Here is a 144,179-nt window from a genome sequence, read left to right on the forward strand (position 1 = left end):
TAATATACAAAGTAGGGAGTGATAAATAAAGACAAAGATACAAACTTGACAGATGAGGGATAATGGAGATAATACTAGAACCTCAGAGTTTCCAGTCCTTAATTGTTGGACCATCGATAAACTCTGGACACAGCTATGGAGAGAGCTAACCTGGAATTTGGAATGTATAACTATGGGAAAACAGGAGAAACATGAGAATCTGAGACAGTCCTGTGGGACTAAGCAAAATTTATTAAGGAATGTTTTTGGGTTGGTTATGGGGGAAGAAGTCAGTGGGGACTGGACAGAAAGGGGTTTTTTGGGGCTGGTCAAATGTAGAACTGTGCTCCCAGTGTGATCCCTGCTCCTGATCCCCACAGTCTCTCCTGTCTCTGATTTGCTCTTTCTCTATCCTTCTCTGCATAATTTCACTCTCTATCCCATGTGTGGGAGGGCTGCAAAGATTAGGTGCCAGCTACAGAGCAGACTGGCAGGAGTGGGTTTGGTCACAGCTACTGGAGCCAGAGCTGGAGTGTGGGTACTGCCCCAGGTGGTGTCAGATCCTGGGGGAGGGAGGGTGCCAATGCCAGCTGGTGAGTGTGTGCACCCTTGTGAACCCAGCAAATGTTGTGTCTGTGTGTCTGTCTATCTGTGCTTATGTGTGGTTGAATTTTCACTGCTAGTACTACAAGGCCAGGTTTGATGGGGTTTTGAGCAACCTGATTTAGTGGAAGGATGCCTGCCCAAGGCAGGGGGTTTGGAACTAGGTGATCTTTAATGTCCCTTCCAACCCAAGTCAATCATTCTATGACTCTATGACGCTGACTCCTGCACTGGAGCCCACAGTTGGGGTGTCACTGGGGGACCAGTCCAAACCATCAACTCCGGCAAACCAACCACCTCAACATCTTGCTGACACATCCAAGCTCTTTGAGGCCAATTTCATTCTATCTTCCACTACTTCATTGTCATGATGTTTGCTTTTCCGCTGAGGTTCAAGTACTGATTGTTCCTTTCTGCAGTACAACAACAGAGGGTCACATTTCTTCTCCTGCTGGCATGTCTACATGAAGCAAAAAGCACTGAATGTTTTCCAATGTATTTCTATGGGATTTAATGTCTACCACTGCAGAAATTAGTATAGCACACTGCTACAAAGTTTTGTGCTTTCCAAAAAGCATTCTGCAAGGATAGAGTATTGGTAACAAGCTGCAGCAAACTTATGTGGAAAGTCTTTAGCTTTCTCCTCAATGAACTTTACAGTTGCTGTGTATTTTGGAGCATTACTAAAGCCTCTATTATGAAGAGAAACTGATGATATATAGTTTCATTTATCACATTTAGCTGTACATTTTTTGTCTGTATAATAGAGATTCTTGTTACTCAGTAAAAAAATCTACCCTCACATTTCATATCATGGCATATTGATAATCTTTCTGCTAAAACTTTATTTTTACTGACTGAGTTTTTACACTGACATTGTAAGAATGAGGTAATGAGTTGATTTAACTGTGTCAAGCTATTACCAGAATGAAATCTATGGTGCAGAAATAGTGTTTACTGACCTAATGCATACCTAATGCTTGCATATTAACTTTCCCTTAAGGGAAGGACACATCTTCAAATTTGGATGCACTTCAGTTACAGAATTAATATTGCCTCTGACGAAAAGCAGGCATGCTTAAGATCTCAGAGGAAAACCTTTAAGATCGTAATGGAGAGGAGGACTGACTTCAAAAGGATCTTGTACAGAGGTAGGAAATAACCATTTCTCATCCTTTCCAAAATTCCATGTGTGTTTAGTGTAAAGTTGTTTTCCTGCAGTATAAAGATGAATAAAATTACCAATGAAGTCAGTCAATAAGCACCAGAGTGTCAAATCCAAAGAAGTAAAAGTAAATATTATTTCTTCCTGTCTAAGTTACAGTATTTTACTTTTAAGATAAGCTGCTTAGAACCTTCATTCTTATTCATAAAATTCCCCAAGGAAAACCATTTCAAGTACACTTTTAGCTATTTAATTCAGAGGGAAACATCATGCATAACTTAGAGCTGATGCACATTTCCCTTACTGGTTTCCTGTAAGTCTCTCACTTCCTTCAGGGGTCATTTGAGTTACAGAGTATTCTATCGCTGCATCATTAATCACACAGATAATAAGGAATAATATCTGTATCTGAATGCAAATCTGTCCAAAATGTAATGTATTTATCACAAGTCCCAAGCACTCACTGAAGCGTTTTCTACCCAGCAAGGCACTCAAGTATACATGCAGTGAAGTTTTGCTAAACTACATTTCTCTGTGATTACCTGCTCAACAGAGGCCTGAAAGTTCTTCCCTGAAAAGGCTGAGAGGTACCAGAGAGTTTGGGTGTCAGATCTGACTGTCTCTAAACAGGTGCCTGTCATCACTTCCACTTTTTCTGGGTTTTAAACAGAATTCTTAGAGTGCTTCCAATGCACTACAGTATGTTGAGGTTGGAAGGAGTCCAGCAGCAAAATAGCTTTAAGCCTCACAAAGGCAGGAAGCAGGGAACATAGGCACTGTATATTCTTAAGCCTGATGAAGCATTCTTCCATAGATGTGCTGTTGAACAGCACAGGAGTATGGTAATACATTGATAAGCGACCTTCATGTAGGAAATTAATGCTACTTGTAACAGGAGCTGAATCCCTTCCTTTTAAAATATAAATTATTAGCATGAATTTGGCCAGTTATTTTTGTAAACGTGTTTCCAGACTGCATTTGTGTTCTGCATCCCATCACTGAATTATCCCCTCTTTGCCTTTCTGGCATGTAAATGGAATCTGTTTCACTGCTTTTACTGATTAGATAACAAAACAGACTGGAATGAAAATTCTAAAGCTAACAGCTATTTGTTAGAGCTGGTTGAAATCTTTCCAATAAATATTTCAACAGGGTTTAAACTTGTTCTGAGCTGTATACAAATTCTATCCAGTGTCAGTCCTTAAATGCATGGCTAAACCTGATCTTTGAGGATAGGAAAAACAAGGTTAATGTTTCACTTATAAATACACAGCACAAGGAAAAAAAAAGAAAAAAAGGAAAAGCAAACTTATTTCTAATGTTGACACAGAGTCTATCCTTGCCGTACTTTCTTGGATACAAGGCCTGTGCATGGGTATGGAACCAGGTACCAGCAGACAGAGGACTGGAGCATCTGACTTAGTTTCCTTTGAAGCAAATCTGATAAACACATAAAATACTTAGAGGGGGAAAAAAGAGTGCACAGTTAATAGAGAAACAAAATATCTTCAAAACAAATTAATAATACAGACACTGGCTGAAAGACACATCTTGGGTGCAACTGTCCTTTTTCCTGATGAGTTTTATGAGCAAATGTTTTCCTTGGAAATTGCTACAGTTACACCACCACAGCTCCAGCCCAGCCTCCCTTGGTCACAGAGACTACTGGTACTGTGGTATTCTTGTGAACAGAGTATGGAATAACCAACATGTTAGTCTACAAAGTTTTGATTAAATTGAAAACAACATTCACCACAAGCCATTGTACCCCCTTGTAAGCAGTGACTCAGGCAGTGTAGAAGGAAACAAGGAGACGTTCTCTGGGACACCTCTACTATTTTGTATGTTTTGGGCAACACTGTGTTAATTGCTGTTGTTGAAGATAATTCCTTGCAAACTCCTATGACAGATAATAACTTTCATTCTGTGAGCAGAAACAAGCTACCATCCATTGATCACAAATTCATCTACCTGGAAGGCCTTTGACATGGTCCCACAGGACATCGTTATCTCTAAAACTGCATAGACATGGATTTGAAGGGAGGACTGTTTGACAGATAAGGAACTGGCTTGATGGATGTATCCAGATATTGTGGTCAGGTGGCAGTCAAGTAGTGTTCGTCAGGGCTCTATCTTGAGGCCAGTGCCCTTTAATATCTTTAGCAGTGACATAGGCAGTGGGATAAGATGCATCCTCGACAAGTTTGCAGATGACACCAAGATGATATGTGCAGCTGACACAAGAGGAGAACAGAACATGATCCAGAGGGACCTAGACAAGCTCCAGAAGTGGGCCCACAAGAGCCTCACGAAGTTCAACAAGGCCAAGTGCAAGGTACTGCACCTGGATCAGGGCAATCCCAGACAGGGGGAAGAAGTCATAGTGAGCCACCCTGCCAAGAAGGACTTGGGGGGTTCTGCTGAGTGAGAGATTGGACATGACCCCACAGCCCAGAAGGTCAACTGCATCCTGGGCTGCATCAAAATCAGCGTGGCCAGCAGTTCAAGGGAGGTGATTCTGTCCCTCCGCTCTGCGTTCGTGAGACCCCACCTGGAGTGCTGCATCCAGCTCTGGGACCTCCAGTATAAGAAGGGCATAAACCTGTTAAAGCAGGTCCAGAGGAGGCCAAAAAGGTGATCAGTGGGCTGGAACACCTCTCCTGTGAAGACAGGCTGAGACCATTGGGGTTTTTCAGTCTGGAGAAGAGAAGGTTCTGGTGACACCTCATTGAGTCTTTCAGTACTTAAAGGGGGCTTATAAAAAAGAGGGATAGAGACTTCTTTACATGGGAAGAGAGTGATAAGACAAGGCAGAATATTTTTAAACCAAAAGAGGACTGATTTAGATTAGGTATTAGAAAAAAAATTCTTTACTCAGAGGGTCTTGAGGCACTGGAACAGGTGGGCCTAAGAAGTTGTGGATACCCTGCCCCTGGAAGTGTTTCAGGACAGGTTGGATGGTGCCCTGAACAACCTGAACTAGTAGCTCCCTGTCTGTGGTGGGGAGACAGGAACTAGATAATCCTGAAGGTCCCTTCCAACCCAAACCATTCTATGATTCCATGATTTCTCATGGAAGCTTTGCAGACACACCTAGCCACGGTTGCTCCATGTATCACAGATGTGTAAGATTTTGTAAAATTTAAAATTACCCCAGCACCTTCATGCATTTCTGCAAGATGACAAAACATCAGTGCATTTGGATGCACATGCAAACCAGCTGTAGAGTGATTGCTGCTTATTGCCAGCAGGTGAACTGCCAGGTTTGACACATCTCATACCGGGGAGATATCTACGAGGTGCTGTAGACTGCTCTGTTAAAGCTCCAATACCCAACTGCATCACAAGATGAGAGCTTTCAAAGAGCACCGGATGATATCCATTCCTCTCTCTAGGATTATCTTTGCTGTTATACTGTAAACATGTTCTGCCCGTGATTAGCATGAACCTCTCTTGATGTGTCTTCTTGTTATGAACAAGATGTTTCTCCGTGTGTCATCTAAAGCATAGAATGTAGGCCAAGTGTTTCAGAAGTGTATTCATTACTTCACTGGGAATTGCCACAGTAAAATATTAAGTACAGTCAGGCTGAAATAATAGCTAATCTAAAGGCTGCACTGTGTTATCAATCAAATGCAGATGAACCAATTAATATTATGCAAACTCAGTATCTTGTCTGAAGAATTTCTAGTGACTAGGGTCAAAACAGAAAATGCCTCCCAGGAAATAAAGGATAATTAGGTTAAAAAGGCTCAAAATCTCCCAAGGAAAAATGGTAAATGTTAATTTAATATACAGTGTCATAGCAAGCTCCAAATTTTTTTTTTTCCAAAAAATATTTGGGACTTCAAAAGAGCCCAGCAAAGACATGTATTTGTTAGGCATTGTAAAGACATTGTATGATATATTAAAAAAAAAAAGAAAAAAAAAAAAGGAAAGGCGGTCCAATACATTCAAAAATATACACAGTTAAAAAATTGTGTAACATATAATTCACACACTTTTTTCAGAGTCTAATAAAAACAGAAATTCTGACTTCAATTATGATATCTTCCTTTTCTGTTATCAGATTCTGTACAGGCTACCTAATAAGTTTAACTAAAAACACAGCATGAAAAGTAAACTTCTTCCTCCATGCAAGTTGAACAATAAAGGATCATCTTTCCTAACATTTCCTAACATGAACAGGGCTTCAGCTGAACAAATAACCTTGGGATCCTTTATAGCACTAGTGAAGAGAAGCACATTTTATATGTAATTCACCTTGGCCACCTTAGGAAGTAAATTAAGTTCTGAACTTGTCTCTTTCTACTCTGTCATTTGTTGCTATGATGACAGATTCATTAGCTCAAACCATGCTCAAAGTGAGAAAATTTCCATCAACTGTGTCACCAGATGCTCAAAAGAATTGTACGAAGCCTTGAAAATTCATGTCTTAAAATACAAAGCATTAAGTATTCCTTTTATCTAGAAAATATTCCTTATATCTCTTGACCTGATTTACATCTCTTAAGCAGATTTCAGCAGGTGATTATTTGCTCTGTTAGCTCTGAGGTGTAGAAATAATAGCCACAGGATCATAGAATCATAGATATCTTAGAGAAGGTATCTTAAAGATCATCTCATTCCAACCTCCCTGTCATGGGCAGAGACACCTTCCACTAGACCAGGTTGCTCAGAGCTCCATCCAACCTGTCCTTGAACACTTCCAGTGATGGAGCATCCAGAGCTCCTCTGGGCAACCTGTTTCAGTGCCTCACCACCCTCACAGTAAAGAATTTCTTCCTCACAAATAATCTACATCTCTCTTCTTTCAGTATAAAGCTGTTGCCCCTTGTCCTATCAATTGCTTGATATGATACATCAATAATCTCTCCATGAAGCAAAAGTTAAAAATAAGCCACCTCCTTGAGTACAGCATTGTGTTCAGTTCTTGGCCCCTCAGTTCAGGAAGGATATTGAGGGGCTGGAGCAGGTCCAGAGAAGAGCAATGAGGCTGGTGAAGGGACTTGAGAACAAGTCCTGTGAGGAGAGGCTGAGGGAGCTGGGGTTGTTTAGTCTGGAGAAGAGAAGGCTCAGGGGTGACCTCATCACTCTCTACAAGTCCCTGAGAGGAGGTTGTAGCCAGGTGGGGGTTGGTCTCTTCTCCCAGGCAATCAGCAGCAGGACAAGAGGGCACAGTCTCAAGCTCTGCCAGAGGAGGTTTAGGTTGGATATTAGAAAGAAGTTCTTTTCAGAGTGATCAGGCATTGGAATGGCCTGCCCAGGGAGGGAGTGGATTCACCGTCCCTGGAGGTTTTTAAGATGAGGCTGGATGTGGCCCTGAGTGCCATGATCTAGTAATCACAGTGGGGCTGGATCAAGGGTTGGACTTGATGATCTCAGAGGTCTCTTCCAACCCAGTTAATTCTATGATTCTATCATTTTATGATTACAAATAAAAACCAGATCTGGTAACATCAAATGAAAACCTTAGCATATGCTCTAGTAACCAGAAGGAGAAACCTCTCCCAGAGTGGCTCCCAGGCCACTCGATCTACTCACTAGTGAGTCCTACTCGATACTTGCTCGTGATGCCACACTCACTTTTATATGCTCACTTGCCCCAGTTGGTGACCCCATGGACCCGCAAGTCTGACAACCAGAGCTCTGACTCCAGACCCCCATCACACATTAGAGAATCATAGAATATGCTGAGTTGGAAAGGATCCACAAGGATCATTGAGTCCAACTCTCAGCCCTGCACAGGATCATCCCTAAGAGTCACACTATGTGCCTCAGATTATCATCCAAACGCTTCTTGAACTCTGTCAGGCTGTGACCACTTCCCTGGGGAGCCTGTTCCAGTGCCCAGGCACTCTCTAGGTGAAGAATCTTTTCCTAATATCCAATCTAAACCTCCCCTGACACAACTTCAGGCCGTTCCCTAAGGTCCTGTTACTGGTCACCACAGAGAAGAGACCAGTGTCTGCCCTTTCTCTTCCTGTCACAAGGAAGTTGGATCTGCAAAGAGGTCTCCCCTCAGTCTCCTCATGTTGTGCACAACAAAAATTGAAATGACACCATGTGCCTGTGACAATGCTAAAAGCGCTGACAAATAACAAAACTTTGCATAGACTATTCAAAACTAGGCACTAAAATGTCTACACTTACTATATTAGCGAAAGAACTGCAAGTGAGCAACAGCTAATTGAAATTGCCTTTTATATGTGTTTAATTCCCAGGCAGATGGAATGTTAGATGCATAATAAGGTGAATTACTTAAAATGAATAATTCTGTTACTATATCTAATCACGGCCTAGTGAATTCAACACAGGCTATGATTATCTTTACAACTGGGTAATACTGTGGCTAATCTACCAAATGAATTAGCTGCTCAAGCCTGCCACCAGAGCTGTAAGAAATGAGGCTGTGCTATCAGTCAGCAGCAGCACCACTGAATGAGATGGCTGCCTTTTCCCTGCCTTTGCTGTAAATCCACATTCCTCTTCTGCTCAGCCCAACAATAAAGCCCATCTACTTACAGACAGTAATAATGTCCTTTGAGATCTGCATGCATAGAGGAGATAAAATTACTTAAGAAAGAGGAGTAAGACAAGCTCAATAATCCCCTGCTTGCCTTATTTTTTAAAAAAATAGAAACAGAGCCTGTTTCTCTAGTGTGCATAGAGGACATAGAAGTCTTATTCCCTATGAAAATAGCTCAATAAAACAGCCTATTTGTTGTGCCTATGTCTCACCCTGCAGCACAGGAAAAGAAAAATTTATTGATGTGTAGATCTCAGTATCCTAATCCAAGAGCCTCTTGAAATGCTGCGGCTTTGCCCTTCACTTCCCTCTACTGCATCAAACATTCCCATAACAACATGACACAGCTGCTGTAAGGTGTGCTCAGGTGCTAGGCCAATTGTCCCTCTAGTAATGATGTTGAAAACAGCCAGCAATGCATGCTGCAAAATCTGAATCCAAGAAGGGTACAGCCTGATGTTCTTCTGATGCCGAGGTACTGTGCTGAGCTGTGATATTCCTTTGGGGATCCACCACCTAGATTCCACAGTCCAGCAGAAGATAATCTAATAAAACTTTAGTCTCTTCTCAATCAGTTTTACAAACTGTTTCCTTAAAGGATTCTGAAGGTGTGTACACTCATTTTAGCTACATACATCAGTGGGTGGATTCCTAGCTAGACTCTTCAGGGCTCTAATGATTCAAGCTATTCCCAATAACCATAATGCTGCTCTTGAATTTTCATCTACTGTCACGCCCTTGCTTTTTCTTTGTCAAGGTTTGTAGTTCTATAATACCACAGTCAATATTCCTCCTAATGCTTTGTTCTTCTAATAAGAATAACCCTCTTCCAATGGTTCCTTTTAATGCTTTACTTCTAGCATTAGTAATATACAAACACTGAGCTGAAGATTATTGTGCTTTATTTTTGCTGGCTGTTTTCCTGAGAAACGTATTCTATTTATGGCACATGTTGACACAGCTGGTTCCAATATTCCTTCTCATGCATAGCAATTTGGGGAAGGCTGCCATACTGCTGCATGTGAAAGCAATCATTCCAGGCTTTTTTTCATAGAGCAGTCTATGGACCCTTTCTACTGCCTGGGGAGGCAATCCTTGTTTCACTTGCCAGTTCGTCCCCAGCTTCCTCAGCAGATGTCCCCAGACATATCTCTGGGGTCATGGCCAAGGATAATATGGAGAGGGAGACAATACTTCTGCCTACAGGCTTGTTCTCCACCCACTATTCTGGAATAGGAGTGTCCACACATGGAGTTAATCAGGGGTAAGCCCCTATGCAGACAAGCCCTCACACTAAACACACCGCTGTGAAGGATGCTGAGGCTTCTAACCACATCCTTGATACTAGATGTGCATCACAGATTCCCTCAGCACTGTGCCTTTATACTTCAATCTATACCTGAGCCTTCAATCTTAGCAAACATCAAAGAGCACATACCTCTGCTACTAACTTAAAGACCTTTTGCAATGATTATAAATGTAGTAGTTGTCTTACTTCACTTGTACATTCAAAAAGCCTTTGAAAGTATACTTCTTATAACTACTATAGAGCTCTATAACTACTATAGAGCAGGTTAACAAAATGTCTCACATTGCAAATGTTTCACACCAATGTTCAATCACTATATTTTTATATCAGAAAAACCTTGCTTTATTTTTCTCTTTCTAACTGAGCTGACACAACACTGAGGGTTTGGTGTTTTGTTTGTTTTTGTTTTGGTTTGGTTTTTTGGTTTTTTTTTGTTTGTTTCTGGTTGGTTGGTTGGTTGGTTTGGGTTTTTTGTTGTTGTTTTTGGTTTTTTTGTGGGAAGACATGAGAAGCAATTGGGAAAATGATTCATTGTGATGACCCTCTGAATTCCTGTGGAACTCCATGTCAAAAGCACATTTTTTTCTACTTTCCCATTTTTGGTCAAAATTAAAGTCAAAGATCCCACTTACTACTGTGTAAAACTGGAGCAGCTCCAACAAAACCATGGGTATTACACTAGATTTATGCTGCTCTGAGAGCAGACTTTGGATGGTAGATTTTGTGGTCAGCACTTGGCTGTAAAGCTTTTTGACTTTAGAGTTTTGAAATCATGTCTTCCAGAATGCTTTTCAGATGAAATTCAGAAGTCACTTCAACAATACTGCATATTTCTTTAAAATCTGTATTTTGATTACTAAGCAAATGCAAATGTAATCTTACAAGTACAAAGTAGAACAGCACCAGAATAAGAAACCAGCAAGTCTGAATTACTTTTATTTGCTCCCCTATATTTGCCTAGGGTTGCTATCAGATGGCCCCAATTTCTTCTGGTGAGGCAAATGGTGGCGCAACAGTTTGAGTATAAGAGGGGATATAATGGCTTGTCCTGAACAGGCTGGATATCTGGCACATATTTAAACTGACCAGAATCAAGAACATCATGTACATCATCTTTAACTACATTTACAGCCCTAGTACCATCTGTAGGAAAAGCAACAAGTAATTTTATACGAGTGTAATAAGTCATTCAGCCATACCAGTGTGCATTAATCGCCCACCCATAATCACAGGGATGCAGATGCAGTGCCTGTTTGTCTGTTCTTATGCATTTGCAGCACTAAGAATTGTAGTCAGTAGCATCCTGCTCCTTTCCCAGGTGCTGGCAGAGGCAATATTATGCTGCCTAAGGACAAAAGCACCCCAAGGACTGCAGTCTGGCTGCTGATGCTCTGTGCACAGAGGCATCACAAAGTGTTGCATGTAAGTAGCACTGGAGCACTGTACAACGACTGACACAGTGAAAGGAGCTGTATATGTTGTTACTTCTACTTTTTGTGGTGTTCAGATAGGATGGGATAATTATGAATCCCATTTGTTTTTTTAAACCTTACAAATGGGAACTAGCCTGTAGCTCCATTTCTGCTACTGTGAGAGTCAATGTTTGATTCTTCTAAGTTTCTGAGCTGTCAAAAGCAGTCCAGAGTTTATTTATACATTTCTCTCAGTCTTGCCACCTCTCACACACAAGCAGCCCAAGATGCTGTGAGGCTATCTTTAGTCTTGCAGGCAGTTTGGATAGTTAGTGCAAATCACCAGCTACTTTCATTTTAATCTCAAGTCTCAAAAAGCCCCAACAAAACACTGTGAGCTCAACTTTAGCTTATCATAAGCTATGAAAAATCTGCAGATGCCAGTGCAGTCTGGAGACATGAAGTTTCATAAAAGCCTGAGCTGTTTAGCATAAGCTGTTTCTGGAAGTTTTGCTATTATGCCAGTCAGTCCCCTTTAGCATCCTAATACATGATAACACCTTGCCAGTGGATATGACAGCAGCTAAATGAATGATGGGAAAGATTGGAAAATATCGCAAATGAGAAAAATGCCATAGTTCTATTGAACATGCACCACCACGTCCATACTGACCCCAGTATTTAGGAATGGAAGAGTACAGGAAGAGGGAAAGAACAGTAATGCCTGTTGTGAAATGTCCCATCTCCATTCAGCAATCACCTCTACTGTTAAGTAACAAACACATTATCAAAGACTCAGAGCAAACCAGATATTAAGCTATGCAACTAATAAGAGCGTGAGTCAAATTTTGCTTGTTCATATAAATTGATTTGATCAGCCTTTCATTCTCCATATTTTCTAGCGTAGATACTATATTTGAGCCTTGGCGTAAGCCCTTCTATCCAACATTCAGGAATTTATTGTACAGAGTGTATTTTCAGGGAGACATATGACTAGGTGGTTAACGTTTTAGTTGTCTGTGATGACAATTTACTTTTTAGAGATCACAGAGAATATCATCACGTGGTGCAAACTAAGCTTTGTGGGATCCTATTTTAAATTATGGATATTGTCTTAGATTCTTGCTGCATTGCCAGGCTCCATGCAACTGACATCTCCGCTACAGAAACAAATAGTTTACACTTTTATTTTAATCTGAGGTGTTGCTGTATGGCCCCACAGTTTCAATTTCTTTGCTCTGAACTCAGCTTACTTCACCATTTCTTTTTTCTCTCTGGGGAAATCTACATTCACATCCAACATCAGTCACTCGTTGACTTCTTGGGAACAAAGGCTTATTTTATTACAATTTCCAGCCACACGTCGAGCTACCAGTCAATTTGTGCGTGTCTCCTACCCACACTTCGTTTTTCTTTTTATGAGAGTGACCTGTTCTGTACCTCACTACAGGCAGTGGGGTAAACCCTTTGCCTACAGTTAACACAACTTCAGCTCATGCCCTTCTTTCCCAGGGATATGCTGCCAGGGCAGCTCCACAGAGAAGGTCATGGCCCCAGTAAGTATGAAGCAGTCTGCACCTCCAGGCAAGGTGAATGTGAAGCATCCTGCCTTAGCTGGTTTATGATTTTTGCTGGAGGCAGGCCCAGAGAAAACTAGCTGAACAGTAAAGCCTGAATTTAAAAAAAAAAAAAAAAAATTAAAAAAAAAATCCATCATCCATTTCAGTTTTGTTTGCAAGGTGTGAGAAGCACCTTCAGAGCCTCATTACGATACAGTTCTAAGTGTTTATTCTTGCTACACAAGCAGAATCTGTGTGCCAATTTAGTTGAGCCAGCTCACTGCCACAAACTCTGTTTCACAAACCCTTGGATTTCCTTCATGCTTTCTGATTCCTCTCAGGGCAAATACAACTAACTGCCTCTTATTCGACATCATTTAGACACAACGATGATAAGTTCTACATAAAGATCATGGAATCATAGAATGGTTTGGGTTGGAAAGGACCTTAAAGATCATCTAGTTCCAGTGCTGCTGCCATGAGCAGAGACACCTTTCACTAGACCATGCTGCTAAAAGCCCCATCCAACCTGGTTCTGAATACTTCCAGCAATGGGACATCCATTCTGGACTTCTCTGGGCAACCTGTTCCAGTGCCTCACCATCCTCTGAGGAAAGAATTTCTTTCTAATGTCTAATCTAAACTTACTCCTTCTGTTAAAACCCATTCTTCCTTGTCCTGTCACCACATAATGTAAATATGTAAATAGTCTCTCTCTATTTGTCTTGTAGGCTCCCTTCAGGTACTGGAAGGCCACAATTAGGTCACCCCAAAGCTTTCTTTTCTTCAGGCTGAAAAATCCCAGTTTTCTCAGCCTTTACTCATAGGAGAGGTGTTCTATCCCTCTAATCAACTTGGTGGCCTCCTCTGCTTCAACACGACTCTGTCCTTCCTGTCCTTCCCAGAGCTGGATGCAGTCTCCAGGTGGGATCTCACTAGAGCTGAGCAGAGGGGCGGAATCATCTCCCTTCCGCCCATGCTGCTTTTGATGCCTCCCATGATACAACTGGCTTTCTAGGCTGTGAGTGCACATTGCTGGGTCGTGTCCAGCATCTCATCCACCAGAATCCCCACAAGTCCTTCTCAACAGGGCTGCTCTTGATCTGTTAATTCTCTCAGCATTTTTTAATACCAGGGTTTGCCCCAAGCCAGGGATAGTACCGTGAACTTGGTTTTGTTAATCCTCATGAGATTCCACAGGCCCAAGCCTCCAGCATGCCCTCTGGATGGCATCCCATCCTTCAATTGTGTCAATTGCACTAGTCAGCTCCAGGTCCTCAGCAAATTTACTGAGGGTGCACTTTATCTCTTTGTCTGTGTCACTGATGAAGACATTAAATGACACTGTTCCCACTACAGACCCCAGAGGGACACAACCTTTCACTGATGTCCCCTGGCACTCTGAGCCATTGACCACTACCCTCTGCGTGCAACCATCTAACTACTGACCTCCAGCCATCAAATACATCTCCCTCCAGTTTGGAGAGAAGGATGTTGTGGGGGATTGCACCAAAGGCCTCACAGAAGTCCAGATAAATGACACGTGTAGCCCTCGCTTTGCCTACTTATGTAGTCACTCCATCATAGAAGGCCACTGCGTTGGTCAGGCAGGACTTGCCCTTCTTGAAGGATACTGGCTGTCTCAAATCTCAAATCCTCCCTATCCTCCATGTGCCTTAGCATATGTCTAGGAGGATCTGTTCCATGATCTTCCCAGGCACAGAGGTGACATGTCAGTAGTTCCCATTCATTGGAGAGATGTGGGAAGAGAAGTTACCATTGAATAATGAGTCAAAAAAAAGCTGTTTAGTAACTCAGCCTTCTTGTCATCTTTTGTTACTAGTTTTCCAGCTTTGTTTGTCAGGGTCAGTACCTTCTTTTCCCTTCCTTTTCTGGAAATGGCCTGGTCAAGGCAGGGTAAGATGGTCGGGGAGAAAAGAATACCATTTTCTCTCACAGTCCTGTCCTGACATTCTCTCCTCAGTATGTGGGTGTTTGGATGTGAAGGTTAAAGTACTGGGTGCCCATCCTATCCCTTAATCACCCCAAGGCCCAAAATGGCAGCTTAACCTCCTGCTAGAACTTCATAAATGGGTCTCACACTCCCAGGAATGTTCCAAGGTCTCACCAGCAAGGGCTGAAGCTTGCAGAGTTCATGATTGACTGTATAGTCATTTTGTTTTTTAAATTATGTTGCAGTCTGAGAGATGCTGACCCTGTCAAAACCTAATTTAGTTCTCTAAAGTACATAAAGGAAATAAAGCTAAAAGAAAAAAATAATGGTATGTAAATGCTACTGTCAGAACCGTATTCATTTCCCTCTAATGTGATAACATGGATGCAAAAAAAAATCACAGTTTGACAGATATCAGCCAAGAGATGCTTCTACCACTATCTCCAGATTTCACATGTGTGCTTTTGCTTGTGACTTTTCTCCATTACTTTTTTGTGCTTGCCATTTTTCCTGCCATTTTTCTGCTGGTATTATTCTTCCTGTTTGCACTTCAGGCATTCTGTTATCTACACATGACTTGATATGATTTCCTCTTTGTTCACCCCATGCTTATTTTAGCTGTTTTTTCTTTCCTCTTGCTTTTTCTATCAACATCCCATGTACATCGATATATTTCTTGCTTTGTTTTACACTGTAGCCAGTTGTCTACTCAGAAACCTCTAATATTTGGACATTATGATGTGAATATGACTCATTGCAAACACCTAGAAACAAGAACAATTTCAACCTCATAAACAATGCTCTCATTTGATTATGACAACCCAACATTTGCTTCTACTTCAACCACTTCTTTTCCCTCAAATAGGAAACCAGTTACCTCACTATGTGCAGTGCATGGGAAGAAATGCATCAAGAGGAAGGCAAAGCCACCAAGAGGTGGAGAAATGCATGCATTTCTCTTCTACTTTTATGCATGATCTTCTACCTATTTTCTATATATACATGCTTCCTGGCTGTGAATATCAAAGATGTAGATGGAACAGAATGAAATAAATGGAAGAAGGTAGAGTGCATATATAGCGAATCAAAACATAAGTAACTACTAGCTAGGTCTCTTGTACTCTACATGGTTACTGCAAGTTAAATCACACCTTCATGAAAAAAATCCACCTGAATTTATGATGAACTGTTCTCTCTTCTGTCATGTGACTTCACATTTCAGAATTTCAGTGTTTTCTTCCTGCAGCCCCACACCAATGGGAATGCAAAACAGAGAAGCCTTAATTAAATCTCAGAGAATTCACAAAAACTTCTATACAGGCTTACTCTTTGCCTTAGAAATAAGAGTGTGAAAAACTTTTTTATAGTGTATGGCTAATATTAGTGTTCCTGGACACCCTGGTACTGTAAAAGGGAAAATTAATGTGATACATTTCGCACATCAAGCAACTGTGTGTTCTTGTCTCAGCTATTTCCAGTAGAATCCAACACTTGTGCTATAACCCCTCCAAGAGTCATTGCCTTCAACTCAATAGTGAACAGGTACAAAGAACAGCCTGTGAAATGATTGCACCAGATTAGCACTTAACTGTGCCGTTAAAAGTATTCAAAACTTCTTACTGCCAAAGACAACTCTTTATTTCTTCTTTTGGTATGTGAACACTTCAAAATCTAGAGGTGGCCTGTCACATGTACTACATCTAACGGAGAAGACAGAGTTGTTGTGTAGTACTTTAATGAATGACTTAGAGGCAGAGTCCAAGTGTTTAATTTTCTGTTCTTTATTCGTTTAAGTTGAACCTTCTACAGTATTTTAATCTATGTAGCAAGTATCCATACTGTGTAGATGGAGTGAGAAGCATTGGCGTATTTTCAGACACGGCAGTATGAAATAAACCTTTCTCGCTTGTTATCCAGTGCTTTTTAAAAACCATTCATTCCCCTTCTCCAAAGCTTTGATCTGAAGACACATCTATACAATTGGATGGCTCTTCAGTAAATGTATTTGATATGTATGCCAAGTCTCTTCTTTACAGAAATCTTGCTTCAGAGATTGTGTGAGTGATTTGAACAAGTCTGGAGCTTTTTAAATGTTGGTGTGACAGCCAATATTTAAGCAACTCACAATGAGTTCAGCATAATGAAGAGTATTTTTCAAAGGAAAACAGCCTGTGTAAAGTATCGTAATGTGTCCACTTTCAGCTGGGTCTGCATGCAATAGACATTTTTAATATAGAGAATTAAATTTCTTACTAAAAAAAAAAAAATCATCCAAAACACAGCACTCTGAATTTTTTTTTTTTAAATGGGAAAAATTATTTTAGACCTTTTCCTACCATTTTGGGGGGGAAAAAAAAAGGATGAAATGAACTACCAGATTCTAGAGACCTTCTGAGTCACCATCTAGAAAGCATGTTGACTTTTGTAGGTTAGAATTTCTCTTTCCCACCAAAGATCTTCTGCTGGCCTACTTTGCAGTGCCCAATTACAAATCCACAAGAATCCTCCTTCCCCTATCTGACTGCCATCTGATATATTTTTTGAGTTGTGCTATTCTTCTTTCAACTTGAGTAATTGTAAATTTTTGAGATCACACTGTCAGAAATTTGATTTACATTACTCTAGGGCTACTAGTTTCATGTTTGTTATTGGCTTCATTGGAAGTGAATGATTCATACACAGTAAGTAATATTAACCAAAATATTAACCAAAAAAATATACAGAAAGTTTGGATATTATTATTATTACATGAGCAAATTCAAACAGCAAAAGTTTCCGTGGCAGGAAGCTGAAGTTAAAAAAAATGTGTATGATAAATGAGGAACTCTTTTTTTTTTTTTTTGGTTTTTTTTTTTTTTTTAGCAATCCGTATGGTAAATGTCTGGAGGAAATTGTCAGGAATGGTGATAATAATCAAATGACATTATGTGCCCTGTCAGTTCCCTGATTCAGTTTCCTCTCAGTAATACAGAAATACTCATCATTTACTTTCACAATCTACAGGACCTACTGAGTCCTGGGTGGGAATCCCAACCAAACTGCTTGAGGGTTGCCAGTGGCTGTAGCCCTTTCTTGTTCCAGCAGAAGGGCTTCCTGTCTTATCTGCTCAGTCCCAGAAACAGAGATAAATATTTATCTTAGGTATAGCAGATACTGGGTTCATTGGGTCATAAATAGAGCCAAATTCAGAAAGATGCACAGGTTAATGTGCCATGTGAGCTGGATTTCCTTTCAGATTATATCTTCTTTGCATGGTCCGGGCTTTTAAGGTCTTCTCCTTCTGTGACACTGGATAATTTAATCAGAAGATTCATTTTGACTCAAGACCTCATTTGTCTTTTGCAGGTAGAACAATAAATGACAGTTCCGTGAGCCACAGCACAAGACAGATGCTCTGCCTTCCACCTTGCTCATTAATCAGGTGGACAAGAGCATATCCCAGTCTTCACAGGTATGTAAATCATACATGGACTTGGTCTGCACAGGGCATCTTAATAAATTGGTGATAACATGGAAGAAATGTCACTATTTTTTACATTACCCATGGGAACTACACACTCAAATGTCTTAAGACTGTCACCCAAGTGAAAAATTTTTACAATATGCTGTGTATCTGCCACATGCAACACATATTTCTATCATTCAGAAAGAAATGGGTCTAGAGTAAGAAAGGCTTTATGAATCTTAGAAATAGTGTGACTTCAGAGGAATACTAACATCCAAATGGCACCTTCTGCTTTGTCAATTTGTGTAATGCTTGTAAACTGATATGTCCCTTTGTCTTGATAAAGGCTAAGTGCAGGTAATGGATTAAGTGCATTACTGGGCGTGATGAAAATAGTCCCAGATGTAGAGAGATGCATGCAAGATTGTGAACTACCCAGCAACAGAGGGTTGTCTGAAAAGGAAAATCAGATCATGAGAGTGTAGTGAGACAGCATATGGTTTACAGTGGAGTTTTGAAGGAATAATCACTATTGACATTTTCCTGAATGTCAGGGAAGTGTCTCTCAGTATCATTCGTTGTATGAATATTTCAGTCTTCCTGGATTAGCATCTTAGCTTTACTGGTGACAAGTATGTCACAGTAAGAACTCTTTTCCTCATTTTAAGGAATTCAGACATTATATCCTAGAGATGAAATTACAGAAACAATTTAAAAGCATTTTACAATGCTGTTACCTGGTTTACCATTTTTAATTTATGATCTGTGGACTATTTCTATGATATTCACAAGCTGCAACAGAAAAGCAAGCCAATTGTCAGCAGGCTTATATTCCCTCTCAATGAACTGCATGTTTCCATGCAGTGGAAAAGACCTGTGGGATCTGCAGATAAAAAAGTCAAATAGAACCAATTTGTGCCATTTCAGGCAGAACTTTTTAAACACCTAATTTTCTCAGAAAGCAGCCCCAGTTTTATAAAAGTGGCCAAGGAAATTATTTATAAATTAATTCAGTACTACTATAACTGTAGAGAAGTAGAAAAGGGTGCAGTGTGCTTTTTTTAAACATTGCTCAATATAGGCGACTGCATACTGAAATTGTTGCCTTCTCTACATTTTAGCTGTTAATGCATAAAACAGTACAAACTTTCATGATCTAACGTCTGGATGAGGAACCTTCATGCCTTCTCACTTCTTTCTTTCACTTTGGAACTAGTGGAGGTTTTCTGCCCACACTACCTCAAAATAACATAGCAAAAAGAAGAAGGAAGAAAAATCAATTTAGGCAGCCAGTGTGATATAAATGATTTTTTTCTACACCTTTTGAAATGACAAGTGTATACAGGGCCAAATTCTAAGCCTTGTTAAATGTGAAGACTGGATGAATAATGATTTTAATTTTTAAAAATTATTTATTATTTATATGCAGAGAAAATTCCATATTGATCAGATCAATTACTCATAATTAATAATTCATCCAGCTCCATTGAAACCTCTACACAAGGATCCTGGTCACACTAAAGTGATGTGATCATCTGCAGTACAAGTTCTGAATATTTCAAACATATTTTTAAAACTCTGTCTCTATTTAAGGACAGAATATTCAGTATGAAATCAGGAATGGCAAGTACATAAATTATGTTCTTTCACTGAGGTGAAATAATCTGAATTCCCCAGGAAGTGAAGAACTGGTTTAGGTTCTTCATTTTTAAATGTAGGTCCTCATTTGTATGACCAGAACTGCTAGATCTTGCTAGATCTAGTGTACTTGGTCACTCATTTCAGTTATGTGCAGCTAAAAGGTCAACATTTCCTTCTTTCTTCAGGAGTTCACCCTGTCTGTTCTCTTCTACTTGAACAAAATTGCTCTAAAAAAAAAAAGTTTTTAATTTGATCTGCCAGGTTAAAATGTTCCTTGCTGAGAAACTGAATTTAGTGTAGGTAGCCTCAGCAACACTTGTGATATGTGGTAATTGTAAGATCAAGCCTTTTTTTAGGAGACAAACTAACCCCAAGCATTTACACATTTCTTTTACAACTATACCAGAGCTAAGCCATAAGATTAGTAAACAGTTCCTGTTTGCTGGGAAAGAAATGTTTTCAAACTTACTCAGCACTTTGTGTCATATGCTGAGTGTCTGTGGTCACAATCTCAAATTCCTGTTTATTTTCAGTGAGTCAGCTGTTTTTTTCTTTTTTCCATAAAAACAAGTAGTTTCACAGGACTTAGTTTCCCCAGACGTCCTACTTTTCACAAACAGGGTGTAAGCCATTTCTATCTTCCTCAATGCAGAGGTCATGAAAACCACACTGATCACTCGTTTCTCTCCTGTTTCCTTCACACTGAATGTCGCTTAGAGAATACCTCACTATTAATGGCTTGCTTCACAGGTATAAAAAGTACAAAAGCCATTCCCTTCATATCTTTCAGTATAATTCAGCGTGAATGGAATCAGAAAGCCAGAGAATACATGCAAACTCAGATATTTTTGACAGACTGGGTAGTACAACTCACTGATGAAAGCTATATATAACTGTGAAATCACAGGGATTGTATATTCTCCTATCATCCACTATCAGTTTAAGCATTTTTTCTCTGCATTTTGCCGGTGTGAGCAGTCTTTTCCCTTTTTTGTCAGTGAACAATGACCCAGCTTGATTTGGTATATGCAAATCTCTCTGGGGACTTTGCAGTCCCAGAGAATATGGGGATATTTTTCACTGGGTCATGACAATATCAGATCAGTGGAATATACAGCTGCAAACCACAAGGCACTGCTGTTCCTATGTTGTCATCTCTTCCAGTGGAGTCTTCCAGTGCACAGAGGAAAAAAAATCTCCCTTTTAAAGGAGGCTTAAGATTTTGGTGTTTATGTACTTTCTTCAACATAGGGTCCAGGAACTCAAACAGTGCCCCAAAAAAAGTGATAGGAAGTGGTCCTGCCTCATGCTGCACTACATGTACTGAGGGTTAACACTGCACTGAAGTACGGGGAACACAGGTTGTGCCAGGTAGACCAGCTCTAAGGAACTGAACAGTGATGCGGGATGCATCTAGGCAGTGGCACTCCACAGTGTTAGATCATTACGATTGTCCTCAGCAAAGTTTTGGTCCAATACAATAAACAGACTCCCAAAATTTGTATGACCAGAACTGCTGGATCATAGTAGATGCATACTAGATCATTTAGTTCAGTTGCATGCAGCTAAAAGATCAACCTTTTCTTGTTTCTCTCACAGGTCACTAATTTCCAAAATTAATGGTAATTTTCAGTTGTGGCTATTATGTTAGGAAACACAAGTGGGGTGAACAACCCGTGGCTTCAGAATTCTAAGAGGATTGGCCGCTCTGCCATTATAAGTCCCTTTTATTCTTCATTTACAAGCATAGATGCAATCAGCAAATTGAACTCTTACTTCAGTGATTGTCTAATTGTGATCTTTAGATTTTATGATTAAATGGCTGGTATCTACAAATCATATTATGGCCCCTAAATCTGCTCCAGAGGATGCACAACACAGCAAGGTGGAATCCATCACTTCAATGGTTTAGTGTCTGCAAGTCTTCTGAGTTAACCTTGGGTTAAATTCAACCTTTCCATCTTCCTTCTGAGGCCTGGCACAAATTATGTGAGACTTTTTCTCTCCACAAGCACCTTCCAGTGGAACACCGGAACTGATAACTGCACAGGCGGGACTTGATAGCCCCAGCACACGTCTTTCTGAATAGCTAACACAGGAAAATGGAACTTGTCTTGGAAAAAAAAAAAAAAAAAAAAAAAAAAAAAAAAAAAAGAAACAAACCAGCACTGACGCATTCTTATACTTTTGGAATGAAATTTAAAACTAATTTTTCCTGGATAGGAATAGAGAAAAAATACTGGCCACAGCAGCTCAGTCCATCCAAAGAAGCAAATAGAAGTTTTCTTGTGAACAAGAAAACTTGTGAAAAACTTGTGAAAAGTTTTCTTGAGTTTTTTATGAACAGGCTACATATAGGAAATTAGCCACTCTTATAAAAATTGGTTGCTTTTTTCCAGTTCTACTTTTCAGATGTAATTGCAGCAATGACTCTGAAACTGTCTTATTAACAACTTGTTACAACAGAATATAGCAAAGGGGCGCAATTTTAAGAAAAAGTGAGTAGCATGTAGGCAGTCATCTTTAGTCATTGCATCCACCTAAATCATTAAAGCAAGAATCCTATAGAAATAAATAGAAATCCTACAAAAATAAATAACTTTGAAATAAAAAGAAAAGGGCTACCTTTTTCTTTGTGCACTTTGAGAGTGTCTTGTTACTTAAGCACTTGGAAAATTATTTTTTCCTGATGTTTTCAACTATCATTTTCTTTCCCCTGTGTTTTGCTACCAGTATACGTCTCTTCATCAAACCACAGAAAACTAAAATTGGAAAGGAGAGGTGCCTGTGGAGCACAGGGAAAACAAAGCACTACAGGTGTGGAGGACAGAGGGAATCTGCAACAATGGATTTAGTGTCATTTATAGCATCATATTCCAGCCTGTCCAGCAAGAAGTCACATTGCCCAACTCCTCATGTCTCAATGAAAGAGAAACCCATGACTACTGCAACCAGGAAATGCTGACATAACGAAGTTACTAAGAAAACCTGAATTTTAATCATTCTTCATGTTAGACACATTATAGGCAAGGTCACACCAGTTTTATTCACACTAACACCACTGGGGTCTTTTTCTCTTGACATAGTTCATGACAATCAGTCAAAATGCTTTTTTTTTTTTTTCTTTTTTTGTCAGCGCACAAAATGAAATAGCATTTTCCACAAGCACATGGAAAAGAACATGTTGAACCTGTAGTGTGGTTGTATCCTGTGAACATATTTTCAAGGTTTATTGCAAGGGAGGGCATTGCAGAGAAATGCCAGCAGGACAGGTTTAGACACTTTCAATGCCCATGAAGAGACATTAGTCCTGTATTCAAGAATTTTCTGGAAATTCTGGACAATGAGCTACCCATGACACAACCCCAAGACTCCACCACACTTCAAAATAGTCGTTATTGGAAGTAGTAGTATCTGTATATATGGAAGAACGAACAAATTATAGTCAGCTAAAGAGATTTCCTATTGCAGGCAAGGGCTCTGTGGCACAAAGCAAGGAGGAGAAAGGCAGAGCCAGGTATATAATTTGAGCAGCAAGAACAAGGCAAAGAGAGGGATGGAAAAAGAGATGAATAGGTGTGCGACCTCTCAAACTTGTGGTAGTATGGGTGGGTTCTTCCCACTATAATGGGAAAGGAGGGAGTGGGTACAACTGCAGGAATGGGACCATCTGCCTGTGGCACACTGGGGTTGTTTGCATGAGAGGCAGTGAGAACACAAGATGCAAAGGCAGTACAGCTGAGTCTGTGCCCCTGTCTTTTCACCCCAGACTGCTGCTAAGCCCTTTGCAGGGACCTTTGCTTTCAGATCAGTTTTCACTCTATTAGCAGCAATTCACATCACGATCTCACGTTTTTCTGAGACTGAAATATGACTGAATTCCACTGATTTACTCAAAACAAAGAACTCTCAAAACCCTTTAAAAACATTAATATAGAAATCTTAGTGTCAGTTCAGTCAACAGTCACTTCAGAGTAAAACATTTGGACAAACAAAAGATAAGGTGTAGGTGTTTAATGTTTTTTTTTTTCATTTGGGGGCCCTGAAAATGTGTGCAAATGGCCTCCTTGCTAAAGAACTGCACCTGAAGACACTGACTAAATCAATGCCAGTTGGGATTAGAAACCAGGATTTCTAAAGTCTTGATCTGCATATTTAGCTAACTCTTATTATCTCTTTCTTCCTTTTCAGAGCAAGTGATCACAGGTAAACCACAGACCTACACATTTTGCAAATGATGCAAAAATTGTGAAAATAATTGAATTGATGCACAAGGAGTGAATGGACAAAACTTGACTTGCTTAAGATTCCTGCATGCTGCTAAGCTTGAGTCCTTGAATCCTCTGCTCTTTAATTGGTACAAGAATACAAAATGTCCCTTTTGTTTAAGAAGTCAACTGAAGTAAGCAAAAATGAAACAAGAGCTTATATTGTCTTGGAAAAGCAAGTGACAAACAGTAAATTCTGGTTAAATGAAAGGGGTATGTTTCATGATAGAGAGATTTCAGGCAGAACTAACCACAAATATACGCCATTCTTTATTTGCTGTGAAGTCGAGAAATATTTGAAAGCTAACAGTCACACTCAGAATATTTTCAAGTTATTAGTAAAATTAAGGTTATCACTCCTGCTATAGCTCCCAAAATATATAAATACCCTGCTTTGAATATGTACCTCAAAATGAATAGTTCTTGCCATTACTAACATAACCCAAATACCTAGGGACATTTTAACACACACTATGAAGAGTCACTTATCTTTCTAATTGAATGGCAAACAGGTTTCTGCTGGGATGTCTCTAAAAAGCCTAAAACTACGGAATTACTGAATCTAATTTAAATTCCACTCAGACATGATGTAGAAAAACCATTACAAATCTGTTCCTGCTCAAAACATTTTTTGTTGTTTATTTGTGATTTAAAGGTTAAAGAATTTTTTCAAACTTGATTTTATTTGTTTTGCTAATATATCATGTTTATAAGATACTGCATATTTTTATACTGGGAAAGGCTCACCTCATTTACTTCTTAGGCTGCAATTAACAGTATCCTTGTAATTTCCTCTATTGCAATAATTTTCGTTGTTTTCACCCTAAGAGTTCAACCATGATCATTCAAAGTAGCAGTGTTGAAAGATAAGTGAGCTTTTTCAAAATAAATCATCTCGGTTTTATTTGTATTTTCCCTCATTTCATTTGACAACAGCATTTATTTCCTGGTTAAAAAGCTCAGGACAGGCATATAGCACCATCATTTAGAGCTCTTAGCAATCAGGTCTATTGAAAGGTGTCCCAACTCATGGCAGGGGCATTGAAACTGACAATCTTTAAGGCCCCTTCCACCCCAAACCAAATAATTCTATGATTCTATGATTAGAAATACAGTAATACCAAAATTTGGCATTAGGGAGTTGCACCACAGTCCTATCTAAGAAAAAAAAAACAAAGACAAAACCAAAAAAATCCAACGAGAAACCTTCCATAGTTTGATGGTCTAAAAAATCAAATTAAGTCCATTCATTATGGAAAGCTTATTTAAACTGCATATCCCCCAAAGATTCTGGCCTCTTTGCCAGTTGCTTTGGTAACTTCCACAACCCATGACAGATATGGACACCTATTCTTTGGATCCCTGCCAGACTACCATCCTTACTTCACAGAGGACACCAAACAGCAGCTAAATGTTATATAATAATAATGCCTTTTAGGAATTTGAAACCAAAGTGAGAAACAGCTTTTCTTAATTTTCTAAGAGTGTGAGCTGCATCACATTGTGAAAATGAAGGACAAAACATCTAGAATATTTTTATCCAGTGTCATAGACATTTTGTTGCCTTGCTCTTTAAGACAAGTTCATTTAGAAACACATGATAATGTAATTTCCTTTTGAAAAGGAATAGTGATTTCTTCTGTTTAAACATGGGGAAGGACCTAAACATCTCTGCACTGGGCAATAGGAGAAGTGTTGTGCTCTGGGAGTGCAACACTGTGAGGACTGTGTTGGGCCTTGCACAGGCACCCAGCTGCAGACAGATGGTTACTTGACTCTTCCAGTAATACTTAGTTAACAAAAGCCTAAGGAAGTATAAGGCAACCCTTCCAGCTCTGCTCTTTCCTTCCAAGCTTTTAAAACACCTCCCAAACCAAAACTTCACTAGTCTTTGAGAAAAACATCTGCAATGACAGAGACTGAGTGCACTGGAGGCCAACCAGCAATTTAAGGTATCTTTGGTTAGACTCCTCAGTGCCTAGCAGCATACTCATATCATAGCCTAATTCAAAGAGGCTAAGAGCATTCTATGGCTCTGTTGTTATTTTAGGGGAACTTTAGGCACCAGTCCGCCTGTCAGAGCAAACCTTGAGATAGTCAAGAGCCTAGTGATCATCCCACCACCTCAGAAGTCCATGTATTCAGTCAGGCAGTACCCACCATCACTGGTCCCAGAGACGAGATTGTTGGAAGGGGAGAAAGAAGAGGCCAGGAAGGGGAATATCCGTGTGCTGTGCCCAGGAGGATGTGTTCAGGCATCAGGATAAGCCAGCCATTCATTTCCCCTTCCTTAAGGAAATGAGGTGAGTAGGATCCCTCTACTTGGCTACTGGCCTTTTTTTTACTTCATTTACTGGCTACTTCCTTTTTTTTACTTCATTCTTTCAACAGGGCACTTCTGCCTGACAAGGCTTTACTCCTTGAGTTCTTATTTTTTCAGACTTTAAGTTTCTTTAAGCTATGAATATCTTTGGGTTACAATTCATATTTAAGAATGAGTTTCAAGCTTAATTTGAAGGTTTCCAAATAAACAAAAGTGCAATGATGTTCCCAAGTATGTTTGTGCAATAGTTAAGCTGTGCACCAGAAATCTTTTCTGTTATTTATAAATTTCCTCGCAGACAGGATCAAAGTTCACTCTGACTTTTTTTGTTACCTCTGTTAACTGTTAACTTCCCACAGGCCATCATTTTCTTGTAAAGCAAAACACTTGTGGCTTAGTAGTCTTCTCACAAAAGGGAAAGGTTTGATTTCCTCAAATTTCCCTCTACACCTTAACACTGTTCTAGGTTCCTTTCCTACTTCAACTATCTTTCCAAACAGAAATCAGCACTGAAAAGTCTGTTTCATTTTGGTCCCATCAAAGCTGCATGGAGATAACCCTTCTTCCTTAAGAAAAGCCCAGGATTATTCACTTAGTTCTAAAACACTAGGCTGCAGATCAGGCTAAACTGGTTTTCTAATGTCATCTGTAGTCATGTGCATGGTATCACTGATTTCTAGGAAGAGGAAAACTCCACTTTGTCTTTTTTTTGTCTTTTTTCCTCAGATATGGTTACGTGTGAATGTGGTTGGAGGTTTTTCGGAAATCCAGTCTTCGCTTACAATTGAAGCACAGAAAAGAAAAAAATTGTGTGAGAAATTTAAAAAAACCAACCAACCAACCAAAGAAAATTAAAATAAAAAGAAAACAAACAAACAAAACAACATATATATAATATATATATAATATATAATGGCCAGTCTTCGCGAGCGAAGACAACAACAACAACAACAAACACACACACACAAGGAAAACCACCTGGAAGAAGACAGGAAAAGCTGTAGCAGGGTGTTAGTAATATTTATCTTTGACAATCACAGAATATGTTTTAAAACATAACTCTTCATTCTTCAATTATCTACAAAACATAATTTTACCAGGTTTCTTCTGTGTGAATTTGTTTTCTTCTTTTACTCTGTTTTTCCAGAGGAACAACCCACACACAAATATGCCATCTGCCTGTCTGCCTCCCAGCTCCAGTTTCAGTCAACAGCCAACTTGAGCCAAATTTGAGAGAGGTGCAACATTCTCAAAGATGCTAAGTTCTTACAGGTTCATGGAAAATTGGCAGCCTAAAAGAAGAAAGAAGCCCATTTTAGTATCTCATAGTGAATCAAAGATAGATCCAGCTCAATGTCTCTATCTGAAGAGGTAGCAGCCATCTGGCCAGCATGTAGGCACATTTTGCCAAGACACAAAACCTTTAAGTTTGGAAAAGACCTCCAAGATCACTTGAGTCTACCCTTTGGGAGAAGAGCCTGACCCCCATGTGGCTACAACCCCTTTTCAGGTAGTTATAGAGAGCAGTAAGGTCACCCTTGAGCCTCCTCAGGCTAAACAGTGCCAGCTCCCTCAGCTGTTCCTCATAGGACTTATCCTCTAGACCCTTCATCACCTCCATTGCACTTCGTTGGACAGAGTCCAGCACCTCAATGTCTTTCCTGAAGCGAAGGACTGTCATGGGTTTCAGTAGCCAGAGGGGGCTATAGAGCGATTTCAGTTGGAAACTACGAGAAGTTTCACTGTCCTATCCTATAAAGAAGCCAAAGACAGCCAGCTCCAGGAGGGACTTCCTTGGTGCTGGCCGAAGCTGAGCCAATGAAAAGGCGCTTTTGTAGTAATATATTTAAGAGCAGAGGAAGAGAAGGTTGTTGAACAGAAGAAATTCCAGCCTGGAGAAGAGAGGAGGAGAACATGGGATAACAAGCAGACTCCAAGGTCAGAGCAGCAGGGGTGAGAGAAGAGGCCCGGGGGGCCTCCCTCTCTCCCTCCAGCAGGGGAAAGACTGAGAGCTGAGACCCCCGCCACTGGTGGAAGATCATTGGGGTTCAGAGATTTTGCCCCCCCTGCAGCTCATGGAAGAGCACAACGCTGAAACTGGTGAAAGGACACAGCAAAGTCCTGCAGGAGACGTGTAGCCCGTGGAGAGGAAAATGCAGAAATACGTTTTCCCAGGTAGGACTTGTCCAAAATGACCCATGGAGCAGCAGATTGAAAAGAACTGTTACCCAAGGGGTGGATGGACCCACAGGGAGAAGTCCATCGAAGACTGTTTCCCGTGGGGAGGGACCCCACAGAAGCAGGGGAAGGACTCAGAGCCATGACCCCCTATATCTGTGGTGAAGACAATGATGACACAGGTTGTCCCCCTGCAGCCCACAGAAAACCATTGGGGCACAAAGATCCCCCCTGCACCTGATGGAGGAGTAACCCACAGGACAGCAGACTGGCAAGAACTGCAGTCAGAAGGGTGGACTCAAACTGATTACAAAAACCCTTCCCGTTTCCCTGCACTGCTTGGGGGAAGAAGGAGAACTTGGAAGAAACCGGGGGAGGGGGGGGGAGCAATTAAAACTGTTTTATTTCTCACTCTCTTAGTTTTATCTTGTTAGTAATAAATTTAAGTTTTATTCCCTACGTTGAGTCTGTTTTGCCCTTATCTATACTCATGAATTCCTTACTGGTTTTTTTTCCCTCTCCTCTGCTGCTTTGCAGAGGGAGGGTGAGAGAGTGGTTTGGTGGGTATCCTGGTATCTAGCCAGGGTTAAACCATCACAGGGACCTAGAACTGAACATAGGATTTGAAGTGTGCCCTCACCAGTCCAGTTACAGGGGGACGGTCACTGCCCTGGTCCCGCTGGCCACACGGTTGCTGATCCAGGCCAGGATGCCATTGGCTGCCTTGGCCACCTGGGCACACTGCTGGCTCATGTTCAGCCTCTGTTGACCACCATCCCCAGGTCTTTTTCCACTGGGTAGCTTTCCAGCCAACCTGCCCCCAGCTTGTAGCACTGCCTGGGGTTGTTGTGACTCAAGCACAGGACCTGGCACTTGAACCTCATACCACTGGCCTCAGAACATTGATCCAGCCTGTCCAGACCCCTCTGCAGAGCCTACACATGGACCTCTGAATCAGCCACAGGTAGCACTAAACTTTTCTATGTAAGATTGGTGGGAAGGAGCTGAAGGGTGGGACAAGGGCCTATAAAACACAGGAAGCTTGACTTCATTAATCTTGCTACTCCTCATCTTCTACTGATTAATTTCAAAGAAATGACCACCTCATTAATGAGAACACAGAAAGGAGAATCACCAATAATTTTTGGGCTCAGTACCATTGATCATCAGTGGGTTTAATTAGTTATTTTACTATAATAAAGAGTATCAGCACAGGCAAGGCACTCAGAAACTTCATGAAATCCAGAAAACTCATGAAGAGTTGACAGCATTATGCACTAATACACCTGTTATGCCATCTTGTCCCAGTACATAGTCATCACCTCACACCATCCTTACCTTACCTAAAATATCACTGTGGAGACTGACATGAAATATTTGAGATGATTAAATCTTATACTAGATTTCTATTAAATATCATTTTTGCTTACACTTGATGAGGGGCCTTTCTGTGTACCAGTATTGTCCCTAACCTATTTGTAGCCTAGACATGTGTAGCTATTTGTACCATGTTCAGATAAATACAGAACAAGGTTTTGAAATGCATTGACCTGAGAAACCTGATGGCAAGTCACAAGGGATTTTGAAGCTAAACCCCGCAGCCTTACATTATTATTCCTACACTCCTCAAAGCAGCATTTAATAAAAGTTCATTCTGCAGCAAGCTGTTCCATGAAGGCTATCTCCCGCATTTTTAAAAAGCAAGTCAAAATATCTTCTTGCAAAGTATATCCAAACCAGCATGGTTATGAATGTCATTCTGTGTTCTACTCATCTGAGAAAGAGACTCTGCCATGGTGGGTTCACATCTGCTGCCAGATGGGCCCATTTATCAGATGTTAGACTAACAGCAGAAGCTGGAGCAGCAGCAGGAAAACAACCTATCAAGACAAAGAAGACACAGATTAATATAAACCATCAAAACTTGAAAACAAAGCAAGCATTGTTGCAAAAGCAATGAGAAAATGTGTCTGTTGAGTAACTGCTGCATGTCAGTAAAATATGAGAAAATTTGCTTTGCCTGAGACTGCAGAGAAAGTCTGATGATACGATTTCTGTGGGACTGCTTATATGAGAACAGAAAATAAAACCAACTAAACAAAAAAGCAGTAAAGCAATAGGAAAAAAACCCCTTGGTATTAACATTTAAGGGAGGTTGTCTGGTGAAGAAAATTTATGTAATGCCTTTGCTGCAGAACATCTGAATATTTAGATAACACCCACCAATGCTGGGAGTCAGTGGTTTTGCAGAAAAAAACCTACAAATAAAAATAGCAAGATACTGTGTTAGACACACAAACTCATACACACAGTTCAAAGGAGGATTAGATATATGAAAAAGGTTTACACAATAGCAACTGAAACAGGCTGCAGCTGCCTGCACCAGCAAAAAATAAGAAACAAGGTCTGGATCATGAAAGGGAGTTTGGTTCCCAGCTGTAGGCTGCAGGACAGGGCCAGTCTCCATTCAGCACAGTCTCCCAGAATTCCCTAGTCAGTTAGTCAAGTAACAGCTAAACTAGCTCAGCAGTTTTCCCTTGGAAGCCCTGGAGGTTCATCTAGACCATAACTTATTTTCCTTTCTTTTTTGCACACAGTAGTGGAAAGGGCAGAACACTCACCTGGCTTACTGTAGTCTTGAGCCTAGTTCTCTGGAAAGCACCCTGCATGATGATTGCTTAGTATCTTTTTGCTCATTCAGTATTTTTGCAAAGAGCCCCTAGGGTTCACAGCTTTGGGTTCTCTTCCATGAGTGGAAAGGTTCTCTTCTGTGTGTGGATACCTTTCTCAGTCAGAGAGGTAGAAGGTTTAAACCCGGATTCCCACAATATTATATGAATGCCCCAACCACCCCTACCTAACACCAGTAAGACTTTCCCAGAGGATGTGGCATTTGCAAACCCAGTGGCAAGGTGCAGGCTAGAGTCAAATCATTTGATACCTTGAACTGTCAACCTGGGCTCTACTCCATCACTGAATAGAGTGTAAATCCAGTGCAAGCCCAAGGAGTGGCCAGTTTGATTTCAGCATCTCCCAGTGAAACCAGGCACTGCCAGGGCTCCAACTAGACTGTTGAAGGTTTTGTGAATGCTGCTGTATGTCATCAGCTGTGAACGTATGATGATTCCCAGGTCCTTTTTGTGATTTATCTGAGTGAAAGACCTCACTAGATGTTCTTCCTTTTTATCAGTGGCTATGGTCACTGGATTTCACAGGTTGAGCAACATGCTGGTGCCAACAATGTTTGCTCCCATTACACTCTCCATGAGAGATCCCTCTGAGCCAGATTTGAAGGAGCAAATTGGCACAGAGAAGTCACTTTACACTAGTCAGGTAACAAATCTGTGTGTAACTCTGTATTTCCAACACCCATGTTATTTTAAAAGGATGCAGGAGGCCTGTTTGTCTGCCCTAAAAGCAAAAGAGACTGTGCCATTTCTTGTGCCTGTGGAATCTTCAAAGGCAGATTGCAGAGACTTTGAGTCAGGCATCTCCCTCTCTCTCTGAGTCATATGCTTATGAGAAGCTATTAGTCACTTTTGTCATCCATTCTAGCATGGGACAAAAAGTTGAGCTGAGTGAAGTACTTTGTAAATATAAATATCTCCCAATAGGAAAACAACAACTTCCTTCCTCTATGGAAACTGTAAACAAGAAAAAAAAATATTCTTGACATACTTGTTGGATCCACTTCTGGTATTTCTTAAGCATGTGCTGTCAGTATAACCAGTTGGATGATTTCCCCACAAGGCATCCAAAACACATTTCCAGCTACAGCTGCTATGCACTTGCTGAAGTAAGGCAGTCATAGTCTCAAAGGACTCTGCACTGGCTGCACAAACAACTGGCCTCATCATTTTTGCTGTGTTTTGTTTATGATGCCAATAGCTAAAAAAGAAACAGGTCTGCATCTTGCAGCATCAGAAAAGAGTTTGAAGACAAAATACATTTTTCTATTTATCTCAAACCATTCCACAGTAACCTATATGTAGCAGGGTTGGTGTATTTTGTTCCCAAAGTAGAAAAGGCCGAGAAGTTGCCAACAGTAGCCATGCTATTCCTTGAAATACACTTATCAGCTCCAAGAGGTCTGGGGTTACAAAGATTTTGAATCATTTGAAATACCAGAAATTTTCTATTCCAAAATCTATGCACCAGAATGCCTTCTAATGGAACTTTCCCATAAACTAAAGAAACATGTATTGGTGACTTGTGACCACTGAGTAATTAAACCACATAGCAGCTCCCTAACAGAGATAATTCCTAGACAGTCAGACTTGTTTGAAGAAAATGACACAATGGAGAATGACATAAACTGTCAATGGGGTAATGGGCAAAGCTGCATTCAGGTTTGTCCATCCATCCTCTATAGATTGTAACTCTAATGCCTGGGAGAGTCACTGTTTACAACTATTACAACTGCTCCTGGGAGAGGCTCTGGTTTATATATGAACTTACAAATTCTTCTTCCATGTTCGTGTTCCTTAGAAAAGAAAGAGTTGGGTGAGTTTTTTTTTAAAGAAAGGAGAACATGTGTACATATGGGTTTCTCAGCAAAGTGCTGCCCTCTGCTCACAGCAAGCAACCCGAGAACTTCCCAGCTGGGTGGAAGCAGGGCATCTGTGAACCTAGATCAGAGCTCCACTGCTTGACAGCCACTGAGAGCAACTCCTTCTTCTGCAGCTGCATTTGAGATGCAGGAGAGGATACCTCTCTTGACAGCAGCCGCAGGGCAGAGAGCTCAGGTAGCGAAGATTTTTGTCCTCTATCTGCAGAACAGCCCACTATGACATGAAATAGGCCTACAAATGTCCAAGGTCTGCCAAGCACAGCATGAACTGCAGCTGAGCTAGGTGTTGAGGGAACCGTGACCTGCCTATTGGCTCTTGAATGGCACACACAGAAGTACTGCACTTCTGAGGGCAGATCCCATGCTCAGAACCAAGGAAATGTCTCCAAATCCCAGAAATGAGCACCACAGGGAAGACTTCATGTATATAAGTCCTGCAATCAGGAGTAAGGTGATTCAGGAAAGAAAAATGGGCAGCTTGTCTCACTGATGATTATACTACAGCATTCCTAGAAGCGTATAGGACCTGAGATGACCAATACAGATCAGCGAAGGGATTCTATAAAGTAGGCACTTGATTGTTCTAGTCAATTCATCACACTTCTGCTTACTTCTACTCCTTGGTCTAATTTTATCCTAGTGCTGCTCTTCAACAGTACTCTGTGCAGCCATGTGTAAGCAAGGTCAGTTCTCAAGCTACTTCCCTTTCTTTTAGGGACTAAGCTCAGGTCCATCTTTGTCTGCATTAGTTAGCACTTACTTATAAATACTTTTCAATTTCTGCAGATAACTAGATTTACCATTAATTATTAATTACAATCAGTCAAAAGCCCAAGCAAATTCACCCTGTTCCCTTCTGCACTTTGAACCTTGCAGCTCTATTTTTAATATTCATGCCAACAGACTTTAACATCTGAGTTACACTCTAGGCAATTTAGCTCAGCCAGACTGGTTATATAAGGATTTTGGTAATCTGATCTGATGAACCCAAAACTGGACTTCTTGAAAGGCAGCCACCTTCCTAAGTCAACATTCAAAATGTTCATGCAATAGGAGATTTATTTCTACTAGATTTCTTGCCAGCTGCAGAGGGAAGCATAAGAAAAGGTAAACTGATCTTCTAAGTCTTCACACCCCTCTCTCAGTACAACTCCCCCCTTTATTGGGAACAAAACTCCTCTTGATACTTTCTTTTCCCATTCTCTCATGAGGAGGTGAGCTCCCCAGGTAGTAGTGGCTCACAGCCTGCTTGCTTGAGGCCGAACCCAGCACATCACCTCTGCCTTTCAAACAAGTCCATGGGTCTGCTTCCAAATGACCTTCCCCTGCTTTTAGAAATTCCATTTAATGCCAGAAAGGTTGTCTCTGTAATCCTCCTACAGAGCTCCCCCTGCCTCTCTAAACAACCTCTTCCTCAGCGCCCACTGCTAAGCAAAGCAGCTTCCCTGGTGGCTTTGCATGTCTCAAACCAACTTCCTATGTGCTTCTGCCTTTCATTTATATGTGCTTGAATATGTACTTGTATATGAAATATAAACTCTTGATTACTCTGATTTTTTATTCTCTCAAGAATTTCCTCATCAATGTGCTTCCATGCACCATATACGAAAGCACCTGTGCAAGATGAAGTCGTACACCGTGTAAGCTGGAGCAAATCTCTGTGATCATTCACATGCTACACATTGCACGAATTTATTCCAATCTATTGCTTGTGTTCTTCCAAGAAGTTCTGACACTTAGTAATATCCCATATCAACGCTCAGTCTGCTCATCCTACATTTTTACTCAACAAATTTATGCAAACTAATGCCCCTCTCACTGTGATGCTATGTAAATGTTTTGCAGCTGAAATCTCAGTCTGTAAATAACTCCATGTCTGGCAGTGCCTACCAGCACGTATAAAGCATTCCCACAAATATAACCAAGCAGCAAGACTAGAAATGAGGAAACAATCACGTAAAGCTAGCACTTCTCCGCACAGAATCTCCCTATAAACAGATGTGAAAATATAGATTTCCCCAGTTGCAATGAAAGAACATTTTGTTCTGGGATTACATATGCAAGCTCTGGCAGGAATTATTTAGCTTGAAACAAGTGAAGATAAATTAATACAGTTTCCATTGAATATGCCAGGACAATTATTTTCAGCCCATTTAAAATATTCACAGAATGTCCTTCAACATAGCATCACAAGGACTGACTGAAAAAAACAGTGCAGGCAGGATGGAAGCCTGTAGCTCAGGACACATAAGTACGTTAGCTCTGGACTTGGACTTGTCACAGGGAGTAACAGGATACTGCAGAGAAAGTTGTAGCTGGCCCTTACTAATATTTTAATAAAAGGAAAACCATAAAAGGTTTATGACCATTCTGTCCTTTTTTTTTTTTTTCCTTCCCAAACCAACATTTTCTGAGCTGTAGGAGGGGAACCTGACACGCTACTGCTGACAGAGATTTCTGTGCTCAGGATGCTGAGTCATGGTGCAGGGGAAGCTGCTCCCACAGGCCACTAGCACTTCTGATGTATCAAGAGAATGTTCCTTACATCAAGTTACAGGAACAAAGTGCCTGAGTTCTGATTAGGAAAAATAAATCAGCTTGAACAATGCATTTGGTGTGAAGCTGAAGTGAGTGCATACTTTTGATCAAGTGAAAAATCAAAGACAAAACACCACTGATGTATGAACTTTTAAGAATCTGATATTCTAAAATCTCCTAATCATGTTCAGTTAAATAACAGAGAATCTTTCTGAAATTAACCCAGTGCAGTCCTGTTTCAGCAAGTTCAAATCAATGCATTTATTCTCATGTTACTTTCATTCAAGTGCTGAATATGGCCAGGTTAGATGCATAATGAGAGGTCTCTCCTTTTCTAGCCATATGCATTGTGTTGCACTGGGCACAGCAAAACAGCCATCCCAGCATATGTGCAATTTAAAAAATAAACATCAGAAAACTGAGAAGAATGCTGTTATTGGCACAGGGATCCTGTTGTGTCTCTTCACCGTTGAGACACAGCATTTCACAGATCTTTAAAGAAAGCACAAAAACTTAACTGTGTAGATTATAAACAAAAGAGTTTATTGATTAAACATATGTTTTCAAGGCACTTCCATGTTGCAGTTTAGAACTCCATTTGGTAAAAAAGAGAATCCTTCACCAACCCCATCTTCGCTAAATAAAACATACAACTTCAAGGTCAAGTGAAACAACCAAAATATTCAAACCAGATGCTGACCATTAACTATGTATGTTCCTAGAATCACAAAAGAATCCATAAGCAAAAAACGGGGGGAGAAGGGGGTTGAGTTTTCAAGATTTACAGTAATTTAGGAAACCCAGTATGTGATTCATCCCAGCTAGATTGTACCATCTCAAAGCTGGACTTCCAGATAAGCCAGGACTGACTTCTCTCATCTGTATAAAACACCTATGTGTGAATAACATAAACTGTCCTCTGCCACAGATTACTCTGTACTGTCCACAGGGAAAGTTTACATTATTGTAATCATATTTTTTACTTTTTTTCTTTTTAACTAGGGATTCAGGATGGGATATTAAAGCAAAATTCATATGTAGTAATAAGCTACAATATTACCCCTGCATTTTGCATTAAACCAAGTAATCAGTAACACAATAAACTCACATCCATACACAGTTTTCATCAAAACATTGCATAATATGGTAGCCATTTTGGCACAGCTACCTTACAGTAGCAACAGCTGAGGGAGAAAACTGAATGCTGGCACACTTCTCTGATGGATTAGGTGATTAGGCTGATTTTAACAATTAAAAGCAAAAAAAAAAAAAAAAACCCACAAAAAACCTCAATGCTTTAAAAATTGAGTCAAATGCTCAAGATTCAATCCCATAATGCCTGATTTACTTGAAATGACCATCTGATGTCAGCCAAAACCATTTTGGAAACAGAGAGTAAGACTTCAGCCCCTTATGCTAAAGCCAAAAGAGCCAGCACAAATCACCTTTTCTGAGGTTTTTGTGTAGGATTTCTTGCTCAGAGCATGCAAATGCTCAAACTCAGGAATGCCCAGTTGTGGAGTTCCAATTGCATTGCAGGTTCTTTGACTCTGTCACTATTATGTCATGGTCTCATTTTTACATCACCAGGACTACAGCAGCCGTATGTTCCATCTCTACCACACATTCCGAGCACCACAGATTTGGGCACACCTGTCCTGACACCAATATCTTTAGTAAAATCTCATGAAGCACACATTTCACTTTATATTTTTGTTCATCCTGCCACAAGTCAACAGTCTGGATTTTGTCACCAGACTCCAGGAGCTTTCAGCATTGTCCAAACTGTAGGCACACCACCCGATCTCCTGGTCAGCATTGGAGCAGAAGCCCTCTTGCTGTTAACAGGACAGTCTCAGTGGTAGAGCAATGTGAGGCAGGCTTCTTTATGTGTCAGGAAAGTGACAGGATTATAATTCTTTACTCCTCCATGGAGTGTGGCCTTGGAGAAGGCATAAAGGGATCAGGGGTGCTGCTACTGTCCAGAAGGCACTGGAGGCAGGCTGCAGCTGACAGCTGGAATCTGGAGGAAGCTGCTGTCTGCTTCGTGTTAGTAGAAGAGGTCTCAGAAAATGGCAAGAGAAATACAGCTGTACCTCCACACAGGATGCTGGGTTTTCTCTGTGATGGCTGGCAACACCACCTCAAAACAGTGCCAGAGATTTTCTTTGGAAAAGCAGAAAAGGTTCACAATGCAGATCTACAGTGGTCCATAAGAGATACGTGAACGTCCCAAGTCTTTTACACTGATTAGTTACTTGAATTCATATGCTGCCATCAGGGAAAAATGGTAATGACAGACAAAAAACCTTGGTGTTCAAATACATTTTAGCTTGAGTATATAAAGGGTTCATATTTTAGCCTCTGGTGCTCTAACAACTTGAGCAGCTGAAGAGATGGCTTGCGTACTTTCTGGTGACATGGGCTACTCTTCTTGAAGTGGGCTCTAAAAACTGTATTGCTTAAAAATGTACCACAATCACGGCTGACCATGGCAGAGGTGGTAAAACTGAGAGAGACTATCCCCAGTACTCCTGTGTTTAGTTCCCAGCACACAGCAGTACGCAGACTAAGTCTGGCCCTCCTAGTAGGTAAAAATTTCCCATAACTGAAATATAGAAACATACCTAATCATCAACAACAAAAAAATCATCCAAAACAAAGCAGTATAAAATGAATAGCACCAAGGCTCTTGAGATCCATAAATCCATTGTATAGAAGTGAAAATAAGTATGTAGGCCTAAATAAAAAAGGTATCCCAGTGTTAACTGAGTGAGTGCAGTGCTGAGAGTGCAGAGAACAGTGCTTTTACAAAGAAGCTATCTGAAAGCTGTAACAATACAGAGGTACAAAACAGATGAGAAGTTCAGTGGCAGTAAGAGACTGGTTATGATCACAGCACCATTCCCTTGAATTTATTCAGTTCATTCTTTGAAGTCAACAGGAATTTTGTCATTTGTCCTCAGTGGAAGAAAAACTGGACTTTAACTGGAGACTGCACATCACTATTGAGCTTGGATTTCCAAAAGTGCTAGAATATTCCCTCTGAACAGAAACTATTGCACATTTTATCACCAGAGCAAAGTTAGTAAGGAGGTAATACTCTATTCATAGTGTGTAAGGTATATGTGTTCAGTCTTCTGGGAGATGAAGGGTAAATTGTGAAACTTCAAAAGATGATACATGCTACCTCATAGGATTGTTTCTATCAGTAGCTCCACAACACATGACAACATTCAGCACAGGAATTAATTCTACTGACATCTGCTTGAATACACGGACTCCAGAGAAAGCTACATTTGCTTCACTGAAAGCAGAATTAACTCCTTTGTCAGGAGTAGGAAATTTTGATATGCACATCCAGACATAACCTAAGCCTAAAGATAATTCAGCAGACAGGCTGGTTGGCAGATACAGAGTTTTTGCCATGTGGATTATGGGTCATAGATGTATTTTACCAGCCCACAGACACTAAAGGAAAAAAAAAAATCAAAAGAACAAACAACATATCACAGCATTTTACCAGAATCCTTATTCAGTACTGTACTATTGTTGCTGAGTTGAATTCTGGATTTCCAGTTCAGTGACCCGGATGAACACCCGTCAAAATAATCACAGCTTTGTTTCTTCAGTACTGGCTCTGAACAGCCTTCAGGTCAAAATTATATTATTGAGATTAGCACCATGGCAATTACCTATTGGAACAGTTTAAAAGTTCTTAAAATACAGGTCATGTTTCAGGAAAGAATACAAGACACTTATAAAAAAATTAATTCTAAAAAAAAAGCAAGTCTTTTAAAAATATATAATCCATGACAGAACATTCCGTTTTACCTGTCATGGAAAATAAAAAATACTGCATGCATAGAATGCACTCAAAATCCATGAGGCCAAATTCTGCACTGAATTAAGTGAGAACTTTACTGACATACTAGTTGGAAATCTTCTTTTATGGCCCCTGTAATCACTAAGATTTTTATTATTATTATTATTATTTCATAGGTATTTAGATTTCATCTAGTGCATCATTTGACCTATAATAAATGAGTGTAATAAAAAAAAAATTATATGTCAACAATGTATATTCTCTCTTCCGTACTACATCACTTAGCATGACCAAAACTAGAATAACTACACCCAGTACTGATTGCGCTTCAAAGTTGGGTTTGTTTTCCGACAATATTGTATTACTTCAGGATCAAGAGTTAAAAAGCTGTTTTGCAGAGGCCTTTCTATAGTTGGAAAAACCACTGTAGGAAGCAGCTGTTCATGTCTTACTGCCATGCATGTTGAGGCTGTAGTTCTCTCAGCACCCTTCAGAAGAGGAGTCACTGTAACAGTGGGTACAGCCAAGCTCCATTCCAGACACCGATCTGGACTATTGAGGATTGCATCTGTTTGACTTTTGACAAGAGACCTCGTCTTCTCTTTCTTCTGGCACATTAACAAAATACACACAGAAGTAACAGCAACAATAAGTAGCACAGACACCAGGACAAGAGGGATAATGATGTACCAAGGGTTGCTGCTTTCACCTGCTTGCTCTCCAGGACTCTTGTCATCAACCTGGCTTGTAGTCTTTATCTCCTCAGAAACACTTCTTCCCATTGCCAGATTTAGCAATGGGCCTTTCTCATATAGGTTTCCCCAGTGATTCTGCCCTGGCCACTTACTTGATTCAGGCTCTCCCTCCTGTGAGGAAGCTGGTGCCTCATACTTTGAGGTACTGTGAACCTTTAAAGTGGTTGTGCTGGTTACAAAAGGCACTTCTGTCGTAAAACCCTGCACAAGTGGAGGACTGTGTGGCACTATGGAATACTGAAAACAGCCAACAGCAGGCTGCACAGCATCTGCCCTGAGTATAAATGTAAATGAGTCATTTAACAGATCAATGCCTGTCATATTTGTATCTATGTCTAGAAGCAAAACACCACTATCAATGTCAGCCTGGGTGAATGCCTGAATGTCTTCAAACACTGCATTACTCACAAACCTTTTCTTTACAATCTTTCCATGTGAAGGGGGCACGATCACTTCAAATCTAGGATTACTATTTGTCAAATTAGCTAGCTCAGATGCATCCAGGTCACTGCTTCCAAATTTATAAGCTGCTCCATTTGAAATCTGCAGGCCAGGAACAACGTGTACTAAAGGCTTCACTGTGATGTTCAGCACTTGTCCTGTTAGATTGCCTTCTGCAGTGAAAAGCATGAACTCCAGTACTTCTTCGGATGCAGTGAGATTTGTAAGATGGTAAGAGAGCCTTCCCGAGTACAAATCTGACTGCTCAAATTTAGTAACCTGCTTATTTCCAATCATCAGGTGCCCGTATTTGAGTGGCTGAGTTATTTCATACATAATGTTAGTGCTTTTTCCATTTGTGACAGCTGAAAGCTGAACATTAGTAATAGTGACAGATGTCTGGCCCTGTGGAAGTGCAACATTGGTAAGATTGACTAGGACTAGAATGATTGGTATGACTTCAAGACTGAACAGTTTGTATAAAGGGCGATGTTTACCGTCAGTCACACTGAAGTAAAACACCCCAGAAGATGAACTTCCATCCTGTACAAACCATATGTTACCACTGTCAATATCAGCTTGTGTGAAATCTTTTATAGAGACACTGAGATTGCTTTTCATTGCTAAATAACCATTATTGGGGTTGCTAACAATAGTGTACTTGAGCTCAGCTGGGTCATTATCTAAGTCTTCAACTTTCAGGTTCTCTGACCCCAGCATTGACACATCTCCCTGCAGTACTTTCAAGTGCAGCCTTTTAGTCTTCAGTTCTGGAGATTGGTCATTCACTGGAAAAACAGTGATATTAAACACCTCCTCTAAAACTTCACTATGGGGCTTTGTTGCAGACTTGCTCTTTAGGTTTAACCAAACAGCAAAAGTGAAACTGTCATTAAGCGATTCAGAATTATCATGTACATACACAATTCCAAATTGGTTCAGAATGTACTGGGAGAAATTGGGTTTTTCTTTGGTGACGTTTCTTTCTCCAACAACAATCATGCCATGTCGGGGTAAAGAAACAATCTGATACCAGACTTCATACATGGAGCGCTGTATGTCAGGTAGTTTAATCAGTAGATTTGAAGCATCTAAATTTGTTTTATTGATCAATACTCTGCCTCCTTCCTGGACTGTGGCACCTGGCAGAAAGGAAAAGATAATCTTAGTAATTGGCACTTTTATAATTCCAATATTTCAGAAATTAGATATCAAATGCTGATGATGCTCAGAAAATTTTCTCCTTCATAGTACACTCAGTTTCTATATGTCATAACTAAAAATATATTACCACTACTTTTAAAATACAGTCACACATAAGAGACAAGATTTTCTACTGATTCATATACTAAAATTAAAGAAATATCATACTGTCAAAACTTCTGAGTGTTTTCACCTAGAATTATAGAAAACAGAGAATATTCTACAGCAGTAGGAATCATGAAACAGAAGTAGTTAATCTCATTTCTAAAGATGTAGCGATGTGGCTTTGCAAGCTACTATCCACACTACACTCTGTGTCAGAAGTACTCTTTTCATTGCTTACTGAAAAGAAAGGAGCCTTTGGTTTTCCTCAGTTCTCCAATGGAACCCTGACAGACGCAAGATAATTTGGAGTGGAGCCCAAACAGTACAGCATTTTTACCTGTATTTGCTAGAAGACGACTATTCTGATCATGTCTGGTAATTTCATATGAAATGACAATATGGAACACCTGGAGGTCCAGAGTTGATGGTGGAGAGGAGACAGTAAATGTAAAGAAATCTTCTGCACTCCAGCCAGCTAACTCAGCATGTAAGTGTTCGTACATGATCACACCTTCATCAACCTATTTTGGGTAAAGGAAAGCCATAGGTGTAAGAGGAAAATTACTTTAACCAGAGGACTGTTAAGGACAGAAGAAAATACTTTGAGAACATTGTTCAAAGACGCCTTTGTACCTTAGTCAATGCACAACATATATGGAACTACAGAATTGTTTAGGTTGGAAAAGACCTTTAAGATCAAGTCCAACCATTAACCCACTGATAGGTCCACTACTAAACCATGTCCCAGGTGCCAGATCTACACATCTTTTAAAATCTCCAGGTTGGTGATGCAATCACTTCCCTGGCCTGGTTCACTGTTACACCACTCTTCATATGAAGAAAGATTTCCTAATATTCCAGCTAAATGTGCCCTGGTACAATCTGAGGACATTTCCTCTTATCCTATAACCCGTTACTTAGGCAAAGAAGCCGATCTTCACCTGACTACATCCTCCTTTCAGGTAGTTGTACAGAGCAATAAGATTCCCCGAGCCTCCTTTTCAAGTGCCCCCGAGTCTCCTTTTCAGGTCCCCCCGAGCCTCCTTTTCTCCAGACTAAACACCCTCAGTTCCCTAAGCCACTCCTAATATGACTTCTGGTTCACTCTTCCCCATCTTTGTTGCCCTTCTCTGGACACACTCCAGCACCTCAATGTCTTTCTTGTAGTGAGTGACCCAGAACTGTACACAAAATTTGAGGTGTGGCCTCACCAGTGCTCAGTACAGGGGTACTGTCACTGCCCTGGTCCTGCTGGCCGCACTGTTCCTGATCCAAGGCTTCTTGGCCACCTGGGCACACTGCTGGCTCATATTCAGCTGCTGTTGACCAGCACTCCCAGGTCCTTTTCCACTGGGTAACTCTGCCCCAGCCTTAGGTTTTGCTGCCTGAGGTTGTTGTGACCCAAGGTCTGGACTTGGCACTTGGCCTTGCTGAACCTGATACCATTGGTCTTGTCCCATTGATCCAGCCAGTACGTAACTTACACTGAGATTATCTTGCACTTCTCTTTTTCTTCAAATGGACTCTGTGTTGCCAGATAAGCTTACCTGAAGGTAGCTAATATGTTACTGAGCATGAATGCTAAGAGCCTTATGTGAAGAGCAGAGATATGTACCACTGAGAAACATATTTCAAACTAGCAATAGTAACAATGACCACAAGCTCAGCTGGACTGTATCTTTAGTGAATCAGAGTATCATATGTCTAAGGTTTTTCTTTACAAGGACACTAACAGGGCTGGACTCACTGTCCTGAAAAAGCATATGAAAGGCTGAAGGACTGGAAAGGACTTTGATGCAGGTATTTCCTGGCAATAGGAAAAGATACTTAGTAAGAGACTAAGAAAACCAGAATGAAGTGTAATGACCATTGAAATACACTCTCAAGTATAAGCAAATAGCTGATCAAATTACTTAGTGGGAAATTTATACATCACAGCAAAAATGGGATTCCTAAGAAACAGGAAGAAACCTGTTTTGTCCTAACTTGCTTGCACTGACCTGGCAGACCATCGTACTCAAGAGAATCACAGAATCATAGAATTAACTGGGTTGGAAGAGACCTCCAAGATCATCAAGTCCAACTCTTGATCCAACCCCACTGTGATTACTAGATCATGGCACTCAGTGCCACAACCAATCTCATCTTAAAAACCTCCAGGGACGGTGAATCCACCACCTCTCTGGGCAGGCCATTCCAATGCCTGTTCACTCTCTCTGAAAAGAACTTCTTTCTAACATCCAACCTAAACCTCCCCTGACAGAGCTTGAGACTGTGCCCTCTTGTCCTACTGCTGATTGCCTGTGAGAAGAGACCAACCCCCACCTGGCTACAACCTCCTCTCAGGGAGTTGTAGAGAGTGATGAGGTCTCCCTTGAGCCTCCTCTTCGCCGGACTAAACAACCCCAGCTCCCTCAGCCTCTCCTCATAGGACTCGTGCTCAAGTCCCTTCACCAATCTGGTTGCTCTTCTCCAGACCTGCTCCAGCACCTCAATATCCTTCCTGAACTGAGGGGCCCAGAAATGAGCCCAATACTCAAGGTATAGCCTCACCAGTTAGGAGCCCCTGGTGGTCTAGTGGTAAAGGCGCCGCGCTATCACTGCGGAGACCCGGGTTCGATTCCCGGTCAGGGCCACTCACGGGCAGGTGGGGCTCGTTAGCCCTTAAAGGCAACCCACCTACGTCCTAAGGACCTCGCTGCCACCGTCCAAGCTTGCTTGGCCCCGGCAGATGAACCTTAGGATTAAAGGGTGGGCTCAGTTCCGCGCACACTGTGTCTCACCTAAAAAATCCAATGCGCAGGCTGGAAGGTTTAAAGACCTTCCCCAGATCTTCGCTCGCGAAGACTGGCCATTTTATTTTAGCCTCACCAGCTCTGAGTGCAAGGGAAGAATCACTTCCCTGCTCCTGCTGGCCACACTGTTCCTGATCCAGGCCAGGATGCCATTGGCCTTCTTGGCCACCTGGGCACACTGCTGGCTCATGTTCAGCTTCCTGTCAATCCAGACTCCCAGGTCCCTTTCTGCCTGGCTGCTCTCCAGCCACTCTGTGCCCAGCCTGTAGCGCTGCAGGGGTTGTTGTGGCCAAAGTGCAGGACTCAGCACTTGGCCTTGTTGAACTTCATCCTGTTGGAATCAGCCCAACTCTCCAGCCTATCCAGGTCCCTCTGCAGGGCCCTCCTGCCCTCCAGTAGGTCGACACTCCCTCCCAACTTGGTGCCATCTGCAAAATTGCTAATAGTGGACTCAATCCCCTCATCTAAATCATGGATAAAGATGTTAAACAGAACTGCGCCCAGCACTGATCCCTGGGGGACACCACTGGTGACCGGCTGCCAGCTGGAAGCAGCCCCGTTCCAATCAGTCCAGTGTAAGTAATCAAGACACAGCAGTAAATCTTCAGAAAACCAAATGCACACACAAGATAAAACAATTTATCTCTTTAGACCCCAAAGCAAAAGGCAATATTTTCAAACTACTTCTCATCAACAGAAACATGAATTTTAAGATCAATAACATAATACATCGGAACTGCAATAGAATTCCTAATAACAGCAAGATTAGAACACATATTGAATCTCATCCAGTAGTTTCAGCATCTGGTCTGCTTGCTAATTTACTCACTACCTGGAGATAAGACAGTTATACCTATTAAATCCTTGGCAAATTCCCAGACAACTGCTGACCTGGCCTGCATGTGTTAGTCTGTAACTGCCAGAGAGATCCCTGTCTGAGATGGTGCTGGTTCTGAGTTTACTATTGTTAACACGCTCCTCACAGCCTGCAAACAGCCTAACGGGACTCATTAGTACACACTTCTATCACATATGCTTGAAAGGTGTGAAAAAAGAAAACAAAAAGCTCCCTGCTGCTATCATAGATGAAGCATCTTGGCAGTTTCGAGTCTGAGGTGTGAATACAGTGTTCTAATCCTGAAATTACTGCAAGTACCCCTTCTGAGATCACTAGGGAAACTGGGCTTTCAAGGTCGGCTTTCCCAGCAGCCTCAAAACCATCCTGGTTTTTCTCTAAAAAATTCAGACTGATGTGATAAAATCCTATGTGAACATCTTCGGGTTTGTGCCTTCCCTATATTAATTTTATTCTTAATGGCTATTAGAGGAAAACCAAATAAACAAAAAAATGTCAAAAGGATATGTTGATTTAGGATAACTTTCCAAAACCTCTAGGACTTCAAGTTGGGGATAACAAATTTTTTTAACAAATACAGGCACATTATACATTCTTCAAATTCAACAGTGATTAGTATCAATCTTAATAGGTTAGGGTTTGATTTTTTTCAATTGCAAATCCATTCTAATGTCTGAGCTAAGAACAACATGGAATTGGTGAGGATTTCTGTGTGTACCTCTGTAATGACTTTAGTACAATGAAGAAACTGTGGTTTACTGCAAGATGAAACTAGTTCTAAGGTATTATAGAAAGTACTGGCAGAGAAAAAAAAAGAAAATATCATGCTGAAAAACTATTGTGTTATTCAAGAGTGTTTAATGTGCAAATAATTTTCTTATATTCCAGAACAACAACTGTCCAAGAAAAAATGTCTTGAAATGCAATAGTGATTTCAGTCCTTTTTTTTTCCCCTCTGGCAACAAAGCAACAAACCACAGGGCACAGGGAAGAGTTCAGCACCACAGTGAAAGAGATAACTACTTTTATAAGCCAGCAATGTAGTACTTTTATAAAATGAAATTTGAAGTTTCTCAACACAGAATGAAGTCTATGAAAACCCAATGTACTAATCTAGCGCAAAACATTTTCAGTTCAAATCAGATTTACAAGCTTCTTATTTAGTAATTAGTAAATTTAGTAAAATTTTAATTTAGTAAAACTTCCTGTTTAGTAAACAGGAACTGAATGTCTTAGTTTCCATTACAAGGATAACGTACAATGTTTGTAACATCAACATAATTTTCAAACTGATATTTAATTTCATGTGGCACAACACACTAGAATGAAAATTTATTCAGATACCTTTTCTCTCCCTCATATCTCATACCTCATTCTCTACCAGAATAAACAGCAGGCTGATTTGGATACCTTAATTCTACCTGTAAGCAGTCACTTAGCTCCACTTGTTTGAAATTAAAATGGCCAATAGAAATATCTCCCAGAGACAAGAAAAGCATACATATTATTACAGCTCAAATCCTTACACAATTTACAGAGTTCAAAGGAAAATTAGCTATACATTAGTAAAAACTAAAGCTATACATAGAAATAACTGGCATGTTCTGACATGGCATTGTCTAGTAAACATACATAAAGGTCATATCCATAGGCAAAAAGAGTGAAACTCCAAAAGCTTAACTGATTTTCTGTCTAACATGCTTAACTGTTTTATTTAATGCTCATAAAAATCCCACACTTTAAGATCAGAAGGGAACAGCGTCATCATACAGTTCATCTCTTTCATAACTTAAGGCAAAACTCAGCATCTATTGTAACAAGATCAATAATATAATGGGATTAGTACATGGTTTTATGAGAACCGTTCTTTGTTCATTTTGCTTTATAAAGTCCAAGTAGAGATTCATTTCACCACAGTCCTTGGTCAGGTTGTTTTAAAGTTTGATGATAACTAATAAAAATTTCAACCTTTTTTCCAGGTTTTACTAATCAAGTTTCAATTTCTGGCCAATAGATTTTCTCATTCCTTCATACACTGAATCAAACAGCCACATTTAAAATCTGTAAACACAGGTTCTTCCATGAGCAAAGTCAGAAGATTGATCCCCTTTTGTCTCCCTCACTTTGATTTTCTGAGAATAACTAAATGCAGAGGACACAGTCATATTCAGATTCTGCACACAGACATTAGTAATTTCTGTTGCAGAAGAATGTTTCCATGAAGTTACATAAACTGCCACGTTTTAGTCATTCAGTATGAGAACCTGTATCACAGTTAAGATACTTTAAATACTTAGTATCACAGACAACCAAGTCAATAAAAGTCCTCTTGGGGACACCCATGACTGTGTACAGCTAAAACGAATATGATACTTTCATGGTATGGACTTTTCATAGAGAAAAGGCTGCCTCTTCTGCCAAAAATTAAAGGCTTCCAAACTCTGCCTCCTGGTTAATGGCACCAGAACAGCTCTTCTTGACAAATCCTTTACAAGCAGAACAGTGGGAATTGCCAAGACTCTGCTAGTAGCCAAGCAGAGAGGAACAAAGGCTGCCCTTGCATTCATTACTAGATGCTAGATATTTAATAACATAGCAAATCTGGATGATTGCACTGATGGATCACATATGCCTGATTACTTAACAGATATAAATGGATCAGACAAAGAACAAGAAGCTGAGATGCCCTTTGAAGTAACAATCTACTCCTTAAGTAGTTATTATAGAGTAAATGCTTACCATGGACTGTGTAAAACTGAGAATTTCCTGAGTGGTATCATCGGAATTTACTCTCAGCAGCCTTCCAAGTTTTGGGAAAGTTACAATCATAAAAGTTATATTTCTATTTCCTGCGTTGGTCACATCACTGGTTACAGCTTTCAGATCATGTTGTGAAATAGGTTTCCTGGAACCTAAAAAAGTGTCAGTTATAGGAAATATACATTTACAAGACCAACTTTACAAAATATTAAGTTTTGTATGCACAACTCACACTCTCACCTAGGTATTCCACTAGGCCATTAGTAGGATGCATCTTTGTTTTACAAATGTAAAAAATGCAGTACTTTTCAGCACATGTAATCACTAAATACTAGCTTCTGCAAAAACAACCCAAAGTAAGGAACAGAGCATGTATAAGAAGCTCTATTCCTACATTACAGGTCTAGAACTGAATTCATACTCCAATGTTTTGGGTATTCCCAGTTGCCACAGAAGACAGGCTGATTTGGCAGGGAGAAGCCTCAACACAGCAAAGTTTTCAGGGAACACATAAACCGAAGCCAATTATTAACAAAAGCATGAACCACGCTTTATAAATATGAAATATTATTTTCATTAAATGAAATTAAAATATCAATACTGAATTAAACAAATTAGGAAGAACATCATATAACAGAAATGACAGCCTGAACTGAAATAATGCATCATTTATGGAGAGGTAAAAAAATCCTTTTGATACACAGCACCGCACTAACCTAACTAAGGTTACTAAATTCTGGCTTAAAGATGAAAAAGATTATTACGAGCTATTTGGCATTTACTCAAACCATGACAATTTTTGACACAGGTGTGATGAAACCGCACCTAGTAATTTCCTAAAAGAAAAAAAAAATAAGAGTTTTTTAGCTCTTTTTTAAGCTTTTTTTAAGGTATACAGTCAGCAAATTACAATTCATGTTCAACGATAATTTTGGAGGAGTAATAGATTCCCATAAACCTATTCTCTCTATATCCCCACTTCTGCCTCAGTTTTCACATTTTCTTTTTTCTTAAGCAACAAGCTTTTGTAGGTTTCAATATATAATTTCAGATACTAGCAGGATATATCCTTGAAGTCTGAGTTATCAACCCATCTTCAATGTATAAACCACAATGTTTATATAGGAATAACACAAAATAACATATATATGCTACAATATTCAGAGGAAAGGGGATGCTTTGCAAGCCATTAGTAACATCAGATTTATCTGCAGCTGTGCCATGGTTCAAATCACAACTACTTTGAAAGAGAGTTGTTACAACAAAATAAGATCTTCTGGCTCTGTCTGTTTTCCCATTTTTACCTTCCCATGTCTCTCTGTATCCATACTGTTTTGAAAAGTGAAGCTGTTCCTCGGGTCTAGAAAAATTCTCCCATGCTGTATCTAATTCAAGAAGGCTCCATTCTCATCCTCTCTCTTCTTTTCCCCATTTTGTGTGACAGTCAGGGAGGTAAGCATGACCTTGTGTATACAGCACATGTGGTCAGAAATTTACAACTTAGCAGTTAATCGGACCTGATAAATCTGAAAATGCAGTTGTTTATCAATAACCTGCTACTTATGCAAATCAGGCCTTATTGCCTTTTCAGAGTAGGACAGAGTACCTCTAAAACATGGTCACACTGCAGTGATGGAAGTTACCGCTCCAATTTCTCATAACCACATCAGGCTATCACACCACCACCACCACAGTGCAGGGCCAAGGATGTCTGTCACAAAACCCTGTTCCTTCCTCATAGACCTGACCTCACTTCACTGTACAGCACAGGTTGAAATATAGCCTAGAGCCACAGACAACAAAGTCTACCATGCTCTCCTGTAAAATGGGATCCTTCCCCAAACATAACCTTCTCCTTCACCCACTTCTGTCCTGAGAGTTGAGAACCTTCTCCAGCACCCACAGCACTTCTCCTCTGATCTTCACCCACCCAACAGACTGGGTGAAAGAAAGTGAAGTGAAAACACTGCCTGTGTGTTCCCAAATACAGAAGCACAGAGGTTACAAAGAAAACCCAACTCAGAAGAACAGAGAGGAGGAAGACACACAGTAAGGACAGGTGGTGCCGAGAAGAGCCAAACTAATCCATACAATTAGAGCACAACAGCATAAGGTTGGTACATAATACTTCTGTTACACATTTTTACATTTAAGATTTGGAAAATGCTTTGGAATGAGCATTCTGCCTATCACTGGTAGAGAGTAATGAATCATCTCATCTATGGACTGATTAGACAGCTCTGCTTCCAAATTACTAAAAGTCAGGCTGCCCCTCCTTCTCAGAGAGAAACTCGGCTCATTCCTTCTTTGAGCAGTTGCTTCCCTGAAGAGAGCAAATCCTCACGTTGTAGATATCCAGCACATACATGAGAAAACCCACGTATCTCACAGACAATTTGCTGAGCACACTGATAAAACAAGCTCTTGTTAAACAGAAAAAAAATCTATAAATTACGTAAACAAATCTGGTATACCCAACACAACAAAAGACAGCAGTACATGCTCTTATAAAATTGCAGAACAATACACTTGAGAGAATAGTTTACATCCAGTCAAGAAGACATGGTAAATTCTTCATAATCAATTCAATTTTTACCACCCCAAAGAGAAGATTTCTCAAGTTGCCTCAAAATTAAGTTTTATTCTGCAGTGCTATAAAATATAACAGGACACTGGCTGTTGGTTTAATTTGTATTAACCATTTGGCACCATCATTGTTTTATTACTCATTTCATGACAGCCAACTACAGCTGAAACTCACACAGCTCCAGAATGTCCTTTAAAAACATCATAAAAAGAGAACAGGCAAAAAAGCTAGTAAAACTTTTTAACACCTAAAAGGAATTTTGCTAACCCAAAGCAAGAGAAAATTCAGGAAAAACTGTAATCTTAGAAGAATACAGCTTGCAGTGCTGAAAGAAATACTGTATTTTGCAAAGTGAAGAACTGATCGACAGTCTAGAGACTCTGCCTTCTATGGAAGTATCTGGTATGCTTTTCTTACAATTATCACTGGTTTAAGATAGAATTCCTGTAAATCCTTGTGCCCAAGGCAACCTTACGCACCAATATTGCATGGTAATAAGCTTTGTAAGTGGATTTATGTGAATCCCATTTATATTGACTGAATTAGAAGATCATGCTGCTACAATCTCATTTTTGTTGCCTGTGCTTAAGTGGCTTCTGTGGCAAACCTTTGTTTATGCAGCTTATATTTGGGAAGTTTAAGAAGATAAAACGCTCCTCTTTTGTATCCAATTAATAAATCAAGGTACAGATTAATACCTCTAGAACTCAGCCAATTCTCCATTTCTCTCTGACTCTACAGACCATATTCAGAGAAAAAAAAAAGGTAGCACAGACAAAAGTGTGATGCAAGACATTGCTCAGAGAAAACTAACCCATCACTCCTTTAATCCTGCAATTAATGTTAGATTACTGCCTCAGTCAGGGACTACTCTTGCCAATGCAAAGGTGTAAATGGCTCTGGTGAGACCCTCTTACAGTAGTATGACTTCATTTAAAAATACTTAGCTCCTGATCCAACTAGTCACAAATGAACCAATAGGAACCAAAGTTTTCAGTCTTTCCGATTCATCAATGAGTCTCTCCATAACTCATCTTAAACAATAAAAAAGTGAATTAACAGTCTGCAGAGTTTACATGTGCTATTCAGAATCTCACAGACACAAGCTTCATTCTGCTTTTACCAATCAATATCACAACCACACAGGACACCTCTAAGTATTTGAATATAATACAAAGCTTTTTAACAAATCTGAATGGGGAATATCCAAAGCTTAGGTAGACAGTACTATTGTCACACTGTGCTTGTATATTTCACTGTCAGTTTCTATTGACTTCAAGCTATCAAAAAGTTAAAGACTACAAAGCAAAAAAGCAATATGTTGTTTGAGAAAACATAACGCTTCTTTTAAAAGTCAGATAGATGTTCCCAGGTACAGCTTTCCATAGTTTAGTCAGTTAGGTATCTGACAAAAAACTCCGTATTATGCAATATTTTCAAGTGGACAAAATCATAATAATCTTAAAAAACTGACCTGGAAAGACTCTGAGCCCTTTGTTCTCTTCAAGGCTAATGACCAGCGTATGAGCTGTGATGCTAAAAATCTGTCGAGGTGCAAAGTTCAAACCATCTGTCACCTGAAAGCTGAAGCCTCCAGACATTGCTCCTGTAGAAAACAAAATGATATAATTTATTCTTGTATTAATCTGTCACACAAAACACAAGCATACTTTTGGACACCTTTTGCCCTTGGCTACAGTGAAATATTGTTGAGGAATATATTTGGTGCAGGTCGCTCAGTGTGCAGCTGCAGTGCCAGCTACAGATTGAGCTCTGGGTGGCAGGATCCCCAGGCAAGAGGGCTCCAGGCAAGAGGCCATGAACTGCCCACCCTTTGCACAACAAAAGGCACGAGGACCTGTGGCCCAGCTGGACACAGAGAAACAGCAGGAGCCAAGAACCCCAGACTTCCCTGTGCTTAGACCGTGACAGTATAAAAGCCCAGGGGTCCTTGTTCAGGGTCCCACCTCAGAGTCTCCCAGCTTGAGCTGTTATTCTGTTGTTGCACCATGATTAAATTATACTAAGGAACCAGCTGCCTGAGACTCTGCTATGGGAAACCTGGGATTGAACTGGTAAGGAAACCTAATCTGACTGTGTGAGTGGTGTGTGCAGGAAGTCAAGCAGGGTACCTGTTGGGGCACTGGAACTGCCCACTGTGAAAGTGAAAGTCTCCAGTGGTGTAAATGTGACTGCCAGAGTGACTCCTGAATGGGCAGACTAGAAAGTTTCCTTAATACATATAAGTCATTCTGACAGCAACTTTTGATCAGAACCCTTGTATCTTAATTATAATTAAATAAATTGATAATGCAGTTAACACTTTCCCAAGGAAGAACTATTGGCTGCTGAAGAGAAGGCCAACATCCCTTAGATGTAAATTAGCAAGAGTGGCCCCTTCTCTTTCTTTATTGACCCAGGGGAGCTGAGACCGAGTTAAACCTGGAGGAAAAATGACTTCTAGATTTCCAGCTTCTTTTATATCCTAGGAGGGTCCAAAGCACTTAAGCAGTCACATTTTACCAAATAAGGAACTGGGGAGGAAAATAACTGGAATGTTCTTCCCTTTTATGTTTAAAGGTCTGTATCAACCCTCAGGTTGTTTCCTTTGCCTCTCTGTTGCGCTTCAGCTTTGCTGAAGTATGTATGCTGTCACAGCCTAAACTGTTTCAGAGGTTACATGTACTCATAATAAATGCACATTTTTTCCTTTAATCTTAGGACCTTTACATACTTTGGCACAAGCAATAGCAAAACACCTCCAGGAGTCTGAGTGGATTCCCGCAAAAATACATCTCTCAGTAATGAATGACTGCTTCAAGCAGAGGCTTCTCAGATTGTTGAATTAGGTAGAGAAGATTGAAACATTAACTGTTGCAAAGAGTTACCATGCTCTTCTATGTGCTTTGCCCAATTTAGCCACAAGATACTGCTGACATAATACAGATCCTGAAAGCCAGAGAGGCCTTGCATATGAAGATCAGAACATCTTGCTTAACTACAAACTAACATATCAGAAGAATCAAATGTGGGTTCTGAGATTACAGTTAACAACACCCCTAAACAATGCTCTTATATCCAGCCAGACAATGAAGCAGCTCTGGAAAATCACATCACAGACTTTTTATTTTAACAGTTTTTATTCTCTGATGTTTTCTCCTGATATAAATGAAGAAGTTGTTTATTTAAAAAGGCATCAAGGAGTCTTGTATTTGCATTTGGTTGGGAAAAAAAAACAACCTGCTTACACAGCCTCATTTGCTTTTTTGGCTAATGCAGGTCAGCTGCTTAATTGACACAGATGTTTTGTCATCGGTAGTTAGGAACAGAACGACATCTCGAACTTCTGCTTGGGTGGAGCACTTATTACTTTATCAATTATTTTATCAATTAATTTTTAAAGACACATCTGATCAGAGGCGATAAAGACACCAAAAAGAGGGTTGTAAAAGTTGCATTGAAAAGACACTAAGACTTCAGAACCAACAAGAGTTCAATTCACTACTGCCCTACGAAAAATACTGGCAGGATTTCTGGGCAGACCCCATACTGAAGAAGTGGGAGGCAAGTACTCTGAAGTGAAGGAAGGGTGGAAAAGAGAAGGAATTCTCATGCTGAAAGAGGAGTACAGAAAAGGAAAGGTACATTCTGGTTCTGCTTTTATGTGGGTGACAGAACAATCAGGGATTATGGAAGAAACAAACAAAACATTCAAGGTGATAACATGAGAAAGAAGGGAGAGATTTGCAACTCACAGCACAGAATAAGCAGCAAAATGTAATGTATGAGGCTGAGTAAAGATGAAGGGAAAGTTCTGAGGTCTAACTTAAAAGCATAAAAGCAAATTCTTTCTTTAGTACTCCAGTACAAAAGATACTAAGAATGAAGAGTCACTGCCAGGTACAGATGTAAAAAATGTGTGGTGCCATGAGGAGTAGCCCGGGAATGGAAGGGCTGTCTCAGGCAAGCAGATGCTGCTCTTCCCCCTGGAAGGGCTACAGTGAGTAAGAAGAGTAGGCAGCGTACTTTACAAGAGAACCCAAAGAAGCTAGTGCACACTTGTAATACTGATGACAAGGGACAGAGAAAAGGGATAAAAACCTGAGTGACAGCAAAACACAAGGAAAGGTCACAGGACAAGGCTGGGAGCAAGAAGATGAGAGTAACAAGCACATTTCTGGCAACAGTTTAAGATGAGAGAGGAAAAAAAATCACTGACAGAGAAAGCAAAATATCCAGAGTCCTTTCTGAAGCTCTGGAGGCCATGAAGACTGAGCAGATGGCAGAGACAGAGCAGCTGCAAGGCCTGACAAGTGACCTGGGCAATTTTATGTTATAAAATTACTGTACAAGCCACATTCCCACTCACTTGAAAACAAAATTTTCTGTTCTTTTCACTTTTATTAATCAAGATTCACTTGACTACAGATATGCATGTACCCTTTCAGGAACACAGAATGGAATGGATTTCCTCACACTGAGACTACAACTGTCCTACCACCATGTATGTCAAAGTCTCCCTTGGAACAATTTAAATAGCTTGGCTTACTTTTTTCATGCTCTTGACCCTTAATTTCCTGACCAAATTATTTGAGCAGGATTCTTACAGCCGACCAGCAACTGCTTGTAAAGCAACTTCAGTAACATATATGCACTCTGCCAGACAGTTCATCATAGGTCAGAGCACGTTAACCTCATGAACACACAGCACAGATCCAGAGTGACTGCTGCAGCCAATGGAGTACTGGAACTCCAGCCTGCCTTGGCTGAAGAGAGCTGTACAGAGAGCGCTGTACCTCACCTATCTCCATCCTAAAAAAATTGTTTCTTCCTTCTGTAGAACAACTTTTTTCCTTCAACTGAGGTAACGTGGTAACAGAGCCGAAGTAGGAAATAATCACTTATGTCCACATAAAATCCCCACCTCTTTCTCTGGATGGAATCCTGTTGGGATGTTCATTCTTGTGGCTTCCCAGCACTGCCAGTCAAGGATGCATGAAGCTGTCCTGACTTCGTTATTCCCCACAAATTCCTCCAAATGCACAATAAACCCAACCTCTAGCTCTGGCCACTAGCACAAAGAGACAATGTTTAAAGCTGAATTCCTTCACAGCCTGAAAGGGACACAGATGAAGCACAGCTTGATCATCCATCACCACACCATAGCAGGTGTCTGTGAGACTGTTGGTCCATGAACAGCTCTGCACTGTAGAAAGGCAGAAAAGCTTCAGGAGATTTTCAATCACAATAGTCAAAAACGTGGATTTCATATCTCTGAAAGCTGCATGGCAACATTTCCTTACTGCAAAACTGCTTTCAGAAAGAAGGCTGCTATTAAATGAAGCACAAGTACACGAAGGTTTCCCAGTAAGCACACATTTAAGTAGGCATCAGACACTTCTCTGTTTAGTTTGTGAGATCATGTATCACATAAATGCTGAGATCTTTGTGACATTACAATGGCATCTGTAAAGGATTAAAAACACAAGTACGGTGAATAAGGGCAGTATTTTGGTAGCAGGCCTGATATTTGTGAAATCACATACCATTGTGTACAAATACCAGATGCCCTTCAATTATATGAGCCTGGGTAAAACTTAGGATGCTCTTGTTTGGAGAATACTTCAGAGCCAAGTGCCCATTGCTAGGTGGAGTAATGGAATACACCAGTTCTGATGGTGAGGAATCCTTGTCTTCTGCACAGAGGTCATCAATAGTTATTTCTGTGACTGAACCCACCCAGACCTAGAGAAACAAAATAATAAAAATAAATAAAATGCACACAAAAGAAAATAGGAGGAATGGGTGGGGACAGGGATGGATGATACATAACTCAAAGAAAAAGAAAGACTAAAATAAAGATTTGGTACACTAGAGCTATGCAAGTTTCCTGACTGCCCATCCGAACCTCTGATCATAGACTGGAAGAGTTAATGTTGGCAAATGGTTTTCAAAATACAAGACCTTGGAACAGTACAAGCATACACACCCTGCACCAGTTAAAGTTTCAGCAAGTTGCAATACAAGTGCTCTATTTGTCAGGCACCACGCAAACCCTAACAAACATAACAAAAATTGCATTATGATAGCTGAGTTAAGGAGCTACTTTCCAACACACACACATGAATACTAGTGTCACATACTTCACAGCAGGCAACGCATTCAATATGCTCTACTTTCCCTGGCAAAAAAAGATTAAAAAAACAGCCTGGGGACAGCAAAAACTTTAACATAAATTGAACACTTATTGTAGCTGCATTATTTCCTTCTAACAACACACACTAAAGACCCTTTCATAGTGCACCAAACAATCCACAGAGGTGTTCAGCTCAGTAGGAGATGAAAGAACCAACACCTCTTATGGCTGCTTAGCACTTAGTAAGGTCATGATTTCAGACCAATAGCTAACAAGTTTTTAGAAAGATGGTATAAAAATCATTACTTAATTCTAATAAATAATCTGTTGGTGCAAGTCCAGAGGAGGGTCACAAAGTTGGTAAGAGGACTGGAGCACCTCCCCTGCAAAGACAGGCTGAGGAATTTGGGGCTGTTCAGCCTAGAGAAGAGAAGGTTGTGTGGAGACCTCATCACACCTTCCAGTACCTGAAAGGGGCCTACAGGGAAGCTGGAGAGCAACTCTTTGTCAGGAACTGTAGTGACAGGACAAGGAGTAATGGGTACAAACAGAAAGAGGGGAAATTTAGGCTAGATATTAGGAAGAAACTCTTTACTTGTCAGTGTGGGGAGATACTGGAACAGGTTGCCCAGGGAAGTTGTGGATACCCCATCCCTGGAAGTGTTCAAGGCCAGGCTGAATAAAGCCTTGTGAAACCTGAGCTACTGGGAGGTATCCCTGCCATGGCAAGTGGGGTTGGGACTAGAAGGTCTTTAAAGTCCCTTCCAACCCTTAACATTTTATGATGCAATGATGATTGCATGAATTGCTTTTTCGTTTTTTAGCTGAAGATATGGAGAAACTGCAAGATTCTCCTTGCAAGCAGAACGGACTGCTTTCTGAGTTTCGTCTGCATCTTACTGGTTAATTCCTTTCTTGGAAAGGATAAGCAACAGCCCATTTTATTCTTCATCTCTGCTGTATTTATTTGCCATTACAGACAAAACTACTTACAAAGAACAATACATATTTATCTCAATATGAAATTAAATTCTTAAATATTCAAAATGTCAGTATCAATTATTTCCACACAGAAGTTATATCATAGATACAATCTTAAAAGCCTAAGCCTTTAAATATCTCAACTTGAGCTTCAAAACACACACTGCATCATCCCTTCCTAAGGTCTTAGTACAATTAATAAATATCTGGTAGTAACATCACACCAAACACCTGAAGAATGACCTTTGACAAAGGTCATTTTACCTCTGCCAAAACCAAAAATCAGCAATCACAGATTTTTCCCTAAGTAATAATTTTACTTTTTAATAAAAACCATGGAAGAAAACCTTTTAAAGCCACTGGGGGTTTTGCTACCATACTTCAATAGAGGAAAGATTTCAGGCTACATTGTGTCACAGAATATGTGCCATGAAAAAAGAGATATTACATGAAATTAAATGGGTTTTTTTTATAATTAGGAAAAAAGTTTGAACAATAAGTTTATAATAGAAAATATCTTGCAACCAGCAAATAGCTATTTTCTCCCTTGAAATATATATTTCTCTGCAATGCAATTACTAATATCAAATTTTGATGTAGAATGACACCTATGAATACACAGAATAATAACTAATGGTAAAGGGTGACTTAGTGAGTGGTATCAAACATGCATATCAGTGTCATAGGTTTTGAATCGAGACCCTCATCTTAGTAGCACTTGTGTAGATTATTCTACACAGAAAATAAAAGGTCACATACAGAATATGCAAAAATATAAGAAATTACTATGGATGTTACTACAAATGACTTAGTAAGTTTCAAATTTTTTCCTTACTAAAGGAAAAAAGAATTATAATTTCTAAATACTGAAAAAAGTGTTTTTTCTATAATGCCAGTATTTAATTCTATTTTTCCAGCACATTAACACACAATGCTTTTTAAGTACTAAACATGACCTGCAACATGATCCTTGAGGAATGAAAGGAGATATAATAGCTGCAAAGAGCAATAGGGAAGCAAACACTGACAGTACAGCAAGAAATGTACAAGCAGCTTATTTTCCATATCTGGGATCAAGATGTCCATGAAGAACACCATAAAAAGTGTGTCTGAAATTCCAGGATGTAGCACTACACTAGTTTTGCATGTGCCTTACATATCCCACAGCCATGGTCCAAAAAAAGGTTCATGACCCTGCCAATGGGAAATAATTCATTCTGTTCTACTTACAGCATTCAGCTCATCAGTTTCTCCTTGCATGCCACACATCCTACCAGACATTCTGTATTCATAGCCATTTTAACACTTTAGAGAGTGACTTAGAGAAAGCAATAAAAAAAAAATCATTGGTTGGGTTTTTTTAAACCTAATTGTAGGAAAATATAGCCCCCTTGTGGCAACAGAAGGATACAGTCATCTCACAGTATTGCTACCTACAAATACATTTAAACACATACATAAATGCAGCAAGTAATGCCAGGATAGTAATTTTCTTAAAAACATCCCATTTCCCTTACCCATTCCCAACACAGAAAAAAAAATGTTTATAGAACCGGTGGAAATTTTAGGAAATTATACCTAAAATGCTGATAATAGAAGTTTCTAAGTAACCATACAACTCATGAATTTGTTCCAATCGAAAGGCTTTAAATACAATGCAAGGATTACCACCATACATTACAGAAGCTCTCAGGACAATAAAACTTTATGTATCTCATACATGACTTCATAAATTCTTAGGAAATTCAAGGAAAAGAAAACAAACAAATCAAAACAAACAAACAAAAGCCACTAAACACCACCTAAAACCCTCACTTACTTTCACTTCCTAGAGAAAAAACAAAAACAACTCCCAAAATGTTTGGTTGTCTGTCACACAAACTCCATGGTGTTCACAACCTTGATAACGACAGACAAGGTTGTTTGAAGAAGGGATGTTATAGATGCCTCTGAAGTGGGAGAGCTAGAGTTCGACTCATTCAGCATGTGTGCACATGACCAACAGTTTCTGGCATTTGGCCAGAAGCCCATGACAAAGGCCAAAATTAACTTCCATATATCCACACCAACATCACTGGCTATATAGTGCAGCTCTTCACTTGAAGCTATTTCTCAACAGATGCTAACAATTGTTAGTGCTGCTTTCTAACTATTTATATTGTGACTGGCAAAATTTCTGAGGGGTTGAACTTCAGTCAACTCAAACAGTTCACTTGGACTTTAGTTTTCACAGTACTGGTCCCTCATTTTATAGTTTTACACATTCCCAACTCCACAAAATATATGAAAGAGCTACTGTATTTCTAAAAGCAACAGTCTATTACTCAGCAGCCACCACTAGCAGTGCCCTTGAGGAGCACAAACTGCTTGGCTAGAACCTGGGGCTAGCCAATATCACTCTACACAGGAATGCCTGTATCATCTCAGTACTTAGCAGGACTAAGAAAAACCCATTTTCTCCCACATACTCAGATGTGCAAGTTTGATTTGAAGAAGAATCACCTCAGTGTATTCCTCCCAGTATATAACCTGACAGACAGCTTTGCTTCAGACTGCATGTGAATCCACGACATGTGTGCATATTGGTCAAAACCAAAGGTTATTTCTCAACAGCAGCATGTGCATGACTAGCAAAATCACAGGCACAGAGGCAGCAGCCTTGTTCTGGGTAAGCAAACAGCCTCCCCAGTGGAAAGGATCAACTTTAGTAGGTGAAGCTCTGTTATCACTGTTCTTGGAAGCCCGGACTTACAGACATTTTTAGAAAAATCCATAAACTGCATTGCCACGCACTGCACAGCCTTAGTTTTGTTAAGACTACAGTTCAATGCCAGTAATGCACCAGAATGGAGTCTGACTGGACATACTGCCTTTTACCCTGTGGCTAGACAAACATTACTGCATGCTGTGCTGATGTCTGCACAGTACCATTGTAATTACTTCTACCAGGAAAGTTTTTGCTCTGTACCACTCAAATGCTTGTAAAGGGGGTCTTCCCCTCTGCCCAGCAGTGTCTGCACAAAGCAGGGTGTCTTCTGTTGTGGGCAGATCATAACCGACTACCCGCTGTCATTGCAAAGCTGTCCAACACCATCACTATTGTTGTTTAAAAATGTCTTTTCTCTCATGAAAAGGCTAAATACATAACACAGTGTTATGATCACCTCAAAACACCCTGCTTCAGCTTCTTTCAAACCTATTCCTAAGTATCTTCTCTGTCTTAGTGTCTCCCAGGTAGGTTTACTGTGACCACTGGTTCATCAGCTGACCCAAATTCATTTTATTCTGCTTTTCTGAGTCATTTAATTTATTTTTACTCATCAGATTTCAGATTGGAAATGGGGGCTTCATGGGCACAGTGTCCATAATAAATTGTTTCTGGTCACTGAGTGCTACCATTAGACAAAAAAATAACGATGCTATACCTAAATAAATTAATTAATTAATCAATCTGAAAGTGTGCTCAAACTGAAGTAATAGTTGTTGTAGATTTTTTCTTTCAAAGATCAATAGATTAAAAAAATCAGCTACTAAGTGCAAAATGTAGCATTAGTAAACAATTTTAACATTTTCTTCAGGATTTCAGGGGGGGGGAGGTAGAATTAGAAACAAGTTAACATGCCATTTTTTTAGCTCATAGTATCACACCTGCACCAATTAGTGCCTGCACCAATATTCTGTAACACCCTAGATTTGCATGGACTGCATTGTATTATTTGCAACTTTTAAAGAAGGAAACATTCCTGTTTAGTACAAGAAATACCCAATATATAGTCAATTCTCTATTGTCCCATCCCACTGGGACATCCAGACAGGAGCAGGCAGCAGAATGTACCTCAGCAGGTCTGACTCTTTAGTGCACTTAATGGCAAGAGGCACAGGGAGGAAGGCTGTGCAAAGCCTTCCTAGTGAGAAGCTGGCATTCTCATCATCACTCTCTTTGCACTTTTCTAAGTTACATGTTCATTAACAGCCCTCAAGACACCCTAGCAAACAACACTAACACATAACAATGATCCAGGTGCAAGCCAACCACTCCCACAAGCCCTAGGTCAGTCCAAGAGACTTCATGTAACTTCAAGATTTAAAGAACGCTCACTCAGCCTTCTAGACAAACTTTACGTTAAAATAGTAGAAAATGTTCTTCATAGTGACTAGAATCTTCCTAAACAAATTAGCCATGTACTGCTTCCTTTCATTAGCATTAATTTCTCTAAATCCCAGGACTGCTATTTATTATATTGACTATCCCACCAGAGGTAAATTTAATACTCTGTTAATGAAGGTGCATTAAATAGCATAAAAAATAACAGTAATAATTTTAACACTTCAAAATGTTGACTAACATACCTGAAGAATTTTGTTAACTTTTATAACAGGAGCTTCATCATTTACTGCTGTAACAGTTACAAATACAGTCTGGGGCAAACTTTGTTTCCACAACTCTGTGTTATTTACTATCACAGTAAAACTGTCCATCAGTTCCTCGCTGTCATCATGAACATAGTAGATTAATTCTTGTTCCACCTGCAAAATACAACAAGCTGAAAAACTAAAGAGGCTAGAAGAAAATAAATGTCACATTGAAAAATACGCAAGTCTAGTCATGCCCCTCTGTATTTACTGTATGAGCATTTTATGAATTCTAAGACTTTATTTATGCTCACCTTAGTAAATGGTGACTTAGGACCCTATTTTGTTTCTTGGAGCTAAAAGGCTGAAAATCAGCATATCATGCATATACCGGCTGCTTGGGAGCAAAGACACGACCTAAGAAAAATTACTTTTTTTCCACTTTCTTCCTTGTTCAATCTACACACTATAACCTCTGGTCTTCTCAAAATGTACCCACAGCCTTACATTGTCTTACATTTCCAGAGTATCTACAACTCTGCCTGAGTGTGAGTGGCCCATCAATCTGCAGTGATTATCACAGAAGCACACAAGGAAGTGATGTGGTTCAACATAAGGCACCCTCCCTCCCCACTCCAAATGACCAGCTAGAAACTGCAGAAAGATATTAGACTCAGGCCACAATAAAGCTCAAACTCATACATCTCACCAAAATTCCATAGCTTTCAGCAATACAAAGAATCAATCATGATTACAGTAAAGCGAATCTAAATGCATTACCTGTTTTCTGGTAAATGCGGTTAACTTTATTCCAGGAACATGAGAGTTTTCAACATACCCATGTTTTGGTTGCTCAGTTAAAATGAATTCACAGCTGAGTCCAACAAAATGTCTACTAGAAATCTTTAGATAGTCTTCCACCAGGGCTTTCGAGCCCCCTTCAATTACTGTGAAGTTCTGTACTTCCAGTGGAATGATTCTGGGGATGATGTCTACGGAGATCTCTATTCCACTCACTGTTCGGACACCGTTGGTAACATCCAGAAAAAAACGGTCCTCTAGTTGGTCAGAAACTGTCTGCACATACTGGACTTTGCCCTCGTCGACATCTTGTTGTGTGAAGCTCAAAACTGGCCTTTGGTCAAAACTGAGATCACTTTCTTCCAAGGAAAATTTCCGAATGTATCCATGTACTGGAAGCTTTCTTACTGTGAACACAATCTCAGATGGAGAACTGTTTTCATGAACAACCTTAAATTTAGGGAAATATCCCAAAATTATTCAAATGGAAACAGGAGAAATACTATAATTCTCTTCTCAATTTTTCACTTTTAGCCCTAGGATTGTCCACCTAATTAAACTGGCATTCCTTAATTGAGTTACACAGTTCCCAAAACAATGCAATGCTTTGAGCAGACACATATTAAACAAAGGTGACACAGGAGCCTTTTGTAACCCCAAGTACATTTTGTAATTTTGAAAAGGAATACACTGGGGAATTAAGTGATGGCCTCAGAGCTACAGATCCTTGCCTGAAACAAGGATTTCAGCAGCACAGCAATGTCCTGTCAGAGCCCCTCACAGTGGTTACTGGAAGGCTACACACAAACAACGGGCAGGGAATAATTAACCAAGCAGAAGTGGTCTCAGGTTTGTGACCTGATGTTTTTAAAATTTTGGATGTAGTCCTCTAACTGTTTTAACTGGGCTAGCTCCAAATTGAATGAACCACAACCCTTTCTGCCTTGGCAGTTCCCATCAGCTCAACTAAGAACAGTACATGAAGCACCAACAATTGTTAGAACCAATATGTGTACATGCAGCATCTCCAAATCCTAATTTTTTTCAAGCACCAGTATACAATGAAGGCAAAAAACTATGGGCAGCCTTTTCCTTTAACATAATCAGTTTTCCTTCCTATAAATGGAAGGTTGCACAATTAAGCATCCAGAATGCAGTCATATTAGTGGTAACCAAAAGGAGTCAAAGAAATTAAGACACAAACTAAAGACACTGCAGTGGCTGAAAAAAGAGTGAGGAAAACTTGCAACAAAATCAGAGGAATGGACAGTACAGTTAACTTACTTGCAGTTTTCCTTTACTGATTTTAACTGGTTTTCCTTCTTCAACCAAGAGACTGTTTTTGTTCACAACCCTTGGCAGCTGCTGATGACTTTCCAAATATATGCGAACCTGCACTTCAGCATTTAGATGGACATCTCTAGCATGGACTGTAAAGTTGAATTTGTCAATAAAGTTGTTGCTGTTATCATGTCTGTAGGTTACATGCCCTTTTATCAGATCATGTTGAGTAAAGGAATCCATCAATAGATTATTTACATATATTCTTCCATATTTTGGGAAAGAGAGTATCTCATACGTAAGTTCATGATCATTTCTTATGTCTTGGTTTGTAGTAGCACTTAGGTTAGCTGTTGAAACAGTTTCCTCTTTCCCTTTCTGAACCAACAATCCTGTATTATTTGCCAATCTAACATAAGGATCAGTGGCATTAACTTCCAGAAGCAAAGAAGTGTAGTGCTTGCCATCTGTCACAAAAAGCACAAAACGCCCAAAATCTGCACCACGGTGGAGAAATAGGACTTGCTTTTGCTCCAGGTCTGCTTGTTTGAATTGGTAGAGCCTATGCAAAGTATCATTTGTTAGCACCAATTCCCCATTGGAAATACCACGTCTGGTATACAGCAACTGTCCATCATCAAAATCAGAATCAGGATCATGATAGCAAAGATCTGCCAATGTCAATAATCGTTGCCCATTTCTCACTATGTTAAATATCGTATCAATCACACGTATTGGTTTCTCATCATTCTTTAGCTGGACAGAAATGTTGAATTTAATTTCTACTGACAAAGGTTGTACTTCTGGATCAAAGTTTGCCCACTCTCCTGACTCTCTGCTGGAAGCTCTGACAAGAAATTCATCAAACGTTGTCTCAGAATCGTCATGCACATACATAAGGCGCTTACTGGTTATATCTTTATTGGTAAAAGTTGTAAGATTGTCATTATTCTCAGAAGGGCCTGAAAAATCAATAAGTTTTAATTTCCCATGCTTAGGAAACTGTATAACTTTATAGTGGAAAGTTTTATTATTTACTGTTTGCACAAACAATTTTGTGCTTGTTATTAACTCTCCTTCACCTTCAGTAACATTAAGGCCATTGTTAGTCAAAATAATGTTTCCAAAATCTGATTTGATGTAAACTTCAAAGTCATACAAATTTGATTCCAGATACTTTGTAGAAATGAGGAATCTAAATGAATCATAGTTGTCTTCATGGTATCTGCTGATTAATTCATAGGCCACTTTTTGATCAGTAATATCCTTTTGGCTAAAGACTGAATCTTTTTTCAAAGGCCGGTCATTAAGCAGTATCTGTCCATTCCTTGGTAGAGAGAGCAATTTAAAATGAAGCTCATCTTCAGATATTTCTAGATCTGCAATAACAGCAAAAAGATTATCAGAATTCAAGTACTTCTTTTTTGACTTTTCAATTTCTAGAGGACTGTGTCTCAATAAAGTGTACCTTAACCATTTCACTTTGATTGGAAATGTGTGCTCTTCGCTGATTCTGTTTCCTACACTAACTTTGAATTTAAATTGGTCGGTAACATTTTCCAGCTGAATTTCTTTAAAAGTGCTACAGTATCTCACACGGCTGCGCTGAAGAGAGCGTTGAGAAAAAGAATTGACTTGCCTCCATTCCCCCCTTGAATGCTGCCGTTGGACTTGACCAAACTGAGGGGGCTCTGTGATTTCATATCGTATCTCCAGTTCCTGGAAGACAGCATTTGTTTCAACTGCCAGATGCCTAGGTGTTATAAGAGTTGTAATACCTTGGAGAAGATTTATTCCTGAGTTGTTGACAACTCTGTAATCCAAAGGAACTGCCATGACACGTAACACAACAGTGTTGCTCACCTTCTCACCATCACTTGCCCTGAGAACAATCCTTGAGTTCTTGACACCTGTGTGGACAAAGAAAACAGTGCCTTCTTTTAAGTCCTCATTAGAAAAAGTAGTAATGGCTTTTCCAGGATACTTTGAGTTTTCTAAAAATCCTGCATCTGCATTCAGATTTCCAAGGACTGAAAGACTGAGACCCTGAGAATCTGTATCCTTATCTAGAATTTTTATCAGGTCACTAGTCAAACGTTTCTTTGAGTTCTCTAAGAGAACAAGCAAGTTTCCCTCAGGAAGTATGATCTCAGGCGCATCATTTACTGGAGTGACAGTAATGCTAAACACATGCTGCTCATTTTCTTGCAAATATGGAGGCACGATCTTCTCACTGCTTGTAGAAATGGAGAAATTAAAATAATCGTAAGTATCCTCAGAACCATCATGGACATAAAGAATCTTTCCTTGCCACACGTCTTGCATAGTAAATGTATTTACCTCCTGCACTGGTCCAACATTTCGTTTCAAGTCTCCATAGGAAGGTGGTTCCTTTATTTCAAAAAGAATTTGTGATTGATGAATTCCTAATTTCTCAAAGTCTAAGTTGACCTTAATATGCTTAGATTCGAGTGAAGCTTGTCCACCCTCTGGCACAATCAAGTTACTTAAAACTAAAAGGTGGCTCTTGTCTTCCTTGCCCAGAGAGACAGAGCTTTCATGGGAAATGGCAAATACTGGGGCTGCTTTCACAGGAGGGTTCTTTACAGCCACCTCTAAAGAAAGATTTGTATTAAAAGCACTCTGTATTTCACATCCAGCTGAAATGTCCTTAGTTACCAGAACATTCTTCAGTGATTTCTTTTCTGAGTTGATTTTCAGGTTTCTTAAGCAACCTTTGAAGGATCCTCCTCTGGCATACTTCCCAGATACTGAGATTAGCTCTAATTTAACCACTTCTGATCGAATGCTGTCTTCTACACCACCAACAAAGAGGGATCCCTTCAGAAGTGGCAGCTTACTGTGGGGAGGTAATGATTTTTTCACAGTTTCTTCATCCAAAGTCAGCTGCAAATATTCTGCAGTAAATTTCAGCTTGATGTAGTGCCAATGACTATCACTGACCGATCTATGAGAGGAGATTTGGGTTCTATGTCTATGTTTTCCAATATGAGCTTTAATTAAACCACCTTCCATTTCCATTGCAATGAAATCTCCCACTTGTCCAGGGTGGTAAAGTAGCAAGCCACGTGCAGCTGAGGTTTGCAATGTACACTCGAAGCTTCCCTCATTGTCCACATTCCACGAGGGGAAAGAAACATAGGACCTGGAACTGAAGAAACTAATGGGTTCTTCTTCACCTACAAAGAATTCATCACTGCATCCCACCGAAACTTCATGGATGGTTTTGAAGCCAGGAGAAGGTCTCAGAGGCATCAGAATGTCTCTGTGGTTGAACAACACATCATCAATACATCCTCGGAAACTGGGTAGTGCTCCAATAAGGTAGGGAAGACCAAGTTTACTAGTACCACCTATGTAGAATCCATAATCGATGTTTAATTCATAGAGAATTCCAGGCATTTTTGCACTAGTTCTATCATGTTTATCAATTACCAATGTGACATTATCACGTTCATGATGTAGTTCAACCAGGTGCCAGGCTAAATCATTTAGCTGAGATCTTTGCTGAGAATGCAGAACTCGTTCCCCCACACCAAAGTTAATTCTTAACTGCAAGAGACAGAATTTTAACTATCAAAATCCAAATGGCATTTTTTGCAGTCATATATTAATATACTGTTAATACATTAATTTTCATACATCTTCATATTAAACACTTAATTTCCAAAATATAATTGAAAAAAATAAAATCCCACTAAAATTCTGTGTAGGTTTACTTGACATGACAAATACAACCTGAGTAACCACAGAAGCAGGAATGGACTACTCTGCAGTTCTGCTAGGAACAACAATCCTGAGAATCCAACCGACAATAATCTTTCAAGACCTTACCTTGCAGAGAAACAATTACTTGGATCCAAACATTTTCTATGATGCTAACATCATCAAATCTAAAATTTTGTGTTTACTGAATGTCATGCTTTGAACACAATGATCTTGATTTTAAAATCTAGATATCTCAAGGCCTATAGAGATACAACTATAAGAAATAAATACCATATTTTGAAATTATCAATTATATTTTGTGATTTTTCCATTTCTTTAAACAGAAACTTTGAGACTTGTTATAGACAACAGCTTAAATCAAAACACTGAGCAATACAGGGTACACATACTTTTTTAGGTACAGTTATAAAGCATACCTGTACATATCCTGAGTGTAGCTCCATTAAACAATAATCTCTCTTCCCAGCTGCAAGAAAAAGCAGTCCCTGTGCCTTGCTTGTTCTAAACTGCAGCTGTAAGGATGTCTGAGAGCATACCTCTGCCCTGTTCAGCTCCACAAAGCTATCACCGTAAAATGATACTGAAAGAAAAAAAGGAAAACAAACAGGAAATTTAATCATACACATAAAAAACCCTCTTTTTCTTATCTACAGCTAAATGTATGTAAAAAATTTATATTACTCTCTATAAACTTAAATACATACAAATTAAAATAAGCCTCAGATACCAAATTCACCAGTCCATGCAACTAAATAAGAGCCCTATGGCCATACCAGTATGGACATGGCGTGAATACAGCCCAGTGTTCAAACTCCAACAGTGGTGACTGAGAACTGTAGGAACAGTGCAATTATATTGAATAATTTCTTTCCAATATTCTTTTCTGCCTTGAAGAACTGTAACATCAGTAAGTTCTCTCATTTGACTACTCACTGCCTTTACCATCCCCATTACTACTATGCTGAACAACACAAATCCTAAGACCAAAGCCTCAAAAACTCTGCTGGTAACTTCCCTCTGACATATGAAAAAAAGAAATCAATCATTTACCCCTCCTCCTACTTAATCCATTACTTAATATACAAAGCCTTGCACTCCTATTCAATGGCTGTTCAAAAGCCTCTGATGGTAAACTTTATCAAAAACCTTCTGAGAATCTAAATCTTAGACACCTTGCACACCCACTCAAGCAAGCTGCAACAGGTTTGTAAACCAGAACTTATCTTTAAAGAAATTGTACAGATTCCTGCCAACTTGATCCTACTCACTTGTGCACCTTTTATCCTTTGTTACAGTATCTATAAATTTGACAGCTATAGATATCAGGCTTACAGACTCCTGGTCATTCTTGTTTTAAATACTGGCATAAAATCTGCCACTGTCCATGCTTCAGGTACCCAGGGAGTTAAAAGCATGAGATAATTATCACTCTTAGCAAGCAAGTTATTTCACCCTCAAGTTTTTTTAGGTCAACCCTTCTCTTTCCCTGCCTCCACCCCAAAAAAAAAAAAAAAAATCAGTTTGGGAATCCTCCCAGTTAGCAGCAAACACCACTTAATTTAGCTTCTCTGCAAGTAGCCATGCCCTTTCTGAGTGCTTCTTTTATACTGATAACTTAATCAACTGTCTGCACAGACCCTCTGCAGCCTTTTTATTCTTGATGTATTTAAGAAGGATTTAGTAAAAGCTTTGACTCCTTCAAACTGATCCTTTTTTCTCCCAGATGTGTCTATTTTCAAATTACATTTGCCAGGGTTTATGATGCTATCAGCTGTGTTTGGACACAACTCTGCAAGGACACCACCGGTTAAATATTTATTTCACAGTTTTTAGCTTCATTCTGAAATAACTCCCTCATTTTAACACAGTTCTTTTGAAAGTCAAGCCTAACTGCTTTTTGAGGTTTAATTATTCCAGTCCCTACATTAGCTGTCCCTGTGCTGCATCTAATACGCTCTGATGACTCTTATGAAGTGTGACTTTAACTCAGGTTCTGTATTGGATTCTGCACAGACTACTAAATCAAAGATCTCATTAAGCAGCTGATCCATTAAATAATCATTAATAGTATCTAAAACTTTGCTGTAAGATATACAAAAATTCTAGGTAGCTTTCCCAAGAACAACATTCAGCAAAGCCCACATCCAAAAACTATGTAATAATAAGTTATATAAAGCACCCAGAGAAACACAGGAAAAATCCAGATTACTGAAATACACATATTTCTTCCAAAGGAAGAGTCACCACTGTGCTAAGGAAAGTTGGTTCCAATTGGAATCAAAGGAATTCTTCTTCATCAGTGCACTTCTAGCTAAAAAAAAGCTTTCCTCAAATAGCTCTAATACACCTTACAGGTCTTACATAAAATTTATAGACTGAGAGAACCTATGCTATTTATTGTACATAGAAATATTATTCTGTTGAGTTAATAAAGACAGACCTCCCCTTTAAAGTGAGTATTGGAATAACTAAACTATAGACAAATCCCCAGCATAAGAAAGCACTAACTAATAAGTCAGGAAACAAGTATTTACAATTTTTTATATTGTGCTAAATTCATATTTTGGCAGTGGTTGGGACTATCACTATACCATTTAATGTACAGATGGACTACAGGAGATTGTCCCTACCCTATAGAACTGTAGATCCAGTACCACAGGTAAGGGAGAGGAGTCCCCTGATTCCCACCTCAGTAAATGATGCACAGAGATACTGTTTTCCTGTTCTAGTTTCAGCTGGGATAGAGTTTATTTTCTTCCTAGTTGCCAGCATAGTGCTGTGTTTTGGATTTAGTAGGACAATAATGTTGGTGACATGGTGGTGATCACCCTAAGTCAAAGACATTTCAATGTGCCATGCTCTGTCAGCAAGCAGATGCACAAGAGGCTGGGGGGATCATGGCCAGGAGAACTGACCTGAACTGGCCAAAGGGATATTCCATACCACAGACCAACATGCCCAGTATACAAACTGTGGGACAGCTGGGCATCAGTCAGCAGGTGGTAAGCAATCACGTGTTGGTTTTCAGTTTTACTTCTCTCTGTCTTTTTGTTGTTTCCCTTTTCAATACTTCTATTACATTTTACTGTGTTTCAAACTGTTCTTATCTCAACCCACAGGTTTTACTTTTTTCCTTGATTATCCTTCCTATCCCACCATAAGGTGAGGGACTCAGCAAGTGGCTGCGTGGTACTTAGTTACCAGCTAGGGTTAAACCATGACACTTCCTGAAGACCACAAGAAGCACAACCCTGCTGTCTGAAATAACCTGTCCTGATCAAAAGAAGACTTCTTTTCCTTCGGCATCATAGTAACATCAGAACATCAATGTAACATGGATACAAAGAGGTTTCACTTTGAGAAGACAGACCCTTCTCCTCACCCTACTGAGCCTCCAAGAAGCATTTATGTTCATTTTGCTACATTATATCCTAGTACCCCCTTAGATCTGGCAAGTAAGAGATTCCATTAAAATTAATCAGTCAAGTTCCTCAGAAATTAACAAATGAAATCAAAATCTTTCACAGATGTCAATATCCTGAAAGTTTCATTATGAAACAGCCCCCAAATTCAATTGATTTCTGAATGAAAAGTAATGATTGCTGATGGAAATAGAAAATTACTTTAAATACACTATATTTTCAATAGACTTGAGTACGTGGGGAAAAAAACATTGGATTTTTTGGGAAGCAACTAAGCAGAAAGATAAATTTATCTATGAATTATTAAGTACAACTTGGAATAACTAGAACGAAGCTGCAAAGTCAATATTTTGCAGTGCACCACTGGGAAAAAGTTTGATATTTATACTATATATGAATTTCCTGAAAAGGAAAAAAAGAAACATAAGTAAAGCTTTTGCTTTCCATAAAACTCTGAATTCAGAGTCAGAATCCATCACTGCAGGTGGGGCAGGTAGGCACTGATTCAACACTGAACGAGATCTTGGGCCAAGACCACCCACAGTGCCTTGGCATGATTTCTGCTTCTGTACTGACCAAACTAAGAATCATGTTATTACACTACAGGAATCAAGTTCCTCTAGAGTAGACATTTTTAGAATGATTTCTGGCTGAAACTGTGTTATGACTGACCTCAAAATTAATCTGGTGTTTTGAAAGAGGGACATTTTGTTGCGGACCATCTGACATTAATCCAATGATTACAGAAAGTATGTGTAGTTCAACCAGCACTACCAGCCTTGAAGGTCTCTTGCTGGAGAGAATGGAATTCAGTATGTCATATAGAGAAACATGGAATTCAGTATGTCATATAGAGAAAGATTCATCTGCAGTGCCTGGGCAGACGACTTACTCTGTAACACCTCTGGGCCTCAAATGGAAAAGGCAAGTGAAAGCAGCTGAGAATGACAGCCAGATCTATATCAGTTATTAATGTCCCTTTATGGACATAGAAATAGATACACAAAGGCTCAAGAAAACAGAGGCATAACCACTTGGGATGCATATTTAAAAATCTGTTCAAACTCAGTTACTGACTACTTTGTAGTCCCCACCCTCTACCTTCCCCCTTAAGAGCCAACCCTCAACCCTGGGGCTATAAATTCTTACACATACTTCCATCACAACAGGTATTGTTTACACAGGAAGTGTAAGTTTTGAAAATTGTGTTTCAAACAATATTACTGAAGATTCTTGACCAGCTCTGCCCACAACATCTTTCTTTGAAGTAACCACAAGAAATCACGCCAGGCATAGCAAAATCCTTCATAGTCACAGAGCAAAAGGTTCTTCACTCATCATTTAGTGGTGGAATTTGGTTGGCATTTTATCTTTTTGTTAAGCTTTCATTCTCTAGTGCTAAAAACATTATCAGATTCAACAAACAGCTACACCTTGAATAATGTTCCTCTTTTTTCTGTACTCAAAGCACAAAGAAATAAATTTAAGCCTCATCTCTTCTCCACTGCTGAAACTAAAAACCGCACAAATGTATCCACAAGAAACCAAGTTCAGACTCACTACACAGTTAACATGAGCTATGAACATGGATAACTCTGTCCCCCATCTTGGGGCAGCCTTTGTTCCTCCATTTGCAAAACAGGTTTTTTCCATACTTTACATTTCTTCTGTACTAACAAGTCTTTTATGGTGAGTCAATAAGAGGTGGAGAGGTTGTACTAGAGATCTAGAGATGAAGGCACATTTCCAAATAGTACAAATACTTTCAGCTATATAGAAGTATAGCTTGAAGCCTCACTTAAGAGTCCTCATGTACTAAATGCTAGGCAAACAAAATGATACCTTGAGCCCCAATGGCTTCTACTATAACTAGTATAAAACATGCAGGTCTCAACAGATGAAGATGCAAGTCTGAACTTTGTTTCCCTAAACCACAGGAAAAACAGCTCGCAGCCTCCAACGTAAATAAAATAGGAAGACTCTCTCTTGGGATAAGATTTGAGTGGTGGAAACAAGTGTTCAGAGCCTATAAATACCAAATATAAAGCTGTTGTGATATTAATAACTTTAAAAGCCTTGTTTGCTCTGACTGTACAGCAAAAGTGGAGACAGATCAAAAAGAGAGAAAACATCAGTGAAAGTGCACCAAATTCCAGGTACCCCATGTAACAAGCTTTTTTTAAAAAAGGAAGAATGATTAAAGGATACATTTGCAATTACTGCATGGACTCATATCCTGCACTGTAAACATGCCTAGAGTTTTCCCACAGAACCAAATAATTTCTCTAGCTCCTTCCCACTAAAACAGCTTTACAGCCAGGTCCAAGGTTTCAAGCACAGCACCACATGAACAGCTGTCAGTCCTCTCCAAGGAGAATTTCCTAGTGTACAGACTCCTACAAAAGTCTGTAGTTTTAAAATGTCTCAGTTTTGTGCTGAGTAACTTAGATGGAATCATTCATCAGAACTGACCCAACGTGATTCGTTTCACATGCTGCAAGTATCTGTTATAAAATTTTGTGACTTGTATATTCATTTCCCTATCTAGCTGTATTTTTTTCTTTCATCTTGAATCAGTCAGTAATATGTTTGAAACCATTGTGAGTATCAGAGAATCTCAAATTTGGATTTTGGGTTCTAGATATTGAGTTCTAGCAATTGCATACAGTTACTCTAAAAGTAATTAGTTTATACTAAAGCTTCTGAAAAAAAGCCCAAGTTGTTTAACAAATATGCTATGAAGATAAGAGAAAAAGAAAAATTCAATAACTAACTAAAAATAATTATTTCAGGCAAAGTATCTTACATGGATAAAATTCCTTTGGAACTTTGGAAAGGTCTGCATAACTGTCCTGGTTTTGGTTAGGATAGAGTTAATTTTCTTCTTAGAAGATGTTACAGTGTGGTGTTTTGAATTTACAGCACATCAGTGAAAAAATCTCTTTTTCTTAAAATATAATCCAAATAGCAAAAGAAATTGCCATAGATTTCAAGGAGTTGTCTGGAGTAGCATATTCTAGAAATGAAGCTGATCACTTCTGCTGATCCAAACCTCAAGAAACCAGCAGTTAAAAACTAAAATTTGACTGCAATTACTTTCTTAAAGTAATTTTCTAATTGCTTTTTTTACTTCTGAACAACAGTGAAGAATCAGACTGGTAGCTGACTTTTCTCAAGTTTCTGACTGAAACCTGACCTCATATTAGAACCCTTACAGTGAGTGTGACTGCCCATTAAAACGAGATTGAATGCGCTTGAATTCAGAATTTCATGAGCATGATGAAATGAAGACTGTCCGTACACTGGTGTAATCCAATGCTGGTCATAGTCCTATATCTTTCAGTGAATCTCAATGCCTCTCACTTTTGCAGGAGGAAAAAGTGAAACTCCTTTAATCTGATTCATTATAAACTACTATTAATGCCTGTGGACAAAAAGCTCCAGAAAATCCATGCTTATAAATAAAAATGCACTCGTGGCTTCTTCTTTTTATTTTACAGCTAGTTGAAATCATACCTAGAATGTTCTTTCTTTAACACAGTACATGCTACATCACAGATATGATCAAGTTCCACTGATGAGACTGAAAAACACCACTAGTACCACAGAATTCATAATATGGTTTGCTTGCAAATCTTACACTCTCCAAAACACACTGCTGGAACTTTGAAAAACAGGGTTTTGGTTAATGAAGTATTGCAACAAGGATAAAGAGCAGAAATAATGCAGAATGACGGGGGGAGGGCAAACAAAAACAATCAAATAGGACATTTCATAACAAAAAAGTACTATGTCCATCTTTGATGTCTTAGAAAAGTTGGTAGCAGGTGACATCAATGCAGGGGATGGGACACAGGAAAAATGGACTTGGAAAAGGAAGCTGTCAAGATTCATTAGGAATGCCCCTTAAGGCTAGCGTAACCATTATTCACAAGGAATTCTCAGGGCTGATTCACACTTTGTCAGTGCAGAATTACTAGTGAGATTTTGTGGGCAAACGAAACACGGTAAGAGTATGTAAGTCTTTTACACTCACCTAAAATGTACACAGTGAGGAATAACCTTGTGTTGCATCTACACAGGCTTTACACATCAGAGAAGAAGATGTTTAAAGGTCCCTTCCATCCCAAAACTTTCTATGATTCTACGATTTCCAGATAAAAAGACAGTCCTGCAGTTAAAGCACTGAATATGAAATGAACAGAACTGACATTATTTTCTGGTTCTATCATATAAGCTCACTGAAAACTGAAGAATTGGGAAACCCACTTAACACCTAATTTCAGTTCCCTGCCTATAAGAAGCAGTTACTCCTTTTTTTTTTCCTTCCAGCCTTCAACTAGTTTTTCTTTTCACCAGATTATCTCTGGGTAAGGCTATAGCTATAATAACACCTGGAGTAAGAGAGAAGACCTGCAATTTAATCTTCAATTAGGCTCTCATTAATTTCTGAAGAACTAAAAACTATTCTTTAAAAGTTACAATTAAATATTAGTTTGTTTCTAACCAGTCTTCTCATCTAGTGAAATAGACACTACATAATCACAGAAACCAACCAGACACTCAGTATTTCTAAAGAAAGAGTTATGGCAATTGGTTTATCTCACATGGAATTGCAAAGAGCATGAAAAACCACAATACTTCAACTGCTTGATTACTCATTATTTTAAAAAGATATTTAAATAATAAACTCTATTACCAGTCTTTGATGTTTAAATTATAATTTACTTCAAGTTGTACCTCAAGAAGAAATAGAATTCCCTGCTAAAGTTTTTGGCTGTTCCAATGGTTTTGGTGATTGCCCAGGCCCTGCACGGTAAGGTGCATCACCAGCAGTGAGGTGGCTACCATGTCTTGGCACATCTAAAAGCTAAGCATAAAACAGCTTAAGTTTTAAAAAACAACGACCTGCAGTGACTGGCTGACACTAAACATCAGGACTACTGGTTCACATCCATGCCAGAGCAGGGGAAGGGAATCACAGGGAATGTTCTTGCACGTACCATAGCACATTCCTTGTGATATATTATAGGGAAGGAATCACAAGGAATGTTGTTGCACGGGCCTTAGCACTGTCCTCATGACATACTACAGTTATGACTGGGGTCGGTGGGAGGGGGGAAGTTTTCATCCACGTGGCTTGGGTTCTCTTTGTTTTTATTAGAAAGTCTAGCTATGTCAAGTCACAGCATCGCCACAGCGGGACGGGCAGCCCGCACCGGCGCGGGCTCGCAACGAGCGACCAGGCTCGACCTTCGCTTCAAGGCACAGGGACATCACGCCGCCACAAAATGCCCGCTGTTCCACCGCCGACATGAGCCCCGGGACCCCGCCCCCGGCCGGGCGGCTGCCGGCCAGGGCACCGGGCCGGGGCACCGGGCAGTCCCCACTCGGCCTGCTCTTCCGCGGGAGTACCGGCGACAAGCGGCTCCAGAGCTCCGAGGAGCGCCAGGGCCGCCCGGCCCGGCCCGGCCGGGACGCCGCTCCTCCCGCGCCGGGCTGCAGTCGGTCGGCGCCGGGCCGCCCCTTCCCCCCGGCCGCAGGTGCCTTCCGGCTCCGCCACCGCCTACCTGCGAGAGCCGCCCGGCGGGCGGACACCACCGCCACCGCCGCCACCAGCAGCGCGGCGGGCGCGCCGGCCATGCCGGAGCCGCGGCTCGGCGGGGCACCCCCAGCACGGCCCGGCCCGGCCCTGCGGCGCGGCGGAGTGTCGGTGTCGCTGCCCCGGCACAGCGCTCCCCGCCCGCTCTCCAGGAACGGCCTCCTCTCTCTGCTTCCCTCCGTCCCTCTTTCTCTCCTTCCCGCCCTCCTCACAGCGCAGCCCCTGCGCCGGCCCGCCCCCAGCTCCGGGAACACCGGCCTAGGACGGAGCACGGGGTATCTCCTGCCCGCAGCTCCGATTACCCCCACCACAGACGGGCTTGGCGCTCCTCAAGCCTGTGGTTGAGTCTGTGCTTCGGATGGACCTGCCCAGATGCGGTTTACAGGTGTTGCCAGTCGTTCACCCACTGCAGTGTCCCTCCATGGCCTGCCTGTCGCAAGGGGAAGCTATTCTGAGCTACCCCCAAACCTTCTCCTCTTTTGGCTGGAGCCCCCTCCCTCGAAGTGTTTGCATACCGTCCATCATGAAACACATCACGCTGCTTTAGGGAAGAAACATGTAACAGGTAGACCAACCAATGGGATCAGAAACTGGGACGAGTACAGAATCACAGAATCAATTAGGTTGGAAAAGACCTCTGAGATCATTCAGTCCAACCTATGACCAAACACCACCGTGTGAACTAGATCGTGGCATTAAGTGCCATGTCCAGTCTCTCCCTGAACACCTCCAGAGACAGTGACCCCATGACTACCCTGGGCAGCCCATCCCAATATCTAGTCACCCTTTCTGTGAAGCTTGTGAAGCTTGTGAAGCTTTCCCTTGGTGCAGCTTAAGACTGCCCTCTTGTCTGGTCACTAGTTGTCTGGGAGAAGAGACCAACTCCTACCCGGCTACAACCTCTTTTCAGGTAGTTGCAGAGAATGATAAGCAGTACAGGACCTAAATTAGAAAAAATTATGCTTTTCACACCTCATCAGTGGTGTCTTGTTCTTGAAAGCACAAAGTTTCAGTTCAAAAAATGTTTTATAGAGCATACTTGAGCCACTCATGTATAAGCCCTTACTGTACTAATTCAAATATGCAGACATGCCTTGAGTTACATAAGATATCTGTGCCAGGAATGGCCTTACAGTCATGAAATTTTCTCTGATGTTATCAGCTGGCAGGGTGTGCTGCAATGTGTCTCAACAGGTCGGTTATTTTTTTAACTTGTTACTGCCTTACACATAGGACTGGAATTTGTGACCTGAAATCTGACACTAAGCAAGCAGAGTAAGTAACTGAGGCAATATTCCAAAACTGCAGAAAGGGGAAAAAAGGTTATGACATGAATCTTTTCTCTGGGTCAGCTGTCTGGTTCTTTTCTTCCTTTGAGGTTTATAGTCATCATTTAGTCTAGATTCTCCCTAGAAATTTTTGGCAAGTTTGCTGTCTATGTTTTTAGAATAATGCATGTGGCAGGAGGGGAGATCTGTGCCCAGAGGGAGTGAAATCATGGGGAGTGATCTTCTCCCAGATATTACTTAAAAGCTTTATTAAAGATTTCAAAGACAGAGGTCTAGTAAAATTCATTCTCTTTAGACGGGCACTCAAAGAACATTTGTGAAAGACTAGAGGAGGAATTGTAAAAAGACATCAGTCCAAGATGTGAACAAGAAGAGCAAAAAGAGCACTTAACATGGGATAACAATTTATAGTGTGACAGAGACTGGAAAAGCAGATCTCCAGGTGTGCATCAGCAAAATTCTGGGCTGCAGTAGGGAAGCCTGGGGGAAAATTTTGCCTTTGCATCACTCATGAATTACATGTGTCTGACATGTACATATCCCTGCCCTGCACAGAGAGTTTTGCTGGGAGAATCCTTGGATTATACCTCAGAAGGAACAGCATCATTTGCACTGTAGACTTTGAGAAGTAGTAGTCAAAACCATATTAAGAAAAAATACTGCAGCAAGGTGCTTGAAGGTAGGTAAATGGGATTATCCTGAACATACAAGGTCTTTTGGGGCTAAATGCAGAGACAGTGGGACAGGGAGTGCAAGAGCCCTGGTATCACATGCACTCCTAATGAGACTACATTCAACACGCTGTTGAAGCCAGGGGCGCTTCTGTGCTGCACCAGGTCACCGTCTGGAGGTCTGAGTTAGAGAAGGGAAGAGAAATGGATAATGTGATTGGATCATCACACTGGATGCTGAGCTACCAAACCTTTGTAAAAAAGAATGAACCATATTTTTTCGAATACCTTATGATTCACCATATAGGACAAAATTTGGGATTATGATGCAGTTATGATTGGGTCTGTGAAACTTAAAATCTATTGCACATGGTAGCTACACCAAATCTAGTCACAAAAATGTAATCAGTCTCTAGTGAGTAACGCAGCAGTCACTGAACTGATATTCTCCTTAAACGCAGTAATTTTTTTAATTTTTTTTATCATGCTCATTTCAAAATTACCTCTTGTCCAAAGAAAGCCAATCTGCTCTGGGAGAAGGAATGGACAGAGCTGGGATTGTTCAGCCCAGAGAAGAGGAGCTTCAGGAAAGTCTTATCAATGTCTATGAACAGGTGATGGGAGCATGTGAAGAAGAGGGAGCAAGACTCCTCAGAGGTATCCAGTGAAAGGACAAGCACAATTGAGCACAAACTGAAATGTAGGAAATGGCATTTAAAAACAAAGTTTTCATCGCACTGGAGATCAAAAACTAAAAGAGGTTGCTGAGATAGACCGTGAGGTCCACATCCTTGTTCATATTCAAAAACTGAGAGGGCACAGCCCTAAACAACCAGCTGTAGGTGTCCCTGCTTTGGACAGAGTGGTGAGACTGGACAGTCTGCAGAGGTGCCTTCCCACCTCAGCTGTTCTGTGGTGCTATAATTCAGAAATCTTCATGGTCATTTAAAACAAAAGTAAGAGACTTCTGGAAATAGAAAAGTCACATCTTGAGAAAGGCCTAAATAGCTGTAGCTTTGAGCCACACTTTCTTAAGTCATTCAGGATTTTCCAGCCCTGAGTCCTACTTGCTTTCGACTGGACTTAGGTTTCTGAAGAAGTGTAGATGATGATGATGATGATGATGATGATGATTTAGTTTCTGCAGTTTACAGGTTTCTGTGGTTTGGATTTTTTAATTTTTTTCCTGTTTGGTTTTTATTACTCAAGGATTTATTATGTCTTGAAAACATACCAAGATTTGTTTTCTCCACAAAAAAATTCCAATCATGCAGTCAGAGAGACAGAAATGCAGCATATAAAATATTCTGGTTTGTATTCTTCCTTCCTCCTCTTTACGATGGTTCCAATATGCCAGTTGCATATCCAGTAGTTGACATCAGATATAAATAAGTTACAGATATATGCTCTGTCATCTCACCAAAAGCAAACACAAACCTTCAGTGGTCCACACAGATCCCCAAAGATCCTGTCTGTAATGACACTAGAGGGAGTCCTAATGCTGCAAGAAAATCTTTCTCTGTGACAATCCCTTAGGTAAATAGTGCCTTAGAAATGAAAATGTTGTTGAAATAGAGCTTTTGAGGAAAATGAAGGAGCCATTCAATTCAGATGGGATCAGACAGTATTTGAACTCTAAATTCCAAGTTTACAATGATTCATATATAGAAGTGATTTTTAAAAAGAGCATTGTTAATAAGGATTTTTTTTTCAGTAAAGAGCATATTTAAAGTCAGTATTCCAAATTAACCTCTAAAATATTGTTCTGATAATTTAAATTACAAGGGACTTGTTCTACAAAACCTATGCTCTTCTTGTTATCTCTGAAGACTTAAGATAGACCATAGGGCCCTGAGTTTTCAATTTAGACAACAGAATTTTTACTGAAATCCATATCAGTTCAGCACTCAGCACCACTTCTTCAATAAAGATAGGTTTCTCAAAAATTCATTGGTGCATCCTACAAGTTAATATGATATGCTGGTCCATGCATGTTCCTAACCATGTTAACAATTTTAAAAATCATAGATGTTTGAAAGAGAAATTTGCATGCACTCAAGACTAGTGATACTCAGGACCTCAGAATCATAGTTTATTCTGTGCCACTGGTATTGGGAATACCCATCGTGCTGTGGGAGATCATAACATGCAAGCCTAAAGCAAGGCAATGCTCTGAGGAGGATCCAAATGCAAGGGATCCAAATGCTTCCTTTCTTCACCTTGGCGGCCCATGCCTCAAACTAAGACCTCTTAGCCTGCTTCATGTATTCACCATATTCTTGTCCCTTCCAAGATCTCACGGAATGAGTGGTCACCTCTTGCTCCTTTCCTGATGCTGGGTGAGCTCTATCAGAGAGTTCTGAGACTTCATTCACAAGCAGGGCATCTAGGAAATTAAAATATTCCTTTTTTCAGGTACTGTGGCAATACAGGAGGTGGCAGTTGCTACTAGAAGGAAGGGAAAAAGTTGGTAGAATGGTATTGGTGGGTAGGGGTGCCTTTTACCTGCATAGCAATAATGTGCACTTGAGATCAAGCTGTGAAGTTGCCATCCCAATGGAGATTCCCAGTGTAAAGTTACCAAGGCAAGAGAAAAATCATAGCTATGTAAGCAGGCTGGATAGCAGTTTTTTTCTCCCTTGAGCTCTTCATGGGATAAAAGCTTAGGTATGCTTATCCTTCTTTTTCCCTCTGCAGGTGGCAAGGCCCAATTACATCAGTTTGCAGCTGTGCACATCTGCAGGCTGTGCAGTGAAGGATCTGCTGTCCTCGCCTGCTGCCCTCATATTTATACCTGAATTGCCATGGCTGCTCAATTACACTACTAAAGACTGATCTTTCTGATAAAGCAATAGAATTTTAGAAGAGACAGACTCAAAGAAGCGTGAATATATATAATATGCTCCCACAGTGAGGAGTCTGCATTATTCCCCATAGAATATGTGCTAGCAAACACAGGACACTCACCCTGTGATCTCTCCTAGTCACAGGTCAAACTCTTATAATTTCCTAGCAACACAATTCGTTATTTCATAGAATAGAATAACTAGTATATTAGATTCCATTTTAAGTATTATTGAATTCAAACTAGTATTATTAAAACAAATTTAGGAAGTGCACCAAACAATGCAGTAGCCTTTTTGTATTGGTAGGTATATGTAGCATTTACCTTGTATTATTTTTGCTTGTTTGTTCACTTTCACTATGAGGAGATATGTTTTTCTACCCCAGGTATTTACTGATTTACGTATATGCAAGAACTTCCACACTGGCCTTAAAAGGAATATCCCTTTGCCCTGAGTTCAGTGTTAAGTGTTGCATTTTAGTGTCTGCTCTTCTGCAAATCTGTATGAAAATCTCAGGTCATTTCTTTCAACAGTTCCTATTTAAAACATCCAATTCCAGAAGCTTCCACAGAGATAATATGTCAGAACTGGGAGGCTTGAAACAGACCTTCACCCCTGTCTGCCAAAGCAAAGCAGCTGTCAGCCAGCCAAAAGTCCAGCAAAGAAAAAACAGAAACACAACTACAACAAAACTATGCAAGTTATCTTTTCACAGGGAGGCGACTAGAATTTGGCTTTTGTACAGGTCAAAGGAGACAGGAATTCAAAGGGATGCTGCTAAAGAAAATGCTTTCATGCCCCTGGCTTCAGTACACTGAAAGAGATAAAGGAACTCCCTGGAAAGGGCTTCACTTCCAGGGCAGTGACATGTGGTCTTTCTCAAGACGTTTGCAGAATTTACATTCTTAGGTTTTAGTGAAAAATATGATCTCATTCCATGAAATGGCTGAGTTAGAGATTGTATAGTGATCAGACAATTAAGCAGCTCATTTCCGGGGAACATATGACAGAATGCTAAGTAAAAGTAGTTGAATAGAAAACCACTTATATTCCTCCACACTAATCTGTTATTCTCATTTGCCTGTGCAAATGGTTTGGATTCTTTCAATAATAGTAATTCATCTTTCTTTCACCAAGTGAATCCCGGATCAGTGAGAACTGTCATCGGTGTCATTGTTATTGTTTTGGTTGAGAATCTGGTAATTTTTCATGTGCTGTCTTTAACATCACTAGAAATTAGTGGTGCCTTTACAGCCCTCCTGCTCTGGTACTCACATTGCTCTTATTCCTGCTGTCTATATTAAAAGATGCATTTGCAAACATGTTTTGCATGGCTTTGCTTTTTAGATTAATTATCAGATTGTACCTGTGGTAACTTCATACCATTGCTATGCCTCTTTCTCTAAATCATTACCCTCTGTTGGTATCCGAATTGGATTCCTGTCTTGCATTAATCTCACAGAGGCGTGGCGGCACTTGCTAAATTTCCTCTGGTTCATGGTAGCTATCTTCACAGCCTTCACAGTTTTGACTGTTTTACTCTAATTAAAGCACTTGCATCAGAAGTAATGGTAGCCTCTTTTTTTGTTTTTGTTGTCCATGGGGATGGAACAATGCTGGCTGTAGGTGCATAATAACATGGGATGGAAGGAGCCACCTGAGTCATTAAATTCAACATCCTAGCTACTGCAAACATTACCCCATATAATAATCACTGTTATTCATTTATTGAACTCTGTCTTAAAAACATCCAGATGGTCTGGGCTCATTCCTGTCCTGTACCTGATTCTCTTTTTGCAAAACTGCCCCTGAATGTGATTGGGAACTACTGGTTTTCAGCTGAAGTTCTTCAAAGGCAGCTGATACCTCATTTGTACTAATATTGCTTTTTAATCTAAATGGTTACCAAACTCTTGGTGCTCTATTTGTAGATGGCACTCTTTTTTCCATCAGCCCTAGCTGAACAGTCCTGGCTTGTCTACCTAGCCTCTTCTCACAAATTATGTTCTTAATAGACTCACAGGTTTTTTCAGCTTTCTCATGTTCTCTTTCTGCTCTGAACAGAATAATACACAGCCACTCAGATCTGGTCACAGAAAGGCTTTGTCTCACGCCTTCCCCTCTTTGCTTCAGATGCTCTATCTCTGCCCTAGACCACAGACCAGACTGTTAGGTGCAGGGGAGACCCATTTGCCTCACACGCGGCAAAGGAGGGGACAGCAACAACAGCTAGCACAGGAGACAGCTGTCACCATGCTGCTCTCCAGAGGCCAGCTTTCTCCCTTTGTGCTGCCTGATAGTGACCTCTCAACAATGGCTCAGACCCATAAAAACGACTGGATTAAGGCCTATGCTCCCCATGCCAGATGTATGGAGCACAGATGGGATTGTCATGGGTGTTGTGTCACAGCAGGATTTACCACACCTCTCACTGCAACATGGAGCCTATGTAGTACACAGTATATTAGGTTCACTATTGTGCCTCTTTAATCCTGGTATTTGAACATTATTCATTTCATACACCTTTTAGAAGTTGTGTTCTCTAGTTTTTCTCCTATTTAAACAAGTTGCCTCATTGCAACTTTACTTGAGGACCCTCTGCCACTTCTCTGTTTCTCCATCATTGTTATTTATTTGTCTGGAAGTGCTGTGATTCTCCCTGCATGGACAGTCTGGAAACAGTCCCAGCTCAACAGTTTAGGAAACAGGCCTGATGAATAAAGAGGAAAGAGTGAAATGGTAGACTAGATAAGATAAACTAGGCTGCAAAGGGAGAGAACTACCTGTAGGTTTTGCATATTTTGGTGGTATGTTTCTGTAATGGTTAATAGAGTTAATATTTTATATATTGTGTAGGTTTTCAGAGAGTTTGGAAGAATAGGATTTGAAGGCTGGGATGTTGGCTTGTCCACTAGGTGCTTGGGAGTATTGCATTGGGAAAAAGGGCCTGAGAAAGTACAGCAGAGATTTTGAGTAAAGAGAATATCAAAAAGATCATCAAAGCTAGTGTCCTTGATGCAGTAGATGACAAAAACTTTAGCAATGTATGGCCTTAAATGAGAAGGCAGATAATAGTATTGACCTAAATGCCTGCTAACATCATCCAAATGTTTGCCTTGAGCTTCACAAGGCTGGGATTTATTCAAAAATTTTTAACCTAGTACACATAGAAACATTGGCAGGTCTCAAGGTGACTTGGTCACTGGTAGAAGAGATTCTTAATGGCTATAATTTTTGCAGGCAGGGGAAACAAATTCTTACATATCTTCAGGTTTTTTTGCTCTATGACTAACTTGTCATCCAACCAGGTTTCCCACTGTCTCCAAACCAGGACATTTTCTTATACAAAGAAGGGTAAGATTGTTTTAATTTTTAATTCATTAATTTTCTTGAGAAAGAGAGTGTTGATTTGAAAAGTAACCTCTTAACCCTTCGGGCATGTTTGACTCATCCTGTCTGACTGATCCCTCAGTCTATAATAAACCTGATGTGGACAGTTTGTTCTGGTGTGTGGTAATTCAACCCTGAAATTCCATTTTGGAAGCAGTCTGGTTATTATATCCCACGGTACTGTCCAGACCAACTGAACTGGAGCCAGTTCACTCTGCACTGTTACTGCTGAGGAATGTTTCAGTGGTTTGGGTGGCCCTCTGGGCCCTGGGAGAGAGAAAGATATACTCTGAAACCAACATGAGTACAGACTTCCCCGTCTGTAAATGGTGTCAGTGATGCCTACTCCATTTTATCAGGCATCTTCACTATGCCGGGTCATATTGCTGTAGACTACTATATGGGAAGTTCTGGACTTCTGTCCTGTTCTCTACCTTGTGTGTAAGCATAACCATTGCCCACCCACTAGCAGTGCACACAGTCCCACATTTCATTTCACATCTGTGCAGCCACCCATGCAGATAGGGGCTCCAATATCAGTAATGCTGTTGTTCTGTGTTTTTTTCTAGCTGTGAGACCTCATGGTACTCCTATATATCTTTTTCAGACTGATCACTGATGAAAGTTTGTTTCCTTGCTGTTATTTATTTAGGAGAACTCACTGCAAAAGTTCAGGTAGCAACAAGATCATCTAAAAACATCAAGCTTCTCCCTTGACAGGTTGTGTTCACCAGGGACTGCTTGTAGGTCAAGAAATATGCATTTAGGCCCTGACAAATCATAAGTGATGGCAGGGCTGATCTGCAATGTCTTTCAGTGCAAAATCCTTATCAAATGGTGTGAAAGATAGCTTCTCCTTCCAGCTTTTACTGGTCATCTTAGATCAGTCTAGAGCTGTTGTTCTTCACCTGTGCTTCAGGCTGGAATGGAGATCACTTTTCCCTTCAGCAGTTTAAAAATGGCAAGTCTCACTGAGCAGGCTATCCCCATGCTTCCTCACTGTCCCTGAGCTGCGATACTATTGACACTGGTAAAACTTGTGCTCTTGTTTGAGGCTGGGTCTCTAAGCTTGCAGTGACACTCTAAACACCAGGTATGTTCCTCCCAACCAGGACAATCTAGTGATATGGTGGTTGAAAGCAGTAGCTGGGCCTGGAGACCCACCTTTGCCAAACCATGGCATCATGAAAGTATGCCTGAGTTAGCTCTGAGAGCAGAAATAGGGCCATGTATGTGGACTGCCAGTATTACTTCTGAAACCATATCCAGGCTTCCCCAGGCTGCTTTAAAGATATGTCCCCAGGGCAGTTTCAAAATAGAAATTCTTCACTGCAGCATTACTGGCATCAAAAGCAAGCAACCATGAGCTGCTTCGAAACAGAGGGGGCCTGGATGCTCGTGATCTATCCAGCTTCTGTCAGGAACACCTAGAAAGGATTGTGGGGGGTGGATAAAGAAGAGAGAGGGAGAAATGTTGGCAGACAAGGAAAAAAAATTGTAAAGGAAAGGGAAAGAGAAATGAAGGCTTTCTGCTTTGCTGTCTGCTCTGCAGGTGGTAGGTAGGTATCTGTGTATGTGTGAGTGGGATATAGATATGAAAAATGAGAGTAAGTATCCTAACAAATTAGGGAACAGGTTTCACTGATCATTTATTTTTACAGTCTATCAGCATTTTCCCTAAAACCAGGGTAATCCAGAGAGGTTATAATTAATTCATAGGCAAACCTCCCAAGCTTCCAGTTGCAGTGCCATTCCCCTTCAAAAAGGAGAGTTTCTATCCCCTCTTTTCTATGCTCACAATGAAGTGTGATTTTCCAAGGCTCTAAGTTTGTATTCTTTGCACAGAACAATACCTTTTATTGTTACATACTCTGGCCATGCTTCTTCTGCAAACACTTCAGTTTTTAAACACAGCATGTCTGGTTTATTTTGGCTTCCTTTCTCTTTTTACCCAACATTAGGAAAACAGACATGCATCTTCATTGCACTCTGTATTCACAGCAACTGATCTGTGCCATTTTGCACCTCCTGGAAGCGTTGTTCTTGTACTGTCATTGCGAACCCTTTGAGGCAGACATTGACTAAAACACTTTAAAATTATAAAAAGCTTCGTTTTCCCAATATTGTCCCAATTTTTTCATTACCAGTGTCAGATGTCAGTCAAATCTAATGCAATTCTTGTTACAAGATACCAGGTCTAACTACTTACGTGGGCGTTTCCTGAGCAGCCTGCTTGTAGAGAGCCTTACTGCCTTCTCAGTCCCACTGATGTGGCACCACCGAATCCAGCTGAACTCCATTGTTTGAGAACTACTGACAATGAGAACAGCATCAGCCCCACCTGACTGTGTGTGTTTTACGTGTCTCTGTAATTTTTTCCAACCCACTCCTGACTCTGCTTCACATCTGTGACACTGATGCTCATAAAATGTAATGCTTGATAGACCAGGATAGATTTTTTTTTTTTTTTTTTTTAGTTATTAAAGGGTATGAAGTTTTGAAAGAAAACAGTGAGTTGCCTTTCTTTGTGCAAATGCAGTTTTTCATCTGGAAAAACAGGATTAGTCATTTGATAGCTGACATTTGAATCATGTTGCAAAGAGTCTTTTTCCCTTAAATATGGTGACTACAGCAGTACCTGTTGCTTTGACCATCAAAATCCATTTGGGTTTGCTTGCAGAGGTAGTTTTAATCCTCTGTCTGTCAGTCAAACAGGCATTTTGCTGGTGTGGGTTGCCCAGGAGCTCTAGCTGCTCAGCATATGCAGCATGACTTCAGAAATAGACCCATTGAAAGCATTATTTTCCCTGATATTTAACCTTTTTTATAGAATATTACCCCATCTGTGTAGCAGTCTTCAAAAGGGAAGTAATAACAAAGGGAGAAGTTTCTGTTATTCTTTGTTATTCTCCTCCTTTGACACTATCACCATGCAGGGAGTTCATGGCTGAGCTCTCCATCCTCTAGCAGAAATAATAATTTCCTTTGTGCTTTCAGTCCTCTCACCTGCAAGTGTTGAGCATTCAGCATCTCCTTTCAGTTCCAAGACAAACTGTTTTCAAAAACATGGTATGCTGTTCACCTGTGTAGAAAATGGAGTTAGGAGTTGTACACATCTTAACCAATGAGCTTAACATCTTGTCCCTGGCTTGAAAGTTAACACTCTCCAATTCCTGTTGTTTTGGGTGATCAAACTAAATGTTTAACACTTCCCTTATTATGTTCATTTTCAAATGAAAGACTTGCAATTAGAGGTTTAGAGACCTGCAAATAGCATTTGCCACAGAAACTGCATAGTCACCAGTTATTTCTGTTTATGAAATCACAGAATAACCATGGAATCTTGCCTATGCTGACTGGTGAGGACTGGCACATGCAGCACCAATGTAACAGGCACTACAGCAATACGAGGCAGAGAAAACTTTCTAACTATGAAAGGAGATGCTTTGGAGACCACTGAGACTCAGAAATAGATGTCCATTAATTAATCATTGGCATTTGAACATTACAGTGATTTGCCTTTCCACAGAGAACTTATGAAAACTTTCAACAGACTATCCAGATCCAAAGTCCAGCTGAGACAGAAATTGCCTCCGTTCTGCTTCACTGAGTGTAGCAATGATGATTTATGCCATCTGAGCGTTTGAGTTTGTGTTGCTACTTGTAACCATGGTGAGAAAGGTATATTCCAGTGAATTGAGTAACATAACATGCTGGATTTAAATTGCTTTTCTTTTTCTAGCTCCTCACTTTGTCTTACTAATGTTATAAGCAACAGCAAGAGTAATATGAAAAAGATACAGAAATTCAGATACAACATTTTATAAGTAGCTTTACAAACTTGGACTTGCTGAAAGGGGGGACACAGTAAGTTGGTATGTTTATTTTTCTGCAAATATTTTCTTAAATTCCAGGAAATATTACCTACTCTTTCTGTCAAAAGATCAAAATCTGAGATTTATTTTCCAGTGTGAATATAATTCAGTCCTGATGTTTCTGATGATTCATCCCCTCTTCTTATCTTGTCTTCTCCAGATGTAAGTTGGAAAATATATGCAGTCTCTGTCTAATTCCCAGGCCTGTTCTGGTACCTAGGTAAAGTTCACTATGCATTTTAAGTAATTCTCAGGAAGTCACATTTTTCTTGCAACAATGGAGAATAATTCCAGGATTAAAATTATGGCATCTTTCTTTGTTATCACTTTTCTGAAAACACTGAGAACAGTAAAACAAACAGTTAACTGAAGTATTTGTGTCATAGTTATATGTTTGTATTATGATGCAAATAATTTCGTCTTTCAATTAGGGAGCTCAATAGAAAGAAATCATGGGGAATATTTTGGAGCTACCTTGGAAAAAAAGTGGTAAAAACATGTTGAAATGAAATATATTATTAGATCCATAAACATAAAATTTATTTCATTTTCAGTAGTACTGGAAAGCAAGCACAATGAAACACAGTTTGCTGCTTATAGACATGTGCTTTTATCACATTAGAACTGATTTCTTCCTTGTCAGGGACAGCAGGGAGAAGAGGCATCTTTACAGCTTTTCTACTTACATGTAGCTGAGCTTCATTTTAAGAGTGTCTTTTAACTTCGGGGTTTAATCCTAATAATCAATTGAAAGATTATTTTTAAGAAGTTGCAAGCCAAAAATAGCAATTCTATTGCTGACACCACCTCCCCTTCCCATCCAACTCTGGCAACTATTTCCCTTCCTTTCTTTCTCCTCTTATCCAGCCATGTCCTCCAAGAAGACCAGAGGCTGGAATCTGAAAGTTTACAGGAAGGCAGCTGGGGAGAGAGGAGATAAAAGCATTTAGGTTTGGAGAGGACAGAGATGTTTTCTCTTGTTCCTTATGTACTTTCTAAGCATCCTGTCTGACTTAGGAGGAAAAGACACCGCATCTGCCAACCAGCTTTACTGTCTTTTAAACTGATATCCTTTTCTAATCTAGTGTTTGGAAAACTGGAATGCCAGTTAATAGTCCTGAAGTATCATTTCAAAAGAACATTTAAAATGGTATTTTTGAAAACTTTAAAACTACATATCTTGAATTTTTTAGAAATAAATAATTTGTCTCCTTTTTTTTACTCTGAAATTGTTTACAGAACCAAACTGTTTACAGAAACCAGTGTTTACAGCTCCATTCAACCCCAGAAGTGCCTTTTTTTAACAAAACTGAATGTCTGCAGCCTGCTGTCAGATGCCAAATATCATCTGCAACCTGCCAGTCACTGACTTACGTCTTGATAAACACTGTTTTTCATTTCATGTGAACTGCATTTTGTTCTTGTTTACACCCAGCAGTATAGAGCAGCTCCTATTGTCCATTGTTCCCTTATGTACTCTCAGAAAATATATTTGTTTCTGGCAGCCTTCTCTTCAAGGAATGTGATGCAGAGCACAGATAAAAGCTCAAGCATCTGTTAAGATGATTGGCATTAACCTGAAAACAGTGTAGTAACTGTCTGCTTAGGAGGACAGGCAGGCACAGTCAAACCAAATTAACAGCATCTTTAGTTTGTCATAGGTATGATAAAGTATATGGTTTAGTTCCAGGAGACTGTGCAAAGCCTGATGCTTATTCCTGTGATTCCTATCCATGGCAGGCATGCACACACTGATTCGCTTATCAGGAACTGACACTTACTTAGGTGCTAAGCTCAAACATAGTTTTGAGGATAATAGTGTGAATAAAGACAAGAAAACCCGAGAGTTCTTCAAATATTAGTTTGGTTTTGGGAGCTTTGGAGAATGTTTGCAATCCTAGAAGGTAGTACTTGACAGACTTCAAGTATCGATGCTTCATTTCAGTCCTGACTGAGAGAGGAAAGTCTCCACAGTCATCAGTGCTATTTCAGGCAACACTAAGAAAATTCTTGGTGTTTTCTAGTTCAAGCTTTGACCTGAACTGACCCTACTTAACTTTAAAATCTGGTAAGTATCGTCTAGAGTTATTCTTTTCTGTAACTAAGAGTTGAATGCATATTTAAATGCTTTAGGCCTCTAGTATCAATGTTGCTTCTCTGCTCAAAAAAATAAATTGTTCTATTTGGCTTTTACATAGCTGATTTTACCTTGGTGTCCCTAAAAATATTTCTGTAGGGAAAAACTACTGAATACTGACATCCTGTGTGCTTTCTGTATGTCTCACTAAACCATGTTTTTAATAAGGAACTAAGAATCTTCACTGGTTGCTGAAAGACACCACTGGGTTCCTGCAATGATGTATTTTTCTCATTATTCCTTATTTGCTGGCTAGATTCAACAACTTAATCTTCCTGAAAGGGACCAGCTGTTACAATTCCTTCCATTGTATACTCCTCCAGTGATTTATTTTTGGGTTTTGATACACAAAATGCAAGAGATCCTTTTAGATGCTTTCAGCAAATATAAGTGTAAATTCCCTAAACATCAGAAAGCAAAAATAGCCATGGAGAGTCTTCTGCAAGACCCCAGTCCCCAGCACTTTCATAAAACAATCGAAGTGAGATGACTGACATGCAGACCAGGGAAAGACTTCCTCCTATCACTGATGTTTCTCCACAGGCTGCACGGGGATATCAGGTTGATACTTTGATAGATTGCAATCTGTTTTCAGCAGCTGACCCCGACATAACATCATCATTTCCTGATTATATTGATATGTGTTTCTATTATTTGCTTATTTTGCGCCTTGAGAAACAATTCCTTTTTGTTGTTAAACTGTAAACAGCATAGCAAGGCCTCATATTAAATCATAATTATTTACCATGCTGTTCACGCACCTTTGTCCCTGGGGAACATGGTGACGTGAATTTACAGGAAGATCGGGGTATTTCTCACCAACAGTTTCCTGTTATTGATATGCTTTTGTTTAGTTGTGATCTTTTTTTTACTCTTTCAGGTTCTCAGGGGAAAAATAAACAGGCACATGACATTAATCACAGTCCCTGGGTATCGTATTGGAGGCCTCACAAATACTCACAATGTGGAATTGTGAACTAGGTTTAGATCTTTGGAAAAGGACAAGTTATTGTTTACTAGTACTGACCCTCCTATTCTGATAAATGATTCCAATAATTCTTAAAAATTCTTTTGTGACTATGTTCCTTTTTAGAAGCCAGAAGGGTTCAAAAGTTTATGAAGACAACCTTGAACAGTTTGCATGTGCTTGTGTAGATTTGCATAATTGGGCTAAGTTTTTGTTTGAGAGAAAATGCGGATCACATAAGAGACACAGAGGTAATTAAAAAAAATCCAGACTTCTTTCAGCAAATACTATCAAACATGGCAAAAAAACATTTTCTTCAAGATAGTTTGCCAAGTTCTTTTCTTTAAGAACTTATGAAATCTATATTCTTTCTGGAAAAGAAGTAGTATATAAACTGTGTTCACCAGCATAATTACCAGGGTAGTTATCTAGCACGTATAACATGTAGCTCTTATATCTTTTGCAATGGTTTTGACTATTCTACTTTTATGTCTGTCTCTGTGGATATGTGGTACACTCCTAGCCAACAACCATTGCATAATATCTTGATTTTGCAAAAAAGAGCTGCAGTGGAACAACCAAGAAATTGAATGTCAAATCAAACTTTGTGAAGTTTGGATTTTTTCTTCCAAAGCATTGCAAGAAATATTGTGGTAAAAGCCAAAATGACATTATGTCCCAGAGAACCCACACCAGGAAGACCACTAAGAGATAGATCTGTTGGCTAAAACAAACCATTAAAGTAATCTCACAAGTAATGTAGTAGCTATTCTGATTTATTTCCAAATTCTTAGAGTTTAATATTTTTGTTTCATTATTGTTAGCGTTTTTTTAGAAACTGTGCTGTAAAATTTAGAGCAAAATCTCAGAGTCAAGCCTACATGTCTACACCCTGTTTGTATCTGAAGATTTATTGTATTTGGTACTTAGTGTTTTGCTTTGAGTGTGTGACAGTGCTGTTTTCCTTCATTTGTGCTGCTAGCATTAAGGATTAAGGATAAGTCAACAAAAATTGTAGGTAATATAATATTAATAATAATCATAGAATTTGGGTTTGAAAGGGAATTTAAAGACCATCTTGTTCCAACCCTCCTGCCATGGGCAGAGACATCTTCCATCAGATCCCATTCCTTAGAGTCCAGCCCCACCTGGCCTTGAACACAACCAGGGACAGGACATTCATAGCTTCTCTGGGCAACCTCTTCCAGTGCCTTACCACCCACACAGTGAAGAATTTCTTCCTAATAACCAGTTTAAACCCACTTTCAGTTTTAAACCATTTCACCTTGTCCTGTCACTACATATTCTTGTAAATAGTCTCTCTCCATGTTATATAACTTCAAACAGAGGTTTTTAATTACTTTCTCATTTTGGAGTATTTAACATCTGGATAAGATATAGATGTTATATGGTATCTTAAAATACTCAATTGTTCCTTTTCAAGCAGGCCATGTAATCTAAATGACTATAAAAATTTTCTCAATGATCACTCAGAATCCTTCTCCCACTGGGTTTCTGTGAATTTATCCTCATCTGTAAGCTCAGCCAAATGAGATCTGGCTGTTTTTCAGATGATGGCATTCTAAGAATTCTCAGGTTGTTAGGTTGTTCTAGTGATATTTCATTCTCTGGAATTCCAGACCTTGAAAGCAATGTGCTGGTTCCATTACTGAATTATATATATATTTTCTTCCAAGACCATCAGTTTAAGAATTCCCAAGTGAGGCAAAATACCTTTTTCTTTGTGGGGAAATGTTTTATTAAGCAGACCATAACAAAGCTTTCTATCTGATTTTGTTCATTATACACATTCATCCCTCAAACCATAAAAGCATGCAGTCTCCCCAGTCAAGTTCTTTCCATTCAAAGTGAAGCTCAACACTAACCAATGAAGTCCCCATCACAACAGCAAGCTCATCTCCCACTCTCTTATATCACTTTTGCAGAATTAGGTGCTGGGTTCTCTCCCAGCACACAGTCCTCTAGATTCCCATCTGGAGTCCTAAAGTCCTTTCACTTCTTTTCCAGCATGCTGCCCTTTTAGCAACACCTATTGGGATTTCTACTCCAAGCTGTGTACCTGTGCACCATGCCCAGGCTGTGTGTCCTGAATGAAACCATGGCTCAACATTTCACTCATATAGCTGATGTATCCTTTCACCAGCTGCCAGAGCCAGCTGACCTGGTAAAGATTAACTCAGTTAAAATGTTTTGGAATTAAGGAAATACCTAATTCCCTGGACATATCCACAGTTGCACTCCAAATGCACAGAGTTTTAACACAGTTCTTCCTTCCTCAGCAAAAATTTTAAGATATGGATCTGGACCTCCTATTTAAGTACTTGAAAGGATGAAAGGAAGTCAGAATTACATTTTAGCCGAGATGTTTCAGGCTGTTTATTCTTTCTGATTTTGTGTTTGGGATCAGTCCTCAGCAGAGAGGAATAGAAAGGGTCTGTCATTTTTCTCAGCCATTAAATATTTTCTTGCTGTTTTTTCTCTGTAGTTCTTGCTCTCTGCTGACCACCTCAAGAGCCATTTCTACCAAGACCAGCTTGCACTTTGTTATATCCCTCTGAAACCCGTTTTGATACTTTCAGCATCTCTGTAGAGAATTTTTATTATTATTCTTTCATGCCCCAGGAAAAAGTTTTGTCATTTGTTGTTAAGCACCTTTGAAAGCAGAGATGTCAATCATAATCATTATAGAATTATGATAATAAATTAGAATGAATTTCACTCTTCATGGGTGCTCATGGCCCTTTGGTTTGTTTTATGTTTTCCTAACAGATTGTTTTCACATTTGTCACAATCAGGAGGAAAAATGCACAAGACAACAGTCAAAGGCTGGGTGTTTGAAGGTCAATGTTAGCTAGAGAAGCTTATTCATGAACCCTGTCCTGTTTCCAGAAATATCCAAGTCCTGGTCAACTAAACTTTCTAAAAAGCTCTTAAGTCTCTTCTGTTTCCACAGTTCAATTCTTTATTGGAAAATATTATTTTCACCCAGGATATGCACTTCATTTTCAAACATATTCAGTCAGCTGATATTTTCGTATTCCTATTCTTCCCTAATGACAACTTCATCTATTTCTTATTATTTCTTATTATATATAAGAAATATATAATAAGAAATGATATATAATATATAATAAAATATATATTATATAATATATATATTTCTTATTATTTCTTACTGATCAAATACCAATTAAGAAGGCCTTGATTTCCTTGCTACTGCTTTTTAGCTTTTCATGATATTTAACTAGTCAAGCAGCTGGACAAGATGATCATTGTAAGTCCTCTCCAGTTGAGATAATCTATTTTATTCTGTTCCATTCAGTGTAAAGTACTTCCTTGATGAGTTAGTTTACTGTGTTTTCCTTATGGTACTGGTTCACGTCTAATCTGTCTATAGCTATAAATGTTATTTTAATGCAGGGTCCAGAAGAACACTGAGGTATTTATCTCAGTTAAAGGCATCGGGTAGTATTCACCTCACTTAACTCGGACAACTGCAGTGCAGTCAACTACTGCTTTAACTGTTCTCCCTAGTCTCCCTATATGATTTATAGAGAAAAATAACTTCTTTGACTGAATTTCTCTAACCCTCCAGAGAACACCAAGATTGAGTCTGATGAATGTGTACAGTTGTTGCAGCTGACCTGGGTTTATGAGTCTAGAGGTTTGGCAGGAAAGCAAATTACCCTAAAGCTGTAGCTGTGTGAGCACTTTTAAATACAGAGTTGTATAAGTGGTAGTTGGAGGGGACACTGCAATGTTAGTTGGAGAGTCCAACCTGCCCCTCCATCCAAAACTCACCATCACTACATCAGGTCAGCTACAGCTTTGTGTAGCCCTATGTCAACCTCCACTATGACACACAAACTGGCCACACTGTTAAGCTCTCTTAGTCCAATCTGCTGGTCTTTGCAGCATATCTCCTTTTGGTGTGTTAAGCCCTGTTCAGAATCCTAGTACTGCATGTGCATCCCCTTCTCACCTTGTGGGGTTTTCATATTTCCTGGTTTTTTTGGCATCGTTCATTGTCTAGGTGTGATTTAGCTGTGAACTCAAGCACACAGAGGCAGGCAGCACACAGTGGGCAGTGCTCTCTCTACAGATTGTCACCAGTTTATGCAGTGAATGCTCTGAGGGCTCAGCCACAGTTACAAGGAATGAGAGATATGATATATTCTGCCTTTGAGAGGCAGGGTGCAAACATGAGTCAGCCTTAGGTGAGCCTATACACTGTCTTAGATTCCTAAAAAAGATATCAGTTTTGCAATTCAAAAGTATATTATCTACTTGAGAGGTCAGTTACACAGATGGGATTTTAGATATGTAAATGCCCACGTTCGAAATGTGCATCTCTCTTGTCTGCTATTTTGTTTGAAAACAGAGAGCAGCATCCCTTAATGTGACTGATTTAAAGGTAAATTTAGGCTGGACTTAGACTTGAGGGCTAAGTGTAAATACTAGATTTACCATCTTGCTGGGCAGGGCACTTAAATATTTTGACAAAAGTAGGCCTGGAGAGAGCCTGATCTCACTGAGACACTGCCCAAACCCAACATGAAAAAAGGGACAGAGAACTCCAGAGACAGAACCACAGGTCTCCAAAACAGGTCTCCGGGAGACCCAGCTGTCTTAAGTGTTCAAATCTGGCATTTCCAAACAGTTTGAAGCCACCTGTTAGCAAAGAAAAGGTAACACGGTTGTGTAGAGTCCAGGTCCTGAAGACATTTAGGTGTGGTTACTTACTCAGCTACTACAGCTGAGTCACAGCAATCAGGGGACTGACACAGAAATGCATGCATACAGCCCCTCCATTTATTCCAGAGGCAATTACAGTGTCCCACATCTGTGAGATGCTCTCACTCACATCTCATGTAGGGAATTTTCCAAGTGTTTTTAAAGCTACACAGTTCAGTAGAGCTTACAATATTACTTATATTCTTAAATTTAGGTCCACCAGTCAGAAGGCTCATCCCATGGGAGAACTGAACTCACAGCCATTGAGGTCTACCAGAGAGACTATATTTTTAGAACATAAAACCCCATTATCTTTTCTCTTGGAAAAGATTTATTCTTTCTTTTCCTAAGCTATATTTTCCTCTAACATTTTTCAGATATTGGTGCTAATGTCATTTTACAATGATTTTTGGCTGAAAATACAGTATATTAAAATCTTCCTCTCCACACAAAACCAACAAATGAAAAGAGAAGCAGAAAATCCTTTATTTATTGTCCTTTTTTTTCTCAGAATTATATAGTTACCCATTGTTAAAATAACCAAAAATCACTCATGAATGTTATCAACAATATTCTGGAATAAATGAAGAATGCTACACATGCCACTTAATAGTTCTTAGTTAAAAAAAAAAAGCAACAAAACCCCCCGTAATATGGTATCATAGCAATAGGCACTGATTTTATTTACAGAAATTCATCTTCAAGGACAAAATGCCTATTTGCACTTATAGTGGATTGTGACATGACACTAGGATGTATGTTTTTCATTATTTTTTACTTGGAGTTCACATAAAATTTAGCATGCTGTAATTTAAAAAAAAATGTTCAGCAGTATCCAAACCTGTAATGTTCCAAAAGTAATTTGCTGCCTTTTTTTTAAAGTAAAAAACAACACAATAATTCTTAAAAATGGCCAGGTTGCATAGTCTGTCAATTCTTTATTTGATCTCACCTGCTTTCTTCCATTGCACTTTTAACTCCCCAGATTCTATCTAGTAAAAATCTTATTTAAATAGGAGATTTAAAGGAACATGAGCTAAGCAACACATTTTCAGTCAAACTGGTGGACTACATGTACAATCCCGGTAAAGTTTGCATAGGTAGAGAAACTACTTCTTTCTTAACAAGAATGGAGCAGAGCACTTACCTCTTTCCCTTGGAAATGGGGTTCTTTGGCATTATGATTTGAAAACATTGCCACTCGACAGTGAACTAGTGAATTGTGGTAATGTTGGCTGTAAGCCTGAAGAAAATTGCCAACAAAAGCCTTAGTGGGTATGCAGTTATTCTGGGGGGGAAAGTATCCTGTCAGTAGGGCTTATTCCATTCTGAACTGGTTTGGGGGGTACCTACAAAAGCACTCTCTTGTTCAGGTGAAGAGATGTTGCCAATATTGCTACAACAGAAGGCCTTTTACGTGACCAGCAGTGTGTGTGCCCCATGTGCTGCTGGTGAGCAGGTGAGATAGGTGAACCCTGGGGGATGTACATGACCCAACTGGTCCCCCAGTGTGGGTTTTGTCTAAAGAGATGGTTTCAGTTTGGCAGCAAGAGGAATAGAGTTCAAAAGGACTTGCCAGCTAGCTACCAGGCTGCTCCCATGGGTCCTCGATCCCTTAACCCACGCACACAGGAGTGTTACTGCTTGTGTTGATGTCACCCCTCAGAGGTGTCATCTCCTGCCCAGGAAGGATAGTGACTGCAGTTTTATATTGTCAGGCCTAGAGGGTAAACCCCACACAGCCCATGTAACTCTACCCAAAGCATTTTCAGAAGGGCTGTGAATGAGATGCAAGGGGGTAGGCTGGACAAGGTGTGGGAAGCATGTTCTGCTCAGCAAGAAGCGTGCCTAGGAGAAGGGGGACAGAGCTAGGGAGAGGACCAAAGCACCTTGAGGGATTAAAGAAAAACAGGAGGTGGGGGGAAGTAATGAGACAGACAGGACCTGGCTAGGGCACAACCTTTTAAGGAAGATAAGACACTTCTTGCAGTAAGCACTACTGGGTGTAGCTTTATGGTTTTCTATTTGCTTTTACTTTATATGTTTGCTTGTTTTTATTTCTCCATACAGGTTTGTGTCTGTATGTGTGAATTCATTGGCAATGTCCTTTCTTCCAAACTCAGAAACACTCAACAGAATTTGCAATTGATAATTCCAACTTGCAAGGCACAAAGAAAGTTCTTTTCTCAAAACAATGCCTCATTTTAACAAACAAAGTAGTAAATAAAAATCTCAAGCATAAAGAGATTTATTGTCACATTTGTAATGAGTGTCTGAGTTTAAACAAGATTTCTGGCTTTTTTTGAAATGTACTTTATTAGTAATAGACTACTTCTCAAATATAGCTTTAGACTGAATCATTTATTTCAAACAAGAAGACAGCACCCTGCTGCTGATGAAAACATTTCAAAGTGCAAAGCATGCAGATCAGAAAGAAAAATATTTACCTTTCATAAAGGCATGATAGCAAGGAAAAGATTCTGAAGACATTTTCAGCTGCTGCTTGGAAACTTGGCACTGTGGCCAGGGGTATTACTCTTTACAGTCTTTACACCTCTTGTACCAACTCACACTTGCCTTCTATGCAGCACTTACTAGGGAAGCACTGAAAAAACAGACCCATTCGTCCTCAAGGGGAAAAATCTGAAGCCATAGGCTTAGGTTTTAGAGTGACAAATGATTTTCAACATGCCGAGGATTAGCAGGAGACCTGAGTTTGTTTCCAGCTCTCCCCCATCCGGTGGATAAACCTAGCTATGTTACATTGGTACTTTGGGTCTCACTTTCTTCCTCTTTAAACAGGAAAAGGAAATGTGCTTTAGAGATAAGGATGCTATCATTATACAGGGGGTAAATATCGCTATTATTTTTTATTACAAGTGGAGGGCATAGTCATTGCACTATAATGTCAAAAACTTCACAGCTCTCAACACTGCCTCAACGTTTCTTCTATTTTTTTCTGCTTTCTTTTTCATATGTTCCAGATCATGGAAGGACTGGACAGAAATAGTATAAAGAAGTGAACATTTTAAATATAGTGTAAGAAAATTATTTAAACCTGTGACATGGGAAAGGGAATAGATAATCAGTTCTAGACTGAGAAGTCATTTTGTCTTGCGGAATTGAATGAGCATGAAACACAGTTTGTCTGCCAAAACATCTTTAAGTGCAGCCTGAAAAAAGTATCTGTGGTGATAAAAATACATAGAAGAACTTTTTATAGCAGGAGTTCAAAAAAACAGACAGGAAGAAACAAATCAGTGCAGTAGAGAGGCTGAATATACTTTAGCCCAGCAAGAGGCAAAAAGAGAACATTAAATATGAGCTCAAACAGCTACTTTAATAGAGACAGCTGTGATACATAGTATATCATAGAATCATAGAATGGTTTGAGCTGGAAGGGAACTTAAAGAGCATCTGGTTCCAACCCACCTGCCATGGGCAGGAATACCTTCTGCTAGACCAGGTTGGTCCAAGCCCCATCCATCCTGGCCTTGAACACATCAGGGACAGGGCATCCACAACTACTCTGGACAACCTGCACGTGGCCCATGTATAAGGAAGGTTATACTTCTAGTCTGATTCTCATTCTGTGTAACTCATGCCTTGGAGTCATAGAGGGAATATCAGGGATAATGAACTTAGATTGTGAGTTACAGGTGTGATAAATCACTATGCATGTTGACTATAACCAACATTTAGAGTATACATGTTCACACATATGTGTGCTAATCTGCCCGGGTTCATCTGTGTGTGCATTTCGCAAAGAAACATGGGTTTGCTCAGTCCTGCACGGGACTGGGACTTCTTTGTACTTTACTCTCTGTAAGTTCACAGGAAGACATGGTCTTTGTCCCAAAGCATTTTAATGTCTATCTAGAAACAATGGCATGAATCAAACGGAGGGAAGCAGAGAGGGAAAGGGATAATGAGGTCTCAAACTTATGTGAGTCAGCTCCATGTACAATGGAATTGACCTGAATCATCTGAAAGGCTCCCTGGGTAAATAGCTTTGCTGTCCTGGTATGTGTCTGGGCAGCTGGTGCTTTTACACAGCTTTGATGATCTGTCTATTCAGCTTTTGTTCTGATGTGGAGGATGTTGTTTGCTTTGTAGGAGACACAGGCCTGGGTTTGAGGAGAGAAGCAGGACTTCCACATTTCCATGCCACTGCAATAAGTCTGGGAATTAAAATAAAACCTAGGACATACAATGCTTTTTATGGCATGTCTTAGGACTATAACAGAAACTGATATTGGTGTTATCTGTCCTTCTGGACTTTTCTTCTTCTGCAGTCCCAGCAGGTTCAGAGAGGTATGTGGGCAGGGGCTGTGGAGAGGATCTTACTATGATTTAATTTATGTTCCTTGAGAAATTTGCTTGCTGCCTTCAAATTGTAGTGATTTTCTGTCTGTGAGTGCAGCCAGGGAAGCACATCAACAACTGCAAGATGCTCAAGAAACGGTAGAGGAAGAACCACACAGTGGTGAAAAGTTTTTGTAATACACAGGGCTTCCCATGGTTGTTTACAGGAGAAAAATATTCCTACCTGTTCAGTACTGATTCAGCTAAGATCCTATAGGCGTTGCATCTGAGCTTTTGGAGTACAAAATCTACAGGTAGCTCATCTGCTGTTTCTCCCTATGTGAGCACTGCAAGTTGATCTCTCAATATTTCTATCTCCTTTCTTATTAAGAGGGGCCCCTATTATAGCCCCTATTTATAGCCCCTTTGGCTGCATTCCACTTGAAGGCCAGATTGTTTATGTGGAGTGAGGATATATTGTGTTTTTATAAATAGAGAGCACATTTTTTGATTCATAAAAAACCCCACACCACTCTTTTCCCTGCATACGATAATGGACAGACCTTACTTCTCACTCACAAAAAAGATCTGGCTGCAAATCCAGTGTGTTTCAGAGAATAGAAGTGGCGGAAAAAATGGGAAAGTACATTAAGGGTGTTCGTGTGCATGCAGGAAAGTAAAGAACATTGAAGTAATAAATACACTTTAATGCAACAACATTTATCTCCATTGAATGCTTAACCCAGGTTTTATGTTTGTTTTTCTTGTAACAACTCCCACTCTGCTATAAACAGCACATGAAGTGCTGCACAGTATTAGACCTCTCAGACAGTACTACTGTTCCCATTATTTCTTTTCCAGTCAAAGAATTTTTTCTATTTCCTTCATTGGAAGCAAAATTGACTCAAAGGTTTTCAGACTCTACAAACCCAAAAAGGAAAATGGCAGATACTGTATAAAAGAAAAATGTCGGTTTATGTGCATATATGCATTGTATCTATATTTTTTCAGCAAATTCCACATGTAATGCAGAAGTACTTCATGTCCCGGTGGAACAAAGGAGTCCCTGAATATGACTTTATATAGTTCTCTCCTTTCCCTGTTGCTTTGTAATTCTTCACCATGTCCTTGCATTAACATGAAAACAGGGGAAATATCACAAAGATAAGAACCAGTTTCATCATTCAAATGTTTAAAAACATAAATAAATAAAATAAGTCATTTTAGAGCATTGATGGTGCAATAGTTTGCAAGATAAAAGCACATGGAACAGGCAGAAACTTACACATGGAACCAGGTAGTTCACATCGATCAGCCAAGAGAGCTATTTTTGGCACTTTATTTTGTTCCGAGTAAATTAAAGAAAGAATTCTTACCCAGTGTGTAGTAAGAGAGGACAGTGTATGGCCAGTGAGCTGATTATAGGCTCAAGCTTAAGTGGAGAAATAAGGTCTTTAGCCTCCTCTCTCCTGTTAATTCCAGCCACTGCCACGTCATGCGATTACAACAGTACAGCCTGCCCCTGAAATGCAGCCGTTCAACAGCTTTTAAGCCTGATCTCTTCTTTGCATTACTGAGACTAGTGCAAAGTTAAGGACCTAAGAAAAAGGAAAAAAAAAAGTTTTTAAAAAAATAGTTTTAAATTAAGTGACTGGAAAGGGTTGATGAATACCCACTACTCTGTGAAGGCATGCAGGGAGTTGGTCTGGGAGGGGGGAGTACTGCTCAGCTGAGCTCTGCCTAGGCATATGTCAAGGATGGCAACTCCCAGTATGCGAAGGAAGAAAGCAAGCTTTACAATATCTGAAGGGAACCTACAAGAATGATGGAGGAAAACTTTTTACAAGGGCATGTAGTGACAGGGCAAGGGGGAATGGCTTAGAACTGACAGAGAGGAAGTTTAGATTGGACATTAGAAAGAAATTCTTTACTGTGAGGGTGGTGAGGCACTGGGACAGGTTGCCCTGAGAAGTTGTGAGTTCCCCATTCCTGAAATTGTTCAAGGCCAGGTTGGATGGGACTCTGAGCAACCTGGTCTTAATGGAAGGTGTCCCTGCCCATGGCAGGAGGGTTGGAACTAGGTGGTGTCTAAGTCCCCTTCCATCCCAAGCCATTCTGTGATTCTGTGATTCTGTGGATCTATGCTCCTATGAAAAGAGCAGACATAAATCCCACAAGTGAATTTGCTGATGTGCTGTGAACAGCAGGAGGCTTACATGGTTCACATTAGGGAATTAACTCTGTGGGCCCAGGGGTTACTTTTGGATGGTGCTTCTTAAAAAGTCACTTGAGATCACAGAAAACTAAGGGTTTCAAAGAATTCATGCTATCTCAGACTAAAAGAAGTGAGAAGCTGCATGTGGACCAACAGTTTAATCATGAAGTGATTAAATTGTGGTCTGCCCACCTCTATTCACAGATGAGGCTTTTGGCACACCATGAGCATCTCTGCTACCTGCACTGCTAGGTGCTTCCCAGAAAAGTCCCCTATCTTGTTGTTACGATAGATCTGGCCACTGGAAAGAGCTACCAGATCCCAAGGACGTCATCAGAAAAAGACTGGACGTTTTCATTACGGAGCTAAGAGTCATTATGAAGGGCATATTGGGCTAGAAGGATCTTCAGCCTGGTCTAATATAATCTTTCTCTCTGCTTATGTTGCATTCTTTACTGCAGCAATGGAAGATGGCTCTGTCTTACCAAGTGTAAGGGTTGAGATCAGCCGCCATATACTTGCTATATGAAGTCACCGGGTTCCCGGTTTCCCAGTATTTGCCTTTTTGAGTCAGCTGAGACTGATCTCACCTTCTTCAACTTTTTATGTGCCCACCCTGGAGATCAGTAGAAAACAGCCACCACACTATGATCATCTACTTATCCAAGACAGAGCAAAGCTAGGATCATCTACTTATCCAAGACAGAGCAAAGCTAGCTACAGATTCAAACACAAACAGAACCTGTGAGAGATCTGGACCCAGGTATGGCCTTTGTTGCTGTTGTTTGCATAACTAGGTTTTGGTAGCAGGGTGGCTACAGCGGTAGCTTCTGCAAGAAGCTGCCCGAAGATTCCCCCATGTCCTGCAGAGCCAATGCCAGCCAGCTCCAGGACAGACCCACCACTGGTCAAGGCCAAGCCAACCGGGAATGACACTAACACCTCTGTGATAGCATATTTAAGAATGAAAAAAACAGATGCAATTGTGCTCAGAAAAGAGGAGTGAGAATATGTGACAGGAGCAACAGTGCAGACACCTAGGTCAGTGAAGAGATGCTCCAGGTGCTGCAGACCATGGTGAGGCAGCTGTACCCCTGCAGCCTGTGGAAGTAAACCGGGCTGTAGAAGTCCCCCATAAGGGAGCCAACTGTACTTGAAGGACTGTGCCCCGTGGAGAGGGACCCACACTGGAACAGTTTATGAAGAACTGTAGCCTTTGGGAAGGACTCAGGCTGGAGAAGTTCATGGAGAACTGTCTCCAATGGGAGTGGCCCATGCTGGAGCAGGGGAAGGACTCCTCTCTCTGAGCAGTGGCAGGAACAATGTGTGATGCACTGACTGTAACCCCCATTCCCTGTCTCCCTGTATTGCTGGGGGAGGGGCAGAGCCCAGGAAGGAGAGAGGGGTGGAGGGAAGGTGTTTTTTTAAGGTTTGTTTTACATCTCATTATCCTGCTCTGCTTTTGATTGGTAATTTCCCTGAGTCAAATCTGTTTTGCCCATGACAGTAATCGGTGACTGACCTTTCTCTGTCCTTATCTCAACTCATGAGCCTTTGGTTATATTTTCTCTCTGCTGTCCAGTTGCAGAGGGGAGTGATAGATCAGCTTTGGTGGCTACCTGGCCTCCAGCCAGGGTCAAACCACCACAGCTGCCTTGGTAATTATTTAATTTAATTTATATCTACTTTAATAATTTAATTAATGCTCAGGGTATTTGTGCATCATTTTTGTCAAACATTGTTTTATGGATGTCAAGCCAGGTGTGGTGGTGTTAAGGTGCTGTGGTTGGCAGTGCCAGCCCTCATGCTGGCCAGATGTTGTTGCTTGACATGGTAGCAACCAAATTTCAGCAGTTTGAGGAGATTTTGTAAAGTAAGGAGTAGAGAGGATTAGGGAAGTGAAACAGATGCTTTCACAGTTCACCCTCCTTTGCTGTGTCCTCTGGTTTTATACTTTCTGTTGGGTAATATTCATATTGCCAGCCCCATTGGGAGTCAAGTGCCAAAAAATCATGAAATCAGTTTCAATGTGCTAAGGGATTTAGTTTTGGTGGTTTTAACTCCACCTCTTGCATTGAACATGTAGCTGCTGAATTTTGAGTCTCTGTGTGCACACCTGCAATGAAGTGCATTCCCCTATAATGAAGTTTGTTGTGGGATAAACAAATCTTTTCCCAAAAAAACTTTATATTTTTTTTAAACATCAACTGAGGTTCCTAACAAGTTCTGTGTAGATAAGTCCTAGGCTTTTACAGAGGTGTTCAGTAATGTGACATTTGTGGTATGTCTTTAAGAGGTAATAACATTCTCTGGTCTGCAGATCAGTTATATGTCTCTACAAGACTACAAATACTTCAATATATAAAGGGGAGAAACTCACAAAACTTCTTTAGAATGTAATGTTTCACCAGAGCCCACTTATGTCCCTCTTTTTATTGAATACCTGTAATTTTAGTGTGGGAGTCGATATTGGTGATTTTCAGGTTCAAAGATCAGGATATACTGTAGAACAGACTTGAGCTTCCCTTGTGTGCTGCTCTTTTCTTATGCTTATGGAACCTGAGTATGTTAAAAGCTGAAAATTAGCAACATAAATTTCCTAAATGCCTTTAGAAAAACAAGAACTAAACCACTGCCAAGAGAAACATGAGTTCCTGAAACTGGACAGCATTGCTTGGGTTTCCTTTGAAGAAAAAAAAAAAGAAGAAGAGCCAAATGTCTCAAATATGTAAGGCAGAACTATACAGGAGTTAAGGGGAAACTGCATAGGAAGCAAAGTAAAGCCCAAAATAAAGACCATGAATGGAAAACTAAAAATAACAAACAGGAAAGTGTGACACAGCTGCAAGGGCTCTGGTGCATTCTCCCCCAGCATTGTACCTTTTTTTTTCAGGAACATACTAATATTGTGTTTGGATTTCAATGGCATTCCAATCCATTATTTGTTCTTCAAAAATAGATGTTTCTCATGTGAGGAAGAAAGATATTTTCAAGTAATGTTGTCCCAGTTTATCAAATAACACTTATGTTACGCTCAATGTTTGCAGAGCAGAAAGACTGCATCAGTTATGTCATCTCATGAAAATTTAATCTATGTCTCCTTAGATGGTGAAGATAAGATCATACATAATCAACTGTTGCCCTTAATTTCAGTTGAATTTTCACCTAATAACCTTCAAAAGTATGAAGGGAGCTAGCACATGAATCTGAGGTCCAGCCACTTTGGAAGCACAGTGGATGGGAGGGGATCAGAGAGGATCAGGAGCATTGTGTAGTAATAAAGTTAAGGAAATCTCTGTCTTTTTCTTCATCCAAACACAAATTTGTTTACACAGAGCATTTTGCAGGTTCTGAGAATCCTGCGGAAAGGCAGCATGGGGGATATAGGGGTGCCAGGACTGTGGCTGGATCCCAGCCAGCATCTGCAGTAAAGCCAGGCTCTCCAGGCATGGGTGCAACACAACCACCCAAACACAGCTGAGGCACCCAATACATGCACAGGGGTCACTGGCAACTGCTGCAAAGGAGATGGGCAGGAATACTTCAGCATTTGGAGGTATTTTCAGCAGACACAACAAAAACAGGAAGTATTTACCAGTTTTGCAGGTGTCAGGAAATATTTTCAAAGCATTGCTGTGACCTGACAGTCCATTTAAATCGATAGCAAGCATGTACAGAGGTGATAATACATTTATTTTTATTTAAAATATGTACTTCAATGTGTTTGCTTCATGATGCATGTCCAGCAGATCAGAGTAGCAAATTTATATTGTTACTTAAACTATAGTGATTAGTAAGTGATACATCTCACAATACTAGTGTGAATGTTTTATATAATAAAATCATACATTAAAGTATGTTGAAGACATTTCGCACAGTTGATGTTGATAAGGTTATTTTTCATTAAAAGTCAGTCTACGCTGGAAATATATTTATGACATATTCTTTGAATTGTGGGTGAAATATATCTGAATATATTTCAGGTTTCTCTATTCTGTGTATTTCGGACACCACTCTAAAACATTTGATGATATATTGTTTGAAATGTGATGGTGACTACAACATCCTATAATACAGACTAAAATAGAAACTACATTACAGCACACATCTCATCAGTGTCATTGCACATTAAATAAAAAAAAAAATAAGAGTCTTTGCATATATTACCAGCTTACAGTTGAGTACCTGAGAAAATAATTTCTACCTACTAGAAATGAGGCCTATTTGCCATGTATAGTCATATCGGAAATAAACTAAAAAATAATTTAGATAATAGATGGTAGGAGCACATTCTGTGATGAACCACCTCACAACTTTTACTTCAGGAGAGAACACCTATATTTGGCTTTAATCTTGTGTGGGAAGGAAAGGTCAGGTGCACGGAGGATGCCTGGAACATGGAGTTGGGTAAAGAAAAGAAAAAAGTCTAAAAAAAATCCACATTTGCAAAATAGGGAAAATTAGTTGAAGTGTGCAGTGAAGAGCCAGGAGAGGTGTGGACAAAGATGTAGAAAGATGAAAGGATGGAAAATAAAGAAGAGGTTGGTGAAAAACCCTTATTTCCATGAACCTCATTTCATGTCCCTCGAGAGGTGATGCTGAAGGGCAAAGGAGTCCAGGAAGGCTGGACATTCTTCAGAAAGAAATCCAAATGGCACAGGAGCAGGCCACCCGTCTGCCAAAAGACAAGCCAGAAGGGGAGAATACCAGCCCAGCTGAACCAAGACCTGTGGTTGAAAATCAGGAAAAAACCCAGGGTTTATGACTTTGGGAAGAAGGGGCAGACAGCTCATGAGGACTGCAAGGATGTCATGAGTAAGTTTGCGGATGGCATCGTCTGTGAGAAGTGCAGGGCAGGAGTGTTGATCTACAGAGAGACCTGGACAGGCTGGATCGATAGGTTGAGGCCAATGGTATAAGGTTCAACAAGGCCAAGTCCCAGGTCCTGTCCTTGGATCACAACAACCCCAGGCATCACTACAGGCTGGGGGCAGAGTTGCTGGAAATTTGCCCAGTGGAAAAGGAGCTGGGAGTGCTGGCCAACAGCAGCTGAACATGCTCCAGCAGTGTGCCTAGGCAGGGAAGGCCAGTGGCATCCTGGCTGGTGAAGGGACTTGAACAAAAGTCCTATGAGGAGTTGCTGAGGGAGATGGGGTTGTTTAGACTGGAAAAGAGGGGGCTCAGGGGAGACCTTATCACTCTCTACAACTACTTGAAAGGAGATTGTGGCCTGGTGGTGTTCAGGTTCTCTTCTCCCAGGTAGCAAGTGACAGGATAAGAGGAAACGGCCTGAAGTTGTACTATGGGAGGCTTGGATTGGATATTAGGAAAAATTTGTTCATGGAGAGGGTTGTGAAGCATTGTATCAGGCTACCCAGGGAACTGGTGGAGTCACCATTCCTGGAGGTATTTAAAAGATGTGCAGTTGTGGCACTTGGGGACATGGTAGTGGACTTGGCAGTATTGGATTAACAATTGAACTCAGATGATTTTAAAGGTCTTTTCCAATCTAAACTATTCTGTGATTCTATGGTAGCATTATTTCAAATACTGGTGTAGTCCTTTTGTCACTAGTAGCAACAGGTAGACATTTTAAAGGGTAAGAGATAAAATTTCCTTATACTATAATTTCAGTCTGAAGTCTATTCTGTGTGGAGCAATCTGTCACTGGAGCAACAGAAGAAATGCAAAAGCATTTTTTAAGTTTGATGGAAAAGAGTAGAAATCATCCAAAAATGTCTGCAAGGCAACCCTCTCCATCTTCTCCTTTCACCTGATTTCAGGTCTGGATTCACAGGTTAATACTTCAGGGTAAGTGGAACCGTGTCAAGGAGTTGTAGTCACTTCTCCAAGGCTAAATGGTCCTTGGCATGGTGGTGGCCAGGCCAGTAAGACAAGTGCCAAATGCTTCTTGTACTGGGGTTGGCCAAGGAGTGGCTGTCCCTGGTAGGCAACTTGCATCCAGCCACCTCATTTTGGAAATGAAAGTGGTTGAAAGGTATGGACAGAAGTCATTGTGGACATAGGCCACCACTAGGCTTCAGCAATGCTGAATAGTCTCCAGCAAATTTGCTGAAATAAATGCAGCCATTGTGAAACTGCTTCTGTGGATTTGAGAGCAAAACTGTACCTAATCTGCATGCGCCGTGGCTGTGCCATCACCACAGTCTTACTCGGTCACCAATAGGTCAACACAATAGACAGTGTTGCTTTCAGTTGTTTTTTTTAATTGAACAATGATAATCTTACATTTTTTTAAAACCAACCAGCTTATTAGATTAACATTCAATAACTCATAATGTCATTTATGACACTGTTGCAAAATATTAATTATCTATGCAATATTACTACGTTCTTTAAATAATTGTCATCATCTGCTCAAGGACTGTGGGTTTGATCCTGCTCTCACTGAAACCACAAAAAATTTACTTTTGATATCAGTAGATGAGAATCAATACACTTGCTTGTAAATAACCCAAGATAACATTGCTCCCTCTCAGACCCTAACATTCCACACAGGTTGAAATGTGATATATACTAGTTTGAGATTTATGTGTATAGGTCTCCAGTTATCATGGCAAGAGAGTCTGCACTGCTGTACTGATGTTTGGATGTATATTGTTGTCATCATCCTCTTGCTGTAGAGCAGCACAATTCATCTCTGTTTTCCCAAGTGAAAGCATCCTGTTTCTACACATTGGCCTTGGATCAACTCTTCAAAATTTTCTGTTGTTCCTAGTTTAAAAATATATTTTCAGATCCTGAACTAAGCTTTGACTGCTGTACTGTGTGTTCCTTCTTTTACTGAAGTAATTGTCAAAGCTCACATCAGTTTAAAACGAAATATTCAATTCAAGCCAGATTTCCGATGGGAGTGCTCTGCGTTTCAAGGCAATTCCTAAACTCACACAATCCAGGATCATTTACACAGCTACACCAGTTTCCATTATCTAAGGATCTGGTTGTTTCCAGACATATTAGCAAACCCACCTCAGTGGTGATTTTCAACTTACATATGTATCGTCCTGTTTGGGCTGAATGAGGGACTGCCAGTTCTGCAACACACTAATGCACATAAGTTATTCTCCTGGCTGAAACAGGACCACTTGCTCATGCAACGGAGACACAAAAGACTGGGTACCAAAATACTGTAGTCTTGGCTGCTCTACTACTTGCTGAGAGTCTAAGTCTTCCCTACACTGGATCAAATAAACTCCTTGTGAATCAGATCTGGGCAGTAGTCAGCAATGAAAGTGGAAAGTAGGAAGGTTCATTTGTTGGCCCCTTGCACTGGACCCACTCTTCTCCAAGAAATGCAGATGTCGTCTTAATGGCACCAATTAGTTGGTTTATAGAAACATATATATTTAAATAACAGTAAGCAGCTTCTTTTGTTTCAGATCCCCTTCTACAAATCAGTAGAATTTACCAATCTGTTGTTTCTCTGTACAAAATTTAGCTTTACAAATTCACCTAAATACAATATATGTCTGCAGTGTTTTGCCTAAGTTATTCATAATGTATAAACTGAAATGCTGGGTGCATTCTCACTGAAGAAAGGCATATTTATCTCCAAGGAATTGTCACCAGCTTCCAAAACCCAGAAAATTACTAGCAACTAATGTTGGTAAATTTAATCACACTGTTGTGCTCTGTGTTATTATTATTGAGATTTAGGGGTGTTACATTCTGTCCTGGGATTTGTTTCTTTCAGATTGGCTCCACATCAATAATATCACTCATCGAAACTATCCCCTGAATTCAGTGAGAGCTTTCCCAGCCTCAGGCTGCAGGAGTTGGCCTCTGGCATTGTTTAAATGTTCATGTCGCGTTTTCAGTTTTACTATACATTCAAGAATCCACATTTCTGTTCAAATACTTACCAAAACAAATATCAAAACTCATATACACTGTACAGTCTATTTTAAAGTAAACATTTTTCTCATTAAAAACAGATCACAATTGACCTTCAGAGATTACATTTTCATATGCTATAGATCTACTTTGTTCTTTAAGTTGTTGCATATTCAATAATCTGTGAGAAATGCATTCACTTGAAAGTCTTAAAAGTGTGAGCAAATATCAGCGAGGATTTAGCCATTTCATTATTGGAGGGTGAATAGCTTTCTCTTTAACAAATTCCTCCTTTACAGAATTTCCGTCCCCTGATGCCATGTCATTGTCTGAAAAGATACAAAAATAAAGGTGGATTTCATGAACATAAGAGCATTAAAATATTGTTCAGCAATGTCCCTTGTTTTTGGAATACTTCAGAAGAATCTTAACTGGCAAATTTGCAGAAATCTCCCTAAATGCCTCCAATTACCTAGTTGCAAAATTTCTGCCAAATTAAGACATAAATCAGATGTGTTTTCTAATAGTTTAAGCATGAGGCTGACGATGTGACTTCAGTTTCCAGTTCTGACTGTAACACTCGCTCCAGTGTGACAGGGGACTAAGCAACATATCCTCAATAGCTGCAGCAGCAAATTAAAGCAGCTGGAACTATTCTCTGACTAAGGCCAGCTAGCATGGAATAGCCACTAAGGCCACCACTGGCGTGGTGCATGCCACTAAACTCTCTTACTCTCCAAAAATAGGATAAAACAATATCCATTTTGTCCACTGGAAACAGTCCCTGGCTGAGCCTGATTCTTGAGCTGTGGCTGAGGTTGTTTGGCACAGCTAGCTGGGCTGGGACAAAGCATGCCATCAGCTGCCCTACTGTTTGACTGTGCAGGGGTCAAAATTGCAGTGCACAGGAGCACGTTCTGACACCTTTCATTTTACAAGGGTTTGTGTAGCCATAATGTTTTTATTAAACATGTGGATCAGAAACTTGCCTGTTTAAAATACGGAAGCATTTGCAGTTGTTTTAATTAACTGAAGATCTCACAGATGCCTTAGCTACCTCTGAAGGCCACTATTAAATGAAACCCTGTGTGACCACCCCGTGGAGTACCACCCAGTGTCTCCTGTTTGCTTCCAGTTACAGACCTCTGAGGACAGAAATCAGTATGAAACCTTTACAGGGGTAAAAACCACCCCTTTTTTCTATGTGGTGAGTATCTCATCACGGCTGTGATCAGACAAGCTGTTAAATTTAGGGGCAGCAGATGGTCTGGGACCAAGGGCAAGGGGTAAAGAGGGAAGGGGAGGAGGAACCAACGAAAATAAGGCTGCCTTGGAAGATTTCAACTGTAGGCTAGATGCAGAAAAATAATCATTTTATATGTTATATAAGCATAAGTTGAGGAAGATTGCTTCCATGTAACTCTCTCTAAATAGAGAATGGGGGAAAGATAAATCATGTATTAAGGCAGCAAACTTTAGCTAGCTTAATATAACAGGAGAAAATAAAAATAATGCACACAAAATGCACCTGGAAAAGAAATAAAGTCCAAAGACCTTTGGATGAAGTCCTGTAAAAGCTCCTAATAGTTCTAGGATTAAGTCTCTGATATTTGAATTTTTTTTACTTCTCTTCACATTTGTATTGATTTTGGTTTGTGTTTATATTTAGAGTCAACATTATTCAGCCAAATATACCTCAGTATCAGCAGGTGGAAAATAAGGGGAAAATTTTTAATCCCAGATCTAAAAACTTCAGTGATCTTTCCTCCCCACCTCAAAATCACTTTAGTTTCTCACATTCCTTTTCTTTTTTCCTTTTTTTTTTTTTAATTCTGGAAAGATCTGTTAGAAGCTTCCAACATAATTGTGAAGGTAAGAACTTATTGCAGAGATACTGTGACAAATGACTACAAAAAAACTTTTCATAAAATCATTCACTGACAACTGAAAACAGATAAAGTTCTGTCTTCATGGGGAAAAAAAAAATGTTGGTTTTACCATATGTTAACAAGCTGTAGCAAATACAAAATCAATGTAGTGAAATCCTATTCTACACAAAGCAGCTATGTGTTATCACATCTGAGCTGACTAATGTAAACCCTAGCATAGCCTCCAGTTGCACAGGTGATGTTGTAGTGTTGGCACCTGCAAGAGCTGCAAAGTATTTTGTCCATATTAAGACTCCAAAATGTTTTTGCCATGTGTCACAGACCATCTAAGTCCTTGCCACATGTTAAGTGATCTGCCAATAAGAAAAATTAACGGACCTTGTGCTGTGTTTTGCACAACTCCACCAAAGTACACATCGCTCACACACAGTGTACACAGCATGGTAGTAGATCATGGACAAGGTGTTTTCTGCTAAAATCAACTGCCCCATAAAGTCTTACCTGTGTGTGAAATTATTTTTCGTCGGTTGGGAGGCTTTGAAGCAGACAGTTGAAAAAACGGGAACTTTAAACACTTCCCTGTTACTCTGTCACAGATGCCAGAGGGACAGTTGCATGTTTTCCTGCATTCCATTCCATAGCTACCGTACGGACACTCTGGAAAAGAATTATAGCAAAGCAGTTCTCAGTGATCCAGATCATCAGCTGTGTTGACACCTGGCCTGTTTATGTCCTTGCAAATGGAAAACCTTTGAGTAGAGATCAGCTAAACCTTAGCTACAGTATTTCAGTGTGCTGACTGCTTTTTACAAGTATTTTCCAGTATTAACAAACCTTGACACACACTGTATAAATAATTTTGTTTCCTGTAACTTGTTTAAAATGTGCTATCAGTAATCCTTCTCTGAAACACTTACTGTTAAAATGCAAGTTAAAGGAAATATACACTATATAAGTATGAAATCACAGAGGATGCAGTTAAAAGACTAACACTAGTTTTAGAAATGAAGATGGCTCCAGAAAGTCCCCAAATTCACTATGAGGGTATGATATCATCTGACTTATGTAACTGTCATGACTTAGAGCTGCCATTTGTTGCTGGTGCTGGACTACTATTGCCAGTGCCTCTGCCTGCTCTCTGTGTGGAGGATGCAACCTGACCCCGAGGAGCTATCCAGCAAATGCACTCTGCTACCGGCTCCTGGGGCAGAGCCTTCTCCTATCCAACAGTTTCTCAGACAGAAAAGGTCTGTTTTACCATGGCAGACAGCCAGGGGCTCACTTACATCTCCAGCCATACTCTGAGTGTGCTCTGAGGGGATCACTGGCACTGGGACAACTCCCTGGTTGTACTGCAACTGGTCAATGCCCCAGTTCAAACCTCCCATCCTTGAGCAAGCTTGTGGAGGAGCACCAAAGAACAGCTACCAGGATGGGACTGAATGTTTTCTAAAGAAAATTAAGTCAGGTGCAGGGGATTTGCCCTGTCCCATAGCTGACACATATCACTTGCTGGATTGTGTAACTTCCCAGAGTTTAAACTAGAGGTCACAGCTCTTGTCCTCCTCTACCTTGCTGTTGAACTATCCCAGGACCATTGCTGAAAAGATGGAGACAAGGAAAATCCATGTCAACATGTCCTTACCAAACCCCCAAACATGCAGTCATTTCCAAGAGAAGTTTGAGATCTCCCAGGAGAAAGGTCTTTATGTTCAGACTGTCTTTACTGACTCAGGGTACATGGTCACCTTAAATGGCAAAGTCTAGAGAGTTTCTGATTCACCTCCTAAGCACAGATAAATGACCAATAAAGGGCTGCACCAAGGAACCATCTAGCCAGGTTTCTACAAAACGTTAAGAAAAGTGATTATAATATGCACAAACGATGCCTCTCCCTCATTTTGTTTCCCAGTTTTATCTCTGGGGTTTCCTGATTCAGACATAGTTTCTGTGCATGTATCACCTCACAATAGGTTATCCTTCTTCATTTGTCCACTCTTCTTGAGTCAGTGCAAATATTTAGTTTTGCTGTGGAGCCTGGGCAATCCGAAAAACAGTCTAATGCACTAAAGTGAAGTCAAAATTTTACAGTTCTCTGCAAATACAATGGATATGTTTTATAAATGAAAAACCCTAGAAAATCAACCAGTTCCTTTAAATGGACTGCACAGTGAGTCCCTCCACCCTGGAAAAACAAATTGAGCTTCAACATACTCCCCTTCCCAAGAAGGACACTCTTTGACCTGCTGCTTGATCACATAAAACCAAAATAAAATCGTACCGAAGGATTTTCAAGTTTTGTGCACACGACCTCCCTGGTAGACAAGTGAAGAGCTCACACCACATGGAGCATCAATATACCTGCTCCAAGTACTCAACATGGAGAGCTGGGATGCAAAGCTGTGTGCAACAACATGGAAACAAGTCTGAACCCAAAGCACTTGGCTCTGTGTGGAAAAATCCTGGCATTGATGCTGCTCTTCATATTTGATGAAACTGAGGTCTGAATCAATTTTACAACTAGAAGGTTTTGTTTGGCAGTAGGCTGCTCCTAAATGTATTGCTAATGGCTCCTGGTGATTTAAGGGAAGCAAGAGCACCAGCATTCCTTTAGTCTGTTTTGGACAAGAATGGCATTGCTATTGACAGTCATGTGATGCACTCTTATAGTAATAAAACTATCTAAAAATTGCTCTGAAACATACACTGCTGACTTTTAAAAAAAAAAAAAAAGAAAAATTGAAAAACAGAGAGTTCAGATAATTTTTTCAGAACTTCAAAGTAAATTATTTGCAGGAAGTCAGAGAGAATTTAGCTATCCTGAGTCTATCAATTACTACAAACATGGAAGTTATTAAAATGAGTGAATGATCTGGTATCATAGCTGTAAATGGATATATAAAATAATAATAATTGGCCCCATACTTTGCCTAATCAATTCTCATATGTAAAGAGAAAAGTTGTGCTACCTCAGAGCTTAGATGAAAAAGGAAAAATAATTAGAGATTACATCTATAATATTTAGTGCAAAAAAACATATGGGGAATATAAGCTTTAAAGATAAATTTACAATTCTAAGTCAAGATATGGCTTTATTGAAATTTGTAAGAGCTTTTCCACTGACTAAATGGGACAAAATCTCAAACATTTTACTTTGCATTTTCTCCAGAGCATCCACAATTCAACTATAGGGATTCAGATCTCATGTCCCTCAATATTTCTTTTTTCCTATTCAAAGTGTGCTATTGCAAAGAAATTCCTAAGAGGAAACTGAAAAGTATATACTAATTCCAAGGAATTGTTAAGACAATTATAGTCAGGATCTTTCACTGTGGCAATTTTGAATAAACTAAAGATCAGTCAGCTATCTCGGTAACATACTTTTACGGTGAATGCACCAAAAATATGATCTTTATGCCTAAATTCTAGTCTTTAGAAATAAAATTAGTATTTTTGGGTTTACACTTAACCATGCTCATGAATTTGTTTTTTAATATGGTAAATAAGTGTGTTCTGTGTGTGAGTCAGCCTGAATTATTTCTACAGCATCTGGTCCTAAGGCATTACTTTAAATGAGTTTAGTAATACTCCTGGTATTTAGCTGCCAAAACATATCCCCTTTTAAGGAAGCTGTTCTAAGGTTTATCTGTTTTCAGTAAGGTATTCACCTTACTGAATGGCACACAAACACAGGAAAACCCACTGCATTCATACTTTACAAACTCTTTTTTAAAAATAGGGGTTTTTTTAAAACTGTCATCCTACTTATTAATAATACCTCCTCTCCTTTTAAAGATTCTCGATGTTGCATGGAGTGAGGATAGCTCTTAAATTGAAAACACCATTTTAGCCTCTGACTAAAGAAATCAAAGTGCAGCATACCTGGAATAAGCTGAATGCAGTGGCTGGCTGCTCATCTCACAGTCAGTGTCTGCTCTGTTATTCCCATATTTCAGAGAGGAGCGTCTCTATTTGCCACCCCTGACCCTAGGTTAGCTGAGCACCTTAGCGGCAGGACTAAATCGAACGCAGCAATGTTCCTGATGCACTCAGGCACTGCTCTTACCTCCATCTCACAAACCCCACAGTGAGAACCTGGTCCCTGGGCACACAGCTGGCAGTGCCAGAGGGAACATCACCCCACAGAGAGTGCAGCAGGGACAGGAACCCCGTGACAAGGTTGGACTTGTAGGATTAAAGCCTTTACAATTTAAAGAAAGCCACCCATCAAATCAGTGCAAACATCAGGACTAGTGCCTGGGTCTCTCAAGTCCCAGTCAAAAATCTCATCTCTGAGCACACCCTGTCTCTATTTGCTCACACATTTCTCAAAGTCTAAACAATATTCTCACATTAATAGCCCTGCCCCCCTACCTGTAACACTTTCTAATACCAGCAGCTATTTTTCACTTTCAGGAAAAATCCCACTTTAGACCTTTCAAACAGAAGGCAAGCTCACATGTAGTTTTCTGTTAAATTGCCATAGTGGGTGCATGCAAAGTGAATATTGTTACCTTTGCAGATACCAAATTCATCACCAAAGTCATCCTCCTCTGTGTAAAACTGGCACTTCAGCCCAGGGCCACACTTGACACCATCCATACCCGAGACAGTACGATAGCAAGTCTCCCCCAGAGCAGCTGCACAGACCCTGCAGCAGCCACAGTCATCCAGCACCGTTCGCTTACAGCGCAAGGTACTTTTGCATGCGTTACTGTCACAGGGCTCGGGACAATCTACTGCATATTTCGCACTCCAAGCAGTTCCAGCGTGCACAGGCATCAGGAGGAGCGTGAGAAACAGGAAGCCCTTCATGTCTTGCAGGGGTAAGTGCTCCATCCCAAAGAGCAGGTTTTAGTGCTCAGCCTGCTGGTGCCTCTTGCCGAGGGAAGCAGCGGTACAGAATCCAAAGTGGTAGCTGCACACATCAGCCTACAAGTTTATGAGCTTTATACAGTGTGTTGCCCACATGTTGCACCGTCATCAGCTTCCTCAATCCGGCAGCGCTGCTCCTGCCAGCCTCCCTTGTTTCAGTTTATGAAATCCAGGATGAAGGTTGGATTAGCACTCTGCTGCCATCCAGGAATTGAAAAGCCTGAGCTGATGTAATCTGTTATGTTTAGTTGGTTGTTTTGCATGAGGACTAAAAACTCTCTCACATCCGTTTCAAATGCTCAAGGACGTCTGCCAAAAGAAAAAAAAAAAAAAAAAAAAAAAAAGAAGATTAAAAAAAAAAAAGCGTGCACAGGAGTGGTAAAAAAAAAAAGCACACAACAAAAAACAAACAAACAACAACAACCAAAAAAAAAAAAAAAAAAAAACCGAAAAAACACAAAACAATCAACTCCTAGTAGGTTGCATACCCTCCTGCAGGACAGGGATTGCTCTGATTCTGGGCACACTGCTGACAGGAGATCTCTGTCTTGCTATCATAGCTCATGTGGCCAGAAGAAAATCACACTGACTCACCTCACTGCTGAAAGAATAACTTTTAACAGAACAAATCTTTGCCATACTCTCATAGGGGATGTGGATAGTTACTTTAAGGAATTAAGTGAGATCATGTCATTTAACAGCCAAGCTCAGATGTTTCAGTAGTTTTTTCTGCCTCCATGGAAATAGCACTTTTTAATCAGTATTTAGGTGGAGATTAATTAAACATTTCACTCAAAGGTCACTACTAGAATGAAAAACTGGTCAGACAGAAATCAGTATTTTGTGGGATCTTCCACAGGATGTTCAGGACAATGATCAATGACCTGCCCCAACTTCACAACCACGGGAGGAATCCCCATCCATCGTCAGCATCATCCACACAGCCTTAACATGGATCCAGGGGGGCTGATTCTCTCCCACTTTACACTACTTCTAGTCTGACAAACTCTGTGGGATGTCCTGATGTTGCTCTTCAATGAAATCAATATAAGTCAACAGAAAACAAATCTCAGATTCCCCTGTCTCTCTTCTTGGTCTTTGACAAAGCCTTGACAAGAAACAGCAAACAACTGAAGAGTCCACTGAAACTGATGAGCCACTGAAGATATGAAAATTTCTGCACTAAGGAAAGATCTACAGGAAAGAAAAAAAGGAATAAAACTAGCCATAAATAAACCTCTGAATACCAAAAGTTGTTGACAGTGAAGTTAGTGGGAACTGAAGCAATCTGAGATTTGTACTTCACAAGTATTCTTGGAACAATTAATGAACCCGAAGTGTAAAAACAAAAGCATTAGGTTGAGGTCTTGGATAAACCAAGAAAGTGCTATTGGTAGCCATGAGATGACAGCAATTAGCAGTAGTAGGAGAGCTTCATCTTCAAAATACAAAGCAACTATCCGCTAAGAAGTGAAAGGAACACTCCAGACATGGAAATAAACATTGCAGCTAAAACCACAGGAGGAACAAAAGTTATAATGAGCAAATGAGGAGGAACAAAGGTTATAATGAGTAGATGAATTAGAAATTTTTCTCAACATCTCCTCCACAGTTCACAGATCAGCTGGAAAAATGTAAATTGCTGCCCACATCTTCTGGCATAGCATCAACTAAAATTGACATTGTCAGGCTATAACCTGTGGGGCTGAGGAGCCAGTGTAGATCACTCTGGGCAGTCCCTCAGTGGAGGAAAGATGCTAAATTCAGTCAGAGGAACTGAGGCCATTTCAACTGTCACCATTTCAACACCCAAGATAAATTTGCTAACAGTGGTGAAATAGCCCAGAGAAGCAGGTTGCAGACAGTGTATGAAACTTCAAGGAGCAGGAAGACTCAGTCTTAAATTAATTCACACCTACACTTCAATTCATACCTGCTTACTCAGAGGAGATAGCAGAGGAGTGTGCACACCCATCCACACATACATTTAGGCATTTACGTCTGGTAGTAACCACCAGTTGGTAAAATCCTATTCTGTAAATATGTACAGGAAATGCTCCTTGTGTAAAACACCAAACAAGATCTGAAAGGGCTACATTTCACATTTGGGCTTCTCACAGGAAAAATGTCCTAGAGAGATGATAAATAGAAAAATTACACACAGATGTGGTGAGGAAAAGAAATCATAAAAGAATCAGCACACTCCCCTAGCAACTAGCCAATATTATTTGGAATAAGATGGAAACTGTATTCTATGCTTGGAGCTAGAAGCCAAAGTAAATTATTACAATGGATTAAAAAATACATGTAATGGAAGAAAACAATATGAACAGATAGATGTCTGGCTTAGACATGAGTATCATGGAGGAAATAATGATACTATGATCTTCCACACTGTCCACTGATTAAGTAGTGAAATAAATCCACTGTCACTCTCTTTGGTTTTAATGTTTCTCTGTTGTTTCACCTGCTGAATCCATTAAGCTTTTCTTTCTAATGAAAAGCTCGATCCTGTAAAGCCCTGAACTAAGCTCTCCCTTGAAAACTGATGTAACGGGATTTAATGAAGCTTCCCTAACTATCAACAGCACAAAATTTGCCACCATTTTGCAACTTGTGGTATAAATACACATTAAATGTGGAAGATCTTCTGGATCAGATCAGAGTTAATTTTTTTCTAAATTTACAGTATAAATTATCTTGGTGCCAGCTTGCATCATAATTACATCACCGTGTATAATGTTTGGCATTCCTTCTAGAAGTAAAAAAAGTTTCAACCCTTGGGTTCAATGCTTTACAGAGAACCAAGCAATCTAGTGTCAGTGAGCTGTTTCCAACTGAAGCACCATTTTTCTAGTTCTTTGTAAATAATCTATTTCTCAAACAAAAATAGCCTTTGAGATGGTCTTGAAGTTCTATTTAAGAATAGTCTGACCCCACTTGTTAAAAATCCCCATGGAATGACATACTTGATGATATATAATTGGGTTTTGCTGAAATGTAGGAGCAATCTATTCATTAGAACAATAAACTTTATTGGTTTTACTCTTTAGACAGAGAAATACTCATTTCAGCTCTTCTAAACTTAAACATTCTGGCCACTGTCGCTATCCAGTCTTTGGAATACCTAAAGTTGGGATAAGCAGGAAGAACTAAAATCTCTTTAAACATAGGAAAAGGTTTAAAGCATGACCCTTGTTGCTCATTTCCAAAAGGCAGTCCCTAAACTAAAAATATGTAACCCTACATTCTTGAAAGATCCAACCTTTTCCCAGGCTTCCTTTACAAAAAACCATAGGCACAATGCTATATGACAGACAAAAATTTAAAGGGAAACACCAAAAGGAAGCTGAGCTGCAAAGTCCAAAATGAAAAGCCAGAAATAGGAAGTAAGAGATAAGAATCAGGAAAGTGAGATAGCGGCAAGGACTCCCCTTTGTATGATTTCTTTTCTTGTATCTTTTCAATGAATTGCTAATTACTCTTTGTTTCAACCATAACACAACAACTCAGCTTCACTCTGGTAAAAATAGATGCTTTGGGACATTTCCTACTTGTTGAAGGCAAGAGGTGTTTACATGCTTTCTCCAGTAGTTTGCCTGGTCTCCAGGCAGACCAGGTGCTATGCAGAGAAGTGGGTGAGCTGGTTACATTTGCACAGACTGCGGGAGCTGTTGTAGAAATGACTGGATATGGTGGGGTTATCTGCAGAGAGCCTAAGGAATGAAAACCACAGCTTGTTTGGAGCACATTAAAAATATACTTGCACATAGGTGACATGAAAATATGTGTCATGTCCAGCCTGGATGCTGCTAGCCAAACCAACTGCACATAATTTCTGCTCTGAGTTTCTTCCTCCAAACCTACAGTGATGCAAATGAACCTGGGTCCTGTCAGACCTGTGCTGCTTACTGAGCCTATGTGTCACAGTCCTTCTCCTCAGTGGGTTCCACTCATGGCTCGGCTCTGACTGTAGGGTCTCTGTCCTGTGTCATCCTTGCATAGAATGCAAGAAATTTCCAATGATTTTATGACCACCATAATAACCTGCATAGCAGAAGTCACTGGCTTTCCTTAAATTTGTTTATCAATAGAATCAAATAGTTCTGCTGTGTTTGAAGAAGGTGTTCAAAAGGCAAAATTTATCACAGAGTGGTGGAAAAGTTCTACTCCATGGCAGGCAAGTCTGCTTTTGTCACACACAGTAAACAGGTAGATGATATGAGCAGGGAAAAATTATGAAAAAATGGGTTGTGATTCTATTAGGCTGATTTTTTTTTTTAATTCTTTCAAGTCATCTAAATTTCCAGAGAAATAAAGGAGTTTCAGTGTCCAAGACCTTCAAGGTGTGTACCAGAGAGTTTCTCAACATTATAAGAGTCACACACCTTTTCCATACTCCAGAAAATTTGCTTCTCTTAATACAGTGCTTAACTTGATTGATCACTCACAGCCCAAAACTTTGCCTTCACACCCTCCACCTTATCAATAGTTTTGTCAGGATCTGTTTCCTTTGTGACACCTCTTGATCCTAGAAATCTAACTGTATGTACACCTCGGGGGAAAAAAGCCTTTCCACACAGAAAAGCACCTTCAAACATTCAATCTCTTTCCCAACAAAAGAAAACCACGCATGTTCTACTTAGGTGGTCCAGTGCCCCTACGGTATGCAGCTTTAACAAAGGTTAATGTGCTACTTTGTCTCTCACTATTTGATTTAATAAACACACTCATTTCTCTATTGTCATGAAGCCTATGTTCTCAGCAGCTCTCTGCAAAACTAGAATAAAACATACTAGACTTAAACAAGTGTTTTCATGAGTTTTATCAGGACATAAAAAATAACACAACAGTTAACAAAATTACAAATACAGAGTGAATTTTATCCTTTCCTTACTCAGTCCAAATGGTAATTGTACTCTGACTCTACCAGTCTCTGACAACTAAACCAAATTCCCATTTAAGAATTGTTTGTTCTTGGTACCTGTGTGGAATATCAGAGTGCACTATTTTGTTTGCTATTCATAAGTATAGATTTTAGAATCAGATATTTTAGGATTGGTGGAGAGTATCTTTTATTGCAACTCAAGCTGATTTTGATCTCTGCTCTTTAATAAAAAAAAGTTTACAACTCTATAAACCCTAATGGGAATAGAACCATATCTTAAGTATTGATGTGATTTCTACTTTTCTGAACTAAAATAAGTCTTTTGAGATTTTTTGCAATTAATTAGTGCTGTTGTCTTACAATATTTCTGCAAAAGTTGTAACTATGCTTTATATATAGTTTAGACTTGACTAAGTAGCTATTTCCTGTAATGGATGACAAAGCTATCCAAAGCTTGTTGCCTGATGTACTCCATGGGTTGCTAATAAGAAAATCTGTAGTTATATGTGGAAATGTTGAGTTGTTTGAGTCAGGGTTAGTTGTCCTCATGAGTTAATGCTTCCATGTACTCTTTGCAATATAGCCAGGAAATAACCTTTCCGCTGGCAGAGAAAAACTCATTTCAACTAATTTACTTAGGTAAGCAAAGTGATCAAATTTATATTGATCATCATTTTCCTTTCAGAAGAAATCTCTCCCTTTCATAAGTACCCATCTCTGAAACATAGATTTTCCAGAATAACTACATGATACCAGAAAGGCTTGCAGAGGACTCCAGCATTTTCTAGGTAATAAAACTTCAGGGAAGAGCCAGACAAAGACAGAAAGGAGTAAGGACACCTGTGGGAACTTTTAAAGACTTTTCCACGGTGTTACATACACTTTGTTTCCTTAGGACAAGTGACTATTTTATTCTGACTTTTGTCTGCAACACAATCTCACCAGCTCAACCTTAGCCCTTGTTATTCTGTTTTTCTCCTATGTTATACTGTGCTCTCTCTCTCTGATTTATCTGCAGTTTTACTCTTTGGAAGTCTACTTATGCCACACACAAAAAACACCCTAAAAATAAGAGTGCAACAGACTATATCCCTTCATTCCATCTTTATTGCTTTCTCTTGTTTTCAGTTTTCATTCTCCATCCATCTCCATCCAGCCTGAAGACTCTGAGACTGGCTTAACAGGTGCAAAGTCTCCTTCAAGGAGACTTTTGACAGCTGCTCTTCAGATGTTTCCATGCTATACACAATTAGTACTCAGTGGAGAGGTTTGGGTATATATTGAATTAATATCTTGGCTTCCATGAAAAGAGACACCAGTCAAGGTCTCCCAGGACAATGCGCTTGGAGGCACATCACACAGGGCCATTCACTTCCCCAGGGCATCAAGAGGATTTTCATGCTTATGGTTCGTACATCTTTTGTCCTTTGCCTCATCAGTCATATGGCTGTATTTTGAAATATTAGAAGACTTCTTTTTTTTAACTCCTAGGGTACTCATATTGTGAGTGAATGCTGACCCCAGTGACATAAGTGCTTTGTCACTCCTTTAAGTGGTGCCAGGATTTCACAGGGTACTTCCAATGTTTTATGATCTTCACTGCTGGATGTTTTTTACACAAAGTATCAAAAGGAATGTTTCCAAACAAGGTCTAATTAGACAGCAATGAGGGGTAACAGCTGCATATTGCCTGTGAGAAGTTTGGTTTCATTAAGCAGCAAAACTGTCAGAAAACTTAGAATTATAAGCCATAAAAGAAGCCTAAATCAGTTCCAAATTTATTTTAGCTCTTATTATTTCCAACAGTATTAATAAAAAAGGTGTTATACCTAAGCAGTGTTATAAGTGCAGAACACAACCTCTTGTTTTTACTTAGAAATGTGATAATTTACATGCATTTATATCCACTCAGCATATCTGAGAGAATAAAACATAATATATGAATGGTATTGGGTTTTTTATTTTATTCATAGATCAACCTTAACCACTTGATCAAAACCTGATGTTAATCTTCAGTCGCTTAGTCAAATGCCCAAAAGATTTATTCTTTAACAAAACTACCTGGGAAAAAAATTTTAAGTAAAATATTCAAAGCTGCAGATATTTTCCCAAATTATGAACCTGACAGACTGAATATGTGATTTCTCTGTACTGACATGTTATTCTTCTGAATTGTCATAGACTGAACTCGGGTTATTTTAGCTGTTTCCTGTCCGTGATGGAATAAACTATTTATGCAAGAAAAATTTCTGAAATAGTTCACAATCAGATGCACTTATTTAGATGATTTATTTAAAATCAGACAGTTACATAGTTACTACTAATTTTGCCCATGCTGTGTTATGGATCCTCTTCCCCGTGCCAGTGGTTAACCTCATGTTATGGAATATGAACACTGGCTGGCTGTGAGGTAACTGTCTTATCCTGTCTGTAAAGAAGATGCGAAGAGAGCAAAGAGGAAGGTCATATGCAGATGATTGTGGACAGCAGGAAACAGCCCCCAAAGCTGTGGTACACAAGATGTTCCCTTACATTGAACCCATGAGGCCATTTGGGCCAGAACTGGGCAACAGGACCTTCAGTACTGGCTATAGTGGCTTTTTCTTTTTCTGCTTTATAAAACAAAAAATGTTTGGATTTTTTTACTGTATAAAAATTGGTAGTAAAAATATAAGTCTGTTTTCTACAATTAGCACAGAGGGTAAGGATTTTTTTGTTTGTCTATTGCCTGAAACAGGATTTTCAAACCACCAGCTGTGCCCATGGAAATCATTCCAGAGTCATCAGCATCATTTGGCTGGGCAGATGAATATACTTCCCAGGATGACTGAGCTGGAACCAAGCATCACAAGATGGGAAAACCCAACCGAACAATGCTGGTAGAATAACAAACCCTCCTGGAAACCAGTGTCTCAAATATGAATATTAAAACTGCTAATGGTTACCATGTCTCTGGCTTCAGTAACTGCTTGCAAACAACAGGAGAGAAAGAGGCCTGGAAGAGAAACAATTTAAATACCCCAGTAGAACTGAATCCAAGTTCTGCATTATCTTACCACCTGCAGTGCTCTTACCTCATGCAGATACTCTCAGTATTTCTGGGTAATAAGGCTGAGATCACTTAGTAAGATCAACACCGTTGTTCATAAGACAGAATGCACTGTCAGAAACAAAGATACTTTTTCATAATTCAGGGCTCGGATGTGGAATCCCCGTCAAATCTCACTGTAGCACTGTCGTGCTAATTGCTGCTGCCTCACAGTCTCATTTCACGCGGCAAGTTAACTCAAACTACTCTACCTTCTCAAACAAACTACCACATCTGTTTCATTATGATGCAGACTCTACACAGTAGGAATTTGTTGGCAAGGTCTGACTGAAACACCTTGAAAGATGGGGCCTGTCACAATCACCAGTGAAAGGAAACAGTGCAAGTTTCTTAGCAGTACTCCATCAGCACGCCCAAAGTATCTGTTCTGAAAATAATTGCGTCCCCCGTGCAGATATTTGTTACTTGAACACTGCTAAGACCAGCGCTAGGACAGGACTGTGGCTTTTGGCACAGGATGTGCACACCCCAGATTTTAATCAGGCAAAGCCGCATCACTGTCACTGTGTTCCTTTGCCACTTGAATATGTCAGAAGTTTTGCAAAAACTCTAGCCCAGACTACACCCTTCTTTTCATGCATCTGCTTTTATCTGGTATCAACTTGGCTGGAAGAATGTATGGTTCTTGTTGTAACAGCTTGAGATAGACTGGGCACAACATCCCAAGAGATAACTGCTGCCCAGGCTTGACTCGTCCTCGGAACCGACTAAGGTGAGTGAGGGGTGGGTCAGGCTCGTTAGCAAGTGCTAGGAGAGGCTATATAAGAGCCCCACAGAAGTAGACTAACAGGGGTGTGGCACAACAATTTCAAGGCATTTCAAGTAGGCAGGGCACAACCAGCTCCCCCTTCTCGTAGGTGAGTGTGCTTTTTAAAGCTAGCAATGGTTTGCAGAAAAACAAAAGCCATTACTGCTGTTAATACTAGGAGTGTGTTTGCTCAGACACTCCCCTCGAAGAAGGATGCAGCCACCCAGGTCTCTGGGTGTGCTGAGTGTCTGAGCCTGACGTTGGTACCGGAGGATGGTGTAGGAGGTAGCTGTGTACGATGCGAGCAGGTGAGTGACTTGCTGTGCCTTGTAGCAGAACTTAAGGAAGAGGTAGAGAGATTAAGGTGCATTAGGGAGAGTGAAAAGGAAATTGACTGGTGGAGTCAAACCCTTTTAAAACCTAAGGAAGTCCAACAGGAGACGGCGAAGCCCTGCCCCTCCTGCCATAAGACAGATGGAGCAGACCAAAATGATGGGGGGGAATGGAAACAGGTCCCTAATGGGAGAGGTAGAAGAATTCTTTCTAGACCCCCATCACCCCTCAGGGTGCCCTTGAAGAATAGATATGAGACCCTGGACCCAGACAGTCAGGTAGAGGACAGCCAAGATGATCCCTCTAGAGAGCCTCCTTGTTCAGCCCTGTCCAAAAGACAGGATTACAACCACAGGTATAAAAAAAAAAAGAAGGGTAGTTGTAGTCGGTGACTCCCTTTTGAGGGGAACTGAGGGCCCTATATGTCGCCCAGACCCATCCCAGAGAGAAGTATGCTGCCTTCCTGGGGCCAGGGTGAGGGATATTAGTAGGAGACTTCCTGAGTTAATTCAGCCCTCAGACTATTATCCTCTGGTGGTAGTCCAGGCTGGCAGTGAGGACATTAATCAAAGAAGTGCCAAGATAATTAAAAAAGACTTTAAAGCACTGGGTCGGTCAGTTCAGGGGACAGGAGCACAGGTGATATTTGCCTCAGTTCCTGTACTATCTGGGATGGATGAGGAGTTAAATAAAGAGAGGAGTAAAAAAGCCCAACTCCTCAACAGATGGCTAAAGAATTGGTGCCACCATCAAAATTTTGGTTTCTTTGACCATGGGGCAAACTCCATGGTACCTAGTTTCTTAAAATCAGATGGGATTCATCTTTCTAGGAAGAATAAGAGGACTGTAGCCCATAAGTTAGCGAGGCTGATTAGGAGGGCTTTAAACTAGGTTTGAAGGGGGAAGGGGTTGAAACCAGGCTCTCCAGTGATCAGCCTAAGGATGGAAAGCCTGAGTTAAGAATTAAATCAACAGCCCACCTGAAGTGCATGTACACTAATGCACGCAGTATGGGCAACAAACAAGAGGAGCTGGAGGCAATTGTGCAGCAGGAAGGCTATGATGTAGTCGCCATCACAGAAACATGGTGGGATGACTCGCATGTCTGGAGTGCTGCTATGGAAGGCTATAAGCTCTTCAGGAAGAACAGGCAGGGGAGGAGAGGTGGAGGGGTGGCTTTATATGTTAGAGACTCTCTGGACCCTGTTGAACTTGAGGTCAGCAACGATAAGGTTGAGTGCCTGTGGACCAAAATCAGGGGGAAGACCAACAAGACTGACATCATCATGGGTGTCTGTTACAGACCGCCCTACCAGGATGATGAAGGGGATGAATTATTCTACAAGCAGCTGGCGGATGTCTCGAAATTGTCAGCCCTTGTCCTTGTAGGTGACTTTAACCTGCCAGATATCTGCTGGGAGCTCAATACTGCAGAGAAGAGGCAGTCTAGGAATTTCCTGGAGTGTATAGAGGACAATTTCCTTCATCAACTGGTAAATGAACCTACCAGGGGTAAGGCCCCGCTAGACCTGCTGTTTACAAACAGAGAGGAGCTGGTGGGAGATATAGTGGTTGAAGGCCGCCTAGGAAATAGTGATCATGAAATAATAGAATTTTCAATACTCAGAGATTCAAGGAGAAACAACAATAAAACCTCTACGCTGGACTTCCGGAGGGCAGATTTTGACCTATTCAGAAGTCTAGTCCAGAGCATACCCTGGGAAACAACCCTTGAAAACAAGGGAGTCCAGGAGGGATGGATGTGCTTCAAACAGGAAGTTTTGAGTGCACAGGAACAGGCCATACCGGTGTGCCGAAAGGCAAGCCGGCGGGGAAGACAACCAGCCTGGTTAAACAGGGAGATTCTGAAGGAAATCAGGGATAAAAAGAGAGTTTATCGACTATGGAAGAGAGGGCTGGCTACTTACGAAGAATTCAGGAAGACAGCTAGATCATGCAGAAAGAAAATCAGGGATACAAAAGCGCAATTTGAAGTTAAATTGGCCACTTCTGTTAGGGATAACAAAAAGTCCTTCTATAAATACATTAATAACAAAAGGAGGGGCAAAGAAAACCTCCATTCTTTGATGGACTCGGAGGGAAACATAGTTAATAGAGATGAGGAGAAGGCTGAGGTACTTAACACCTACTTTGCCTCAGTTTTTACCAGTAAGACAGGTGGCCCTCAAGGCAACTGGCCTCTGGAGCTGGTAGACAGAGAGAGGAAACCAAATAGCCCCCCTGTATTCCAGGAGGAAATAGTTAGTGACTTACTGAGCCACCTGGATCCTCACAAGTCTATGGGACCAGATGGGATCCATCCTAGGGTAATGAGGGAGCTGGCAGAAGAGCTTGCCAAGCCGCTCTCCATTATCTTCCAACAGTCCTGGCTCACTGGGGAGGTCCCACATGATTGGAAGTTGGCAAATATCACCCCAATCCATAAAAAAGGCTGCAAGGCTGACCCTGGTAACTACAGGCCTGTCAGCCTGACCTCGGTGCCTGGCAGAGTTATGGAGCAGATCATCCTGTGTGCAATCACACAGCACCTACAGGATGGACAAGGGATCAGACCCAGCCAGCACGGGTTTAGGAGAGGCAGATCCTGTTTGACCAACCTGATCTCCTTTTACGATCAGGTGACTCACCTGGTGGATGAGGGGAAGGCTGTGGATGTGGTCTATCTGGACTTCAGCAAAGCCTTTGACACTGTCTCCCATAATATACTCCTGGAAAAGCTGGCAGCCCATGGCTTGGACAGGGGCACTCTGTGCTGGGTTAGGAACTGGCTGGAGGGCCGGGCCCAGAGAGTGCTGGTGAACGGGGCTGCATCCAGCTGGCGGCCGGTCACCAGTGGTGTCCCCCAGGGATCAGTGCTGGGCCCAGTCCTGTTTAACATCTTTATCGATGATCTAGATGAGGGGATTGAGTCCATCATCAGCAAATTTGCTGATGACACCAAGTTGGGAGGGAGTGTCAACCTACCAGAAGGCAGGAGGGCTCTGCAGAGGGACCTGGATAGACTGGAGAGATGGGCTGACTCCAATGGGATGAAGTTCAACAAGGCCAAGTGCCGGGTCCTGCACTTTGGCCACAACAACCCCCTGCAGCGCTACAGGCTGGGCACAGAGTGGCTGGAGAGCAGCCAGGCGGAAAGGGACCTGGGGGTGCTGATTGACAGGAAGCTGAACATGAGCCAGCAGTGTGCCCAGGTGGCCAAGAAGGCCAATGGCATCCTGGCCTGCATCAAGAACAGTGTGGCCAGCAGGAGCAGGGAAGTGATCCTTCCCCTGTACTCTGCGTTGGTGAGGCCGCACCTTGAGTATTGTGTTCAGCTCTGGGCCCCTCAGTTCAGGAAGGATATTGAGGTGCTGGAGCGGGTCCAGAGAAGAGCAACCAGGCTGGTGAAGGGACTTGAGCACAAGTCCTATGAGGAGAGGCTGAGGGAGCTGGGGTTGTTTAGTCTGGAGAAGAGAAGGCTTAGAGGTGACCTCATCACTCTCTTCAACTACCTGAAGGGAAGTTATAGCCAGGTGGGGGTCGGTCTCTTCTCCCAGACGACCAACAACAGGACAAGGGGACATGGGCTCAAGCTCTGCCAGGGGAAGTTTAGGTTAGATGTTAGGAAGAAATTCTTTACAGAGAGGGTGATCAGGCATTGGAATGGCCTGCCCAGAGAGGTGGTGGATTCACCATCCCTGGAGGTTTTTAAAAAGAGATGGGACATGGCCCTTAGTGCCATGATATAGTAATTAGAGTTGGATCAGGGGTTGGACTTGATGATCTTGGAGGTCTTTTCCAACCCAATCTATTCTATGATTCTATGATTCTGTGATTCTATGATTTCTTTACAGTGTTTCAAGATAACCTAAACCAACAACTATGTGCCATTTATTTATTTAAATGGAAATCATAGAATTATCGAACGGTTTGGGTTGGAAGAGACCTTAAAGATCATCTAATTAATTCCAACCTCCCTGCAAAGGGCAGGGACACCTTCCCCAAGACCAGGTTGTTCAAAGGCCCGTCCAACCTGGCCTGGAACACTTCCAGGGATGGGGCATCCACAACTCTGCGCAATTTGTTCCAGTGCCTCACCATGTTTACAGTCACAAACTACTTCCCAACATCAAATCTAAACCTATCCTCCTTCAATTTGAAGCCATTTCCCCTTGCCCTGTCACTACATACTCTTGTAAATAAATAGTCCCTCTCTGTCTTTGTTGTAGCCTCCTTTCAGCTAGTGTAAGGCAGCAATTAGGCCTCTCTAGAGCCTTCTCTTCTTGAGGATGAATAATTCAGAGTCTCTGGGCCTTTCTTTATACGAGAGGTGCTCCTAATCATCTTCATGGCTCTTCTCTGGACTCATTAATTAATAGTTAATAAAATACTCATGACTATTATTTTTTTATTACAGTAGTGATTGAGTGACTAAAGTTACATTTAATTTTTTCATTTACTGATGTTGCTACTGTTCTAATTACTCTTCATTCAGTTTTCTATGTCGTTGCAGAGAGGATTGATATTTTATTGAAATAAAGTTGTTGTGAGAGTGCTTTAATAGGGCAAAGTTTCTTGCTTTTTACAAAAAAATGTACATAAGAATGAACTCTGTGAAACTCCATTGTTTATATCTTGAATATAATCTGTGCCCTTGGAAGTAGCCAAGGTATGTAAGATCCTATTCTAGTTTTATAAAAGGACTTTTTTTTTTTTTTTAATAAGGGCTTTTTGCTCATCTTTCTGTTCTTTTCTTTGAAGCAACCTGTATCACCTTGAATTGAATTACAGTTAAATTTAACCCTCTTGCAATCTGCTAGATACTATTTATGAAATATTATTAGTCAATCCAAAAAGAGCTTCATCAAATGATTTTAGTGTTATTAATGTACTGGGATAGAGGTATCTGAACAGATCATTTATGAGATTAGGATAAGTTTTGGAAATTAGTAAATCATAACTAAAAGATGTAGCAGACAAAATGACTTGCTGTAATTTGCCTGACTATGGTGAACTGACCTATTCAGACGAATGGAAAGCGACTTCTGAGTTTATTCATTTTTAGGCAAGTATCCAAGAAAATTATCTTCAAAATCTGATGGCTTGCTTTGTTTTAATTCAATTTTCTAGATGTTTCTTCCTGATGCCGGATTGAGCTGCCCAAAAGGAAGGTTGCTTTTACAGTTTGCTAGATAGAGGGTGGCTTTGTGATCAGAAGATAAAACAAAGACTTTGACTAGGAGCTGGGGAGGCAATCCTTGCTCCATACGTATTACCACACTTTCAGGAAATAACAGTTGTTGACAATAGGTAATGACACCCTCTGTACCAAGAAATAGAAGTTTATTTTTTAAATTATTTAAAAAAAAAAATTGCACATGCATTGGATGTACAGCCAAAATAAGTACAGAACATCAGCCACAACTGCCCAGCACAAGAGCAGAACAAATCTAGGGTCTAGAGTTAGCTGGTGTCTGCACCCCAGTGAGATGTGTATGGATTGTCAGTACCCTCTAGTGGATAGAGAGCCAATGTATCAGCACATTCCGATCTGCACCAGCACCATACATCGCATGTCAGTGCCATAGCCATGTCTTTGCATTGCCTGGTCAGCCTTAGGGGCTGTTCTCTGTGCCTAAATATGACTTTGTGACAAGCAATGAGCAAGTCAGACCTCTCAGAAAATAATTCTTCAGAAATATTGCTCACCTGGAAGACCTCAGGAAAAACAGACGTAAAAGCCTGACAGAGAAGTCAGCTCTACCAAGACAAAGCTGCAAAGTGCAAGTGTAGACAGGAGCACAGCCTTGGCTAAGGGCAGAAGGATTACAGAGGCAAGAATCCTTTAATCCACTCAGAAATTTCCAGTAAAGGCAAAAAAGGGTACAAGAGAGCTGGTCTGGTACAAGAACCCAGTACTTGGAAACTGGAAGTACTGTGCAAGGGGATACCTCACAGGCACCTAAAGATTACTGTTAAGGCATGACAGGTTAAAAAGGCAAGACTAAATTTCTTCAGTGATGGAAAGTGGAATTTCAAATGCTATGCTGAGGACAAGTGGCATGTTCAGTAAACTCCACCACAAGTTACTGAAAATGAACTCTTCACAGTCCAGTTAGGAATATGTTTCCAGCTTAATTTTCTCAGGATTTGTGGGTGTTATTTCAAAACTGTAACATACATGGAGCTACTGTCTGTGGCTTTCCTGTTTGGAGGGCTTTTCTAAGAACCATCACAGCAGTGGTTTCAGCAGTGAGTGAAACCAGTGGTCATCTCCTTTAGCCACCACTCACCCTTTCCCAGACCTTTCTTCTACCTATCCCTGTCCCTGGCTGCAGAATCAGTCATTCTTACGCAGTGTGTTTTTACAACGTGCTAATAAAATGCAGAGTTGTGGGGCACTTCACAGCCTTGCTGCAGTACTCCTACCCATGCTCCCTGCACCAAAGTGCCCCTTCTCACACAGAGAAGTGGGCGCGCAGGTACTCTCTCAAGACACGAGGATTTCAAGGCTTACAAAGTCTTCCCTACTCTTGCATGTGGACAGAAATTGAGTCAAGGTTACTGCTCGGCTAACTGCTGCTGAGGCAGGGGCTGCTGGTCCTGAGTAGGGGCTGAGATTGCTCCTGAATAGGTGAGTGGGTGAGGGAACCACATGGACTTGGCAGGGGCAGCCAGGCCTGGCAGTAATGCACCTTTTAAGATTCTACTTCCCACGACCTTCTGTGAGAAGTGGATCTAAGCCCTCATATACCACAGTGGCAGATTTTACTGCACGATGTCCAGCTACCAACCCAGCTTTGTGGTGTCTGACTGCTCCTTTCCTACACAGCCTTTATAAGACAGGGCTTGTTCTGCTCAGATCAGCAATGTAGTTCTTGGTCAATAAGCAAGGCCAGAATGTTGTTCAGCTTGAGTTATTTACTCATGCCTCTGAAACATCCCAAAGTTTACAGTACTCAGTACATCTTAATGCCATAGCCAAAGAAGCAGAAAAAGTCTGTGGATGGTCACTTCAAAACTCTTGGTTTAAAAGACCTAGAGCATGTTTGGAAGACAATGGAAGAACACCAAGCTAACCATAGATTTCTTCAGACACACAGCAGGTCCTTTTGTTATGCTGATATTCATAGCAAAAGTCCTGCTTGTTTTGACAAATATCAGATAGGAATTGTGTTAAAAAAACTATAATTACTCCCATTACAATCAGTATTTATACTTTTTTCAGCAAACTCGTAATTAAGATTAATTGGAAAACTGTTTCTCTGTTTAATATTTTAACTCTTTGTATTTGAACTTAGTTTAATAAATATTTAGAAATCATAAAATGAAGTATTTGGATTTTAATTACATCACAAAAAATATTTGAACATTTAAAGTTTTTGTTCTATCTTTTCTCATTCAGCAGATATCTCATTCGCTATCAGTCTGAAACAGAATTTTTCTGTAAGTATACATTTAAGATGTTGTCTTATTCCAGGTGCAGTGAATAAAGTGAGAAGTACTTTCCCATTCCACTAAAAGGTAGAGGGAAGTCTGATACATATTATATTTTCTAAGAGGCAGTTTCCTAACAAAGATTACTAAACATGTTATCTGTACAAAGGTGGGTATTTTGAACAGTTCTCATAAAGCTGTGGTGGTGTTCACAAAGTTGTAAAACTGAGAGGTACTTTTTAAAGGTGCTGCACTAAAGCAGCAGCATCCAGTGCTAAAGCACAGTACAGTGTTTATTAAAATGCTCTTGACTGTCTCATGGATCTCTGCAAAGGGAAATTGTTTTTTTTATCCAGTCAATATAGTTTTTAGTCAGTCGTGTATAAACTCCAGGTATGCCTCTTTTTGCACATCATTTTCCAAAAGAAACAATCGCAGTTTACTGACCAGCACAGACAAATGGCCTACCCGAATCTCCTTGGAAGAGAAAACAGAAGTTAACTGTAAGTGTGCATCTGTTTTTCCCCAGAGGAACATGCAGTGCCACCTGCAGTGCATAAATGTGTTTGAAAATGTTGCTTTTAACGTTTTCCAACATATGAAATGGATCAGTTGGTTTATATCAATTCATGGGAGTTGGGTGGGATATAAGGAGAGGTTGCTTTTCAAGCCTATGGGAGCCTTTGATGTAAACACTGTAGACCAGAAAAGAGCTATCACAATTCTATTTCAAAATCCATTCTTTATTGTTGTAATAAATTGATTCTCATTTCTTTAGCAAATATTCCTTCTGGAGATGGCATCAAATGCAAGATCCAAATAACCCTTTTGAGTGTACAGTTAATTCTGTACTATCCAGATGTTGACTTCTAGAAAGGATGATTCAGACCCTGAAAGCTCTTCTTTTTCTGTCTAATAAGCACAAGTGGTGTCTGAGGAGAGCAGTCGTAGCTAAAGAAATGTACCTGAAGTTAATAGACAGTCCCAGGTTCAAAGTCCTATCCTCTTGATTCTGATATGTACAGTGACATAAACTAATAAAGTTTTAACACTTCTTTTTCACAACAATCAAGTCCCTTACAAATGTGGTTAAAGTCACTTTGAACATGATCAGTCTCATTAGATGTCTAGCACTGCTTTGTTCCCAGTGAAAAGGTAACCATTGTTAAATATACATTCCCTCCTCTTTGTAACTTACCTGGCAGGTATCACTCGGGAAAAATATATTTTTCCCTACAGCACAGAACATTTTGCTCGTTATTGGGTTTATTGTCATATTTTCTGTCACAGCTTTCTCTACAGACAATTTTAAGAGTTGTTTTGTGAAGATATTTTGATAGCTTTCCTAATTACGTGGTTCCCCAGCCAGCCACCTTCTATACTGTGTCCAGTTTTATATCTCACAAGAGTCAGGCAGAGGCAAAAGTTGCACATATTTATTCAGCTTTGCATTATCATTCAGCTGGAAAGAAAAAGAAGGAAAAAAATGCTTTACTATGAGAAGGAAAGTATAAATCTAGTTTCAGCTTCCATCTAGTCTCATTTTACAAACACTTCCCTTATCAACTGCTTTCCAGTATTTAGGAACTGATCCTGAGCTTAACTGCCCTTTTGCCAGTTCAAAAGAATTTCCCTAGTGACTGCACAGAAATTCCCTGTCTATGACAGCAGCAGTGAGTTCAAGCCCAGCTTCCCTTTGAACACGGTAGAAAGTTAAAAACCTCCATGGGAGTTAGGCTCTTGGATCTATGTCCTATTTGAGTACCTCATTTGTCACTGAACTTTGGTGCTGAGATCACACTCTGGTGCTTGACTGGCAGGAAAGTCTCAAAGCACAGTGCAATGTACCCAGTAACAAAGATGAAAACAATAGCTATAATCAATTAGACTTGACAGCAACCACATAAGTGAGGAAAAATTAAGTCTCTATCTCTTCAGACTACCAGTTTTTTTCTCTAAGGCATTCTAAAAGGCCTAAATGATTCAAACTGTCTGTGTTTTGTTGGTCTTTACCTGACGGATTCGTCCTTCAACAGAGGCCAGTTTAAGCTTGTAAATGAAAACACAGCCAAACACTAACATATATCCTCAGCGTGCTTGGTAAGGGCTCACAGCTGCTGAACAGACATTTTCTGTCTCACAGTCACCGCGCCATGATTCATTTCACAGATTGCTGTGGGGTTGTCAGTTAAACAATTCTGGCCTTATGCTTCTTAAAAAAGGCACTCCAACAAATCACAGATGTATTTTAAAAAAACATTTATGGTTATTATTGACAGTGATGATGGAAATTTCCAAAGATGGAAAGTTTATCCCAAGTGACTTGGTACTCCATTACAGCAGAATTGTAGAGATGGGAGGGCTCTTCTCATACCTGAGCAGTGATCAGTTACTTTGGGCACAGATGTCTGTAAATGCTCCATTACTTACAGAAAGGGACGTTGTCAGCTTCCTCCCTGTGTCATTGTCATATCAAACTGGTGATGCCATCTAAGTACTAGAAACCAGGTTCATGTCATAGAGTCATGGAATCATAGAATGTTAAAGATCATCTAGTCCCAACCCCCCGCTGCCTTGGGCAGGGACATCTCCCTGTAAATGTAAATTCTTATAGCCCTACCCCCCTTTGGTTTTGGATGATGATGTTGGCAAGGACATTTTTCAGTGCTTCATTATGCACTGTCCTGAGCCTCCTTCACTTTGTGAGCACTCCAAGCTCCTGGAGCTGAATTTATATGTCCTGTATTGCCCATACTTTTACTTCATCTAGTTACGCCAAACAACTAACAGTAACCTTCATCTCCACTTTTATTTAGTCCAGCACAAGGTATAGCTTTAGGATAAAAGTTTGACCCATACTCTGTTGCACAGATCACCTCAGCACTGCTTTGAAAAATTACTGAAGAATGTGCTGTGTGCTTTGAAAATGTTGCTGCAGTGAGTGGGTTAAAGGGAGTTTTAGAGCACAGAATGTGCTCAAATGTCATGCCTGCTCAAAGAGACAGTGATCCTGTACCCTTATCTAGATTAGTATAACCAAAAGCACGGTGTTCTGCAATATTGTTAAGCTAACTAAACAATACCAAAGAATAGCCAAAATGACCATCAGCAAAATTCCTTTTATAATAATGCAACAGTAATTAACACAATACCTTGAGGAGCATTATACCATTTTCCTTGGAAGAGCGGACATGGCGAGGATTAGGAGAGTATAACCTTACATATCTGCTATTCTTTTTCAGCAATGGGTAGCTGATGGGCTCCAAGAACAACTCTATCTTCTGATTCATTGACACTGTGATTTAAAGAAAGTACTGGGAGAGAAAGTCATTACAGGAACTGAGCAACATCTCACAGGATAACCAAAAGACGTGTAAGATGATTCTCATAATTTTATTTTACAACAACATGATTAAAACATAGGGAAAGATATTTTTCATTTTGTTGTTTTGACGTGAGCTTGTATTTCCTCTGCAGAGTAATGTTTCTTTACTGTAAATATAATTTGGTGAAATAATTGTATGAAACTGACCTTCAAAGATTTTCAGAGTTTGAAATAATTTGCATGAAAAAACCCTTCCAGATTTTTAAGGAGAGTTGCTTGCAAAAGGACTGATGGTTCCTTTCATTAATCTCTGAATTAGAAAAAAAAATTATTTGCTTCATTCTAGCTGCATGTCTTACTGAAAGACACAATTTATTTATTTGTATATGAAAGTTTGCTTATGAAAATAACTGCAAAGGTGGTACTGGAGTCTAAAAATTTCTCTTTTTATGTACAAAGCACACTTGCTCAGTGAGAATGTTATAAGACTTTCGTAACTCCATCTCTGGGACTCTGACTGGTTGTTCACAAACCACACAGAGATTCACGTTGCTGAATTCATGCTATTTTATCCAAGACAAATTTTTTTTCAGAAACTATTAACACATAAGATTCATTAGTTAGGAAGTCTTACATGCACTGCGATTGCACCTTCTAAGAGTAGACCAGGCACAGAATAGGGGTTGGCAGGTTTTGCATGGGCATTGTCTTACAGCTCAGGAGAAGGAAACCAGACAGATTCAACTTGCCCCAGTGACAAAGACTTAAAGGCAGCCCAAATCAATGTGCATGTTAGACACCCAAAACAGTGACCAGAGAACACCCTTGACAGAATCAGAGAGAGACAGTGCCTTTTCCACTGAACAGCTCACAAATCTGAATTTTTATATGTGTAGCTGACTATCTCTGACTTATTGACTGAAGAGTGAGAAACTCCCATTAGTAAGTCCTTTAGTTCCAAAACGAAGACTTGGTTTTTTTCTTTAAATTTAAAAAACAGCACATGCTAGGAGTGAATATTTCTACCCTTACAACCAAACCTGATTCAGCTGAAGAACCATGAAAGTCAAATTCAGAAACTCAGAAGGAGCTGTGACCTCTATTTTCAGACTAACAAAATGAAAGAAGGCTGGCCAACCTGCCCACACAGTGCTTGAGGATGCCAGGTTTGCATAGGTTTATTTTAATTGGTTTGCTTTTAGATCTTCAGAATAAGGAGAATAAATTGGAGAACTAAAATACAATTCAGAGAACATTTTAACAAAAATAGGACATTTTACTTCCTAATATGGGCAGTAGATGTCCTACTTACCCTGAGTCAGCTGTTCTACAGCAGTGCTGACCTTGGAGTATCCCACCGAGGGAAGAGGTGCTTGTGCTCAAGTTTAGATTGTCGAAAGGGCAAGGTGTTTCCATCTAATTCAGCTTCATCCCTCAGGGTGTTTTGAGGCTTAGTCCCAGGCACACAGGGAAGATTTGTTTAAAGTAATTTGGGACATATTCCTTTTCTAAGACATTACTCTTTCAGATGCACAAATAAACAATTTGGTCTTTTAACACCACAGTATGTATCCTGTAACGTTGGCAGGATCTGACTAACAAAGGTAACTGTACACAGTAAGGATCAGTATTTCACAGCAGTTCTCTTAGTGAGAGAACTTCAGCTTTTAACAATCCATTAAAAAAATCAATATCGACCTTGTTTCACCTTACAGCCTTTCACAGCATGCCCCACTTCAATGAAGATTTAAAATTGCCCCATTTTAAGATATGTACTCACAATGCACTGGTGTCAAAACCCATTGGTTTTCCACAAGAGCTCCTCCACAAAAAACTGTTAAATTCTTACTCTGGATAGCAGCCATATAAGACCAAGAGTGAGAACACACAGCATGTCCTCTGATAATATCCATGCAGCCTCCTGAAATGCAACAGAAGTGCAATTAGGCTACATGTTGTCCAGAGAAATTGGGAATTTGGATGTTTTTATCCTTAGATGAGTACTTACATCCTGGCAGTAGGGTAACAGTAGCTAGGGAGATAGAGGATCAGGAGAGCAAACAGCTGTCATAGCTGCTGCTATTTGCTGAAGAGAGCACTGTAAATTATGATGGAGTCTTTTCTATTCAGATATCCCCTACAGGAAATTGGGGCTTCAAAGTTTTTGTTAATAACTCCTTCTCTCAAATCTTCCTTTTCCATCATTAATATTGTAATACTTGACTGCAGCTTGGTTTCTTTAGATTCTTTTTCTAAAACCCTCCTGTTTCTTGAATCCCCTAATAAAACCTGAATAAAATCTAATACCCGAATAACACCCAGATGTCTCAGGGAATTCAATGCATTTTTTACTTAAAAAAAAAAAAAAAAGGCAGAAAACTGGTATAAAAAATGGGAGAATTAATACATCGGTGTGAGAATGAAATGTTGTTAGTGTCTTAAACATTGTCAAAACCATAGAAAGACTTTTCATCAAACTGCTAAGGAGCAACTGCCACCTGTGACCACTGAAGCACACCATCACCCTGCTACCCTACCACTCCACCTCCCAACTGGAATTTGGAGTGTGACAGAAATTAAGATAAGACTATTGTCTGATTATCTCATGTCTAAGGAAAAGTAAACAAGGTTCTGAGAAATAATATGTGTCCAAAAAGCAAGCCAAACACAGTGGCTTTGCTAAGAATCAGCCCTAGCCTGGGCTCAGCAGGTGGAGGAGGAGAAGGATTTTTGGTGTGTGATGGAGAAATCTCTCCACACCAAACAGAAGGAATAAACTTCCTCCTTGGGGAAGACCATGGACACATGGGACATTTGCATGAGAAGCAGCTGAGAAGGGGTCATAAACCATTAAAGACCTCCAAAGCATCCCCCAGACTCATTCCTGAGGCCTTCCACCACCAGAGGACTGCACATGATCCAAGTGATGCAACAAATCCAGAGTCGGTTGCAAGAGACTGCAAAGCTTCGCTCCCCAAGGAGGTCCCTGGGCATCTTCTAAACGTATATTAATCCATTGGATTCTACGTTTGGCGGGACCCTTACCAGTGAGAAGTCCAGAAGAAGAGGATGCACAGAACATAAAGAAGCCACAGATACGTAACACAGAGTAATTTGTATTTTCTTAGAAGTAGTTTCTGAGGGTGTGGTTTTCAGATACAGAAAGCCCTGGAGCATGAAAGTGTCAAATGCAACCAATATAATTAATCTGTGTTCACATGAAAAAGACAAATGGGTGAGAAAGACACTTCTGTATTGCAAACCTCTGTGTCTACACACAGGTTTTGAGTACTTTGCTGATAAACCACTACAAAAAAACCAGTCTATCCTTGTGTGAAGAACTTACAGAAACTGTTATTGTACTCAGTATCTTTAGAAAGAATCCAAAATGTTACTTGCCCAAAACAGCTAGCTCTCATTTTTATTCAAGAGTTAGAGAATTGCAGCTCTCCAGATTGTTGAATGAGATTGTAACACTGAAATGCTTATTTCTGTGGTTCAGAATCTTACCAGCTATAATCCAGTTTGAAAACACGTACACAGTGCAACACAATTCATGTTTCAGAGGACTCTTCTAAAGCTCTTTTAAAAGAAAACACATGACTTTTAGAATTCATCAGTTCTTAAAAGAGCCAGCTCTAGTTCCCCCAAAGTACCTCTATTCTCCATCTAATCCTGGAATTATTCACCCACTGTAGGTTAACTCTGCAAAGAGTGACCTGAAGGCATAATTTTGTTTGAGTCCTTTATGACTTTGCCCTCACACTAAATGGCTAGCTTAGAAAGCAGTACAAGAGACAAAATAAGAAACAGACCCGTGTTCTGGCCAGTCAGGAGAAGGCTAGTGTTTCTAGAGCATCGTATCTAATGCTGGGTTCTTTCTGCCAAGCACATTCAGTATCATAGAAGTAACACTGATTTGCTGCAAGGCTTTGAGGACTCTCTGAGTTAACTACAACTACTTATATTTCTCTGCTACTACATTTTCCTGTGATATCACACAGCAAATAGATGGAACGAGGGAAGATGAATATCTGAGGCAGAAAAGATAACCTGGTGAGTATTATGAGACACTGGTACCAGAGAAGAAAGTAAAATAGCATATGCTTTTGTCCCTTCCACAGTGAGTCCCTGGGATTCTGTCTCCCAACCACTAAGGGATGTGTCCAGACACACCAAGGTGGGTTTGAGTATGGGGCAGCCAAAGGAGAAGACAGAGAAGGCATAACAGTTCTGCCTTGCTGTGCTCCTGGCAGCTGCCCACTATGCACCACTCACCTACTCTCCCTTCCAAGCCCAAGGCAACAGCCCGGCAGCTGAGCTGAGACACTGACTGAGGTCAGGCACCAGCCACTCTGGAAGGTTTAGAGGTGCAGTTTAAATTGGCCCCCTGAACTTGTGTCCTAAAATCACATCTGATTCTCAGCTTTAGCACCACAGAAAACAGTATGAAGGAAAAAGGAACACAGTCACTGTGGAAGAAAAATTATCAAAATGACTGGGTATGAAATAAGGGATAGAGACCTCAGCATAGTACTGGACAGAGACAAAACTGATCCACTGACACACAGGCTTAAAGTCCATAGGAAATTTCCCCAAAGGCAAGGGATGGAAATAGAAGCTGGGTAGACTCACTCTTCTTTTACTCCTGTGGGGGCTTCTGCCAAGAGAGTGGGTGTGCTTTGTAAGAACTGTAGGGAGAAAGAACAGATCATTTTACTTACAATATGTTATTCCTCTTGAAGACCAATTGAGTATGCAGCAGAGGAGCTAATAAAAGAATTCATCTCAAGAAAGAAGTTTTGTTTTGGGGTTTCTTTTACATGCAAAAGGCCAATAAATTCTAAACTTGACCATAAATTAACTTATTGACATAACCAAAGGAACCCAACCAACTTGTTGCACACCCTAAAATTTAATGTCAGATTTTCAGCCTCAACTACCAAAGTTACAGGAGGACACTCTGACAAAAGCATTTGGGTACAAATTTGAGGCTGGTTATGCGTATTAATACCTGTGCCATCAGGGATTATGTGAACAGTCAGAGAGATTGTTCAGAAGAAGCTTGCACAGAAGAGTGATGAGTTGTTACTAAATAATAGTTTAGGCTGCATATTCCAAATCCCAATTTTCAGTTTAAATGAATCTCCCAGTATTAGAGGGAACTTTTTAAGAGGTATGTGTATGCTAATATCTAGGGAGTTACAGAAAACATATCTTTAGAAGTAAGTAGGATTTAGAAGTAAATAGAAGTACATTTAGATATTGGAGAAATGGGCTATAGAAGATTTGGTTTTAGATGGTAGGCATAGATTTGCCTAAGCGTATTTACCTGAAAAACACCTAGAAACATTGGCTAATGGTTTGTTCTGTGGATTCCAAATAGATTTTCCTTAAAAACAGATCAGGTAAACATAGGATGATATATACCAAATGTCTTTTACTAGACATGGCACCTCATATAGGAGGATAAAACTATAAGTTTAAGTAGGTCTCACTGTGTAGGATTTTTGCTCACAAGTGCTCAGCCTGATCATGCCTTTGCATAGTCTAGAAGAAACAGCTTCAATATGGTAGAACTGCTAATTAAAATATCACAAAATCAGACTTTGGTAAATATTTATAAGTCGTAAAAGAAAGAACAGTATGTATGATGCCTGGTGATACTGTGTAGGGCAGAACACTGCAAAAAGAACAGCAGTCCTACAAAGTGATGATAGTCACAGGGGATGTGCTAGTAATGAGAAGAAAAATGAAAGAAAATTAAAAGCTTTTACAGTGCATAGAGCTCTCACCATGTCACACAGGTTACTGTGTCTTGGCAAAGACACAACAGTGACAAAGAGGTCCACAATCTCTAAAAATAAACCTACACCTCCCTTCTGCAGAGAAATCTCCAACAATTACTCTCTCTCTCAGAAGGGAGAGCAACAGCAAATTTGAGCAAGCTTTCTGCCCAAAGTCTTTTACAGATAAAACTCACATAAGACTGGGCCAGCTGAGCTCAAAAATGTGTCACAGCTAAAATACAGAAGCTTTTCTGCAGGCTGACTGTAGTGGGGCTCAAGTCTTCAAGAAACCTTTCAGTCTGTGTGACAGGGATGTTTTCACTAAATGTACCTAGTTAGGTAATAGAATACTTGA

At 40.1% G+C, this 144,179-nt stretch overlaps 3 protein-coding genes and 1 long non-coding RNA gene across 5 annotated transcripts; 2 read left to right on the plus strand and 2 right to left on the minus strand.

Moving 5' to 3' along the window:
• The first annotated feature begins 17,869 nt into the window (after positions 1-17,869).
• LOC126646902 (uncharacterized) lies at positions 17,870-28,723 on the plus strand. Its single transcript, XR_007630456.1, has 3 exons — positions 17,870-17,961; positions 25,915-26,167; positions 26,914-28,723. It is a non-coding gene; the product is annotated as an uncharacterized LOC126646902 (long non-coding RNA).
• A 7,323-nt stretch (positions 28,724-36,046) lies between these two features.
• On the minus strand, positions 36,047-76,841 carry LOC126647517 (chondroitin sulfate proteoglycan 4-like). Its single transcript, XM_050329817.1, has 10 exons — positions 76,745-76,841; positions 68,520-68,683; positions 64,357-67,926; positions 63,052-63,522; positions 62,269-62,445; positions 56,348-56,546; positions 52,276-52,407; positions 48,194-48,366; positions 42,141-42,324; positions 36,047-41,637 (listed from the first exon to the last, which is right to left on the minus strand). The coding sequence occupies exons 1-10, from the start codon at positions 76,839-76,841 to the stop codon at positions 39,605-39,607; spliced, it is 7,200 nt and encodes a 2,399-aa protein (XP_050185774.1). The 3' UTR covers positions 36,047-39,604.
• LOC126647518 (translation initiation factor IF-2-like) lies at positions 76,840-77,472 on the plus strand. The gene has a single exon (XM_050329818.1). The coding sequence runs from the start codon at positions 76,840-76,842 to the stop codon at positions 77,470-77,472; it is 633 nt and encodes a 210-aa protein (XP_050185775.1).
• Positions 77,473-111,659: 34,187 nt separating this feature from the next.
• On the minus strand, positions 111,660-118,159 carry ESM1 (endothelial cell specific molecule 1). 2 transcript variants are annotated; one of them, XM_050328587.1, is made up of 3 exons: positions 117,835-118,159; positions 113,822-113,977; positions 111,660-111,760 (listed from the first exon to the last, which is right to left on the minus strand). In XM_050328587.1, the coding sequence occupies exons 1-3, from the start codon at positions 118,157-118,159 to the stop codon at positions 111,660-111,662; spliced, it is 582 nt and encodes a 193-aa protein (XP_050184544.1). The 2 variants fall into 2 exon arrangements, with proteins under 2 accessions (XP_050184544.1, XP_050184545.1); XM_050328588.1 differs by lacking the exon at positions 113,822-113,977 and having other exon boundaries at positions 117,835-118,135.
• Positions 118,160-144,179: the final 26,020 nt, after the last annotated feature.

The sequence above is a fragment of the Myiozetetes cayanensis genome, unplaced genomic scaffold (genome assembly GCF_022539395.1).
Source record: "Myiozetetes cayanensis isolate MyiCay16 unplaced genomic scaffold, myiCay2020 scf4, whole genome shotgun sequence".
In the NCBI taxonomy this organism is placed as follows: domain Eukaryota; kingdom Metazoa; phylum Chordata; class Aves; order Passeriformes; family Tyrannidae; genus Myiozetetes; species Myiozetetes cayanensis.

Coding starts and splice junctions, on each gene's coding strand:
- LOC126647517 (XM_050329817.1), bottom strand. CDS start 76,841: ATGTCGGCGGTGGAACAGCGGGCATTTTGTGGCGGCGTGATGTCCCTG. Junction 63,523..64,356: donor TCAGTAAAGGAAAACTGCAA/GTAAGTTAACTG, acceptor CCTAAATTTAAG/GTTGTTCATGAAAACAGTTC. Junction 48,367..52,275: donor AGGGCTCAGAGTCTTTCCAG/GTCAGTTTTTTA, acceptor ACACTTTTTTAG/GTTCCAGGAAACCTATTTCA.
- ESM1 (XM_050328587.1), bottom strand. CDS start 118,159: ATGGAGCACTTACCCCTGCAAGACATGAAGGGCTTCCTGTTTCTCACG. Junction 113,978..117,834: donor TGAATTTGGTATCTGCAAAG/GTAACAATATTC, acceptor ATTCTTTTCCAG/AGTGTCCGTACGGTAGCTAT. Junction 111,761..113,821: donor AAAAATAATTTCACACACAG/GTAAGACTTTAT, acceptor GTATCTTTTCAG/ACAATGACATGGCATCAGGG.
- LOC126647518 (XM_050329818.1), top strand. CDS start 76,840: ATGAGCCCCGGGACCCCGCCCCCGGCCGGGCGGCTGCCGGCCAGGGCA.